At 45.7% G+C, this 141,054-nt stretch overlaps 9 protein-coding genes and 1 pseudogene across 9 annotated transcripts; 6 read left to right on the forward strand and 4 right to left on the reverse strand.

Annotated features, from left to right (window-relative positions):
- Window positions 1-4,665: 4,665 nt before the first annotated feature.
- On the reverse strand, window positions 4,666-5,633 carry LOC127228418 (tripartite motif-containing protein 55-like; annotated as a pseudogene).
- Window positions 5,634-11,290: 5,657 nt separating this feature from the next.
- Itgad (integrin subunit alpha D) lies at window positions 11,291-40,974 on the forward strand. Its single transcript, XM_051192122.1, is given in 32 exon segments — window positions 11,291-11,330; window positions 12,823-12,928; window positions 14,823-14,926; window positions 15,048-15,118; window positions 15,248-15,362; window positions 19,272-19,402; window positions 21,204-21,349; window positions 23,682-23,835; window positions 23,937-24,087; window positions 24,284-24,357; window positions 25,469-25,598; window positions 25,685-25,827; window positions 25,987-26,068; window positions 26,071-26,094; window positions 26,097-26,125; window positions 26,213-26,422; window positions 27,008-27,138; window positions 27,233-27,390; window positions 28,362-28,516; window positions 28,790-28,912; window positions 29,770-29,843; window positions 30,039-30,180; window positions 35,012-35,125; window positions 35,242-35,321; window positions 35,425-35,508; window positions 38,627-38,705; window positions 38,831-38,938; window positions 39,022-39,099; window positions 39,282-39,395; window positions 39,523-39,624; window positions 39,947-40,057; window positions 40,529-40,974. Coding segments are annotated over 32 exon segments (3,477 nt in total). The 3' UTR covers window positions 40,643-40,974.
- Window positions 40,975-41,083: 109 nt separating this feature from the next.
- On the reverse strand, window positions 41,084-41,772 carry LOC127227703 (cytochrome c oxidase subunit 6A2, mitochondrial). The gene is made up of 3 exons (XM_051192053.1): window positions 41,665-41,772; window positions 41,371-41,507; window positions 41,084-41,266 (listed from the first exon to the last, which is right to left on the reverse strand). The coding sequence occupies exons 1-3, from the start codon at window positions 41,735-41,737 to the stop codon at window positions 41,183-41,185; spliced, it is 294 nt and encodes a 97-aa protein (XP_051048010.1). The 5' UTR covers window positions 41,738-41,772; the 3' UTR covers window positions 41,084-41,182.
- Window positions 41,773-63,916: 22,144 nt separating this feature from the next.
- Window positions 63,917-64,453, forward strand: LOC127228419 (NHP2-like protein 1). The gene has a single exon (XM_051193113.1). It carries the CDS (start codon window positions 63,978-63,980, stop codon window positions 64,362-64,364), a length of 387 nt encoding a protein of 128 aa, XP_051049070.1. The 5' UTR covers window positions 63,917-63,977; the 3' UTR covers window positions 64,365-64,453.
- Window positions 64,454-65,449: 996 nt separating this feature from the next.
- On the reverse strand, window positions 65,450-67,286 carry LOC127228420 (zinc finger protein 239). The gene has a single exon (XM_051193114.1). The coding sequence runs from the start codon at window positions 67,284-67,286 to the stop codon at window positions 66,273-66,275; it is 1,014 nt and encodes a 337-aa protein (XP_051049071.1). The 3' UTR covers window positions 65,450-66,272.
- A 285-nt stretch (window positions 67,287-67,571) lies between these two features.
- Armc5 (armadillo repeat containing 5) lies at window positions 67,572-74,903 on the forward strand. The gene is made up of 6 exons (XM_051193115.1): window positions 67,572-68,398; window positions 70,223-70,330; window positions 70,425-71,211; window positions 72,488-72,984; window positions 73,594-73,726; window positions 73,827-74,903. Exons 1-6 carry the CDS (start codon window positions 67,930-67,932, stop codon window positions 74,617-74,619), a joined length of 2,787 nt encoding a protein of 928 aa, XP_051049072.1. The 5' UTR covers window positions 67,572-67,929; the 3' UTR covers window positions 74,620-74,903.
- A 1,691-nt stretch (window positions 74,904-76,594) lies between these two features.
- Window positions 76,595-82,511, forward strand: Tgfb1i1 (transforming growth factor beta 1 induced transcript 1). Its single transcript, XM_051193116.1, is given in 12 exon segments — window positions 76,595-76,720; window positions 76,722-76,797; window positions 77,915-78,030; window positions 78,156-78,208; window positions 78,315-78,457; window positions 78,624-78,711; window positions 78,830-78,935; window positions 79,045-79,239; window positions 80,842-81,015; window positions 81,269-81,350; window positions 81,541-81,689; window positions 81,877-82,511. Coding segments are annotated over 12 exon segments (1,560 nt in total). The 5' UTR covers window positions 76,595-76,609; the 3' UTR covers window positions 82,144-82,511.
- Window positions 82,512-92,058: 9,547 nt separating this feature from the next.
- Slc5a2 (solute carrier family 5 member 2) lies at window positions 92,059-98,132 on the forward strand. The gene is made up of 14 exons (XM_051193119.1): window positions 92,059-92,446; window positions 92,950-93,021; window positions 93,098-93,202; window positions 93,969-94,133; window positions 94,437-94,542; window positions 95,063-95,143; window positions 95,297-95,526; window positions 95,825-95,960; window positions 96,200-96,307; window positions 96,429-96,579; window positions 96,694-96,862; window positions 96,940-97,155; window positions 97,695-97,824; window positions 97,909-98,132. The coding sequence occupies exons 1-14, from the start codon at window positions 92,315-92,317 to the stop codon at window positions 98,130-98,132; spliced, it is 2,025 nt and encodes a 674-aa protein (XP_051049076.1). The 5' UTR covers window positions 92,059-92,314.
- On the reverse strand, window positions 97,306-118,768 carry Rusf1 (RUS family member 1). The gene is made up of 13 exons (XM_051193117.1): window positions 118,427-118,768; window positions 118,094-118,208; window positions 111,502-111,547; window positions 109,921-109,953; window positions 109,714-109,819; window positions 107,379-107,480; window positions 101,859-101,929; window positions 101,587-101,771; window positions 101,445-101,502; window positions 99,949-100,019; window positions 99,039-99,182; window positions 98,860-98,937; window positions 97,306-98,545 (listed from the first exon to the last, which is right to left on the reverse strand). The coding sequence occupies exons 1-13, from the start codon at window positions 118,718-118,720 to the stop codon at window positions 98,448-98,450; spliced, it is 1,401 nt and encodes a 466-aa protein (XP_051049074.1). The 5' UTR covers window positions 118,721-118,768; the 3' UTR covers window positions 97,306-98,447.
- Window positions 118,769-122,977: 4,209 nt separating this feature from the next.
- On the forward strand, window positions 122,978-123,616 carry Ahsp (alpha hemoglobin stabilizing protein). The gene is made up of 2 exons (XM_051192054.1): window positions 122,978-123,052; window positions 123,276-123,616. Exons 1-2 carry the CDS (start codon window positions 122,978-122,980, stop codon window positions 123,507-123,509), a joined length of 309 nt encoding a protein of 102 aa, XP_051048011.1. The 3' UTR covers window positions 123,510-123,616.
- The last annotated feature ends 17,438 nt before the right edge of the window (window positions 123,617-141,054 follow it).

The raw sequence follows: 141,054 nt of genomic DNA on the forward strand, positions 1-141,054 counted from the left end.
GAAAAGAAATGTTCAATATCCTCAGCCAGCAAGGAAATGCTAATTAAAAAATGTTTTGAGATTTCATCTTACTCCTGTGTGTATTTTTGGCTCTTTTGCCCAGGCTGACACTGTAGCATGAAATTGTAAAACTTTTGAGTAATTTCAAAATAAGAGACATGGCCTCTCAGGAAAAGGAACAGAAATGTGTTAAAACAGGGCAGAACTTTGCCACTGAGCTCAGTTAGCATTAGCAGAAGGCATGGAAGGGACAGCAAAGCTGTAGCAGCCTGAGCTGCTATGTTCCTGCAGCAAAAACAGAAAAAGTCAGCATCTCGAGATGCTTAGGAACACTGGCTGTAGCTACAAGTGACAGGAGGAAGAAGTTCAGAAGAGCATGCAACTGTTCTACACGGAGGTCTGTCAATGCATTGACTCAAGAATGACATTAAAATGCAGACTGTGCCAGGTGCCTGCCATTGCAGACCTGTGGGAGGCTAAGGAGGAAGGTTGCTTCAGTTCAGGATATGGGCACCACTGGAAACCCTATTGCCCTCTCTCTCACACATACAACGCACATTATTTCAACTTAAAATATTTATTTTTTTTAATTATCGCTTGTGTTTGAGTGTTTTGTCTGCATGTATCTCTTCGCACTGCATGTGTGCAATGCCCACAGAAGCCAAAGATGGTGTCAGATCACCTGGAACTGGAGTTATAGATGGTTGTGAGCCACCATGTAGGTGCTAGGAACCAACCTTGGTCCTCTGGAAGAGTAGTCAGTGCTCTTAACCACTGAGCCACTTCTCTAGTCCCATTCCCAACATTTTTTTTTTTTTTTTTGGTTTTTGAGGCAGGGATTCTCTGTGTAGCTTTGGAGTCTGTCCTAGAACTTGCTCTGTAGACCAGGTTTGTCTTGAACTCATATTGATCTGCCTGCCTCTGCCTCCAGAATGCTGGGATTAAAGGTGAGCACCAGCAACGCCCGGCCATTCCCAACATTTTAACCACCTTTCTTTGTGTGCTTTTGTCCTCGCCACTGTCTCTTGGTGGCCCAAGGACTGCCAGAGTTCCAGGCAGTTATTTGCAGAAAACTGCACCATAGGCAAGAAGAGCAATTTCTTCTCCTACCCCTTGTGTTCAAGAGGTAATTTATGTGCATGTATTCTCATGCCCTCCTGACCAGTATTAATTTTATTCTCTCTAAATGGAGTGGTAAGAAGGTAATCATCTACTTTTTGTAGGCTTACTACCTAGAGGAGGGACCTGGGCAGAAGCCTATGTTGGTAACATGCTTGCTGTGTAAACACAAGGATCTGAGTTTGATCCCTAGCATCGTGTACAAATCCAGGTGTAATACTGATGTGGAATATTAGTTAGATATGTATTACATTCTTCTATGGTGTTGAATATTTGTTCAATGATGCAAAGATGTGTTGGGGCCTCCCTAAAACACCTGATTGGTCGAATACAGAACCGAATGGCCAATAGCTTAGGTAAGAGAAATGTTAGGCTGGGCTGGCAGGCAGAGAGAATAAACAGGAGGAGGAATCTACGCTCAAGAAAGAAAGAAAAGAAGAAGAGAGGAAGAAGGAGCCTAAAAAGGAGGTGAAGAGGAAGATGCCTGGGGCCAACCACCCAGCAACTCAGCCAGGCACAGAGTAAGAAGGAAAGAGGCATATAGAATAGAGAAGGGTAAAAGCCCAGAGGCAAAAGGACAGGAGAATTTAAGTTAAGAAATGCTGGCTAGAAATAAGCCAAGCTAAGACAAGGCATTCATACAAAAGAGTAAGTTTCTGTACATTTATTTAGGAACTGGATGGCAAGCCCCCACAAAGAGTAAAGAGTAAAAACCACCAGTGCACAATCCTACTGCTCAAGAGACAGTGATTTGGAGAGTATCTTGGGTTTGCTGGCTAGGCAGCCTGACCTTAGTGCACTCCAGGTCCCTGTGAGAGACCCTGTCTTAGGACTCCTGACGTAAACAGCCCGAGGCTGACTTCTGTCTTCTGCATACATACACATATGTGTGTCCTCCTAACATGAACACATGCATACAACTGCATGCGCGTGCGCGTGTGCGCGCACACACACACACACACACACACACACACACACACACAGAGAGAGAGAGAGAGAGAGAATCACAATAAAATAAGAGAGGAAACTGATTCAGGCAGGAAAAAGGTGGTTGACCAGATGGTGCAGTTTTTACACCCCCGTCCTTGATCAAGAAAGGCCTGTGTTAGTCAAACAGCAACGACTGACTCTTGTATTGGGGAGGGTAAATAAATGTATCACTTTATGCTGAAGTCTGAATTGCTCAAAGCTTTCTGTCATGACAAAATGTGGAAGGAATTAAAATTGTGGCCATTGAGTAGTCACATTTTCAGGGTTTTCATGATGAAATAAACAAGCATCAGACTGCTCTCATTAATGCCAAAGAGAAAGATGGTCATCTGGGATTACAACATGGCACTTTATCAGTTTGGCTTTATGTCTTATTTTATTAATATTTTAGTTAGTATAGAAAACAATGGCTTCATGGTGATATTGTCACAAATGTATATAGTTCTTGCACTTTGCCCGCCCTCTCACCCCCTCCTTTCTGTCGGTTGCCTTTCTGGCCGCTGAGCTGATGACTCATATGTGTAACTATATCACAGTGAGATACCACATGTGAAAGACCACATGCCTTGTCCCTCTTCCCTTCTTTTACCGTCTCCTATTTCTCTTTCTTTTTTCCCAGAAGCCCCCCTCCTTCCTCAACTAGCTCCTCTTCTATTTTACACTAAATATACAGAGGCACGAGGATCAGGGGTTCAGGGCCGTCCTTGGCTATATAGCAAGTCTGAGGCCATCCTGGATTACAGGAGGTTCCGCATATGAGAGAAAACACACAATATTTATCTTTCTCAGCCTGACTTATTTTGCTTAACAAATAGTCTCCTGTTCCGTTCGTTTCCAGGAAATGGCACAGTGTACCACATAGTCTTTGTTCATCTGCTGGTGGGCATCTTAGCTGGTCTGTTCCTTGGACACTGTGCAAAGAGCCCCGGTTAACATGAATGAGAGGTGCCTTTGTGTTATGCTAACTCAAATCCATTCAGATGCCTACCCAGAAGCAGTGGGACTGGAGCATGTGTTAGCCATTCACTGTACGTTGTCAATACCGTTATGAGTAAGGGGCATATGAATATATCCACAAGTAGTTGTTGAGCAATGTGTTGAACTTATTTTGAAGATTTGACAGAAGACACCATACTGTTTTTCATAAGGGCTGCACTATTTTACATTCTCTCTCACAGAGCTTGTGTTTCTCTATCTTCTCAATAACACTTATTTGTGCCTTTGTTTTTGTTGCCTTGACAACAGTCATCTTTTAAAAAAAAAAACCAACATTTATTTAAGAGTTCACAAAGTTACACTTATGTGAGGAAGGCATATCACAGTGATAGATGGTAGATAGACAGACAGACAGACAGATAGGGAGTGAGGGAGGTTGTGTATATATTTAAATACATGCGGTTGTTCCATAGTTTATCAAATTTCTGTTATGGTGTCCACATTAGAAAGTAGACAGTTCCTCCCAGAAAGTCTTCAGTCAAAATGCCTAGTATATGAATATAAGATTATGAGATATGTGTAGGATTAGAAAATGTCAAAAGACACGCCCTAGACCCCTGGCCTTCTGGACTACAGAAGTGTGACCAAATTCAAAGAATACTTCTGGCTGCACAACCAGTGACATCTGTAGAAAGGAGGAACCTCCTCAGAACCCTATCTCGTGTCTATATTTTGATAAAATCGGTCAGTTCTGTACTGATACTGAACGTCGCCAACCATCTGCAGTGCAAAGGAGAAAAGCAAAACTCACTTGTGCTAAAGTAACAAGAAGCCGGTGCCCACAGGAGACGAGTGTAGTGCGCTTTGTTAACACTTGTCACTTACAGCTGTCATGCACACGTATACCTCACCTACACAACCTTCAGAATGTTTCCCACATAATTAAAGATTTGCAAAAGATCAGGTTTCTTTATACCAGTGTTTCCTGCGATTTTTTTCTGAGCATATTCATTTTCTCGACAAGTTAGGTAAGTCATCTGGAATTGAAGGTTTATTTTTTTTCTTTCGGAAATTCTGCCCAGAGGTCCCATTCATATGCATCATGGGAGTTCTCCAATGCGTGGTGTGCATCTCACCCAGGCTGGGGCAGCAGCCAGAATAAATATCAGTCATTCAGGGAATTCAACCAGGAGGAGACATGTCAGGATGGCTCAGAATCAGCCCCACCCCCACTCGCCGAGGCTGATGCCTGTCCCTGGGGAGAAGGGAACTCAAATCCAATCTGTCACCATGATGCCATGGATGAAGGCGGTTCTGGAGAGGAAGCAAGGACTGGCCCGGGGGCAGCCTGGAGTTCTGAGGGGAGCTGAGAGGGCTCTGAGGATTTCTCCAGGCTTTCCTCTTCCTCAATGACTATTGAACACTGTCTACCTCTTCTCTTTCTGCTGCATCTGCTCCTTCTCCTTCTTCTGTTTCTCCTGCATCCTCTTTGTCTTCCTCTTCTCTGTAAAAATCAGTTTCACATATAACTTTTCTTTTCTATTGAAGTTGGCTGTGAAGTGGCTCATGATCTCATAGCCTGGCTCTACGTTCTCTATCTGAAATGCCTTGAATGCTTCCGTCATCTTTTATAACAGGGTGTTGGCATTCTGCAGAAACACCGCCATTTCCGGCTCATCCATGAACTGGATCCCTGACTCCACCAGCTTTGAAATGTTCTCCAAGTGATCAGAATACTTTCTGATAAGAGCTCTGATGTGCTCCAGTTCCTCCTCTTGCATTCAGGTGATGGCTTGGGTCATTTCGGTTTTCCTCTTCTCCAGGATGCCATATAGATAATCAAACTTCTCACACAGGTCCTGCTTCTGCTTCCTGCAGCATTCCTCAATAGTTTTACAGGCATCTTCCAGCTGGCTGATCACTCCCTGGACTCGATTGTCGGTTCCCACAAGTACAGCGATGCCATCACTGAGTTCCGACTTCTGCCCCTGGAACACAAGGGTAAGGGGAGCCACCCAACAATCCTTATGCGCACCAAGCACTTTGCACAGGGAGCAGGTGGGCACCTCACAGTTCAGACAGTAGATGCTGATGCGTTCCTCCTCATGCTCTTCACACATGGGCTGGTCAGACATTTTTTCTGGCCTGGTGGATTCCCGTCTATAGATGCCATTGATGTTTTCCACGAGCAGGTTCCTCTGAAGTCCATAAACCCCATGTCTGTCTAACACCACCTCGTGTCTGCAAAGAGGGACAGCGGAATCGACCCCCTAATGCCACAGCGGTGCCTCCGCGTGTGGGTAAGTATGGGTTAGAGGCCTGGAGGATGTCACTGCCACATTTCCTACACAGGTTGTGCTGGCAGGGGAGAGTGACGACGGGCTTTGAGAACATCTCTAGGCAGATGGGACAGATCAATTGCTTTTCCAAGTTATCCATGGTCTGCTGCTCTTTGGAGAAAGACTTGTAATTCAAAGAAGCACTCATTTCCTGGACGTCCCTGAGTGTGCTGCCAGGGGACTGGTGCTCCCAAACGGCTTCTGCAAGTGTTTCCTGGAAATAATTCCAAGGACTGTAAGATCAAGTGTCCTTTATGTCTCTCTCTATAGAGGACATTGCTACAGGCCCTAATTCAGAACCCATGGTCTGACAGGAGTCATCTTAGTGAGTGGGATGAACACTACTGCGGTTTTGATCTGTATTTCTGTAATGATTCATGAGGATGAGTATTGTAGATAGGGTTTCTTTTCCGCCTGGTCCCAATGCTCTTAGTCCCAAATAAACACACAAAGGCTTATGTTAAATTATAAACTGGCCGATGGCTTAGGCTTCTTACTTGTTAGCTCTCTCTTAATTATTAACCTGTAACTATTAGTCTATGTATTCTACATGGTCTTATCTTACCAAAGAATGCCCAGCATCCTATCTTCCCAGTAGCCACATGGCATCTCCCTTGGCTTCTCTCTGTGTCCTCTCCCCAGAATTCTCTTTGTCTGGTAGTCCCGCCTATACTTTCTGCCTGGTCACTGGCCAATCAGTGTTTTATCCATCAACCAACAAGAGAAACATATATAGAGGGACAACCTCCATCAGAGTACCTCTCTATATGCTTGTTAGCTATTTATATATTTTATTTGGAGAAATGTCCAAGTAACTTGTCCCCCCCCTCCTTTTTTTTTTCCAACACAGGGTTCTCTGTGTAGTCCTGGAACTTGTTCTGTAGACCAGGCTGGCCTTGAACTCAGAGGTCACCTGTCTCTGCCTCCTGAGTGCTGGGATTAAACGCATGTGAAACTACTACCCAGCTCATCTGTCCATTTTTTAATCAGGCCATGTTTGTTAAATTATTGTGTTATTAGGCATCTTTAAATGCTCTATATATGAAAACCTTATCAAATATAAAATTTGCAAATATTCCCTTTATTCTGTTTATTATAGCTTTTAAAACACAGATTTTTTAGTTTTAAGGAATTCAATTTTTCTAGTTTTTTAAATTGCTTTTATGTTGTGTTAGCTGTGAAATTATTGTCATAGCCAACATTCTGAGGAATTTCTGAGCTTCTTAAAAGCTTATTTTGTTGTGTTTAAATCTTTGATTTGCCTTGAGGCAATTTTTCTGTATGGTGTAAGGCAGGGATCCAGATTTAATGTTTCATACGGATGCCCAGCTTGTCAGTCTTGACTCTAATCCCACATACCCAGGCAACCAATGTGTCTTCTACTGCCCTAGCTTAGCGCTTCTCAGCCTTCCTAAGGGTGACCTCAACCATAAAATTATTTCAACTGCTTCTTTATGACTGTAAGTTTGCTACTGTTACGAATCATAATCAATATCTGATGTGCTGGGTACCTGATATGTAACCCTCAAAGGGTCATGATCTGCAGGTTGAAAACTGCTGCTCTCTATTAATGTTCATTTTTTAGAAATTGTATTAGTGGTTTTAAGTCACATAGGCTATTCCAGTAGAGGGAGTCAGCCACACCTTATTTAGAACCTTCTCTCAGCCGCTAAACTCCTAGCATGTACCAGCTTCAAGGCAGAGTAGAGCAAGATGAATTCTCTCAGGTACTGCCTAGTACTATATTTAATTCCTCCACTGACCTGCTGAGCTCTCAGGCACCTCTCTAAACTCCACCTTCTAAAGTCCTTAAGCGCCAGGGCTCTGTGTCGTTCTGAGGCCTTGCTGCTGGATCTCCACTTTCCAGTAAGTGACTGGTATCGTTAAAGGACAGATGACCTGAAATCTGTCTCAGGGCTTCTCTCTGCCGAACCTGGGTAGAATATTATTTAAAGCAAGTAGAATCATATGTTACTCATCCTTTTTGTTTGTTTCCTTTTGTGTGGTATATTTGAATTAGGAATCTGTGGTTTCTGGTTAGCTGGGGCTGGAGTCAGCTGTGATTAACAATGAGACTTGAACTACTGATGTGAAAACTTACCTTTGCTGGGTCAATTGATTACCTTAACATGATGGTTGCATATTGTGTACATGATGGGACTACTGTATGAATATTATGTGTCAGAAACCAAGCAAAAGTGAGCAAATAAAACAGAAGAGACAAAGCTCTGAATGTGACACTTAAGCTGTGGGAAACTCCCGAGTCAGACTTCCCATTGCCGGGGCAGGCACTGGTGGCTCTTGTGAAAGTTTACAAAAACACTCCCAGAGAATATTAAATATGTATTGTACTACTAAAACAATTTTTGTGGCTGGGCAGTAGTGGCATAGGCCTTTAATCCCTGCACTCAGGAAACAGGCCTCTGTGAGTTTGAGGCCAGCTTGGTCTCCAAAGCAAGTTCCAGGAAAGCCAGAGCTACACAGAGAAACCTTGTCTGAAAAAACAAAAAGAACAAAACAAAAACCAAAAATAAAAAGAAAAGAAAAGAAAAAAGAATCCAGTAAATGAGCCAACTAAATAATCAAGCAACTAAACAAGCTAAAAACAAAACAAAACAAAAAACCCCAAAACAAACAAACAAACAAAAAACCCCAAAAAACAAAAAGAAAAATTTGTGCTTTGGAGCTTGAACTCAGGGCCTTGCAAATGCCAAGTGCTGTGCCACTGAGCTACATTAAGTACTCGGTTTCTCTGTGAAGTCTTCTGTGTAACTCCAGCTGGCCTTGATTACAGGTATGTGCCATTTACCCTATGACAGTTGGGGGCTCTCATCGTTATGGCATCCCCTGAAATCCCCTGAGGATGTTGAGTTGGAGGAATAACACTACAGCCATGGTAGGAGTCAGAATCCTGGCCGCTTCTGCACTGGCTCTGGGATATTTTCATAGTGGGATGTGGTACCTGACATTACTTGAACAGTATATTTCACTGTTAGTGTTTTGTAGACTTGACACAAAGTAGAGTCATCTGGAAGAGGGAACCTCAATTGAGAAAATGTCCTTACCAGACTGGCCTATGGGTGAGTCTACGGAGCATTTTCTTTCTTAATGAATGATGGGGGATGGCCCAGCTCACTGTTAATGGTGTCACTCCTGGGCTGGTGGTCCTGAGTTGTATAAGAAAGGAGGCTGAGCAAGCCATGAAAAGTAAGTCAGTAAGCTGCATGCCCTGTGGCCTCGGCTTCTGTCTCTGCTTCCTGTTCCTGTCCACAGTTCTTGCTTTGACTTCCTTCAGTGAGGTGGTGAGCTGTGGAACTGTAAGCTGAAATAGAGCCTTTCCTACCCAAGTTGCTTTTGGTCATGGTGTTTTATCACAGCAATAGAAACGCCAAGACGCCCTTGTTCTCTAAAAATACCAGAGAACAAAACACTTTTGCTGAGGCAAGTGATAAAATAAGCAAGGCAAAGTTGGATATTTGTACAATTGTTGAAATCAGCAAAATGGGGGCCTCAAGTGCTGTTTATAGAAGGAAGTCCAGAATAAAAGATCGTGTGTGAAAAGGGCCGCATTCCAGACGGTGTCTGAAAGATGCGGTTGATGGGAGGTGATTAACAGTTCTTTACAGTTTTACAGTCAAGGGATTATTGACCTGGTGTGGTGGGAGGCGGAGGCAGAGGCAGGTGGACTCTGTGAGATTGAGGTCAGCCTGGTCTACACAGCACATTCCAGGCCAGTCAGGGCTACATCGAGACCTAATCTCAAGAAAAGGGTCAGAAGTCAATAACAAAAAGTATTTTGTAGTTCCAAACACAGATGTTCAGTGACTAACAGAACAGATGATGAGGTGCCATGGCTGTTGTGGAGAGCCTCAATCCTTTGACTGGAGAGGGGCCTCACAAACATCAGCCACAGTTCTTGGCCTGGTTCCCTGAAGGGAATCATCCACACAGCAAAACAATCCACCTCCTGGGAGGTACACATCAGTTCAAGTCAATTGACATAATGTTTTTGTTTACAAAATCATTTCAGGAGGCCAGTGAGATGGCTCAGGGGGCTTGCTGTGCAAACCTGATGACCGGAGTTCAATCCCTGAGCCCACATAAAGGTGGAAGGAGAGAGCAGACTCCCCAGTTATCCTCTGACCTCCACAGGAGTGCAGAGGCACAGGCACCCCTTCATCACACATATTGATAATAGATAAAAAAGTTTTTTAAAAAGGAAAATTATTTCAGGGGCTGGATGTATGCTCTGTTACTGGAATACTTGGCTCCCATTCATGAGAACCTGGGCTCAGTCTCCAGCACTGCAAAACAAGAAGCAACCCAAAGGGAAACAATTTTGTTTGTTTTCTGGTTTTTCTAGACAGGGTTTCTCTGTATTGCTTTGGAGCCTGTCCTGGAACTCGCTCTTTAGACCAGGAACTCACAGAGACCTGCCTGCCTCTGCCTTCCAAGTGCTGGGATTAAGTGTGAGCCACCAACGCCCGGCTGAGGAAAACAGTTTTATGCTGTTTATACTTGGCACTTAAGTAACTGTCACATATGTACACAAAAAGTATCGTATGCTGTGGGCAGAGACTTTGCCATGTGCTTTACTCATCCGAATCTGGTCCCAGCTTCTCCATATGTGACTTGTTTTGTAGAGCAACTCAAACATGCAGAGAATTAAAGAGAATGAAGAGTAGCCATGCGTTTATCTACCTGCCAGGCTTCTCCCCCTGTTAAAGAAGTGAAAATACTAAGTGCTGATTGCTGAATTCAACAGATGTTACCATAAAAAGATAAAATGCCTCCCTTCTCATGTCACCAGAGATGACTGCTCTCTGATTTCCTGCTCCAGTGATTAGTTTTTCCTGCTCTTTATCTTTGAACAAAAGGAATTCCACAGAGCATCTGTCTCCTTTCATTTCAGATAAAATTGGGTCCTTCTACCTGACTGCCATCCAGCTGCAGATTATTATTCTTGTGTCCATCAACTCATAGTTTCATTATCTTATTCCTTGCTGTTCACTTATTTATTTGCTTTTTTTTTTTTTTTTGTTTTGTTTTTTTTTTGTTTTGTTTTTTTGTTAAACTCTTGTGTGGTCCAGGTTGGCTATGTAACCAGGTTGAACTCTAAGAAGTGATTCTCTCCCTCAGCTTCCTAAGTGCTAGGATTACAGGCTGGGCCACCACACCCAGCAAAGGATGCTGTGTGCTTCTTTAACCAACACTTGTACTCAGAGTAGACTTCCTACATCCTTTACCCCTTGACTCTCCAAGATCTCCCAGTTCCCACTCATGTGCTGAGTAGCCTCTATGGCTGTCTGTCCAGAGCCTTCCCTTTCTACTCTTATACAGCCTCAAAGAGCCCCAAGGCCCTGGGACATATAACTCACTTAGTACCAATTCTTACCATCATCTGACTAACTAGGAAAAGGGTAGTTTCTGAAAGAGGGAAGCCAGCTTCCAGTAGGTGATGGGCAGAAAAGCATTTGGACTTTCTCCATGGGGTGTCTTTTGCATATCTGTTCTATTAACCAAAGCCCTTTGCCCCTCTGAGCCTCTTTCCCTGCCCCTTGAGGTGCTGAGTCATTATTTTAACTACCCCCAAGGACATTTAGCACCCTAGGCTCTATAGCTCTCCACAACCCAGTGCACTGCTCAGTGATGGCTTGCGGAGTTGTGATCTTCCTGTGCAGCTGGGGTAAGGCCTGGTAGTGGGAAGGAGGTCTGTGGGTCATCTCTGCTTGGCAGGTTAACTAGGGACTGTTGGTTATCTTCAACAGCTCTTAGGAAGAGCCAAAGGCAGGGCAAGGGTTAGAACTAGAGGGAGGACAGGGGACTGTGTAAGCTATGCCTGTATGCAGAGCACACTGCCTTTCTAGAGAGTCACATTCTCTAAGGCTTCCCATTTACAGAGGGTCATGTACAGCGGTGTAGAGAGGAGGCTGCAGACACCACCAGGTTGGAGGAAAGGCTGTGTTCCACCTCTCTGGAGCCCAGGTGTTCTCCAAGTCTTGATTTCTGGCAGACAGGTCCCATCGCTATAGGAGAATAGTCCACAATTTGAAGATGGTACTGGGACCTCATTTATGTATCAAATTCTTACAAAAGCTTAGACTTGCAGCTTCTCTTTAGAGATGGCAGCTCTGGGAACCGAGCCTGCTCACGGCTGCCCTAATAGAAAGAGCTCTGTGGGTTCTCCATTCCCTGGCTTCAGACTTCCTCATAAAGCACAATCTGCCACCTCTATTGCCCATGAGGGTTCGAGTCTGCTAAGAATGGGAGTCACTCAAGGCAGGAAGATAACTGTGTGAGGTGCCTGAGCATGTGGGTAGGGGTCCAGCTCTCTAAGTATCTGAACCTCAGGTTCAAATGACTCTGTTGCAGACTCGGACAAATAACCATCTTGGAGAGTCTTTGCTCCTGATGTTGTGGTGTAGACTCCAGAGTCTAGAGGCAGCTGGGAATTCTAGTGGGGTGGGGAAGAAGGAAGGTTGTTTAGGAATATGAGGGAGCAGAAAAGCTTTTGAAAGGTAGAGACTCCCTGAGGGTGTGAGCTTAATCATCAGCAAGGGGAGTGTAACCTAATAAGGATCAGGAGAACATGCTGGGATCCTGCCTGTACTAGCAAGTGGCTCTACTGTGAAGGGAACTGGGGACATACCCTAGCAAAGCCCAAGGACCTACACTCAAACCCCAGTACTAAAATTGAGGATTGAGATATTCCATAGCTAACACAGTAGATGGACTAATTCCAGACTCCAGATGTCCTTTGAAATGCTTGGAGGGGACATTTCTCTGAACTGTTGCTATGTGCATTTGGGTTTGTTCTTTGTTTTGTTTCTTTCTAACATTTTTGGCTGTGAGCCTAGTGTTTAAGGGCTAAGGCATCTGCATGTCATCCTGACTGGCCTGGAACCCACTCTACTGTAGACCAGGTCTGGATGGAATTGGCAGTATCCTGGAGCTTCTGCCTCCCAAGTGCTGAGATTAGAGACAGGCACCACCACATCTGTTGGGTTTTGTCTTTCATTTATTTTTTGAATGGTTACATCTTTTGTTTGTGTTTGTGTTTGTTTGTGTTTGGGGGTGCAGGGGCGCAGGTGTGAGAGTGTGTGCAGGTGAAGGTCAGAGGATAATGTGCAGGGGTTAGTTTACTCCTTCTGTTATGGGAATCCCTGGGTTGGATTCAGGTCATCAGGCTTGGTGGCAGGCAGGCTGAGCCACCTCACTGGCCTGGGTTTGGTTATTTTTGAGAGAGGGAGAAGGATGAAGATCACCGAGATGGCTAGCCTGGAATCACAGTGGAACTACAGTGGGAGGAGGGGTCTTGGCTCTGTTAGGCAGGTGACAGCCCAAACTGGAGTGGGGTGGAGTATCAAAAGACTGGGAGGCCACTGGGGGTTTGTCCTCTGTGGTGATGTCCAACCCTTCTACCCGCTGGATTCCTTAGTCCTGGCTTCCTGTAATGGGTCCAACCTGGATGTGGAGAAGCCCACTGTGTTCAGAGAGGATGCAGCTGGCTTTGGGCAGACTGTGGTCCAGTTTGGAGGATCTCGGTAAGAAGGCCCTGCCTGTTCTCCTATGCCAATCCCTTTCAGGTCCTGCTGGCAGGTAACTGCTGGTGGTGCATGGGAGAAATGTGCCTTGGGTGAGAGAGAAGTCCTTTCATGTCTCTTCTGAGGCCCCTGGCACCATTTGTTATTAATGGGCCCAGGGAGAACAACAGAGCTGAAGGTAAGGCCTGGCTTTGCCCAGGAGCCTCTGAACCTGCTTTCTAGCTGGGGCCTCTCTCTATGTGACCCCTGCAACTGCACCAAACCCACACTCACTGAACTTGCAGTTTACTGTTCTACTCTGAGGCTCCTGGATTGTTAATGATTTTACCTTTGCATTTGTGCTTTGTAAGGAAAGAAGGAAGGATGGAAGCAGAGAAGCATGCTGGTGTTGGAGGTCTTGGCCCACAAACCCTCTTAGCTCCCAGCATCTCTCTGCAGAGACACTCCATTTCTGCCCAGTGGCCACTGTGCTGTCCTCTCCTGGCACGAGCTGGCCTGGGCAAGGTTGATAAAGTTACCCCAAAAGCTTGAGGGGTTGGAAGGGGGTGCTTAGAAACTATCAAGAGACTAGGAGACAGGGAAAATATCTTCTCAACCCTAGGAGGCCCCACATTTTTAGTTTGCATCAATAACCACAAATTATATACCTGCCCCGCCCGCTTTAATCAGCTGTCGAGCTGGGAAGATGGGAAAAACATCAGCTACAGATTCTAAGTTCCAGCACCTTAGATCTTTATATCTTCTCTCTCTCTCTCTCTCTCTCTCTCTCTCTCTCTCTCTCTCTCTCTCTCTCTCTTTCTCAGTTAAAAATGTAGCACATAGACTGGTGCATGACTCTAAAGGGTCCAACTCAATATGTCAGGATAGCGGCTGTCTAGATCAGCTTGTCACTCCATGCCAGCAGACCCATTCTACCTTTGCTGGGCACCATCACCCAATAAACCAGAAGGTAGCCATCACCCTCACATCTCCACATCTCGCACCAGAAGTTTGTTTTTAGGTTCCATTGGTAATTTCCTGATCGCTACAAAGCTACAGTTTGCCCTGAAAACATTTTTAAGTCATAATGGAAACACTAAAAAGATTGAATTTCTGTAGAATGAGTTTTGTAAAGAAAATTCAGGTTAGTTATTCATTACTGCCATTATGTTCCAAACCCTATAGCCATCCCCTAGGTTTTCCTCAGGGAGCTCTCGGACGCCCATTGAATCAGACATGACACATAGGACTGCAACTTCCTGTAAAGTAATCTCTTGAGAGAGAACCTTTAGAAGCCTGTTGAATTAAGTCTGGTCTGGCTGGTGAACAGGTACCAATACCAATATGGAGAATATTAGTGGTGATAAAATGTTTCCAATTAAAAAAATTCTTGAGGTGTTTTGCAAGAAAACTATTTACATTTCGACTATGAGGACTAGATACAGATCTGATGTAACCATGTTAAAATTCCCAGTTTAAATTGCTTGTATTATGTTGAAAATTTTCTATAATTTCATAATCTCCTTTGTTTGGGAATCTTATGACCTCAGAAAGTTGTTCTATTGATGATCATTTCTCAGGTGGCTTAGAATGGCAGACTCATGGTCGTAATGTGTTCCCTTGACTGAGAAATGTCAGTTTTGGTGCAAAATTTTTTTTTTAGTTAAAAATAAAATCCAAATTTTTCATTCACACAAGCTACACACATTTCTACATATGCATACACATGAAGAATAAGCCAGTGAGCATCCCTCAGATGCATGGGAAAAATACAGGACTGATTTTTCAATGGCCTCTCAAGTAGAAATCATCCAGAACTTGCCCACAAAGTCTTACTTCCTCATGGCAAAGTAGTTCCTTCTCCCCAGGGTGCTCCTGTTTTTTCTCTGACTGTGCATTATGGTTGTTCTTCTAGACTCGTGGTGGGAGCCCCTCTGGAGGTGGTGGCAGTCAACCAAACAGGACAATTATATGACTGTGCACCTGCCACTGGCATGTGCCAACCCATCTTACTGCCCAGTGAGTGATGGAACCAGGGATGAGCTCTCCTAATGTATTCCTTTCAGTGGATTCCAGTTAAGACTAAACCCCTCATCGAAACTGTGTGATTGACTGTGACTCTGTGTGTCTGTCTCCTCAGTTCCCCTAGAGGCTGTGAACATGTCCCTGGGCCTGTCCCTGGTGGCTGCCACCAATCATTCCCAGTTGCTGGTGAGTTCTCTGGGTCACAGGAGGGTCATGAGAGGCATAGCACTGGAGGAGGCTGGGGGTAGGGATAGGAATTGGGGCGGAAGCGTGTGCCTGGGAAGCAATGCTCACAGAGATGGCCTCTGTCTTCAGGCCTGTGGTCCAACTGTGCAGAGAGCTTGTGCAAAGAACACGTATGCAAAAGGTTCCTGTCTCCTTCTAGGCTCCAGCTTGCAGTTCATCCAGGTAGTCCCTGCTACCCTGCCAGGTAGGTTTGCTGGAGACAAGGTTTCTGGGGAGCACAACTTGCATTGTTTGGTCAGAGAATGAGGCCTTTTTCTCCTGGCCCCTTCTGGAGGGAAGTGTGTGGCTGAGCAGGAGCCTTGGCAAGCCGAAGAGGTGGGTGGGAGTACAATTTGGCCTGGCAATGAGACCAGCAAGACTCAGTTGGTTATGACTGGATTAGAGGAGAGCCTGTGCGCTGGTCAAGCAGGGTGTGGAGGTCTCACAGTTGCTACGGGTGTCTAGACACTCTTTGGTTCTCCTTTGATGGCGAAAACATGTCTTAAGGAAGAGAAACCCATGAGGGAGACAGTGGGGATGGCTCATGACCAAGCTGCCGGGTTCTCCAAACTCTCTCTCTTATTGGGACAAATGACAGAGCTGCAGAAAGTGTGATGCACAGTTGTGAGACAGACAGTGTTGTCCATGGAGGGTGGGACCTGGATGCTGTCCTACTGAGAGGCAGTCTGCACAATGGTAGTATATCTAGGTTTAAGTGTTTTTGTGTATACAGGTAATAACACCTTCTTTAGCTTCTTCACTGGTAAAATGGGGTTACAGGACTTAAGGTATACAAAGTGATTAGACTCCTGCCTGGCACATAACATGTGACAACCCTTATTAGTAATGCTCTGTCAAATGACTGTGTGTTTGCATTATGAGGGGGCAGTTAACTTCCTCATCTTTAGCCTAAGAATGGAGCTGGGAGTCACACAGGATGCTGAAAGCAATGCTTTAGACTGGAGAGGCCACAGTGCCTCCAGACTAAACTGCAAGACCAGAGTCTCTCCGGGGAGCAGAAAGAACAGAGAAGTAGTGTCTAGGGCTTTAAGAGTTGGGGAGACTGTGTCCAGCCTGAGGGGGTCAATATCTTCTCACAGATGTCCCTGGAAATCACAGATCGGATGCCTGAAGATAAAGACCATAGGTGCATAAACTACGTACAAGAAAGGCAGGTTTGGCAGAGGTAGAAAGAACTAGGGTTCACTGTTTACCGGGGTTCATTATTTACCATCAGAGGCCTCTGGGCTGAGGGCAGGGTTATTTCTATTTAACTGCTGAGAAAACCATGATCAGAGAAGCCCCACGCATAAAAAGAGGCCTGAGAGCTCAGCCAACCTTTGTGTGGTTGATTATTGCTTTTTGTGAGCTACTCAGCTCTATTCAGGAACTTGCTGTTGAAAGCCTGGTGGGCACAATAAAAAGAGAAACAGGAGACATTTGATAGAATTTGCTGTAGATCTGGCTTGATAGAAAATAAGGGTAGAAAGCATGGACAAAATGCAGGGTGGTGACTACTCAGTTATGTGCAGGGCAATGAGGGTAGCAGTCGGGCCTTCTGCATTAGGTTATTGCAACAATAAAATTAATTAGTATGTGATGAACACAGGGTCTGTCTCCCACTTTGTGATGGTTAGCGTTGGTCAGCAGACATGGCTCAGGCTGCAGAACACAGGGTCCTTGAGGCTTAGTCTGCTGTGCATGGCTAGACTTTGAGGTCACTGCAGAAGCAGGAAGGGAAGTGGTGATCCCCCACTTCTCCCAGCACCTGCCATGGTGCCGCCACAGCGCTCGCTGAGGTTCTGAAACCAGCAAGGGGTGTGGGAGTGAAGAAACGATGGGGTCTCTGACCAGCAGATGAGTTTCACACAAGTGGCCAGCCTGGAATAGCTTGGGCCATCTTTTATTTATACTTCAAAAGCAAGCATGGTTTTTCCCCACCCTGTAATGTGAACTTCCAGCAAAAACAAATGTCAAATATGTTTTTTCCCCCAATGTTTACATCAAAATATCTTTTCAATCAAAAACAATGCTTATTATTTTTGTTAGCTTGGCCAAATATCGAGTCAGGTACATCCTGTCTTTACAACACACTAAAAGGTGGTAAGCATAGGCACACGTTTTCAAGAACAACAATATCGCTCAAAACTTAACAAAGCATGTTTACAGAAATTGGGATCAATTGCCTCCAATCCTATCAGTGCTGAATCAGAACAGCTCCAACGGTCTGGAGTGACAGCTGGCATCCCCAGACTAGAAACCTGGGAAGCATCACCTTCCATAGAATTTTAGAGGAAAATATTCGAGAAAAAAAATGGGTTTCTGGGAAAGATCACATCTGTCAAAATGTCACTAAAAATCACCAGGAGTATCATGAATATTATAAGAGAAAAGAGAGGGTGCTGGCTATGCTGTCCCAGCTTCCCTGCGTCATCTGGAGACTGGTTGGACAAGCACTCATACACTGTTCTGAAACCAGGCCCCATGACCCCCAACAAGCACCTTGAAGCCCTGGTGAGATGAAGTTGGGGATGGGAGTGGAGAGAGGAAAACGTCCTTTTATTTTGATGGTGTGTGGGAGGCAATTTGTAGCTCCACTGCGTTTGTGTGATGTTATGCTGGTCAGCCAACTCCCCACCCTGTGGGTAATACAGGATGTGAGTGCTGGTGGAGATAGCCATGAGGTCCTGCACATATCCCACAACGCCATTGCAAATGGGGGAACAATCTAAAAGGCCCTATTTGTTTACGTGCGTGCAGTATGTCTTTCCTCTTATGGTGTGACCTCCGTGAAGCCAGAGATGGTCTCTTTCTGAAAGTTAGGGCTGTGCAGCCAGATATTGCCAGAAACAGATTCCAAGGCTTGATAATGTTCTTGAAAGCAATGATGGTGAGCAAGAGGAAGGAGATCTGGGCAGAAAGCAAGCACCGGTGAGCGCTTCCCTGGCGATGGAAACATTCTCTCTGGGAAGGAGTGAGAGGCTCCTGAGGATTCCCCAGGAACCCTCCCTAGGGCTATGCAAGCTAAAAAAGTGCTGGGGAGGGAAGCCGGATTTCTGGGAAGAGATGTATTGGTTCTGTTGAGCTGCCTGAAAGCTGTGCATAGAGCTCCAGGATTACAGCTTTCACATGCTGTCACCGGTGCTGGTGACACAGTGGCCTTTGAGTCATACTCACTCCTGCTCCTGTCAGTCACCCCTCACCATACTTCTGTTAGTTACCGTAAATTGGACTTGGATGCAACTGTTACTTCGGTCTGTTTTGGGTTCACTTTCTAGGGTGAGTCTGTGTGCTACATTAGGAAGTCTGTGACAGCAGGTGACTGGCGAGGCAATTCCTTATAGATGCTTCCCTGGCCTGGGAGCCTGGACACTAGTTGACCCCATATGTAGCTTGTACCCTTAAGCAACACACCTTCTGTCCAGTGGGATTCTTGGGAAGCTGAGAGCTATTGCTGGCCAGCTCCATGTAGCTAGAAGCGAGTGCCTCAGCACAGGAATGGACTGGACCAGGGTGGCACACCCATTACTCACTGCAGGTGTGCTCTGCAAGCCTAGAGAATTCCTGGCATATGTGACACTGGCGACAATAATCCTCGCAGGGCCATGCCTTGTATTAATGCAAATGTGTTTGATGTTGCAATGATCTGATGTGGTAGGCACTACTGTTATCCTCCTCATAGAGATGGGGAAGCTGAAGTGCAGAGATATTAAGCAACTTGCCTAAATTCATCAGCTAGGAAGTGGCAGAGCTGGGGCTCAAGGATAGGCACTTTGGTGCCAGAATGAGCCATCTTGCTGAATTACCTCCTGTGCTTTATAACACCGAGAGCTTGTGTTTAATGAGGATTTGACTGCGTTACTGCATAGCCTACTTGGTCCCTAGGCTTTACTTCTCCCTCCCCACTTTCCCGGCCTCTTTGGGGGTGAGTGAAGACAGTGCCATGGCTTCTGCTTCAGGAAGAAGAGGCAAGGACCCTCTCTGTGGAGGGCTTAGAAACTGCCTGGGAAATCCAAGACCTGGCTCCTGGCTCTGTTGAGTAAGAAGGAATTCTGGGTCCCAGGAGATGGTTGAGGTGCATACATACATCTGATTCCTCTCTCCTTTGCTGCAGAGTGTCCAGTACAAGATATGGACATTGCTTTCCTGATTGATGGCTCTGGCAGCATTAAGGAAAATGATTTTAGCCAGATGAAGGCCTTTGTCAAAGCTTTGATGGGCCAGTTTGCAAGCACCAACACGTTGGTGAGTAGTGGTCATGGTGGCCTGTGGAAGGGTGACACAGAAGATGAGGGAAAGAGGTCTCACACAGCGGGGGGGGGGGGAGGAAGGCCAGTGGAAGAGCTCAAGGCAGGGCTACGAACCAAGGGCAAGGTGCTTGCTCACGGCTCATTTAAGCCGTAACTCAAGAGGTCCTCCTACGGCATTTACACGTATCCACATGTCCCATGCTGTTTAAAACATGGAAAGAGCCGAGGATGGCAGTGCATGCCTGATATCCCAGCACTTGAGGGATCGAAGCAGCAGGGTCTCATGAACTTAGGTTCAGCTGGACCATAAAACATGGCGCTTTCCAGAAGAAAAGCAACCAATTCAACAGGTAAACATGCAATAATATCAAAGGATTTTTAAGAGAATTTAGCTGTGGAACCTCACTGTAGATAACTCAAGAAGTGAATGCTTTCTTTATTGTATTTTCTGTACAATCCACATATGAAATGAATTGTAAATCCAAAATTATTCCAAAAAGGAAAGGCTAATTGGAAATAACAGCAGGACCACTGGTGGGGTGGCTCAGTGGGTAAAGGTGCTTGACGCACAAGCCTGGTGACCTGAGTTCTGGAGCCTGCAGTGGAAGGAGAAAGCCAGCTCCTGCAAGTTGTTCTCTGATCTCCACGTGCACATCATGGCACACGTGGACACACAGACAGACGGACAAACATACACACACTACATACACACACATACCACACACACACACATAATACACACCACATACCACACACTCACACACACACCACACACATACCACACACATACACACACACAATATACACAACACATACATACACACACCACACACATACCACACACTCACACACACACCACACACATACCACACGCACACATGCACACACACAATATACACAACACATACACACACCACACACATACCACACACACACACACACAAACACACACACACAAACACATACACACAAATACACACACACCACACATATACCACCCACACACACCACACACACATACACACACACACCACACACATACCACACACACACAAACATACACACCACACACATACACCACACACATACCACACACACAAACACACACACACAAACACACACACCACATATACCACCCACACACACCACACACACCACACACATACCACACACACACAAACACACACACACATACACACATACACCACATACACCACATACACACACACACCACACACACATACACACACACACATAATATACACCACATACCACACACTCACACACACACCACACATACCACACACTCACACACACACCACACACATACCACACGCACACATGCACACACACAATATACATACCACATACCACACACTCACACACACACCGCACACATGCACACACACAATATACACACCACATACCACACACTCACACACACACCACACACATACCACACACACACACACATACACACAAATACACACACACCACACATATACCACCCACACACACCACACACACCACACACATACCACACACACACAAACACACACACACATACACCACATACACCACACACATACCACACACACACAAACACACACACAAACACACACATACCACACACATACACCACACACATACCACACACACAAACACACCACACACATACCACACACATACACCACACACATACACCCCACAGGGAAGGGGTGAGGGAAAAGGAGAAGGGAGGGAGGAGGAAGGAACTGTGGAGAGCTTTGAACCTGGCGCTCCCTTGGCTTTCGCAGTTCTCCCTGATGCAGTACTCAAACTACATGAAGACCCACTTCACCTTCACCAAATTCCGGAGCAGCTTGAGCCCCCAGAGCCTGGTGGATTCCATCGTCCAGCTGCAGGGCTTGACATACACAGCCACAGGCATCCAGAAAGTGGTGTGAGTCCCCCTGCCTGCTGCTGTGTCAGACATGGTGCCCATTGTGTGTGGGGGGAGAGGGCAGGCAGTAGGCAGAGTGCTTCCGGGGGTCCAGTTCCCATGTGCAAGACTAGACTCCTCTGCAGTTACTTTCACTTTGCCTGGCTCTAGGGAACTCAACAAATGCTTTCTTCTACATGTCTGGTCAGCTCTAGAGCCAGGTGGTCGTTACAAAACTCACTTACGGTTGTGGGTCTGGCAGAGGGCATGGTTCTCCTACAAAGGCGTGAGACTGGCCTTCCTCATATGGCTTCCTGCATACCTTTGGGTGCTGTGCTAGAATGTGATAGGATCATCCCTAACAAGAGATCCTCTGGCTAAATGCACTCACTCTACTTTGAGTGGCTCTAGTACCTTGAACACAAGATGGAAACCCCAAAGGGTTTGAAACCACATAAGTCTCCTCCTGGAGCCCTTCCTCAGGAACTTAATGTTTTCCCACTGGTGGGGCCTTGGGAGAGAAAGTATGTGATGCAAAGTGATAGTGGTTCACAACTCCAGGCCCATCCTCATATACCAGAATGCACTGCATCTCTCCAGCAGCCTGTATCCCAGAGCCAAGCTCATCTTAGCACTGGGCTCAGCTACTGCTTGGTTCTTTCCAATGCTGAGTTAATTTTCTTCTCATCTTCCTCCACCACCTCCTCCTTCCCCTCTTCCTTCTTCCCCTTAAGACATTTCACTTTAAAAAGACAAAATGGCAGGGCTGGTGATGTGTCTCAGTCTTAACATTTACTAGGGAGTGGCACCCCTCTGGTCCTAGCACTTGGGAGGTGGAGACAGGAGGGTCAACAGCAGATCAAGGTTACCCTAGGCTGACTTTGAGATCCGCTTCAGTTACCTGAGACCAGTTCAGCTTGTCATTCATAAGATCTTATGTCAAACAACAACTCACAAACCCCAAAACACTGGGAGCGTTATAGGATTTGAGGGTTACCCATAACCCTACTAGACATTCTACCATATATAATATTAGAGACAAAAAGTGATACATTCAAATGAATCAATAAATTCTACCTGCCAACACAGTCCAAATTCTATCACTTGCCTTTTTGCAGACTGATGGTATATGGTCACAACAGGGCAAAACAGATTTTCCTCCATTTTTAAAGGAAATCTTAAATTTATAGCATGTTCCATATTTTGCTATAGTTTTGACTTTTACTTATCAACAAAGGAGCTGAAAAAGCCGAGTAATGATTTGCTGAATTCCCTCTAATATTGGGCAATTGAGTAGTTTCTAGCATTATATTTGGCAGATGTTTGGTATGTTCTGGACTTGGGTGTTGAGGGTACACAGTTACTTCTTAAGTATTTGTTAGGGCTAATACCTGACCACCACTCACCCACAGGCCATTCACTGTTATGGAATCTGTTCAATAGCCAGGCCCGATTTTATTCAGTCATCAAATCTGGTGGCTTCAACGACATACACTCTTTTTCCCTATTCCAGGTGAGGATGGTGGGTCCAGCTGTTTCTGCAGGTGTCCTTCATGTTGTCAGAACCTGAGAGCTCCTTCATATGCCTGGTGCTCATGAAGGACTGGCTGGAGGGAATGGGCTCAGCTGGGATGGTTGGACTTTTGTCTACACGTGGTCTCTTTCCATGGGCTGCTCCTGGTACTGCTAACAGAGTAGCCAGACTTCTCTCACTGTGGCTTAAAAATGTAGCCATGACTCTAAATCTGTGATGAGAGATGGCAATGCAAAAACAAGCCAGTGCATTGCTATGGATGAAAGTGAATCACAGGGCAGGCCATCTTCTCTGTGAGAGCTATTTTTAGAGCATGGTTACAGCACAATCCCTACCACTTTGCTTGAGAGAATCAGAGGCTCAGAGAGGATAGGTGCACATACAAAGGATATCTGACTCCAAAGCTTCCCCAAACCATACTGCCTCCTAGGAATGAAATTCAGTGGTAGAGAGACTTTAGCAAATATCTCAATGCCTTTGCTATTTTCTGTGTTTCTAGTACAACACTCCAAAAGAGAGACTTTTATCTTTTCCTTCCTTTCTTCCTTTTTTTTTTTTTTTTTTTTGATGGGGTGTTAGTGGAGTGGGTAAGAGATAAGGGTCCAAGATCTCACTATGTAGCCTAGCCAGGCTGGAACTCATGCTCCTTCTTCCTCCTTCAGCCTCAGAAGACTGGGACTATGGACTTGCATCACCATTGCCAACTCTGGATAATTCTATAGCAAGCCCAGCATGGTCTTTCTAACATATCAGCCTTTGCAAATTGTCTTTCCAGATTCAATTATGTCTCAAAAGTTATTTCTCTTTATTCTCTGACAGGGAAGAGCTATTTCATAGCAAGAACGGGGCCCGCAAAAATGCCAAGAAGATCCTAATTGTCATCACAGATGGGCAGAAATACAAAGACCCCCTGAAGTACAGTGATGTCATCCCCCAGGCAGAGAAAGCTAACATCGCTCGCTATGCTATTGGGGTATAGTCTCTTCCTCCTTGTCCCTCAGACTCAGGCCCAACCTTCTCTTCCCCCAGTGAAGGTCAGTGGATTTCTACTGCTTAAATTCCACTCTGGTGCAGGTGGGAGCTGCCTTCCAGAAACCCAGTGCACTGCAAGAGCTGAACACCATTGGCTCAGCTCCCCCACAGGACCATGTTTTCAAGGTGGGCAATTTTGCAGCACTTGGTAGCATCCAGAAGCAGCTTCAGGAGAAAATCTTTACCATTGAGGGTAAGTCGGAACAAGCACCTGCCTTGGAGTTGAAGGGATTGCTACCAATTTGTCCCCTGTAATGTTGATATTCATCCTTATTCACAAGCCACCCCAAAATGTCCCATAGAGCTCCGGCCCCAGACCCCATTCCCTCTATTCTGAGTCCCCACGCCCTCATAGCCTTGGAGAATCTAAGTGACATGTTTTCCCACAGGAACCAAATCAGGGACAAGTAGTTCCTTTCAATATGAGATGTCACAAGAAGGCTTCAGTTCTGCTCTTACAATGGTGGGTGGAATGTACGCTTGGTGAGCAAACATCAACTCTGGGCCTGCTGTGGGCAGGATGGGGCCCAGAAGGGACCAGGAGCAGATTTGTTCTTAGGTCCTCTAATTGAGTGAAGAACACCACCCATGATTCTTAAGTGCTGGGGACAAAGAAGGGCAGGTGACAGCCAAAGCTTGAACTTCCTAGTGGGTGGAGATCTCTCACAAAGCACCCTCAGACTCTCCTGGAAGATGGTCAGATGGAGGTGGTGAGGAAGGGTTGCCCTGGGAAAAGCTGAAGAACAATTACTGTGGTTAGAGGGGAAAGCTACTGAAATGGTTCTGGGGAAGAAATAGAACTGCTGTGCTAGAAAAGGGGAAAAAGAAGGGCTGGGCACAGTGGGGGCAGAGTGAGTTAGGGACAGTGAGCAGCTGGAGGGGTAGGAAGGCCCACCCCGCAGGGACCAGAGAGAAAATGGTGCAACAGGACTTGTTTGAAAGCTGATGTGTGCCCAGAGCATCTACAGAGATTTTCTTCCAACAATTTGGGGCCGAGTAGAGCGTGGAAGAAATTACCAGGCTGGGTTTGAACTGGTCACTGGAGCTAGGTCAAAGGTCCTTCTTGGAGGGTCAATAAACACTTCTTTTGGTGTTTTCATAGTTCTACTGTTCTCTGTAATCAAAAGTTTAAACGTATAAATACGGCATGCGGGGGAGCATGAAGCATTGCTACTTGAGGGTACTGACAAAGACCTCACAAGGATGTGACAACGAGGTTCCCTTTGTCATACAGGAGCTAAGAGGTGGTCAGAACAGAGGTCCCCTCGATTGAGAAGCCACCCAGATGACATTTCAGGGGGACCAGTGATGGGTTCCTTGCCCAGTGCTACCTATGTATTGGGTTTGAGGAGGCCTGATGCTGGGACGGGAGAAGGTAGAAACAAAAAGCAGGAAACTCAGAGGCAGAACAGGTGGAAAGGTTGCAGGGCTGACAAGGGCAAGGGCAATGATGGACAGACTGAGGAGTTCAGGTACAGAGGCAGCTGGTAAAGATGGTGTTTAGGGGCAGGCTTCTTCGGATCAGAATGGCACCCTGCCCCAGCCTGCTCAGCCCTGGGATCCTTTCCTTCCAGGATGGACCAGTTCTGGGAGCTGTGGGAAGCTTCAGCTGGTCTGGAGGTGCCTTCTTATACCCCCCAAATACGAGACCCACCTTCATCAACATGTCTCAGGAGAATGTGGACATGAGGGACGCCTACCTGGGTAAGAAGAGGCTGTGGGAGGAGAAGGGGCAGGAAGAGCTGCCCGAAGACAGGAAGAGCCTTGGTGCTGAGGTCTGGACCCCTCAGGTTACTCTACCGCACTGGCCTTTTGGAAGGGGGTCTACAGCCTGGTCCTAGGGGCCCCACGCCACCAGCATACCGGGAAGGTTGTCATCTTTAGCCAGGAGTCCAGGCAATGGAGGCCCAAGTCTGAAGTCAGCGGGACACAGGTTGGTGTGGAAGAAGCCAGAGTGGAGTTTGAGAGTGGGCAGTGTGGTCATGCTGGAGAAGGAAGAGATGGAGGGGCTTTGGGCCCCACAGGGGAGGCTGTGGTACTGGGAGACAGGCAGAGGGGCATCTGTAAGATGACTCCAGGCTCGGCCCACCAGATCGGCTCCTACTTTGGGGCCTCCCTCTGCTCTGTGGACATGGATGGAGATGGCAGCACTGACCTGGTCCTGGTCGGGGCCCCCCTTACTACGGGCAGGCCCGAGGGGGCAGGTATCTGTGTGCCCCATGCCCAGTGGGGTAAGTGGTGAAGGGTCCTGGCTGGTGGTCTGTGGGTATGGGTGGAGGGCTGCCCAGGGCAGATCTGACACTGACTTTGCTCTGCAGAGAATCAGGTGGCAGTGTGAGGCCACTCTGCATGGGGAGCAGGGCCATCCTTGGGGCCGCTTTGGGGCGGCCCTGACAGTGCTAGGGGACGTGAATGGGGACAATGTGACAGATGTGGCCATTGGTGCACCTGGAGAGGAAGAGAACAGAGGTGCTGTGTATGTATTTCATGGAGCCTCAAAACTGGACATCAGCCCCTCGCCCAGCCAGGTGAGGCCTTGTCACCAGTCTCTTCTAGATCCTTCCCCTTTGCTTTTCACAGTTTCCGAGTAGTCTGTTGTCCCTCTGAACTGAGCACTGAACGCCCTTGCATCGGCACAGCCTCCACTCTCGTGGACAGCTTTCCAACTAAGAGACTAAGCCTGAAACTTTAAACTCTTGAGTCAAATCCCTGGCAATAGCAGCAACCATCATTTGCTTTGTGTTCTTTGTCTAAATGATTGACTTAGGTTCTGCCAGCTTTAGTTCTTTCCTGTGAAACAGAAATGATCACGACAACGCCTCCCTGTAAAGATAAAACAGTGAGTGCCCGAAGTACTCCATGTACTAACTATTTTCTGGACGACCACACAAGTGGCAAACAAACCAGCCTACTTTAATCCCACAGCTCTATTTTTATTTTGCAGCTGCTCATATTGCCAGGGCCAGCTGGACTTGGAAGAGGGCCCCTTCTCTCTTTCTGAGGCTCTCCTAAGACCCCCGCCCTGCTAGCTTTCAGCTCCCTTTGTTTCTCTTTGCACAATCCCTGGATATCACCACCTGTTGGTTTTTATTTTCTTTTCGCTTCTGGACCAGCGGGTCACTGGCTCCCAGCTCTCCCTGAGACTCCAATATTTTGGGCAGTCACTAAGTGGGGGTCAGGACCTTACCCGGGACGGCCTGGTGGACCTGGCTGTGGGAGCCCAGGGGCATGTGCTGTTGCTTAGGTGAGAACTCACCCCCATCCCACCCTTGTCCACCTTGTCCAAGTCAGTTGTGAGAGATCAGAGTTAGGTCCTCAGCCCTTGTTTATGTCCCCAGGAGCCTGCCTTTGCTGAAAGTGGGGATCGCTATAAGATTTGTCCCTGGGGAGGTGGCAAAGGCTGTGTACCAATGCTGGAAAAAGAATCCTACTGCCCTTGAAGCTGGGAAGGCCGTTGTCTGTCTCACCATCCACAAAGGCTCCCGTGATGAGTTAGGTGAGTGTTTTCCTAAAATTGGATGCAGCATCACCCCATTCGAGGCACAGCAATCCCAGGAACACAAATCTCTTGACCTTTCCTAAGTTTCCCTAGTCAGGGCCCTGAGTTCTTTCCTTTCTCTTCTTCATGTAGCCAGGCCTGTGGGCTCCTGCCCATAGTCCGGCTCCTCTCCTCCCTACCTCAGCCTCTGTCCCTGCTTAAGCCGTCTCATCTCTGATACCTACACCAAAGCAAAAACTCTCTCTCACTGAACCTCACACCTATCCTTATACCCTCTCCTGCGTTGTCCAGTCAGAAACTAGTCTTGACTGACCTCCAAATTTGAAACTAAGCTCCTCATCCCAACCCTTAACACTATTAAACGGCTTTGTTGTACAATTATGGAGATTCTAATCCTTTCCTGTAACTCCATCCTGCTTTCGTCTTTCTTTGAATCTTCCATCACACCTCATCCACCCCTCGTCCCCCATGTACTTCTATGAATGTGCCAACCTCTAGCTCCCCCAGAATCTTAGGAATACCAAAAACTTGGAGACATTTTTTTTCTTTTCTTCCAGGCTTCATTCACAGTCCATGTGTTGAGCTCTTTTACTAGACTGAGATTCTTAAGTGAAGGCTTATCATCTACCTACCTACCTATCTATCTATCTATCTATCTATCTATCTATCTATCATCTATCTATCATATCTATCTATCATCTATCCTATCTATCTATCTATCATCTATCTATCATATCTATCTATCTATCTATCTATGTATCTATCTATCTATCATCTATCTATCATATCTATCTATCTATCATCTATCCTATCTATCTATCTATCTATCTATCTATCTATCTATCTATCTATAATCTATCCATCCAAACTTGGTGCTGTCATGGAAAATACTCAACAAGTTTAAACAATTAAATGGAAGCAGGAAATTCTAGGTTTCTGTGCTTTTGCAGTTGTCCTTTTCATTCCAGGTGATATCCAAAGCCCTGTGAGGTATGATTTGGCCTTGGATCCAGGCCGTCTGATTTCTCGTGCTATTTTTGATGAGACTAAGAGCTGGACTTTGTCTAGAAGAAAGACTCTGGGGCTTGGCTATCACTGCGAAACGATGAAGCTACTTTTGCCAGTGAGGATTTTCAGTTTGGGAAAAGGGGGCGGGGCTTGGGGAAAAGATGTGGGGAGAAGGGTTTGAGGGGAGGGGAACAGAGCCAAGACTAGCTTGTTGGGTCCTTGATCTCTACTGTGTGAAGTGGGCAGAAAGAGGGTATTGAGACCAGAGAGGAGAAGGGCTGTGAGTGCAGCCTGGCCCTTACCCGGGATGTGGCACTGTCTGGATGCACAGAGGAGCCCAGGGATGGGAAGGAAGAAGGATGGTTTTTCAAAGTTCCTTCTTTCCCAGGACTGTGTGGAGGATGTGGTGAGCCCCATCATCCTACGCCTTAACTTTTCCCTTGTGGGAGACTCTTCCAGAAATCTTCATCCTGTGCTGGCTGTGGGCTCACAAGACCAAGTGACAGCTTCTGTGAGTAGCTGTCCAATAGAGTCCCAGAGAAAGGGTGGCTTCATTGTTTCTCTCTGTGCTTATGAGCCCACAACAGATTCTAACTGTCCACCACTGCCTTCAAATCCAAAATGCCCCCCTTGGCTACTTAGGCCTGGCCTAGCTGGTACCCTTGTACATGATGGCCAAGCTGGTACCCTTGCACATGATGGTCTAGCTGGTACCCTTGCACATGATGGTCTAGCTGGTACCCTTGCACATGATTGGCTAGCTGGTACCCTTGTACATGATGGCCTAGCTGGAACACATTCTGCATACTGAACCTCTTCTCTCATTTTTGTCTGCTATAATTTTTTCATTTGGAAAACATTTCCTTCTTTCTGTCTGAAGAAAGCGATCACCTCCTCTCCTCTGAGCATACTTGACACCTCCCAGCTCCCACTTGTCCTCTGGCTCCTAAGTGCGCTATGACCATCCCATTTCAAAGTGATGTTCCTGGAAACTGAAACACTCTGCATCTGCACTGGTGACTGCCTTAGATCATACATTCTTGAGCACTGTAGCCACATCTAATTCATCTGTAGTTTTCCCTTCCCCAAACTTACTTGCCAGTCGAAAAATCCCATCCTATTACTAGCGTTTAGTAATGTCTGCTGAATAGCTGCTTTAGTACCTATTGGGCTCGATTCAACTAGACTTCATTGTGCTGAAGCAGAGATCTTATGTTATCATTATTTCACATTCCAACCTTCAGCCTGAAGTCCATTCCTTGCTAGTATAGATCAGGATCCTGGGGGCAGAGTTTGCTAATAGTCCAGTGAGTGGGTTGGAGACTGATTCGGACACAGATGAGAAAGGAGCAAACCGTTTGGTTGCAGCTCCCATTTGAGAAGAACTGTAAGCAAGAACTCCTGTGCGAAGGGGACCTGGGCATCAGCTTTAACTTCTCAGGGTGAGTGCTGTCTCCTTCCATATGATGAATTACTTGTGATCCTCCCATCCCCGACTATTTTTCTAAACAAACGAATTCTATTAGAATACTATCAGCTCAAAGATCATGAGTCCCACCACCCTGCCTCTGTCCTCGATCCACTTTCTACTTACCTCCAATGGAGTCCCTCCCTCAGACTTGGCCTTCCCTCCTCAGCCTGCAGATGTTGGTGGTGGGAAGCTCTCTGGAGCTCACCGTGACAGCAACTGTGTGGAATGAGGGTGAGGACAGCTATGGAACTTTAGTCAAATTCTACTACCCAGCAGGGCTATCTTATCGACGGGTAACAGAAATACAGGTAAGCAGGCCCCTTGGACTCTACTAGGCAGCTAGGGCCTTTTCTGTCCCTGATATCAAAATACTATAGGCTGAATGAATTATAAAGAAATGATAATTTTGGCTCGTGATTCTGGAAGTGCAGTCTTAAGGGATGCATCTGGTGGCAGCCTTGCTGGGAGAGTCTCAAAGTTGTTCAAAGCACGTGTGTGTGTGTGTGTGTGTGTGTGTGTGTGTGTGTGTGTGTGTTGATACTTTATGATATAACAAATATAGTTTGCCTGAAGATCAGAGTGGAAAGCTAGCCACAGCCATAGAGGCCAAGCAGTGGCAGCAACAACACCCTTAAGCCTAGCACTCAGGAGACAGAGGCAGATGGATCTCTGTGAGTTCAAGGCCACCCTGGGCTACATGAGAGTGAATAAGTTTAAAACAGAAACAGAGCTCACACCTTTAATCCCAGCACTAGGTAGGTAAAGACAGGAGTGATATGGCTGGGCAGAGAGAGGAATATAAGGCGGGAGGAGATGGAACTCATAGCAGTCTAGTGATCTGAGGTTTGGTGGGGACCAGAGCAGTCGAGGGATCAGTGGAGTCTGGGGATACAGTCTGAGGACAGGATTGCCCCTATGGTCTGAGGTAGAGGTAAGAGCTGCTGCTGCTTTGCTTCTCTGATCTTTCAGTCCCCCCCCCCCACACCTAATATCTGACTCCAGGTTTTTTATTATTAATACCTTCTATCATTCGTGCTATGTGTGTATATGTGTGTGTTCTCTCCTCTTCTATCATGGGGTCCCACTTCAATGACCTTGTCTAATTTTAATCACTCTCCAAAGGCCCCGCTTCTAAATGTCATGGTCTGGTTAAGTTTCTACTTCCTTAATATCTCACAATGGGGATTAAACATCACACACAAAATCTTGGGATCCTCAAACATTTTTCAGATCAAAAGCCATTTTCAAAACCTTGCCCTATAACCTCCTGTTTTGTAATCCTTCTACCATGTATGCATCTAGATATTATATATCATCATAGATAATAGAAAACTATACAAACAAAAGTATATTAAGCCTGAGTCAATTAATAAATAATACTGAGTAAATGTCCATAAAATCAATACCTAGTCAAAAGTGGGTAACTTCTAGCATCCTCCGAGTCCTCCCACTCCATCTCTCCATCTCTCTTACAACAGTCAGATTTTTAACCATGAGAATCATTTCCAGGTATTTGTAGGGTTGCCATCCATGAGCGCGTCCCTAAATCACACTGCTCTGTGTCGCTGCTGCTTCAACTTTATGTGAATGGAAACATGTTGTATGTGCTCTTCTATGTGTGGACCCCTTCCTTCAGCGATGTTTGTGAGATTCCTCCATGTTTCTGCACGTGGCTTGTGGTAGCTGCACTCATTGTGACCAAATATCTGCCAGAAACCACCTAAAAGAGGAGAAGCTTACCTGAGGAGATGTGTTAGTCAGGTCTGCTAGGGGACGGTGTGACAGTGTGAATATGTATTAAAGCTGGAGGTGCACAGTTTAGAAGGTGCGTTTGTGAGGGTTCTCTAAAGGAATGGAACTGACATAATGAGTATATATTAAAATGGGATGGCTTAGGCTATCTTATAAGATGTTGTCAGAGCAGTCTAGCAATGGCTGACTCAGGGCAGGAAGGCTATATATAGCAGAATTCAGGGCTGGTAGCTGTCAGTCATGAAGCTGACAGCTAAGTGCTCTCAATCTGATGCTGGAGTGCCGGGGGACCTTTGGAGAGCCGCTGGTCTTCAGTCTGTGTTAGAATTCTGAAAAAGATGGACTTAATACTGGCCACAGCAATAGGAGAGATGAACTTGCCAGCTAGTGTTGTGAGGTAATTCTACTGTAGAACACATGACACCCTTAAAACTGAGCTGTATTTCTGGCTGGTGGCTGCACGAAGGACTTGACCAAATCACGCAGCCACACGCTATACTAGGTTTTTGTCTTTTATGAACAAAAACCACATCCTGGTTGACACACCTTGGTTAACAAGAACAGTTAGCAAAGAAGTAAAACTATAGGAGCCATAAAGCAAGGTTAGTCCATTAGGAACTTTTCTGGATAAGGTCTTGGTTCTCATTTTGGCAAGTGTCGGGGCCTACATGCAGGGTTCTAAGGTCAGAATGTTGCCTCTAACATGGTGTCAGTTGTGCTAAGGTCTCGGGGCCTGTTACACTTCAGTGAGAGCAAAGAAAAAGTTTCCTTCTTTACTGTCCTTTTTTTGTGGACTGCCACTGGAGATGTGGCCCAGATTTAGAGTGGGCCTTCCCACCTCTAATAATCAAATTAATAAGATGAGCCCATCAGCTGGGGGTTAGTTGATTCCAGATGTAGTCAAGCTGACAACCAAGATTAGCAGCTGTCACAGAAGGTGAGGTCCAGCATGGTAGGGGAGACACAGTGGCTACAACATAGCCTCTGACATGTAGGGAGGCTGACTACACCTCACCAGCAAGCAACAGAGCTCAAGCAGGATGCTCTATGCCTCAAGACCTTATCAGAGCAGTCTGTATCACCCAGCTAGGCTGGACATCCCCAAAGTTCTACAAACAAAAAGCACCACCACTGAGGACAAAGTATACTAGCAGATGAGCCTGTGGGTAGCAGTTCACATTCAGACCCTAACATAACAGAACAACGGTGCCACTGCTATGTGAATCTCTATATGAATACCACAATTAATCTGTTCTAGCACCGATGGTTGCTTTCTTGATTTGATACATGACTGTTCTTGAGCTGGTATCTTGGTACACAATGCATACTATTTGAGAACACTTATACCACACATGAATTCTATAAATTGAACATTTTAAGAAGTGTTTTTTGTCTACTTACACTTCTGAGAGTAGCACATGAGAGTTCTTGTGCCTGTCCATCAGCTTTTTGATTCTATCAGACTTTTCAACAGTCAGTGATCACACATTTCCTTACAGGTTCTGTTTGGAATATTCTAGAGAAGTTGTGCAACTTCACATACTTTTGTGGTCCTTTGGGTATTTTGGGGGGCATGTATGTATCTATCTACCTTTTTTTTATGTTCTTGCTTGTATTGTAAAAATTGGCCAGCATAGTGGCACATGCCTGTAATCTCAGCACTCAGGAGGCAGAGGCAGGTGGATCTCTGTGAGTTTGACACTAGCCTGGTCTATGTAGTAAGTTTTAGATCAGTAAGGACTACCAAGGGAGACCAGACTCAAATATTGACTTACAAGCGTTCTTTACACGCTCCAATGATCCTATTGTAGTGATAAGTTGTCTTTTCAATCTTCGCATGGTATTTTAGCACTATAATGGATGTCTTAATTCAATTGTGATTGAGTTTATCAATCTTTCCCTCTATTCTTAGTATTTTTTGTATATGAATCTTCTTTAAGAAATTCTTCTTATGGGAAGTGGTGGCTCACACCTTTAATCCCAGGACTCAGGAGGCAGAGGCAAGTAGATCTCTGTGAGTTCAAGGCCAGCCTGATCTATAGAGAGAGTTCCAGGACAGGCTCCAAAGCTACACAGAGAAACCCTGTCTTGAAAAAACATTGGAAGGAAGGAAGGAAGGCTTTCCTCCCATCCTAATTCCCCATTATTTATGTCTTCCCACTACCCATAGACCTCACGCCTTTGCTCTTTGTCCCTTTCTCCATCCATACTGTCTCTCAGAATTGTACTCCAAAGGTCACTGCCCTCCTACAGCCACTTGATGTCCTCCCATTTCCTTCCAACACCCAAGGCGATGTCACAGCCAACTCCAGCAAGATCAGGATGTATGGAAACAAAACTCAGTAATGACAAGATGTCATGACCACAGGCTGGCCTTGGACTTCTGAATTCAAGGGTTACAGGCACATGCCACCATGTCCAATTTATGAGGTTCTAGGAATCAAGCATAAAACAACTATGCAACATCCTCACCTGGAAAATGTGGTTAAGGGCATTTACCACCAAGACGATGACCTGAGCTCAATCCTCAAGACTCATGATGGAAGGAGAAAACAGGTCCTGACTACATACACACACACACACACACACACACACACACACATACACACACACACACACACACACAGAGAGAGAGAGAGAGAGAGAGAGAGAGAGAATATAAAGGCATTAATTTAATTTAATAAAAGGATTTCCTAGGGAAGGGATGTAGCTCAGTGGTAGAAAATTCACCTAACATGTAAGAGTGAGGTTCTGTACCCCAAGGTTATAAAAAACTATATTCCCTTTAAAAATCTTTACAGTTTTCCTTTTGTAAATGAAAGTCTTTAAAACAACTATAATTTATTTTAATGTATAAAATGAGATAGGGACCTAATTTCATTTTTCTCTGTGTACTTTTACTTTTCACTATGTGGTGATTTTTCTTGGTACCGTTTACTGAGAGGCCTGTATTCCCCCGACTGCTCAGCCATGCCACCCCCGTCATATGTCAGTCCCATGTATACAGACATGAATATCTGTGGTAGTTTGGAAGAAAAATGTCCCCCATAGTCTTAAGAACTTTAATGCTTTGTCCTTAGCTGGTGGCACTGTCTAGGAGGTTTAGGGACCTCGGCCTTGCTGGAGGAAATATGTCACTGCTGGATGGGGTCAAGAGTAAAAGCTTCCAGCCACTTGCAGCTTAGACTTTCTGTGGTTGAGGGTGTGAGCCCTCAGGTTCCTGCTCTGGCTGCCATACTTCCCTGCCATGATGGACTCTTATCCTGTAGGGGTGTAAGCCAAATGAACTCTTCTCTGTTTAAGCTTCCATGGCCACGGTGTTTTATCACAGCCACAGAAAAGTAACCAATGTGGTAACTTGAATTCATCTGCTCTCCTTCCCGTAAGCAACCTCACCAACACCCACTGCGCTTGGCGTGTGAAGTGGAGCCCACGGACAAGGAGAGCCTGAAGAGCAGCAGCTGTAGCATTAATCACCCCATCTTCAGAGAAGGTGCAAAGGTCAGTGCTATCTGCCCCCCCAAATCCTCAGCACTGGCCTCCTTGTCCCAACACATTCCCTTCCCTTCCCGTCCCACAGCCCTCTCCATTCCCATTCTTTTTTTTTCTCCCCTCAGAGCACCTTCATAATAACATTTGATGTCTCCTACAAGGCCTTCCTGGGACATAGCTTGCTTATGAGGGCCAATGCAGTGAGGTGAGTCCAGGCGAGCTATGGCGTTGCTCCTCCTTCAGTCTTCCCCCAGCTCAGTATTATCTTCCAGATTACTTCACAATGGTCTTCCGCTCTTTTCTTCCAGTGAGAACAATAAGCCTGAAACCAACAAGACTGCCTACCAGCTGCAGCTCCCCGTGAAATACACTGTGTATACACTGATCCACAGGTACCAGATCCTTAGCCTTTCCCCTGGCCCTTCCCCTTTCCTCTAAGCCCAGTGCTTCTCACTCAGCTGGTTCTCGTAATGAGACTCTGTTTTATGATAGTTGACTGAGACAGGATCCTACAAAGAAAAGCTGTATAATTGTCCGATAACAGGGCCTGTGACAGGACGTGCACACCTCTTCCCCCAGTATTCGTCTTCCTATCACACAAACCTTTCCTTGGTGCTAGACATGAACACACCAAGAGAAGCTACTAGAATGGGGTCAAGACTTTTCTGGGCGAGACAAGGGCAGAGGAGGTGGAGCTGGCAGGACAGACAAGGGTGAAGCTGCTGCTGTGGGTTTTGAAGGTGAGAAGGTGAGCAAAGGCAGACCAGGCTGGAAGCAAGCAAGTGCTGTGCTGCAGATGGTGGAGAACTGTGTGGGAGCCGGGAGAATACCGTGGACAGGGCTTGGGGCCGTGGCTGCTGAGCATGTAGAACTGGAGGGGGTCAGCAGCAAGTGTGTCATTGTCAATGCCATGACACATGCACTGCATGCGGGAGTTTGATCTTTTATCCCTAGGAAAACACAACACAGCTTATAATTAGATATACTGGGGATATTTCAAGGTTTTGTTGTTATTGTGGGGTTTGGGAAGGTTTCTTTTTCTTTTTTAGTTATTATATCCATTTAATCCTCTGAACAACCATATTGCTATTCCTATTTTTACCAGTTAAAAAAACATCAAGAGGTCAAATAACTTGCCTCTCTATTCACCAGGTAAACCACATTGAATGTCTCTTACAAGTCCAGCTTGCATAACCAGCTGTGGTCCAAAGCAGGCAGGAGAGCCCCGAGGCCTCTTAGAGTGCCTTTGTGCCCACGCTCACTGTTACATACCTCTCAAGACCAAGTGAGGCTGAGTGTTTTACTTAGACTTGAAAAGAGGGTTAAGGCCGGGGAGATGTCTCAGTGGGTAAAGTCACCAGCTGCCAAGCCTGATGCCTAGACCCACATGGTAGAGGCAGAGACTAGAGTTCTACTTGTCCTTTGACCTCTAAATGAGCATGGTGGTACACACACTGTCCCAGATAAACAAGTAAATGTAGAATGATATTGTTTTTAAAGAAAACATGTTTGAACTAGTGATTTTAAAGTGTGAAAATGTAAGCACAGAGAGAAGGGATTTGGGAATCTCAGCTTAATTAAGTACTAAGAGAAAGCCCCCAACATTTATGGAGAGTTCATGTGTGCTGGGTGCTGCTATGGCCCTCGTTAGGGAGAAAACTGCGAGACTCTAGTCAAACTAAACGACTTACATTTCAAGTTACTTTGTTGGGTAGGAAGTGGTGTGTCTGAGATGTGAGCTCATGTAATTTATCACAAGTGCGTCAGTTCTGAGCCTTGCACCTGGGGCCTAGTGCATGCTAAGCAAGTGTCCAGCCACAGAGTCACACCCCATGTCTATCCCATGTGCTCTTGAATGTCACACTGATTGCATGAAAACTGTTGGGGTATGCGGAGGTTCTGGGTAGATGATCTTCTGGCTTCTGGATGGTGGGGAAGCATGTTGACCTTTCTTATTGCTCAATTCTCCTCCTCCTCTTTCTTCCCCTTTCTTTCTTCTCCTTTTCTTGTTTTGTTTGTTTGTTTGTTTTGTTTTGTTTTTTCAATCAGGCTCTCACTATGTGGTCCTGGCTGTTCTGTAACTCTCTATGTAGATCAGGCTGGCCTCAGACTCACAGAGATCCATCTGCCTCTGACTCCCAAGTGTGGGATTATAGATGGGCACCACTATGCCCAGCCTGCCTGATTCTATTGAGATCTGATAAATCTAGCATTGAGAAGGCAGGAATTACAACTTAACTAATGAAATCATCAGGACAATCCAAATACCCTGGAAAAAAATTTTGTGTGTGATACTTTTATTTGGTATATGTTATATAGTATTGGTATATGTTAACACTTTTGGGGGGGAGGGTTTCATGAGAACCTGGGTTCAGTCTCTAGCACTGCAAAAACAAGAAGCAACCCAAAGGAAAACAGTTTTGTTTGGTTTTTGGTTTTTTGAGACAGGGTTTCTCCGTATTGTTTTAGAGTCTGTCTTGGAACTAGCTCTTTAGACCAGGAACTCATAGAGATCCACCTGCCTCTGCCTCCTGAGTGCTGGGATTGAAGGCGTGAGCCACCAACGCCCAGCTATGTTAACACTTTTTCAAAAGTAAATATGTGTTCTTTGTTTTTTCATTTGAATTTTTTATTTTTTATAATTTCATGCATGAGTGCTGTATTTATATAGCCTCCATTCCTTTCTCTCCCCCTTCCTATTCCTCCTGTGGCCCTCCCTACTCTCTTTTATAACAGTAAATGTCTACTGAAAGCCATGGATAAAGCAGAGGAGTTGGCTCACAGCTATAATCCTTGCATTTGGAAGGCGGGGGGGGGGGGCAGGAAGATTGCTGTAAATCTAAGGCTGGTCTGGGATCCTGTTTGAGGCCTCTCTCACAAATACAAAAACAAGGAACCAGTAGACAGAAACCCCTGTCGGCATATAGGGCCCCTCTTGACTTTCTTTCACCTTTCATGTGTGCTCACTTGTCCCAACGTGTCCGTATCTATTTTCATTACTGCCACCAGAGACAGGTTCTTACTCCAGTTGTCCCAAGTAATCTAGCCTTCACTTCCTAGATCCCACATAGGCTTATTTATTCTGGCAGAAAACTTTGTAAGAGTTCCTGAGGCTACTCTCTATCTGCTAGACTCTATCTGCTATAGGAAGTATATACATGCTTTCTCTCCACTGGGAAATAGTGAACATTACAAGAGACATGCAGAAGGTAGGTTTCTAAGTGAAAATTCCTGGAACTTGACTAACAGCATTTCATGCCAAAGAAAGAGCTGGGACAAATCTGTGGGGGTATAAAGAAGCCAGGGAACCCAGGGGAGAGCGGGCAATCCTGGCACCTGGCAAAGAACACTGCACGGGGAGGAGTTGCATGGGCTCTGAGGCTGCAGATGCACACAGAGACCTTTGGTATTTTCCTGGGTCATCTGCTGGGCACAGCACTCTGTAGCAAGCTAGGGATCAAATGGAGATGGCGTCAGAGCTGTTCTTCACCAACATGCCATTTTCTCCAGGCAGGAGGATTCCACGAAGCATTTCAACTTTTCATCTTCTGATGGGGAGAGGAGGAAAGAGGCCGAGCATCGCTATCGTGTGAGAAGCTAGAGGATACTGTCGTCGGTCTCAGCTCAGGGCGGGAAAGGCTGGAGATCTCTGGGTAAGAAATAAATGGGGGCGTCCTGGTGACCATGCTAACATCAGGTCTCCATTTCCTGCAGGTGAATAACTTGAGTCAGCGGAAGCTGGCCGTCAGCGTTAACTTCTGGGCCCCCATCTTACTGAATGGTGTGACTGTGTGGGAGGTGGCAGTTCAGACCTCAGCACAGGTACCAGCCTGAAGTTTCTCCCTCTCCAGAATCCCTTTCTGTAACAACACCACGCCTTTATCAGGAACCCCGCCCCCCCCCAGGGTGTCTCCTGTACGTCCCAGAGGAATCCTCCTCAGCATTCTGACTTTCTGACCCAGATTCAAAGGCATTCTGTGCTGGTGAGAAAAGCCCATGCATGGGGGGGGGGGGAGCATGACCCAGGAATATGCTGATATATCCTGGTGAATCAGAGTTGTGTAGTCACCTGTGGTGTTATACCCTCTGTCCATATTGGACAGCCTTTAGTTCCTCTGTCTTCCCTACGTAAAGACCTGCAGATTTTTTTCCCTCCTGGCCCCAGGACTGCTCCATTGCTGACTGTCTGCACTTCCGCTGTGACATCCCCTCCTTGGGCATCCAGGACGAGCTTGACTTCATCCTGAAGGGCAACCTCAGCTTCAGCTGGGTCAGTCAGGTGCGTGGCCAGTAGCAGAGGTCCTCCCATGGCCCCTGGTCCCGTGGGTCTGGAGCATCCTTGGGTCAGGGCAGTTCTTGAACCCTGAGCTCCTCCCAGGTCCAACTCTCAGCCCTCTCTTTTGCAGACTTTGCAGAAAAAGGTGGTGGTCATGAGTGTGGCAGAGATCACATTCAACACTTCTGTGTATTCCCAGCTGCCGGGGCAGGAGGCATTTCTGAGAGCTCAGGTAGTGACTGTGTGGCAGGCTGTGGCCAGGCTGGTGAGAGGGCTGCTGATGCTCAGTGTGCAGTGCTGGCTGGGGGGGGGGTGCCAGCCTGGGGGGAGGATGAATGGAGGTCATTAGACACTTAGTGCACAAGTGTTTCTGTAGCTCAGTGCTTGGAATAGGGCATTGGCCAGGAAGGAGGAGTGTTAGAGGCTGGGAGCCTGGTGTGCATCTGTGTGTGTGTGTGTGTGTGTGTGTGTGTGTGTGTGTGAGAGAGAGAGAGAGAGAGAGAGAGAGAGAGAGAGAGAGAGCAAAAGAGCACACACTCTGCTGTTCACATCAGGTAGAGACAGTGCTGGAAGAGTATGAAGTCTTTGAGCCCATCTCCCTCATAGTGGGCAGCTCAGTGGGAGGTCTGCTGGTGCTGGCTCTCATCTCAGTTGCTCTGTACAAGGTGAGTTGTCATTTTTTAATCATTTTCCTAACACTCTCGGTGTTTACCAACAGCTCTGTCTTGCACAAGATAGGGTAGTGAAAACTCGGATCATGGTTGTGGGCAGGCTTGGGAACATGTCCCGTCTCTGTCACTTACACTTTAATTTGGGGAAGCTGCTTCTTGTTTTGGAGCCTCTTTTTGCTTCTTGTTTTGGAAATAACAGTAAGACTTATATCGCAGATTGGCTGAAGTGACACAGAAATACCATGTTATACATGCAAATCTACATGATGGTAAAGCTGTGCCTTTCTCCTGCAGTTATGTATCTAACAGCTGCTTGGCACACAATCTATCTCAGTACGTGATGGCTGTTCACATGCGTATTCTGGCACACAGCTAGAAGTTAATTTAGCTCTCCGTCTTCAACTTCTTCTCAACTTTCTTCCCTACCCTCTTACCCAGTTTTTCTGACTTTACCACATTTCATAGTTTGGCTTCTTCAAACGTCGGTACAAACAAATGTTGGATGACAAGCCTGCGGCTCCTGCCACAGCCTATGAGGCCGATTTCAGCGGTGAGACTCCATACCTGCTTCTGTCCTAGAAATCTGTTCTTCTGTGAATCTCCACCAGGAGGAGTTGGCCCTGTTTCTGCCTATGAATCCACTGGCATGGGAACAAACTCTCTCCAGCTCAGGACCAGCCCGGGCAACTTCCTGGGTTCAATGCCATGCTTCCTGAGCTGGGAGATTTTATGCTTTTGCCCATGTATTAGACTTCTGTGCTGAGCTGGGAGTAAGAGCATGCATGAGGTCAGCAAACATTTCCAATTGGATAAGAATTACCTCGCAACACAGATTGAGGAGAATATGCTCAACATACAATGTATTGCTTGGATGAAATGTTTTTTAAATAAAATGAAAATGCCAGGGGAAATGTCCATTTTCCTTGTATGGAAGCTCTTGAACCGAGATACCAACTGCCCTTTTGGAGTCTGCCCAGCCCCCCCCCACTGCTGTGCTGCTCCCAGAGAGCCAGAGACACAAAAGTTCCACACCTTTATTGCACTTGGAACTGCCCACTGGAATTTTGGGGGCTCTCATAGCTGGTACACAGAAGATCAGTTTGGAGGCCATGGAAGATTTTAAGGGGTCTCATAGCCGGTGGGCAAAGGATTGACGTGAGGATTGTGGAAAAGTGTGTGGTTGCCATCCCCCCAGGAGAAGGGCTGCGGAGAGAAAGGCAGACAGATCACCATGATCACTAAACCGTCCCCTGGGATTGCCCCCATCAGCCCTCCCGCCCCCCGCCCCTGCTCAGCCTCTGGCATACCTTGGTGCGGATGCGCAGGTGGTGGTAAGGGATGAACTCTGGGCGCTCCCGGTGGCCAGCATGCATCCAGCAGTTGAGGGAGCAGAGGGCCACACTGGGAAGAGCTAGCACAAACGTCAGGATGCGCCAGGTGTTGGCTGGGGGAAGCAAAGAAAGAAGCTATCACTGGGCCCAGAGGCCTGAAAGATCAGTGCGGGTGGATCAGCGGAGGGGCGCCAGGAGAGGGAGGGGAAGGGAGACAAGAGAGCAGATGGACTAGGCTACCGAGTCAGACTCAGGCCTAGCCCCACTTACCCCCGGCCCCTCCATGGTCTCCTTTGGCTGCACTGGCCAAGCCCCGACTCAAGACCCTAAGAGGCAGAGCCATTGCAGAGGAGAAGCTGAGGACGGCACTACCCTTTTCTCTCCTTCATTCAACCTAGAGGATCTCCTCCCCTCTCTGAGCCAATCACCTGTTGAGCTGGAACACAGAGGCCTATTTTTAGAGGCTTTCTCTATCTAAAGCAGGGCTTGACAAGCAGGAGATCCTCTCCAGCCTGCTGACTCAATGCGCCTTTCATTTTGGCAAGAGACCTTTTAAAGTGATACAAACCCAGTATCCCAGCCCTTGAGCTGTGCAGGCAGGAGGATCAGAGTTCAAGGCTACCTTTGTCTACTTCGTGAGTCTGAGCACAGCTTAGGCTACCTAAGACCCTGTCTTTGCAAACAAAATAAAAGGTGGGTAGTGGTAGTGCTCACTTTTAATCTCAGCACTAAGGGTCAAGGAGGCAGAGCAGGCAGATCTTTGAGTTTGAGGCCAGCCTGGTCTACAGAGCAAGTTTCAGGACAGCCAGAGCTACACAGAGAAACCTTGTCTTGAAAAACAAAAGGAAGGAAGGAAGGAAGGAAGGAAGGAAGGAAGGAAGGAAGGAAGGAAGGAAGGAAGGAAACAAACAGCAAAGGGGTGGCGGGAGCTCGAGGAGAATATAGTTGAGCTGGTAGAACACCTGGATTGTCAGCCTGTCTAGTACCCATAATCTGTCATCAGTGCTACATGAGCCCAGTGTAGTGGCACATATCTTTAATGCTAGCACTTGGGATATGGAGGCAGGAGGATCAGGAGTTCAAGGCCATCCTGGACTGCGTACCAAGGTTAAAGCTAGCCTGGGCTACACTAGATGCTCTAAATGAAACAATAAAAATATACCATTTATTTTCATAATGGTGGGGAATTATTTTACTTAATTACTTAATTACTCTGTGTCTAGCACAGAGTAGGCGCGGAATATGTATAACATTAATGAAGTGTTCATCCGTGTGGGGAATTCAGTCCTAGGACTGTGTGCATGCTAATCAAATGCTCTTCCTGAAAGGGCGCCAGCCAGCTCAAAAATGGCAAGCATGGCTGTGGCAGGCCTTGTCCTTCCTCCATCCCCTCTGCCGTGGTAAAAACCCTTAGGTTACATTTCGAAAGTGAGTCACCGAGGTATATTCTCTGGCCTGGGGCTAGACTATTGAAATCCAGCAGTCAAAAGCCCCCTTTGGTTCACCTAATTACATTCCCAATTAAAAACACCTCATCCAAACATGGGCTTTCCCCTTGTGCCTTTATGAACTGCCATTTTCCCATGCACTACGTGTCTCCTTTCTATTCAGAGGCAGTCCTTTGTCTCCCCTCTCCCTCGTCCCCTCCCTCATCCTCTTCTCCTTTCTTTCTCTTAGTCCCTGCCCTCTGCCCCTCTGGGGCAGATAAATATGTGCTGACCCATACTTCACTTCACTGAGCCCAGTCCGTGATTTTAAAGCTTCATTTTACTTTGTATTATTAGTGTGTGTGCACACGGCATCCATCGCACTGTGTAGAGTTCAGAGGACAGACGACTTGTGAGGTTTGCCCTCTCTTTATGACTTTAGTTGGATTCTGGGAACCAGCACAGGATACCAGGCTTGTATGGTGAGCACCTTAGCCCACTGATCCATCTGAGACAGAGGGGGAGAAAAGATGGAAAGAGCTAGAAGTGGAGAATGACAGCAAGGAAACATCATCTTCAAGCACCGCAGCAAAGCTGTATCCTCAAGCACTCAATCTGTAGGCTAGGCTGGAATCGTGACCTCTGCATTAGTTTCCTACAAGTGTGAATTCTGACAGGATGCCTCCGGCTTGGAGCAAACTTTGATGTGTCTAATCTGAACTCAACTTATAAAAGTGAGTAAGGCCCCTTTTTCAGAAAGGGCTCTACACCCACATCTCTTTCTTACTTTAAACTAGGGCTGGTGAGAGACTGCAGGTAAGGTAGGAGAGCCTCCCTGCACATCAAGCTCCCCTCTCCCACAAATAAACACAGAATTAAGTATAGTAGAAATGGAATAGTTTCCACCTACAGAGGTTCCTCCTTCAGTTTGTCTTCCTTGGTGATTCCTCACTGAACTATAATGAATTCTTCCGAGAGTCACTTTTATCCTGTTAGAGTTTAGGGCTGCTGTGGAGATGGAAGTTTAAATTTACCTGTCATCTCCCCGTATGAAGTTCCCTCTAACGCTCTCCCTATTTTGTACCACTATGGCTGCTGTAGAAAACAGAAAGAGGGACATTTTACTTACAAGAGTCTATGCCCCCTTCCCTCCTAAGTAGCCACTCAGATATGCTGAGAATTCCCATCCCTGCTATCTAGGCCTGGGGACTTCAAGAGCTTTATGCTTGCTGTCTCTTGGTGAACGCTGCAAAGGTCACTACTATCCTCTGCCGCCATCATGTGGTGCACCTGTCCAAGTACCTTAAAAATTTTAACTTGTGTGCTGTGTGGATTTTTGTGCTGCTTGGTTGGTTATACTAGGCAAATCCACACCCCCAGCCCACCTTTTATTTCTTTTTCTTGTTTGGTGTTTTGTTTTTGGCTTTTCGAGACAGGGTTTCTCTGTGTTGCTTTGGAGACCAGGCTGGATTTGAACTCACAAAGATCTGCCTGCCTCTGCCTCCTGAGTGTTGGGATTAAAGGCATGCGCCACCAATGCCTGTCTTTCTCGGTTGGTTTTTTGAAACAAGCTCTTACTGAATACCCGTCTGGCATGGAACTGAAGTCCTTGGTGCTGTATTTCTAGAGGTGAGATACTTGCTTCCATATCCAACTGGGTTTTATCTTAACTGCTTCTCTGTGGAAACTGTAGCATCTGCACCCACCACTGTCTATGAGCTCTCCCTTGTGCCATTAAGAGTCCCATTCCCAGAAGTCTAGTTTGTTCTTCACTTCAGGCAGAGAACAAAATAAACTCACCAAAGGCTATGCACCACCATGCAGCATCCCTACCACTTGCTAGATACTTGCCAAGTGGTGGTAGTGAGGTTCGTGGAGTGACAGCTCAGGTCAGTCTTTCCTATGTAACACTACATGTTAGCACAAGCTTTGTCAGTTCCTACCAAAGTCATCATGTCACCAGGGAAATCAGACTCAGAAGAAAGGGTGGACGTGGTGCAGATGGGACCGGTTCCATTTAATTTTTAGAGAACATCTATCAATAAGGACAGGTGGGATGTATAGCCAGGCATAAATCATTAATACAGGTAGATAATTTCCCCAGAATATCTGTCATTCACAGGTACAGCAGGGTTAACATAATCTTTCATGCTAGACTCACCCCTTGGAGGCATGGTGGCTAGACCTGTAGGAAACATTAATGTCTACAGTACTTTGAGTCCAAGGGGAACAGAAAGCACTGTGATCACTGCCTCCGAATGTCCCTGTTGAATTCTTCAAGATTCTGCCACGCACAGACCCATTGTCTTCTGGGTTTGTCACAGGAGCAGGGCTGTGGAGGTCTTCCAAGTCCTGCCATGCATTGACCAACCAGCTTCTGGTTGAGGGGGAGGGGAGCTGGTAAGTCTGTCTTTGTCATTGGATGGTGACCTGGAGGGGCTGGTCTGGGTGGGCATTTGCAGTGCAGGTCTACTCTTCCTCATCTGGGATTCTGTTTTTACCCAGGCATGGTGGATCCACAGGAAGACACTTGCAAATTAGTGCTTTGATGGGTGTTCCCTGTCAACCTGTTGTGCTGGCTGGTGCTGTAGCAAAGCATCTGCATTGCATTTATTTGAAACTGCCCTGGGGACTCCTTATAAAGTCAGCTATTGACCTCTCATCACCAGGATGATTTTTGCTAAGAAGAAAACTGAATGCCAAGTTAAAGGATGTGCCAATTAGCATGCAGGCCCCATACCAGCTGGGCAGTCGCTTAGGTACAGGGTTGCTAGATCATTTTCTTCAATTATATACGTCTGTTATTAATTTACATAGTAACCATTCCAGAAACCCTTAAAGTGATTTCCATTTTCATTATATTCAAAAGCTGAAAGGTGGCTTTATTCCTTTATAGCATTTGTTTTCCCCCAAAGTTGGCAGTTTCTTTTATTTTGGAATCCTCATTTCTAAAGTGAGATTTCCTGAAATGCCAACATCTGACCTTATCTTTTATATCAAGCAAGCTCATCTTCATCATAAAGGATATAATTCAGGAGAGAGGGTCAGATTGGCTTTCATAAGTAGACATTCATAACAATGAAGCTGTGTCATTACCATAACTATTGTTGTGCCTGGGTTTTCCCAAATGGTAAAGTGTAACCAAGTTTAGCGAAGACATAAGGGATTATACACACACTGTATGTTTTTACTATCATGAATAGATTGTTATAACCCTAGAACATGAATAAACTCTAGTCAGTAAACACAAGTCCCATTCCTCATAAATTTGTATATTACTTACATAATTACTTATCTATCCAGACCTTTTGTGACTTGGCTTTATGTTTTCATGGTTTTTGTCCTTTGTTATATTTTCACTTTTAGGACAAAGCTTATATATTGTATCCATATATGATTCATTTTTATCTAAAATATTTTAATTATTTTTATTGAAGATTTAACCTTATAGTTACAGCCTTTGAAAACATTTTAATTTTTTTATTTGTTGTAACTCTTAAGTAAACTTTTTTCTTCTTGCAATTTTATATCCTTTTAATTTTTTCCCTGTCTTCTAGAGATGTATTTTGAATGTGGAACATTTTTTTATAAGTAAGAACTGTCAGTGGGCGGTGGTGACACACACCTTTAATCCCAGCACTAGGGAAGCAGAGGCAGGTGGATCTCTGTGAGTTTGAGGCCAGGCTGGCCTACAAAGTAAGTTCCAGGATAGCCAGGGTGGTTACACAAAGAAACTCTGTCTTGGAAAAAAATAAAATAAAATAAAAAATAATAAGAACTATCAGGAAAAAGTACTTAGAGTTAAAGATCTTTACAGATTGTGTTAGGTTCTCTAGAGAAACAGCAGGTAGAATGAATACATATATTAGAGTGGCTTACAGGTTATGGTCCAACTATTCCAATAATGGCTGTCTTCAGATGGAGAGACCAAGAATACAATAGTGGTTCAGTCCACAAGCTTGGATGTCTCAGCTGGTCTTCAGTATATGGAATCCTGAAGAAGCAGGCCCTAATACCAGTAAGAGAATGGACTTGCCAGTGAGTGAGGGCAAGCAGGCATAAGAACAAAAACTTCCTTCTTCCATGGTCACTAGAAGGTGTGGCTCAGATTCAGGGTGGATCTCCCAGATGATCTGGGTTTAGGGTGGGTCTTTCAATTTTCAATTTAAAATTTAATTAAGAAAAGCCTTCTCTGGTGTACCTAGCTGCTTGGGTTTTTAGCTAATTCCAGATGTAGTCAAGTTGACAACCAAAAATAGCCATCACATATGTCAACCATGTAATTGTATCTGTAGATGACAAGCCATGTATGTTATTTTTTCCTCATTAAAAGTTATGTGAAGCTGGGAGGTGGTGGCACATGCCTTTAATCCCAGCACTCTGGAGGCAGAGACAGGCAGACCTCTGTGAGTTCAAGGCCAGCCTGATCTACAGAGCACATGCCAGGATAGGCTCCAAAGCTACACAGAAAATCCCTGTCTCAAAAACCAACAAAAAAAAAAAAACAAGAAAGAAAGAAAAAGAAAAAAAAAGTCATGTGAAATTGTGAACTATTACCTCTTATTTTATGAGTTCTGGAAACACCCAGCCATCTTAATTTTTATGTATTCTTTTAAAAAACCCCAGTTTTTAATAACACTGGAGATATAACTAGATATAACATAGGTTGTGAGAAATTTTCCTAAGAGGGTGGAATTAAGCAATATCTATTTCCACTGAAGTCTTTCTTCATCCAGTATGTATGGCAGCTCCCCGATAGCTGCATAGATAGAAACCCCCTTTTTTAGTCTTCTATAGCGTCATAAAAAAAAAAAAAAAAAACAATCTGGGAAATGATCGGTGATGGATGTTTATTCAGGGAGAAATCACTTACACCAGAAACAGATGACTGCCACAGGTTCCCTCCCAAAGTTGCCTCCAGATGCTCTCTGTCTTTGACCAGGAAGTAAGAGAGCAAGCTGGGGTCCGGGACCCTACACCTAGCCCCCCCCAGGTCATGCCCTCATGGTCAGTGTAATAGGTGCAGGTGGGGTGGATATCTCACTACAGTCTTCCCTAGACTAGTTTGTCCTCAAATACCTTGAAACTGTCCTAATTCAGATACTCGGCTGGGAAGAGCAAATGGACACTTACTCAAGTGTAAGGTCAATAGCCCTGTCCACTTTTCCTTCTTTGGGGGAATATAAGAGACACCATAACCACAGCAACTCTTGTAAAAGAAAACATTTACCAGGGGCTCACAATTCAGAGTTTAGTCCATTGTCTTCATGGAGCAAAGGAAGGCGGCATGTAGGCAGACACAGTACTAAAGAAGAGAGCTTAGAGTTCTTACATCTTGACTCACAGGCAACAGGAAGTGCTCTGAAATATTGGGTGTGACTTGAGCACATATGAGACTTCAAAGATCACTTCCACAATGACACGCTTCCTCCAACAACACCACACCCACTCCAGCAAAGCTACACCTCCTAATAGTGCCACTCCCTTTGGGGGCCATTTTCAAACTACCACACAAGCCCAGGCATGACCCTTTTAGGCAGGCACAGCTGAAACTAGGCAATGTCAGTTGTTTGTCTTAGAGTTACTACATAGTGTAAGACCCTAATTCCGGGGTCCTGATGGGCCGATGGGAGAGTCCCGAGACACAAACACCAAAAACAGGAGATGCAACAAGCAACAGGTGTTTATTGAACGAGTGCACTCGGGTGACAGCAATCTCAGGGAAAGCTGCACACCCGCCAAAGAGTTCAAGCTCCTTTTTATAGAGACAAGCTGCAAATCAGCATACATGCATGGGGCACAAGGTGATTGATTACAAAGTATGATCTCATGTTTGAGAGATCACCCAAGTGTGACCTGTTCTTCTTTAAAGGAAAAAACACAGAAAGACTTGGAAAGACTCCGCGGACTGTCCGTTGGCCAGGTGTGACCCAGACAGGGCTGTTCATCTGGAATCATTTGTTCCAGGGTTGGGGACCTATTTCCTTGTTGTGGGCCAAGACCTGTGAAAAACTTCTTTCATATTCTGGCTTTCTCTTGGCTGTACATTTAGAGCCTTCAGTTATTCCACAAAGGTTTGATGATTCAGTAACTAGCCCTATTTAGCAAGATCAGCCTAGCATATAACCATTAGCCCCATCACCATAGTAACCTTTCTTGTTCTCATAATTCCTGATCTTTCCACCCATGTCCACATCCATTCTTTGTGATTTTCTATATTCTTCTTGCAAGAACTATTCTCCTGCCCCTTTCCTATATCCTTGCTCTGCAAACTAAAATCTTTCACATAGCATCCTCTTAATAAAAGAAAACAGAATCCAAATTACATACATAGTGCCATATAATACATTAATATCACCTGTGAGGAAACTTTGAGACAAAACTGGGTATGAAGTGGGTGAGTCAGATGCCATTTCCAGAGCATCTTTACAGCAACTTAAACAGCACACATCAACTTAACATTATCTATGTCCCAAAGGCATTTTTAAATAAAATGGAACCTAATGGTTTATATTGGATAACAAAGGAATTATTGAGTCCAGTGACATTTATATGGCTCCAAAGCATCCATTATCCTATTATTCTGTGTTGAGTTGTCCAAACGTGTCTCAAACTCTAAGAAACACAACATTTTATTTTATAGGGCACCCTCTGATAGCTGTAAATTAATAAGATCATAGGTGCATGGCAGTTTGCATTCATGATCAAACAGGATAAAACTGACAGAGGTATCTTTTTTTTTTTTTTTTTTTTTTTTTTTAATCAATGTCTAAACATTCCCTGGCTGGATTTGAATGACCAACTACTTGAAAACTTATAACCATAATCAATTGTGTGTGCCTGTAGATTAACCTGAAATACTCAAATATTTTCCCTTTAAGCATCCCCTTTGCCCTCCTTTTAAATGCATAAGTACCTGTAATAGGATAGTATTAAACAGAAAAGCATAAAGCCAGGCCTCTAAAGAAACTCAGAAAAAGCCTGTGTTGGTGGCACATGCCTTTAATCCCAGCACTCAGGAGGCAGAGGTAGGCAGATCTCTGTGAGTTTGAGGTCAGCCTGGTCTATTGAGTGAGTTCCTGGACAGGCTCGAACACAACACAGAGAAACCCTGCTTCAAAAAACCAAACCAAACCAAACCAAACAAAAACGAAACAAGCAAACAAAAAACAAGAAAAAACCAAAAACCAAAAACAAAAAACATAACCAAAACAAAAAAAACTCAGAAAATGATGGTATCAGAGTGTTGCAGAAATAGCAAGGGTACCCAGGTTTGTGGGGCAGAAACAAAGGCAGCATGCATGGAGCAAAGGGATTTCAAGGAGAGGGAAAATATCCAGTAGAAAGAACCCAGTCTAAGTTTACATTAAGGGCCTAGTATAGTTCCCATGTCTAGTCTTTGGCAAACCATGGAACCTCTGTATGGGATCAGCAACCTTATGGACCAGAGCCATCTTGTTCTGGGCAGGATTTATGGGATTCCTCAGAAAGGAAGAGGGACTGGATTCTCCAGGTTCCTGACTGTTGTGTAACATTTCTTCTGAGTATAAAACCTCCCATTTTGGAGGGAAACAAGAATTCTTAAGATGCTTCCTGGGATGTGAAACAACAGGATGTTCTAGGGCAATGGTTCTCAACCTTCCTGGCACTGAAACCCTTTCATCCAGTTCCTCTTGTTGTGGTAACCCCCAACCATAAAATTATTTTCGTTACTACTTGTAACTGTAATTTTGTTACTGTTATGAACACAATGTAAACATAAAATTATTTTCGTTACTACTCATAACTGTAATTTTGTTACCATTATGAACACAGTGTAAACATCTGTGCTTTCCAAAGGTCACAGGTGACCGCTGTGAAAGAGTAAAGGGGTCCATACCTACAGGTGCTTGAGCTCTCAGCTAATGCTCAGGTGCCGTGCCTGCCTGCCGGCCATAACCTCAAGCATAATGGTCATGGAGTCTAACCTGTGGAACTGTGACCCCCAAATTAAGTGCTTTCTTTTATAAGTTGCTTTGGTCATAGCGTTTTGTCACAGTAATAGAAAAGTAACCAAGACAGGTGATCTTGTTCTGTCACCGGTTCTCTATCTGGGATAAATAGATATTTATCAGTATCTGAAGGGACTCTAGCCAGCCTGAGTATGGCAAACATGGCTCTGCCAGGCCTTACCCTTCTCTCCCATTCCCTCTGCCTTGCTAAAAAAAAAAAAAAAAAAAAAAAAAAAAAACCCTTAGATTACATTATTAAAGGTAGCCACAGCCGGGCATTGGTGGCGCCTGCCTTTAATCCCAGCACTCAGGAGGCAGAGGCAGGTAGATCTCTGAGTTCGAGGCCAGCCTGGTCTATAGAGCTAGTTCCAGGACAGGCTCCAAAGCTATACAGAGAAACCCTGTATTTAAAACAAAACAAAAACAAAAAACATGGCCACCAAGGTCTATTCCCTTATTTGGCTACTTCCTCCTCCTGAGGCTGACTACCAAGGTCTAGCTTTCCAGGTATTGAAGTCCAGCAATCAAACCCCCCTTTGGCTGCCCAGTTAACATGCCCAATTAAATCCTAACATAGGGTTCCCCCTTTTACCTTTATAAACAACCACTTTATATGGGCTGATGGGAGATGTTATTCTGTATATGTTTCTCTTATTGGTTGATGAATAAAACACTGTGTGTCTAGTGGCCAGGCAGGAAACATAGGTGCGGCTGAAAGACTTTAGTTTGCAGAGCAAGGATGTAGGAAGGAAAATAGTTCTTGCAAGCAGACTATAGAAAATTACAAAGAATGGATGTGGACATGGGTGGAAAAATCAGGAATTATGAGAACAAGAAAGGTTACTATGGTGATGGGGTTAATGGTTATATGCTAGGCTGATCTTGCTAAATAGGGCTAGTTACTGAATCATCAAACCTTTGTGGAATAACTGAAGGCTCTAAATGTACAGCCAAGAGAAAGCCAGAATATGAAAGAAGTTTCTCACAGGTCTTGGCCCACAACAAGGAAATAGGCCCCCAACCCTGGAACAAATGATTCCAGATGAACAGCCCTGTCTGGGTCATTCCTGACTAACGGACAGTCTGGGGACTTTCCAAGTCATTCTATGGTTTATCCTTTGAATAAGAACAAGTCATACCTGGTGATCTCTCAAACATGAGATCATACTTTGTAATTAATCACCTTATGCCCCATGCATGTATGCTGATTTGCAGCTTGTCTCTACAAAAAGGAGCCTGAACCCTTTGGCAGGTGTGCAGCTTTCCCTGAGATTGCTGACACTGGAGTGCACTCGTTCAATAAACACCTGTTGCTTGTTGCATCTCCTGGTTTTAGTGTTTGTGTCTCGGGGCTCTCCCATTGACCGATCAAGACCCTGAAGTTAAGGTCTTACAAGGCTACCAGAGGACAAGAATTCTGGGAAGTGTAGGCAGAGAGGAGTCCCGATGTGAACCCGGGAAGAGAGGACTCATGAGGCGTTCTCTGGTAAGCCAAGAGCATGTAGAAATACATAGATTAGTAGTTATAGGTTAATAATTACAACAGATCTAGCCAATAAGAAGCTGAAGCCACCGACCAACAGTGTTAGAACTAATATAGCACCTGTGAGTTCATTTGGGGTTCAAGGGCCATGGGACCAGCAGGGCCAGAAAACTCATGCTTACAATGGGCCATGTCTGTTTCCTCTCTATCCAGAGGCAGCTCCTTATCCCTCTGGAACAATATCCCAGTCACTTTTCGCTTGTTTTCTTCTTCTTCTCCCTCATCTTCTGTCTCCCATCTTTGTCTCTTATTCCTTGCCCTCTGTCCCTCTGGGGCAAATAAATCTTTGTGCTGAGAACTTGGTCATGGGGTGTCCTGAGGCAATACCAGTCCCTTTCAGTATCCCCCTAGAAAAAGTCTGTCACACAACAATGACCAGAAGACCTTCCAAAGAAAGTCTCCTAATGGGTCTACGTCCTCCTTGATAGGCTGTCCTGAGAAAGCCCTTCCCCAAACTAGTTGGCTTTTTGAAGACCACTTCCTATAGGATGTGGCCAGGACCCTCTTCCACCTCTGTGGGGGTGGGCTGTATTGGGGCTTAGGGTCCAGTCCTGGCACCTTACCTAATCTTACAGGTTCCCTGGTGAGTTTCCTTTTCTCCAAAAGAGTGTAAGACGGAGGTCAGCCATTCTGGGAGTCAGACAGCCATTTGGAGGAAGTTCCCAAAACACCGTCAGGGAGCTCTCTGGTCTCATTTTTGGAGACTGGGTTGAGCAGCAGCACAAAGGGCTGCCATTGTTAAGGGGGAGACAATTCTCAGTGCTCAGAGATAGCCCAGCTCTTTAATTAGCACACAGCTGTAGCCTCTCCCTATTGTTAAAGAGGCCCAGTCCAGCCAGAAATATTTCTTAGCTTATATAGGATTAAACATTGCCATAGACCATTCTAGGGTTATTTTTTTATCCCACCCAAGCCTCTGGGGAAAACCTTTCCCAGAGCTAAGCAAGTTTACAGAAGCTGAAAGTGCAGGTTTCTAGTTAAGGCAGTTTTACATTTAGCATATAGAACTGGCTATCTATGCTCTTTTCCAGAAAAAGACGGAACACATAGCATGTTTAGAAAAGTAAACATTAGTCGTTTTCAGCCCTGTTGTCTCAGATGAGAGGCATTATTACTCTTTCCTTACTCTGACACAACCCAGCATTTATTTCCTCAGGAAGCTTTTTAATCAAGTTCGGCTAATGTTAAAGCTTGCCCCTTCCTAAAAGCCCTGGCACCAGTCTAGCCTAGGATTTCTTTATCTTACGTCTAGATTACAGTTTTCTACATGGCCTTTATTGGGGGAGGGGCTTGTTTTCTTTGTCTTACAATTACTTACACAGGTTGTGAAGCATATTTGTTATAGTAGGATAGTGCTTCCTGTTTCGTGGCAAGGGGTAGTAAGAAAATGTAACAATTGGGGCAGCACACATCCTCTAGCCAGGGCTTTACCTCTCCCACTAAGGCCGCATCTACCTGTTTAGGGATTAAAATAGTGGTCTTCGACTCTACCTGCATAACAGAATTACCCAGGACCTTTACAAAATTGTACTAGCCGATGCTGAGAAACTCGAAGTAAAGGACTCAGGTTTTGTCACCAACTTCCCAGGTCCATCCTTTTTACCGTAGCTCCTTTCTGAGAAAGGGGACCCAGGTATTGATAAACTAATGAACAGAGGTCAAGGCCCTAAACTAAGGTGTTCCTGGCTCTCAGCAAGTGAGCAGATGACAAATGCTAATATCAATAAAACTGGGTGTCTGTATTAGGATCACTCTTTCAGTCAAAATGATGTGGTAGAAAGGTCTGGCAAAAAGTTGGCCCTGAAGGTGGGTGTGTGGTTAAGCTAGTATGTCTGTGGTGATGGCAGTAGTGTGGGGAAGGCCTTGGTCTGATGGAAAACGTTGGACCATTGTAGGAAGGAGGTTGAGATTCTGAGGGGAGAATCCAGCCAATGGGATAATCATGATCCAGGAAACAAATAGAAGGAAAGTTAAAAGGGGCAGTGAAGTTGCTTGTTCCATCCCTCCCAATGTTCATGAGGAGGAGACAGTGTGGTATCTCACTGAAGAGTCTTGGGTAAGGCAACGGGATATGTTCAAAACTTACCTTTCTCCATATAGTACCATGTGAGATATGAGATCTCACATTTACACAACTCCTTCAAGGTTCCCAAAGGTACATCCTAGCAGAGGAGTCACCTCCAGACTTCAGACAGAGCCCAGGCCTCGCTGGGCAAGGCTGTTGGCACTGGAGAGGGCCCCAGCCTACCAGGAGCCGCCCTGAAGAACATAAAAGGGTGTGTACTCTTGGCTTCAACGAAAACAAGAATTTCAGGATGAGCCAGTATGTAGAGTTGGGGTTCATCAAAGTCGACTATGATACAGCACTAAGCACCAGAGAGTTTGAGGGGGCTTCTCTGAGAGAGCTTAGTTGCTACACTAGTCAAGATTTTGATAAAAAATTCAAACAAAGCAATATGAGAAAAAAAATCTACAGAAATACCACTGAGTTTATTTTGTGCTAACTAGGGCTGGGCATGGGGCCTACCCCTAAGTGTGGTTTAGACATCCAGTGAGACTTTGTTGGAGAAAACTTTGTTTTTCTTTGCAAGTGGTTAATTGAAGATAGCTTTTTGGTTAGGGCTAAGGACAGGGCTAGGGATAGGCCACTTCCCACTCTCAGCTCTAGGACCTCATCTGGCTGGCACCTGTGCAGACCCTGTGCATGCTGCCACAAGCTCCGTGACTTCATATGTGTGTTAGTCCTGTTGTGTCGGGAAGACGGGAAGACAGTTCCCTCGGTGTCTTCCATCCCTTCTGGCTTTTGTTAATCTTTCAGCCTGCCGTGGGAGGTTATGTTGATATGGGAAGACCCATCTTAATCATGGGCAGGACCATTTCTTGGAAAGAAATTCTGGAGCATATTAAATGGACCGAGAAAGCTGAGTATATATGCATGCTGCCTTTGTGTCCTGACCATAGTCATGTGACCATTTTTCAAAGGTTGCTGCCATGATGTCTCTGCTATGATAGACTGTACCCTGGAACTGTGAGCCAAAATAAGCCCTTTCTCCCATAAATTGTTTTTGTCAGGGTGCTTTATCATGACAGAAAAGTAACTAAGATAACTGGTAAATTAACTAGTAAGGAACGGTTTATACAAAACCCAGATCTGATCCAAAGGGGCATAAGACAATTTATTCTTGAGCCAAATATGAGTTACCATTGCTAAATATAACAAGAAGAAACAGCAGCTGTCAGTTCACAGAGGAAGCAGACACATACTTCCCTTCAGAAATGAGGTTTACTAGAGTAAAAGAGCCCCAAGGCCACGATGGTGCCCCGAGATGGAAGAGGAAACATTAGACAAAAACAATACAATGTGTGGAGCTTGGAATGTGATGGGGCCTTAGAGGGAAGGAGAGACTTCCCTTTGATGTCTGGGGAGGAGCTTCAATAAGAGTGAGAATAAGAGAGTAACTAATGTATGTGCATGCGCGTGCACACACACACACACACACACACACACACTCACATATGAGAGAGGGAGAGAGAGAGAAAAGGAGAGAGAGAACAGGCCATTATGAAAGGGATGGTGTGGGGAAGGCCAGAATAGCCTCTTCAGAGAGCTTCCTTGAGAATTCTCAGACAGTCTGACTTTTTATAATTTTAAGCATTTTTTAGAGGTGGCAGGAAGTTTCACGTCATATGATTTAGTTCAGCATAGACGTGTAACGGGAACATAAAGGAGACAGGTACTATAAATTGAGAGCTATCAAGTCACGACACAGATTGCTTCTTAACTGTTTCAGAGAGAGCTGCAGGGAGGCATGGCTGAGTCAGGTTATGGGATCAGGCCTAAAGATGCAGGCCCATTGTGCTGACCAGTTTAATGTCAACTTGACAGAAGCTAGAGTCATTTAGAAAAGGGAACTTTAAATGAGAAAATGCTCCTGCCAGACAGGCTTATGGGCAAGCCTGTGGTGCATTCTCTTGATTGCTGATTGCTGTGGAAGGGCCCAGCTCACTGTGGACAGTGTTATCCCTGGTGGTCTTAGGTCGTACCTATAAAAAGGCGGGATGAGCAAGCCAGTAAAATAATCATTTTGGTTTGGGCACCAGATACTCCAAGATCACATTCTCAGCACAGAGGAGATTTATTTGCCCCAGAGGGTCAAAGGCAGGGAATAAGAAACAAAGACAGGAGATATTGGATGAGGGAGAAAGGAAAGGGAATAAGGGAGGGGAAGGGGGAATGTTTGCCTGGGAGGGACAAAGGACGGCCTCTGGATAGAGAGGAGGCAGACATGGCCCATAGGAAAATGGCAGTTTATAAAGGTAAAGGGGGCAAACCCTTTTGTTAGGATAAAGTGTTTCATCTTGACTGGACAGGTTAATTAGGTGAGCTGAAAGGGGCTTTTGACTGTTGGACTGCAATACTTTGATAGCTGGACCTTGGCAGTCAGCTTTATAGGGTAAAAGGGCCAGCCAAAGAAACCCACCCTAGCCTTGAAACCAGAGCCAGTGAAAGAAACACTTTAGCCCTGAACCTGGAACCTAACAAATACACCCTGATTCTGAAACCAGAGCCAAAGAAACACAGTTTGGCTCTGAAACTAGAGCCAACTCTGACCCTGACCAACTGAACATGAAATTGTTGTGCCTACTGGGAATTCTCTCAACCTCCAAGGAAGTGACTCCCGACTGCTAAGAACCAAACCAGCTGGGACCTCACTCTATGGAAAGAGTAAGGTACCCGCTTACGATTGTGAAACATTTTTAAAAGGGAAAAGGGAGGCTTGAGACCGCTGATCTCAGCTCACAAGGTTTCCAAGGTTACAGAGATTTTACAGAGTACAAAGTTTCTTCACAAGGTCGGCAGTCTCAGTGGCCTTGTTCTCAGATAATGGGGCAGGGAGGATGCTGGTGGTGGGCTCAGGCTTTCTCCTTTTATGTCCTGGGCTCTGGTCTGGTACTTTGCAGTTAGGGAGTTATCTTCTCTCTAGTTTTCCCTTCTTGCCATAAGCCCTAATTTATACCTCTTAGTTATTAATTTTCCTTCATAGAAATCAACCAATCCCTGAGCAGGAAAACCAACCAACCACTAGAGCACCCTGACCCTGAACCCAGAGCCAGCGAAAGAAACACACACTGGATCTGAAACCCAAGCCAGTGAAAGAAACACTTTAACCCTGAACCCAGAACCTAAGAAGCACACACCCAACTCTGAAACCACAGCCAAGGAAACATACTTTGGCTCTAGAACCAAAACCAGTAAAAGAAACATGCCTTAGCCTTGAAAATAGAGCTAAAAAGACTAAAAAAGGGCCAGTTAAAGAAACACAGTTTGGCCCTGAAACCAGAGCCAACTCTGCCCCTGACCAACCAATTCCTGAGCAGGAAAACTAACCAGTCTCTGAGCAGAAAATCTCCCTGGGGAAACTCGGCCCCTGAGAAGCCCTATATAAGGCCCTCTACCAGCTCAGCTGCTGGCTGTCCTTTCCCACCCTGGCAGAGGCAGCTACTCTCCTGGATTCCTCCTTCCCAAATAAATCTCTTTCTTAAAAGAGTTTTGGGTGAAGATCTTTCCCTGGCATGGAGCAGAAGAACCTTTGCTGAGACATTGGGGGGGGGGGCGCTGAGCAGAAAAATAAGAACTTTTGCTGAGATGTTCCCTTAGCAGGAGTGGGGGTGGGGACTGGGGGGAGGGGGGTGTTGAGCAGAAAAACCAGAAGAAACAGTTATATCTGCTGGGAAGCTCTCCTGGGAGTTGAGCAGAAAAGGTAACTTTACATTTCTGCAGGGGCTTCCCCTTTAGCAGACTGAAGCAGAAATAGTATCTTGGGCTTGAGCTGAGTAGAGCAGAAAAAGAAGCAGATAGCTCTGCTAGGACATTCCCTTCTGGTAACCAAGCAGAGGTCAGCAGTATCAGCTCCCTCTAGGAGCAGGATTGCTACATCCCTCAGCAAGACTGTCCTCCACTGCACCCCAACTTCAGATATAGCCTGAACTTCCTGACAAGTCAGGATACTTTTCTATCCAGAGCTGTCTCTTTCTTGGGAGTCATGGGATTGTAACGATCGTGGGAAAGAACATATTATTCTGCAAAGTGCACAATTCTAAGCTGCTGATGCCAGCAGGAAGCATGTTGTGAATGATAATAAGACTGTTCCTTGACTCAAGGATGGAGCAAGGACATGGTCTTCTTAAGACAGCGTCTGCCTATGCCGGTGAATGTCAGCATTGTTCTGAGTGCAACTTTTGTATTACTTCCTCTGCCTCAAAGTTGTATATAAGCATGCTGAGAAATAAACTTGGGGCTGCAGTATTCACTGACAGTCCTTCCAGATCTCTCTGTCTCTGTCTTCTTAATATCCACTTGCTGCTCAGGAACTGTTTCAGCTGTGCCAGCAGGCGCTGGCATCTCTTCACAGCTCCAGGTATCACCTGACTTCCCAACAAGTCATGATACCTTTCCCTCCAGAGCTGTAACACTGGCTTACAAGCCTAAGGAGGAGGAATTGACCAAATAGGGGAACAGACCTTGGTAGCCAGCTTTAAGAATGTAATCTAATAGTTTTTAGTAAGGCAGAGGGAATGCGGGAAGGGCAAGGCCTGACAGAGGCCATGTTTACCATGCTCAGGCATGCTAGAGACCCTTCAAGCAGCACTTCTCCATAGAACCTACATCAGCTCCTGCTTCAAGTTCCTGCCCTGACTTCCTTTGATGATGGACTGAGACCTGAGAATTGTAGGCTGGAATAAACACTTAAATTCCCAAATTGTTTTTGGCCATGGTGTCTTCCCACAGGAATAGAAACCATAAGGCAGAAATGGGGACTGGGCCATGGGATATTGCTGTGACAGATGTGACAGAGGGTACTATTGCTGTGATGGGACACCATGACCAAAGCAACTTGGGGAGTAAAAGTTTTATTTGGCTTATGTGTCCACATCATTGGAGCAAGCACAGAGCTCAAGCAGAGCAGGAGCCTGGAGACAGCAGCTGATGCAGAGGCCATAGAGGGGTGCTGCTTGCTTACTGCCTTGCTCCTCATGTTTTGCTCAGATGCTTTCTTATAGAAGCAAGAACCACCAGCCCAGGGGTGGTACCACCCACAATGGACCGGGCCCTCTTATATCAATCATTAAGAAAATGCCCTACAGGCTTGCCTACAGCCTGATCTTATGGGGACATCATTAAGAAAATGCCCTACAGGCTTGCCTACAGCCTGATCTTATGGGGACATTTTCTAAGTTGGGGTTCCCTCCTCTTAAGAGGGAAAAGAGAACTCTGAATTTCATGAATTATCACCAATGCTGAGGTGAGCGTTTGGTGATCCTGTACATAACCCTTTACTCATACTACTGTAACTCCAATAAATTCATTGTTTCAAGTCAGAAGTTGATATGGTTACTTTGGTCTGTTGTTGGTTTCCTTTCTAGAGCAAGTAGACACTACATGACTCCCTAGAAAGAATATCACCCAACACTATTATATTGGCCCTTCCTTCACTTCCACTCTTGTTCATTGCCACCCCAAGGTGGTGTGGGTGGAGAGGAGGTGCTGAACAAGACTATCTTTACATAATGCTACCTAGACCCATACTTCTGGAAAACAAAAAGCTTTGGGGGCTGAGATGTTTATTTCACCTACTATTTTACTATTTTATTCTCAGAACTCAGCACAGTATGTTTATAAACGAGTGAGTAATCCATTAATAATCATTAAGGTCATCTTTTATACAGTGGCAATTTTTGGTATATACATTAATGTCTTTAAACTAAACACTCCCAAACCACCATATTATTTGAGTTTGTAGATTTATTTTTTTTTTTACATTAGAAATTGAAACTAGGATCTGAAAGGCAAGCACTGCAATGAGAGTCTCACTCCTCTTTCCCCTTCAGTTGCTCCTCTTTTTAGACAGGGTTATTAGGGGACAGAGTATTTGTTTAACTATGTAAAGATGTGCTGCATTTGTTTAATGGTGTAAAGATGTGTTGCTATTTTACCTTGCTTGCCTAAGGTAACTGATTAATTTAATAAAAAGCTGAATGGCCAATAGCTAGGCAGAGGAGGGATAGGCAGGGCTGGTGGGCAGAGAAAAAAGGGGAGCTAGCCAGCCCACTAGGGGCCAGAAAGACAGACAGGGAGGAAGCAGAAAAGCAGGATGTACCATGTGTAGATGAGGTAAATGAGCCTCACTCAGGGCAGCACAGAGATGAAAAGAAATGAGATAATTTCAGTTAAAGGGGAAAAAGCTAGCTGGAAACAAGCCTAAACTAAGGTTCAGCATTCATAATTAATAAGTTTCAGTCTCTGTTTCATGATTTGGGAGCTGGCTAATGAGCCAAGAAAGCCTGATACACAGGTTCTTACAATGTGATCAAGGCTGGCCTTGAACTTGTGATCCTCCTCCTACTGCCTCCTGTTCAGACTGATTTTTTTTTCTAAAATTATTTTAAGCATAAAATTACAAGTGATTAAGATCCAGTGTAAAACAATTCCTGCATGATTTGAGAATAATGTCCTTAATACACAATCTCTGAACACTTTAGAATTTATTTTCTCCACACAAGCCCATTCTTTTACCTAGTTACAACCATCAAAATCAGGAAGTTACCTGCCTTTGATTCTACTCCAGCTTTCCCAATAATATATGTATGTGCTTATTTGATCAGTGGCCAGTTTCAATCTCTTCCTGCTCCCCTCATCTCCTTACTTGGTTAATGCCCCCTAACCTGTGCCAGCCCATCTGCCATGTGGATGGACACATTTATTACTGCCCACAGAAGGTGCATATTTCACTGCCTGCCCCTAGTTAGATACCTTTGTATCAAATTGTTCAGGAAGGGGAGAAAGGGAACTGGAGGAAATCAACAAGAAGAGCTTTTTCTCCTAACTTTCTATTCAAAGCAAGTTCACTAGTTTAGAAACTAGATTTCATTTCATTCACTCTTTAAAAAAAAAAAAAAAAGTGAACGAAGCCTTTCCAGAGTTGAGTGCATGAGCTTGGGTGCAGTGCATGTACTTGGAGTCTGCTTTTTGGTCATGCAGCGTCAAGGCCTCTTTTACTCCATCCCTGGAGAGCAGTGGATGTTAGTAAAACTAGGGAGGCCTCACATTGCAAGGACTTCAGTCTCTCTTTTTTTATCCTGTCACTCTGGGATCTTCTAGAATGCTTTAGAAGTTCAGAATTGACGCTGGTGAAGAGGTAGATTGTATGGGCGGGACTGTTGTGGAATAGAATATTTGTTTAATTAAAGATGTGCTGCAGAATAATTGTCTAAGTATGTAAAGATGTGTTGCTGTTGTATCTTGCCTGCCTAAGGCACCTGATTAGTTTAATAAAAAGCTGAATGGCCAATAGCTAGGCAGAGGAGGGAGAGGTGGGGCTGGTGGGCAGAGAAAAAAAGGTCAGCTAGCCAGCCCACTAGGGGCCAGCCAGCCAGGGAGGAAGCGGCAAAGCAGGTGTGACCGTATGTAGATGAGGTAAATGAGCCTCACTCAGGGTAGCATGTAGATGAGCAGAAATGGGTTAATTTAAGTTAAAGAAAAAGATCTAGCTAGAAATAAGCCTATACAAGGTTGAGCATTCATACTTGATAATAAGTCTCAGTGTCATGGTTAAGGGTCTAGTGGTCCAAGAAAGCCTGCTACACGGGACATGTCCAGAAAAGGAGCCTAAGCCAGAATCACTTCATTCATCCTTCCCTCAAACTGGCTTTCCCCCCTGGACTACCCTAGGAAATGGACCCAAATCCTACAGAAGAGAAACTGTAAATCACATGGCCTTTCTTCAGGGCTGTCTGTCCCATGATGGGATTGACAAGACTCATCAGAAACAGCAGCAATCCAGGCCTTGCCTCCCATATAGTACATCGAGGGGAATGACCTGGTAAGGGAGTAAGCAAAAGTCCCAAAAGTCCTGCCTCACCAGGTGAGCTTACAGGGTAGATTGGACTCCAGGTGCCAGGCACAGCCACACTCATCACACATCACACCACAGGTCTCTATATAGCCCATCAGGGTTACACGAGACAACCTGATGCCAGCACTTTAATCTACCCCATGTTTAGAGTCTAGAACTAGACAGGAACTGGGTCATTCCAAGTGTGAAAATGTTACTCACTTCAACACTCCCTGGTTTAGTTAAGCCCTAATAGATGCTTCTGTATTTTCTGGATTCTCACAACCACTAAGTGAATCAGCTAGGGTTCAACCTTAGACCTCTTCCTAACGAAGGCCTTAACAAATGTGTGCTCTGCCCATGTCCTCTTTCAGAGAAAGAAGCTTTAAGGAGTGATAACCTGGGTGGTGAAGTAAGCAGGGTGACAGGCAGATTCAGGAGGAGGAGGACAGGTCAATCTCTGAGTAGTGTTAGAGGAGGGGAAGAAAGAAAAGTAGTAGGATGAAGATACAGTTGGATAAAGGGGACATTTTGGCTTGAATCAATGAAGGGTCCTTCTCATTCATGGTAGTGTTTGAATATTATTCCCAGTGGCTTCTGTAGGGATGATGAGTAAGAAAAAGTCCTAATGTTGAGCCAGTAACATAGTAAGAAAGATGGGACAGCCACTACCAAAGAAATCATTGCTCTATTAGGATCTTATGTTGGGCTGGCAGTTAAGAATGCCTACAATTCTTGCAGAGGACTTAAGTTTGATTCCCAGAATCAGCATATTAATGCTTATAACTCCAGTTCCAGGGAATTAAGTCCCCTCTGGCCATGAGACACATGCATGCATGTGGTGCACACAAACTCACCTCAGCAGACACATAAAAATCAATCCTAAAAAGAAAAAAAGATCAAACATTGATGGATCAATCTTCTCTTTAACTACACAAGCAGAAAAACTAGAAATGTAAATTTGAATGTGGAGTTTGATTTGAGTTTTGTATCAATTGCAACATAAACAGACACAGCCAGACAACTGTCTGGAATTTGTGGTGTACAAACTGGTCAGTCACATACTTGGATAATGGTATGTGTTGGATTAAGCCCATCTCTCCTGCTTCTGAGATCTGCTTCTATGCTTGGTCAGGATGTTTTGGTTTTTTTTTTTTTTTTGTTTTTTTTTTTTTGTTTTTTTCCTGTGGTTAAGAGAGTAGGTCCAGAAGCCGGGTGTTGGTGGGGCATGCCTTTAATCCCAGCACTTGGGAGGCAGAGGCAGGCAGATCTCTGTGAGTTAGAGAGAGAGAGAGAGAGAGAGAGAGAGAGAGAGAGAGAGAGAGAGAGAGAGAGAGAGAGAGAGAGAGAGAGGGAGGGAGGGAGAGAGAAGGTCCAGGGATTATCTGCTGTAAGAAGACAGCTTTTAGTTCCCCTAAGAAATTTTGCTTCCATGCTCACCTGTGCCATATGCTTAACACACACACACAGGCATGGATAGAACATGTACACTCTCTCATTGTAACAGAGCCAAAGGTCAATAGTAAGCAGTGTAACAGAACCCAAGCATAACTATTTATTGAGTGCCAACGATGTATGTGCTATGATCAGGTATTCACTCAAACCTTGGGTTGTGTTTTTTGAAGTATTGTTGATGGGAACACATCAAAAACCATTTCTTTGGTGCAGCGTTTCGGTCTGACTGAGGTGAGGTATTCTCGGATCGCGGTGAGGCCGGTGCACCACAGCCATGATGGAGGCTGATGTGAATCCAAAGGCCTATCCCCTCGCAGATGCCCACCTCACCAAGAAGCTGCTGGACCTTGTTCAGCAGTCCTGTAACTACAAGCAGCTTCGGAAAGGAGCCAATGAAGCTACCAAAACCCTCAACAGGGGCATCTCTGAGTTCATTGTGATGGCAGCAGACGCTGAGCCCTTGGAGATCATCCTGCACCTCCCATTACTATGTGAAGACAAGAATGTCCTCTGTGTATTTGTGTGCTCCAAGCAAGCCCTAGGACGGGCCTGTGGGGTATCCAGACCTGTCATCGCCTGTTCTGTTACCATCAAAGAAGGCTCTCAGCTAAAGCAGCAGATCCAGTCCATTCAGCAGTCCATTGAAAGGCTCTTGGTGTAGGCCTGTGGCCTCTGTTCTTTCCTGTCTGTCCCCATCCTACTTGTGTATCATATTGTCTGTTAGCATGTAGTGTTTTCAGCCAGTTTCTATTATATTGTACTACAAACACACACACACACACACACACACACACACACACACACACACAAACACACACAAAAACCATTTCTTTAATTATTTACTCCTGCTTGGAGTAAGTTTCTCCTACCCAGCTTGAGGAGGCAAAGAGCCGTTCATCAGACATCACCTGGGTTATGCCTTTCAGATTTGCTCCAGATGACACCCCTTCTCCAATGCCAACATCTGTCATTACTGGTCCCTTGAATAGTCTACTCCAGAAGTGTCTAGTTCATTTCTATAATCTTAGAAGCTGATCCGTGAGCTGCCATGATGCTTTGTGAATGATACAATCAACAGGACTCCAAACTTCAGAACTGAGGCTTACTGAGCCATTCCCCTAACCAGGTACTTCATAAATGTGGGCATATCGTGGGATCTTCACAGCCTGGTGAGGTACACCACATATTTCACAGATGAAGCAACTGAGACCTAGAAGAGGTAATGGGTCACACAGCTAGGAAGAGTCAAGCCTGGACTCTTAGAAACTGAGGCTGGGCAACCTGATATTCTTCCTCTGTAGCCTCTTAATCTATACAGACAGTTCTAGATGCATCAAGCTAAAAAAATGGCAGCAAAACTGGAGGGCAGGGGACAAGGAGTTTGCAGTTAAGGATGAAAGGACTGTCACAAAGGAGTTATTACATCTTTGGAACAGAAAACTCCATCTCCAACCTTAAAAAGCTTAGTCCATGCTTCTCAAGACAACAGCCAGTCTCTGCTTGGACTGTGCTCTGATTAGAGGCTGTGTGGTGCTTTGGGAAACCTCCAGCTCTCATATACACTAATTTCAGCAATAGAAATACATTTGGGTGGGCAGCCTGCCTCTATGTCAGACAAAAAGGCTGCTTGATCTCCAAAGTCCATAAGTCTTCACTGTTCTTCCACTGAGGGGAGTAAGGGTGTGTGTGTGTGTGTGTGTGTGTGTGTGTGTGTGTGTGTGTATGTGTGTGTAGAGAGGGGTGGATAGCAGAATTTTTGAGGGAAGGGATTGAGGACTAGGAAAGGGCCAGATGACAAATCTTGGGCCTTTGCCTAGAAATACCATAAAGCATCCTGAACTCAAATTCTTTGGTCCTTTTGCTAGAGCAAAGCCTTCTTTATGATCCTCTCTGGTTCACCTTCTTGCTACTGTACTCCTCAACAGGGACTTTGCCTGGCTTTTAAGTCTTCTTCCACTGAGAAAAAGTAGTTGTTGCTTTTATTATGATTAATCTATCTCAAAGCAGCTGGTCAGGGTTACACAGCTCTGGACATCTAACACTTCCCTCTAGCTAAAGCTAATGGATATTCTAAATGGAATCGCATAGAAGAGGGCCCCCATTTTAAATCTTGTCTCTTTGAAGGTGGTAGCCATAGCTCTAGTGCAATGTTCTTCTAGCCTGGGGTTTCCGTCTCAATCCAGATGGTTCCTTCAGGGCTTCTCAGGGCTGGACCAAACCCAGAGACAAAGTTTGGATTAAAACTGAAGCCAGGGATATCAACAGAAGCTCCCATCTTGGTCATCCATTAGTGTTAGAAAAGGTTGGGAGTTAGGGCAAAGGCCTTGCCACACTACAGGCAAATGGAAGTCTTCTTGTTACTGTGGGTCATTTGGTAGAAGAATATGTGGGAAATCTGTCTGAAGCTCCCGGCACACTTACTGCAAATGTGAGGTCTTTGGCCTGTGTGGATATGCTGGTGGTGTCCACAAAATACTACTGGCAACCAGGTACTTCTAGGGCTTTTTGCCCATGTGTGAACATTCATGGAGCTGTGGTGTAAGATTTTGCCACATTCTGGAAAGGTTGGTCATTTGCTCAAGTGGATGCGCTGGTGTTCAATGAACATGGTGCTCTCACTAAAGCCACGTCCACATTCAAGACACCTGAAAGGCGGCTCTCCATTGTGAGTGCGCTGGTGCCGTAGGCAGTTTGAGCTGTTGGTGAAGTTCTTGCCACACTCACAGCAATTGTAGGGCTTCTCACCTGTGTGTGAACGCTGGTGTTCCAGCAGATAGGAACTGCGCCCAAAGCTGTCTCCACACCAGACACAGAAGTAGGGTTTCTCTCCAGTGTGACAGCGCTGGTGCTGTAAAAGGTTAGAACTCAGGCTGAAACTCTTGCCACAGAGTCCACAGCGGTAGGGTTTCTCCCCAGTGTGAGTACGCTGGTGCTGGATCAGATTGGAGCTAACCCTGAAAGTCTTACCACACTCAGCACAAGCATAGGGCTTCTCCCCAGTGTGCACCCGAAGATGTTTTGCTAGGTCTGCACTGCGGCCAAAGGCCTCTCCACACTCTATACACTTATGAGGTCGGAGACCTGAGTGAGAACGCCGGTGTTTAGTGAGATTAGAACTGAGGCTGAAGCAGCGGCCACATTCTGGGCAGGGGTAAGGTTTTTCACCAGTGTGCACCCTGTAGTGCTTAACCAGATCTGAGCCCCGCCGGAAGCTTTTGTCACACTCTGGACAGCTGTAAGGCCGGTCACACCCATGGCTGCTTTGATGATGAATGAGGTCAGAGAGGCTGGCTACAGTCAGCCCACAATTCTTGCACCTGAAAGCTTTGTGGACTGCAGGATCATTGGTCTTGGCAAAGGATTCTTCCCCAGGGCCAGAGTCTGACCTACATAGGTACTGCTGGCCCAGCAACTTTTCCCCGGCGGCCGGTTGCTCCGACAGCGCCAGGAGAGGGCGCTCATGCAACTCAGTCTCGCGATCCAGGGGCGACTTGAGGTCTCCCGGGAATTTTGATGTCCCGTTCCCCAGCAGCTTTGCCCCGTCTGGATTCTCCCAAGCAGCTCCTGGTGCCACAAGTTCCATTGCGGGCTTAGAGCGCTCGCCGCCGGTTTAGCTCATCAGCATTGGAAGCTTGGAAGCTACCACCGGAAACGGAAAGGTCTACAAGCCCGAGCTGCTCTAGGAAGCAGCAGTGAACTTTCTCGGTAGGTTTAACTCTCTCATTCACTTAACGAGAGCTTGGAGTTCTATGAGTTGATCAGTCCGGCTTCTGGATCCTAGACCACCACGCTTGGGGGTTGTGAATAAAATGTAAATGAGGAAAGGCAGTCGCTGGCAAGGACGTACCGGGAACGGAGTAGTTAAGTCACGTTGAGCAGCACAGACTCCATAGCGGGCCGTCTGGTTCTAGAAGCAACAGCTCACCCTTAAAAACCCTGAGAGGAGTTTCTCACCCACCTCAAACTGCTTTAAGCTTGGGCCGCCTACATATCCCAGCATGCACCGCACGCGCCTCCTACTTTTACACAGATAAATACCATTCTCGCCATGTCTTCTGCGACTGTGCAAGTACCCAAGTTCCATAATCTAGAACTTCTACTTCCGACTCGCATGATAACTGCGGCGGCGCTATTCAGAGGAGCAGCTTGGCCACGCCCCTCTCCTCCAGTTCCGCTCTCTCAGAGAACCGGCGAGACACGGGGCGGAGCCTTAGCCCCGGGCCAAGATGGCGGCTGCGAGACCGGCCCTTACGGACTCTCTCTCGTTTTGCCTCGCGCAGCTCACGGCGGCGGCCGGGGAGGGGCCGGGTTGGGGAAAGGACCCAGCTATCAACGAGACACCCCTGGGCCGAGCGCTCTTAGCTCTTCGCACGCGCCACATCAAGGCTGCAGAGGGAATTGAGCGCTTCCGGGCACGCGGCGGGCTCCGCCCCCTTCTCGCCCTGCTACGCCGAACGGCTGCTGCGGGCCCCGCCCCGTCCCAAGCAGCCTCTGGCTCCGCCCCTTCATCGGTTGCGTCAGCTGGTTCTTCCCCTTCCCCTGGCCCCGCCCCCGCTGCTGAGCCGCCTTTGACGCCTTCGTGGCCAGTGCGCCTGCGCAAGACGCTGGATTTGGCGCTCAGCATTCTAGCCAACTGCTGTACGGAGGAGGCGTGCCGAGCCGAAGTTCGTAGACTTGGAGGCATTCTCCCTTTGGGTAAGTGCTCCGCCCCCTTTTCTTAGAAAGGTCCCACCCACAAGACCTGTGCAATCCTTAGTTCTTTATGTCACGACTCTGAGTGCATGCTTTGTGATGGTGCAGCGCCACTCATCTCAGGTGTCATGCTGTGTGACGTCACTGCTCTCTATAAATTATACCTGCACCTGCCCAGACCAGGACTAGGTATTGGCTCCTGCCTCACTCTTGAGCGAATGGTTTGTATTTTCTAATGTTGGTGTTTGTAGCGGACAGTGCTTATTGCTGTGTCCGTCCCTGTGCAAGGTTTCATTCACGTGGATGAGCTGGAGGTCAGAAAGTTTTAAAAGTTCAGAGAATGGACCTAAAAAGTGGTGCAGTCAGACATAACAGACAAATCATCCAGCCCCTCTAAAACTAGAACTCAAAATTGAAGTGAACATAAAATGAAATTCAAATATAGAATGCCAGACTCCAAGCTCAGGCTGGGTACCTCAAAACACGCAGTAAACAGTAAATTCCAGGAAAGGGTATCGGCTCCTTTGGCGCCTCCTAATGGTAATGATGGTTTTTTTTTGTTTTTTTTTTTTTTTTTTTTTTGGTATTTTTGAGACAGGGTTTCTCTCTGTGGCTTTGGAAGCTGTCCTGGAACTAGCTCTTGTAGACCAGGCTGGCCTCGAACTCACAGAGATCCACCCGCCTCTGCCTCCTGAGTGCTGAGATTAAAGGCCTGTGCCACCAACACCGGGCTAAAAATATTAATTTTTAAAGTGGAGCATTTATATATTTAAAATTTGCATAGAATGCACTTGTACAGTACTGTGTTTGACCAGAGGCTTGGCAATAGCCCTTGTAAATACCAAGTTCTCTAACCTTGCTTCCACAGTTCTGTGCTTGCAGGATAACCTTTTGATTGGCAGGAATGAAAGCAGACTTGGTTCAAGCCAAGTTACCTGCACTACTTTGACAACTTCAACCATTCTCCCTGCCCAATTCCTTGTCTTGTAGTACCCCATCCCTACAGTTGCCAGAGTGTGTAGGTCACTGCCCTTCTTAGTATCCTTTTGTGGCAGCTGTTGCCTTCACATTTAAATTCTGACTGCTCGGACAGTAATTTGAGGGGCTTTGTGAAATCATAGAACTGTTATGGCACTATTACCTTGGGGCATTTGGAAAAGCTGCTTCCAAACCTGAGACACTCTAGCCTTTCCGTATACCATCCTTCTGGCAAATATCCATTCACCTTTTAGCATCATCTGAAGATGCTTCCCTAACCTTCAATCATGTTTGTTTTTTCCTCCTCTCTCATTCTTCTCTTTCCCTCAGAGTTTTCTTGTCCTGATCACCTGCTCCCAAATAAACACACAAAAGCTTAATTAATTATATTAATTCCAAATGCTTGGCCGATAGCTCAGGTTTATTACTAACTAGCTCTTACATTTAAATTAACCCATTTTTATAAATCTGTATATTGCCACATGGCTTGTGGCTTTACCTGTCCTTTGGCATCTTGTTTCCCCTGTGGCTTGCTTGGGTGGCTCCCTGACTCCGCCCTTCTTCTCCCCCTCTTTAGTTTGGTTTTCCACCTAACCTTGTCCTGCCTGGCTGTTGATCGGTCAGCCTCTTCATTAAGCCAATCAGAGCATAATTTACACAGCACACAGGAATATTCCATTGCACTCCTCCTTCTCTCTTTGGGTTGTTGGGGATTGGCTCAGGGCTTGATTAAGGTAGACAAACACTCTACCAGTGACCTTCATCCCTAGACATTTACCAGACTCTTGACATGATTAATTAGAAACAAATAAGGGGTAGAGCCTTCAAGAAGACAAACTGTCTTTGCAGTGACCATTCTTCAATGTGTGAAGACAGACAGCATCCAGAACCGAACAGCTCGTGCACTGGGGAACTTAGCCATGGAGCCTGAGAGCTGCAGGGACATTCACTCTGCTGGTGAGAAGGCTGTGAGAATGGGGTTGGCTGAGACCTGTAGGAGGTGGACTTCCATGTCTACCCTTGCTCATTGTCTGTCTTCTTCCTTTTCCAGGTGCTGTTCCCTTTCTTGTTGAGAGCCTAACGGCCTGCCAGGACTCACAATGCTTACAGAGTATAGTTCGTGCCCTCCGCAACTTGGCAGACTCGCCCCAGCACCGCCTAGCCCTGGCACAGCAGGGAGCAGTTCGGCCACTGGCTGAGCTTTTGGCTACTGCCCCAGACCCTGCACTGACCTCAGCCCTAGTTCGCGCTCTCTTGGAACTCAGCCGAAGCTGTTCCCGGGCCTGTGCTGAGCAGCTGAGTCTGGGTGGGGGACTAGGCCCACTTGTCAGCCTGGCTTCTCACCCTAAACGGGCAATACGTGAGGCAGCCATCCTGATCCTTGCCAATCTGTGTGCCCAGGGCCTGGTGCGGCCTGCACTGGGCAATGCTGGTGGTGTGGAGGTGTTACTAGGTGAGCTTAGGCGAAGACGGGGTCCCAGCGGGACCAGCTCAGCTTCCCAGCAGCCCCTAGTGCGGGCTGTGTGTCTCTTGTGCCGGGAAGCCATCAACCGGGCCCGGCTTCGGGACGCTGGTGGTTTGGAGCTGCTGATGGGCCTCTTGCAGGACCCTGGTGCCAGTGCCTGGCACCCACGTGTTGTGGCTGCTCTTGTAGGCTTCCTTTATGACACTGGAGCCTTGGGCAAGTTACAGGCTCTGGGCCTCGTGCCTCTTCTGGCCAGGCAGCTATGTGGTGAAGCTGGCGAAGAGGAAGACGAAGGAATCGAAGCTGCTTCCTGGGACTTCCCTGAGGAACGGACCCCTGGGCAGACAGAGGTGGGAAGCTTCCGAAGCCTTAGGTGAGTCCCCTTATCGGGGCCTGAGGGGTAGATGGTGCTTGGGGAGGGAGTTCGTGCCTGCTATGGTCATCTTCCTTACCTCTGCCTCTTTTCTGTTGTAAGAGATTTACCAAGGGTTACTCTTAATTCATTGCTCTTCCCTAATATGACTTGACTCTGCCATCTGTCCCTGGCTCCACCCCTTCACCCAGAACTATGGGCCTTGCAAATGTTGATTGGGGGTGGCATTTGACCTGGTTACGGCGATATGCTATGGAGCCTGCTTTTTATTTATGTATTTATATGTTTTTGAGATGGCGTGTTTCTTTGCAGGCCAGGTTGCCTGACTCTCATTGGATAGCCCGGGCTGTCCTTGAATTTGCAGCTATCCTTCTGCTGTTCCTATTCTGTTATCATCACTGAAACTTTCAGGAAACTGACTTTTCTGAGCCACTGATTTCTTGCCCACCGAGTTGCTGCAAAGACTACCCTTACCTGGCTCCGAGTGATGGCCAGTAATGGCAATCTTGTGGACTGCCATCTCACTCCCTGAAGGCCTCCTCAGATGAGAAAGTACCTTCTGAGAGCCCCTCTGTCTAGAACTCTCTTCTTCCTGTGTGCCTTCATCTCGCACCTCCTTCAAGTCTCTGTTCAGTTCTACCATCTTTGTAAGACGTGGTGATCACCATCTTATATAGTATTTCACCTCTCCTCTGATCTTCAGAGTCCCTTCCCCCTTCTGTTACTGTATCTTGCTACACCGACTTCACAGCAACACACCATGAAAGGGTTGTTTTGTTTTGTTTTGCTTGGACAAGGGGTCTCGCTCTGTAGCCTAGACTGATCTTAAACTTACCATCCTCCTGCATCAGTGCCTGAGTGCCAGGATCACTGCGTACCTGGTCACACCGTGTTGTTTACGTGCTTGCACTGCTTCTCCTCAGTAGGTCATAAACCCCAAGAATAACCTGTTTTGTTCATTGCTTTTCTTGAGCACCTGAAGCTGGACGTGGCACATGGTAAACGTTAGTAATTCAGGATGAGGTGTGGCGCCCCCTCAGCTCTGTGTCCTCCCCACTTACACCCTCACAGAACTGTCCCCTTTCCCTCCCTCCCTTTCTCTCCCCCTCTTTCCTGCCCTCTCTCCTTCCCATCTATCTACTTTTATTTTTTCTTTTTGAGACAGTATTGCAGCAGACTGTCCTGGAGCTCACTGTCACAGGCTTGCCTGGAATTTGTGGTACAGAACCATCCGTTTTGATTATGCCTCCTCGCCTTTTCTCCCTGTCCTCTGTAGGTTGTGGCTGATTTCTGAGGGTTATGCAGCAGGCCCTGGAGATGTCTCCCCAGATTGGTCCCCTGAGCGTTGTCCGATGCCAGAGCTATCCGAGTCAGGGAGTCCTACCTCTGGCCAGACCTCAACGTCGACACCCCGCACCCTTCGCAAACTGAGCAGAATTCCTACTGCCACTACTGAGGAGCCTTGGGGCCAAGAGGGGCCAGCGCTGTTGCTGTTGTCACGCTTCTCCCAGGCTCCTGATCCAAGTGGAGCTCTAGTGACTGGCCCAGCACTGTGTGGCCTGTTGGCCTATGTGACAGGCGCACCAGGACCACCAAACCCACGTGCGCTACGGATCTTGGCACGTCTCACCTGTAACCCTGCCTGCCTTGAGGCCTTTGTGCGCAGCTATGGAGCAGCACTCCTGCGTGCCTGGCTGGTACTTGGTGTCTCACCAGATGACTGGCCTGTGCCACGTGCCCGGCCTGTGCACCAAAGCCAGCACCGGGAGCTGGGTATGTTTCCCCTAGCCCTACCCACATGAAAGGCCTGTGTGGTCCTAGAACCTCTACTTCCTACTCACTTGCCCTCACTGTTCTCTCCAGCCCACCAGCCAAGCTTCTCAGCCCCCCGGCATGGGGTGGGGTTGAAAGACAGGGGACTGTCCCTTATTATGTTCCATAGCTCTGGAATACAGAGAGTTTGTTCTGTCCTTTGCCCAAACCTTGGGGCCCAAATAACCTGGTACCAGCTTTGGCTCCTAGTACTGTAGAATCTGACTTTTCTGTATTTCTTTACCCACTCAACTCTTGGTTCTGCACTGTCCTATTTCCACCCCGGGCACACTCATTTATGTACTGAGACCGACCCATCGTGTCCTCTCAGGCTCTACTACCGTTTTCATCTTAGGACTACCCTGTCTTCTGGACCTGACTGTAGGCTGTTTCATTCCTTAAGGGCCCCGATCTGCACCCTGACCCTCCATTCGCCTGTCCTTGGCCAGTGCTCTTCGCACTCCTCTGATGATTTCTTGCCCCGAGACTTTACTCTCCCCTCTCTTGTAGACCCAGAGGCCTGTCTTGCCCATAACACCCCAGCCTGACCTGCTGTGTCTGTCTCTGCAGGTGAGATGCTGCTGCAGAACCTGACTGTTCAGGCTGAGTCCCCCTTTGGAGTAGGCGCTCTCACCCACCTGCTGCTCTCTGGGAGTCCCGAGGACCGTGTAGCCTGTGCACTGACCCTACCCTTCATCTGCCGGTGAGGGGGGAGCGGGTGTCTTGCAGGGATTGTGAATAAGATTTTGATTGTGAATAAGATTTGTCCTGCCTTGCTGAAATACCTCTTTTTCCCCCTGCAGGAAGCCTACTCTGTGGCGCCGTTTACTTCTGGACCAGGGTGGCCTCCGCCACCTCCTCACAGCACTAACTCAGCCCGTTCCACACCCACTCTTCCTCTTCTTTGCAGCAGATTCCCTTTCCTGCCTCCAAGGCCTGGTGTCACCCACCTCAAGCCCAGTCCTTTTCCCTGTCATGCCCTCGGAACTTGACTCAGCCTCCCCTTGCCTCTATGAACCTCTCCTGGGCCCAGCCCCTGTCCCAGCCCCTGACTTGCACTTCGTTCTGGATTCAGGCCTACAGCTCCCTGCTCAGCGGGCTGCCTCAGCCACTGCCTCCCCCTTCTTCCGGGCCCTGCTCTCCGGCAGCTTTGCTGAAGCCCAGATGGATTTGGTACCACTTCGAGGCCTGTCCCCTAGTGCAGCATGGCCAATCCTGCATCATTTGCATGGCTGTCGTGGCTGTGGGGCTGCTTTGGGGCCCATACCCCCACCTGGACAGCCCCTGCTGGGCTCCAAGGCTGAGGAAGCTCTGGAGGCTGCTGGCCGTTTCTTGCTGCCTGCACTAGAGGAGGAGCTAGAAGAGGCCGTTGGCTGCATCCACTTGGGTCCCCGAGGTGGCCCTGAGTCAGTGGGTGAGGTATTCCGCTTAGGTCGGCCCCGGCTGGCTCTCCACTGTGTACGATGGACACTGGGGCCAGGGCAGTGCCCTAGGAAACGGGCCCTGGCCCTCACAGGGCTTGTGGAAGCAGCAGGTGAGGAGGCAGGACCTCTAACTGAAGCTTTGCTGGCTGTGGTAACAGGGATCGAGTCGTAGTACAGGTGCTCCAGGCTAAACTGTTGGCATCCCTGGAAGAGCACCCAGGGATGAATTTGCTGGACAGGAGGCTCCTCTCAGCATGGCATGAGGGGAGACTGCAGAAGGAGCTATCCTCAGGGACTGGAGAGAAAGTGGAACCAAATCCAGGCTGAAGCTGAAGATCTGCAACTAAAAAGCCAATACCAGAGTCTGCATGGAGTCCAAGAGGACAGCTCAGGGCCCCGGGGTCTGCTCTGACCTGACCCTAGGGTATTGAAATTAAAAATGAGATTTCGATACTGCTGTTGTGTGGTTCTTCTGTTTGCTTTCCTCTGGAGATGCTCCACCCACTCACCTGCCAAGAGACCCATGCTTTGACGTGGGCATCCAGATTTAAGAGTTCAATAAATAATTGCCTAGTGGTCACTATAGGCCTGGGACATGGTGGGTTTTCTATTCGGATAAAGTTTTGTGTGTGTGTGTGGGGGGGGGGTGCTTTCTGTTTATGGGTCCTCATTGCTTTGACACAGCTACCCATCTAAATGCAGAACCTGGCCAGCCTGCAAGGTTTGGGCAGAGGACAGCAAGTGTGGTGGCATGTCATAACACTTCTGACTGTCCTTTACCTGTCAGTCTCTGCATCCATTCCCATCTCTAGTCAAATTTCTTTTTTTAAAGATACTCATTCATGAGTGGGCATGTGCATATTATGGCTCGCTCCTATGTAGAAGTCAGAGGACAGACAGCACGAGAGAATCAGTTCTCTGGTTGCATCACATGGATCCCAAACTCAGGTCATTTGGCTTGGCAGAAAGTGCCTTTATCTGCTGAGTGGTCTTACTGGTCTAAGCCTAAAGGGAGACCTGCTGTGTTCTTAGGGCTTCTCAGCCCAGTCTTAGTCACATTCAGAGAAAACTGTTTTACTAGTGTTCAGATGAAGGAAGGGTCTCCCTTCACTGTGCTCTCAGGAGCCCTGGACTAAGCCTGCCAGGGTCTGGGCATTTCAGAAAGGTGAGTTAAGGTGGCTCTTGCTGCCCCTGAGCCTCTCTGGTTCAGGTTGTGGCTTTAAGGTATGTATCACACACCTTTAATTCCAACCCTCAGGAGGCAGAGGCAGGTGGATCTCCATGAGATCTAGACCAGCAAAGGTTTTATAGTGAGATCCTATCTTTTTTAGGTTCTTACACCTGGCTCCTTTCTGACTGATTTAGGCTGGCATGGAGGGTTATGCTGGGCTTCAGTGTTTTTACCAAACTCCAGGTTCTGACTTCCTCCTGGGTTGAAGACACATAGTCCATTGTTTAGATCTGTCCTCCAGATTGGCAGTAAGACAGCTGCCATCTGCACACCCATCTCCAGGTGTTTTCAACTTGGCTTTTAGGGAGTTGGCCCGGGGACAGCTTCTTGTCACCCTGGCTGGGCTCTGTATGCTGCTTGCTTCCTCCTCTTTGATCAGCACCTCAGGAAAGGGCTATTTTGGAAGAGGCTCTGGCCACCTCAGTGTTCAGAAGAGTTTTGTTTTACACGTCTGGTGTTTTTCATCCTGGGAGTTTACATGGGGTTTAGGTCTGAGCTCTGCTCTCCCTGTTGTGCGTATCTATCTCCAGGTATGTTTTTGCAGGGAAAGCCCCGACTTGGGATTGGTGCTCTCCGAGCGAGACATTTCTTAAGTGTGTATGCCTCTTGCTGTTCAATCTCTATTTGGCTGGCTGTCAGACCTGGAATCACTCCTGTCTAACAAAATTCTGCAAGGGACACGTCTTAAAAATACCCTGAGGAGTGGGCTCTGCCTAGAACTCAGTTGCTGGCTTTGGGAGTAGTGGGCTTGGGGGGCTTCAGTTTATGGGAGGGAGCTCCCTTAGGAGGGAGCTACGGAAGAATCTCTTCCAACTTGGCTTCTTCAGCTTCTGGGACTTGCTGCCTCCGAGGCAAAGGCTGGGGTGTGGCCTCCTCTGAGCTGAGCCAGAAGGCTGGAGTGGTTGGGTGGGCCCTGGTGCTGTCTTTCTTCATGTCCCCATGCTCCCCCTTCATCGCTCCCCCCTCGACTGTATCCCAGCGGGTCCTGGCTTCCATACATGGTCACGGCCCTGCTTCTAACTCCCTGACGTCCCCCCCCCGTCCCCCGCCCCCACCGGACACGGCCCCCGCCCTGCTCGCCCCAAGCTGTCTGCCAGCGCACCGCCATGGAGGACCTGGGTGAGTGGGGACCGGATCCCCTTAGCCTCTCGCCCCTGCCTGCATCTATCCTCTTTCCCACTCACACTCCCACATTTCTCCCATTCCAGTTTTCTCCCTCCATTTTCTCGCCTCTGCCTGCCTGTGCCTTCCTCCCAAATCCACGTACCCTTTCCTGCCTCTCCCTTCCTGCGTGCCTTGCCGCACCCTCCGTTCTTCCCTGGCTCTGCTCCCTCAACCCGGTTTGTGCAATGGATTAGGCTTTGAGACACCCACGGGGCCTGCATTCAGAGGCTCTGGGAAGGAAGGGGTTAAGGGATCCTTGGGTCCTGAGACTGGGAACATTGACTGGAGAGGAGAGTTTGACATCAAGTTTCGGAGATGAAAAGGGGCCCAGATAGCCCGCCCTAGGGCTTCAAAAAGAGAGGAGTAAGAGCTCTGAAGTATAGCAGAAGTCAGGTGAGTCATCGGGACAAGAAAGAGAATAGACAGAGAGTGCCAAGGTGGCAGAGAGAAGTTAAAGGTTTCTACCTAGATGCTCAGAGAAGAGTAAAGGGATCGCTAAGCTCATAGACTCAAAGCGTCCTAGGCGTCCTATCCTCCCTATTTGCGGAGTCTGTGCTCCGCATGGCGGGATCTGGACTCACAGCAGAGGGCGCTCCTCAATAATAGTCTCCGTATAAGAAGTACCGCAAAAAGCAGCTCCCTGCCAGTACCTCTTGTCCCTGAGAACTGGGTGAGACTTCATTGTGACCAAGAAGTGGGCCAGGCTGGCCAGGCTATTTAAATGTAGGGAGGGATTAAGCACAGAGAACATTTAACCAGGAAGTTGGGTGTCAAGCATACAGCCAATTGAACAGTAAGAGCCAGTCTCGGCTGCATCAGGAAAGATGGAGAGAATAAGAGTCAAGAGACTAGGTTTGTACTAGGCTCCCAGGACAAGTCAAGGGAGATGTCTAGTCATAAATACCCCCTGCTACCGTTCTATTTCTTTGCCTTGATCTGGCCCTGTGTTTTCTTAGCCTCTGCCTTTAACACTGGCTTCTATCTTTTCAAATACTGCCACATGGAACCCTTTATCTTCTAACCACTTAAGACCTTGACCCCCGACCTCTCACCCGAGGGCCTCTCACTGCAGATGCCCTGCTCTCTGACCTGGAGACCACCACTTCACACATGTCACGGTTAGGGGCTCCAAAAGAGCGCCCACCAGGGACACTCACACCTCCCCCACCCTATGGCCACCAGCCACAGGTGAGATGAGATTCTGGGGTCTGGGGCAGCCATTAGGAGGGCCTGGGTTGGTCTGGGCTATGGGAAATCAGTGTTTGAGGTAAGGAACATGACTGTTCTTCCACACACACCTCGACTCTCTGCAGACAGGGTCTGGAGAGCCTTCAGGAGCCTCTGGGGACAAGGATCATCTGTACAGGTGAGAAGCCTGGGAACTGGGGCGTGGAGATGGTGAAGCTGGCTGAAGTTCAGGTGAGGGGACTTGGATTCCCCACCCTAAACCCAGATCCCCTCTTGTCCCTCAGCACAGTATGCAAGCCTCGGTCCCCAAAGCCTGTGGCTCCCGCAGCTCCTCCATTCTCCTCCTCCAGTGGTGTCTTGGGCAATGGGCTCTGTGAGCTAGATCGTTTGCTTCAGGAACTTAATGCTACCCAGTTCAACATCACAGGTACCAGGGTTACGGAGCAATCTTTGATGGGTTGGGGACAGAGCAAAGCAGGACAGAGTCTAAGGGACACAGACTTCTCCAAGGAGCAGTTAAAGGACATGACGCCTTCACAGGGAGGGTGAACTGAGTGCCCCCCTTACCTAGTGTTATTTTCTCATCTCTCCAGATGAGATAATGTCTCAGTTCCCATCTAGTAAGACGGCTGAAGGGGAAGAGAAGGAGGACCACACTGAAGACAAGAGCACCTCCACTGTGTGAGTTTGGTGTAGTTGACAAAGCTAGGAAGGAGGTGATGGGCCTGGATGTCTGAGTTACTGGGGGGGGAGTGTCATGCTAGCAGGCTCTAAGGTTATACAACTGTGTTCTCCACAGCCCTCCCAGTCCATTCCCTGTCACCTCCAAGCCTTCAGCCACCTCAGCCACTCTGGAGTTGGATAGACTGATGGCATCACTCTCTGACTTTCGTGTCCAGAACCACGTGAGTCTGGAAGGATTCTGGCTGGTGTCACTTTGTGGTTCACCAATCCAGTTTTGATGCTTCCAATTTGTGGCCTTGTTGACTCAGTGTCATGTACTCTTCCCTGCAGCTTCCAGCCTCAGGGCCATCTCAGCCACCAGCGGTGAGCTCCACCCAAGAAGGGTGCCCTTCTCCACCAGGACAGACCAGCAAGGGCAGTCTGGACACCATGCTGGGCCTGCTGCAATCCGACCTCAGCCGCCGTGGTGTTCCCACTCAGGCCAAAGGTCTCTGTGGCTCCTGCAATAAACCTATTGCCGGGCAAGTAAGTGCAGCCCTGAGAACGGAGGCACATGTTCACATAGCCACCTTTGAGAGCCAGACTGTGCGCTTTCCCCTTCATGAATATTGTTTATTTTTTGAGAATGCAATGCGTGTATACAGTATATTTTGGTTCTATCTAACCCCTGTCTTAATTCCTTCCAATGTCCCCACCTTCCTCCCAACTTCATCTTTTTAAAATCACTGAGTACAGTTAGTGCTTCCAATATGTGCATGGGCGTAGGGCCATCCTCTGGAGCATTGGTACCTCCTAGGGGCTGCATCCCTGGAGAAAACAGGAGCACCCTCTTGCAGCAGCCAGGACTGCCAATCCATCCTCTGCTAGAGGTTGGGCTAAGTGAGCCCCTCGCTCATCCTTGAGGGAATTCTAACAAAGCTTGGTACTGAGCAGGTCTTATGAAAGATCCACAGCTGCTGTGAGTTCATGAGAGCCGCAACCCTGTTATGTGGAGAAGGCACTGATTCACAGACGTCTCCCTGGCTTCCGGCTCTTACTGGCTTCTCCACCCCTCTTCTGTGATGGTCTCTGAGCCAGCTGTGTGGGGAGATGTGTGCTACAGATGTTCCATTTAGGACAGTGTGCCCTCCCTTTCAATGACTACCGGAGGGATGGAAATTGTTTTCCTTGTGAAATTCAGGCCCTTGATATGCTAGGTAGACCCTCCATCACTGAGCTGTACCCTAACTCTCAGGTTTTTGTTTGTTTGTTTGTTTGTTTAATTGAGACAATGTTTCATGTATCTCAAGCTGACCTCAAATTCAGTATACAGTCAAGGGTAAACTCCAATTTCTGATCACTAGTTTCTACCTTCTGAGTGCTGGGATTGTAGGCATGCATTGCCTCTTCTCAATTTATGTGTGATTCTTGGGGACTGAACCCAAGACTTTGTGTATGGTAGGCAAGTACTCAACCACTTGAGACACAGCCCCAGCCCAGCCGTTGGAATTTTAAAATAAGATATTACTATGTAGCTCAGGCTGCCTTAAAACTTAGGATCATCGCACCTTTACCTCCCAAGTTCTAGGATTTCCAGCATGTGCCACCATGCCCACCTGAAATGGACGTTAATAATTTTATTTTATGTGTTTTTTTTTAAAAAAACACAAACACTATTTTATTTTTTGAGGCAGTGTCTTACTGTAGCCTAGGTTGGCCAGAAATACACTCTGAATCCCAGACTGGCCTTGAACTCATGGTGGTGTTCCTACCTCAGCCTCCTAAGTGCTGGAAGTACAAGGATAAACCATCATGCCCAGATATGCTTTATGTTTTCTTAATTTAAAAAGTTGTGTGTGTGCCAGGGACTGAACACAGGGCCTTTACAAATGCTAAATATACCTTTTGACATTGAACTAACCTTTGGCACCCAAATACACCATGCTTTCTGTGCTTTGTGAATATAGACCCTGGAGTATAGCTGGAAGGCCAGCTTTGGACCTGTAACACACCTTGGACTTTGGGTTTTTCATCCTGATCCATCAGGGTTAAGATTGGGAAAATTCCTGGTCTGTAAACCTTAGCTCACCCAGCACTCGCCAAACAGGGAGAGTCGCTCTGACAGAGACCTCCCATTCAACTTCGCAGGTGGTGACGGCTCTGGGCAAAGCCTGGCACCCTGAGCACTTCCTTTGCAGCGGTTGTTCCTCAACCCTGGGAGGCAGCAGTTTCTTCGAGAAGGATGGGTCCCCCTTTTGCCCTGAGTGCTACTTCGAGCGCTTCTCCCCACGTTGTGGCTTCTGCAACCAACCCATCCGACACGTAAGCTCTGCAGAGCCCCGCCCATTTGCCCGTTTCATTCAGAGAGAACCGGCCAAAGGCAGAGCTGTGTCTCCCCGCTACCTCCACCCCATTCTGCCTCTCCTGTTTCCCCTCTTTTACCCCAAATTCATTGTTAGTTCTTGCCACTACAGACACATACTTCATACTGTTGTCCCCATTCGCCCAGATAACCAAACGGAGGCGGAGGGAAGAAGGGACAGGAGACAGTAGTGCCCTTTTTCATTTTCTGCAGAAAATGGTTACTGCCTTGGGCACCCACTGGCACCCAGAACATTTCTGCTGCGTCAGCTGTGGGGAGCCCTTCGGAGAAGAGGGTGAGAGCTCACACTAAACCCTACAGGTTCATCGTTCTCCTGGCCTTGAGTTTTCTCCCTCTTCCCATGGGTTCCCATCCCCTCTCGCCCTTTCCTTGTCCTAGACCCCATCCTCCCCTCCCTACTACCCAGACCCACGGCCACTCTTGGATCTCCTAGTCCCGCCCACATCCTCTGTCCCTGCCCCCAGGTTTCCACGAGCGGGAGGGCCGCCCCTACTGCCGGCGGGACTTCCTGCAGCTGTTCGCCCCGCGCTGCCAGGGCTGCCAAGGCCCCATTTTGGATAACTACATCTCGGCACTCAGCGCGCTCTGGCACCCAGACTGCTTCGTCTGCAGGGTACATGGCTGCGGGGAGCGGGCTAGGAGCCCAGAGTTAGTCTGGTTGACTCTTTCTGGAAGCACCTCTTCACGTCTGCTGCGAGGCTGCAGGGTCCGGGTGGATGTTAGTTATGCATGTGGATTATCGGATTATCTTGTTAGGGTTTTGCTCATTTGGCATATTTTGTCTATTCCTCGTCTGGCAGGAATGCCTCGCGCCCTTCTCCGGAGGCAGCTTTTTTGAGCACGAGGGTCGCCCCCTGTGTGAGAATCATTTCCATGCCCAGCGTGGTTCGCTATGTGCCACGTGTGGCCTCCCAGTGACTGGCCGCTGTGTGTCTGCTCTGGGTCGCCGTTTCCACCCGGATCACTTCACCTGCACCTTCTGCCTGCGCCCGCTCACAAAAGGCTCCTTCCAGGAGCGTGCCGGCAAGCCTTACTGCCAGCCTTGCTTCCTGAAGCTCTTCGGCTGACCTCCTGGTGGGATCACACATCTCCAAAACTAAGTCTCCAAAGACCCATTTGTGGAAAAGGCTGATCCTCCAGCTCCCTAGCTCTGGAGCTACCCACACATCCCTTGTCACGACCGGCACTCCCATCCCTGTTGTAGCCCAGCCACTGGAGAGACCTACCCCTAAAGTACTCTAGGTTTGTCAAGTTCAGAAAGGTACCCACACGCCTAAAACATCCACTAGCCTGGAATGCAGACCTCACTCTGACCTGATCCAGATTCTTGTCATTCTGGCCAATCAGAGGCCAGGATATCCCTATTCCTCCCCACCGAACACTATTCTGTACACTTTTTTTTTTCTACAAACATAAAAACACGCTCCATACCTCATGGTGCCAGAGAACCTTGCTTTACTACCCAGACCCCTTGACCAGTCCCTGTGCTCTAGGGGTTTTAGGCCACAGCTCTGTGGAGACAGAACTGTCTCTCCCGCCTTGTGGATAAAAACAAATATCCGACAAAGACAAGCTTAGAGAGGCATGCCTGTAGTCCCAACATGTAGTCCAGGACAAGCAGCCTCTGTTGCATAGCAAAATTGAGGCCGGGTTGAATTTTTGAGACTATCTCACCACCACCACTCCCCCACCCCACTACAACTGGAAACCAAAATCCAAATTCCAAAGCAATGGCAGCAGAGTGAAAGGTATGGTAGTTCATGACTGTGATCCTAGCACAGCAGGTCTAGTAGTCTACAGTGAGTTCCAGGCCAGCCTGGGCCCTAGGTTACTGTATAAAACCCAGAATCAAATGCAGGGTGGAGTGGGGTGGAGTGGGGTGGGGTGGGTGGGGAGAAGAGCCAGGTTCAATTCCCAGCACCCACAACTGCATGTAACTCCACTTCATGGATTCCAGCACCCTCTTCTGGCCTCCACAGGCATCAGGTACACACATGGTTAGCAGACATGCATGTTGGTAAAACATCCATACATACAAAACACAACTTTTCAAGAAGGGTTGGAGAAACAGCTCAGTGATTAAGAGTTGCTATTACACATTCAGAAGACATGTGTTCGGTTCCCAGTACCCATATGGTGGCTCAAAACCATTTGTAGCTCCAGCTCCAAGGAGGCTCCTTCGTGCATGTGCTGTGCACACATACATCCAGGCATATACATAAAATTAAATATTAAAAACAATTTAAAAGTTCTAGGCTGGAAAGAAGACCCAGATGTGAAGTCCTAGGCAGGCACCTGGAACCAGGACAAGGGCGGAGTCTGGGATGCCTTTCAACTCTACTCTTCCCCTCTCTTCCTCCCCTTCCCTCAGCTCCCTATATTCTTGAAATTAGTGCTAGTTTGGTTCCCAGACTTTATTCCTCCAACTTCTTTGTTGTTGTTGGTTTGGTTTGGTTTTTAGAGACAGGTTTCTCTGTGTAGCCCTGGTTGTCATGGAACTCACTCTGTGGACCAGGCTAACCTTGAATTTAAGAGATCCTCCCATTTTTGCCTGGGATTAAAGGTATGTGCCACCTTGTCTGGCTCCCCCCCCCCAACACTCCTTTTAAAGGACTCTCCAAGGTCACATCAAAGGCAAGAAGTTCCTTTAACTATTTTAGAGGATTTACAAATCATGGAAAACTAGGTCCATGACCACACCACAGAAAAGGATTTCAGAATGAACTAGTTTATGAAGCAGAGTTATTGTGTATTAAAAAAGAAATTTTTAACCACAGGGTCAAGAGAGGCTCTGGGGGGAAAAAAGACCATAGGTGTGGTCTCCTCAAAGACAGACAAGTTGGGCCTAAGTGTTTTAACTGCTAATGAGTTTCTAAGTTATCCTCTACTTCTCTGTTTCTACTCCTCTTTTTGATAATTAAGACTATTAATTTGGGCAAAGTGGCAGGCTACAGAATTAAAAGCTCTTTACCAATTATACATCTAATAGAAGGTCCATATCTAAAATATAAAAAGAAGAAGAAGAAGAACAAAGAAAAACCCTTGATGTTAAGAAAACAAATGATCTTGTTTAAAATGGGGTACAGAACTAAACAGAGTTCTCAAAAGACGAAATACAAATGTCTGAGAAACATTTAAAGAAATGTCCAATATCCTTAATCATCAGGAAAATGCAAGTCAAAACTACCTTGAACAGTACTTGGGAGGCAGAGATAGGCAGATCTGTCACATGAATAATAAAAACCCAGAGATAAATATTGAGGTTCAAGCTGAAGCTTAGAGAAGAAAAACAGCCAGCCACTTGCTCTCACCTCTACCTCAGGCTGAAAGGACTGTTCTGTCCTAAGCATGGCTGGAGAATAAATCTCTAAGACTGACTACTGAATGCCCCACCCCTATCTTATATACGTGTCTAGTGCTGGGATTAAAGGCATGGGACCCAAGTGCTGAGATCTTCCTCGTGTGAGATGTTTCTCTTTTAAACTGATATCCACTCATGTAGTCCTAGGTGGCTTTGAACTCACAGAGATCCATCTGCCTTTGTCTTCTGAGTCCTGGGATTAAAAGTGTGTGCCGCCACCACCTAACTTCTATAGCTAACTAATGTGGCTGGCTTTGCATTCTGATACTTCAGGCAATCTCTATTAAATCATAAATAATATATCACCACACAGATCTCTGAGTTTGAGGCCAGCCTGGCCTACAGAGCGAGTTCCAGGACAGCCAGGGCTGTCTTGAAAAACAGAAATGAACAAACAAAAAAACAAAACTACTTGGAGATTTCACCTTCAGACAGAATACTTCAGTCAGAATGGCCAAGATCAGTAAAACAAATGACAGCTCATGCTGGTGAGGATGTGGGATATGGGGACCATTTATTCATTGCTGATGGGAGCGTGAACTCATGCACTCTATGGAAATCAGTGTGGAATCTGCCTCAAGATCCAGCTATACCACTCTTGGGCATAAACACAAGGCACTCCACATCCTACTACAGAGACACTGGCTCAGCCATCCTCATTGCTGCTCTATTCATAATAGTCAGAAATTGGAAACAGCTAGATGTCTATCATGGGATGAATGGATAAAGAGATGTGATACATTTACACAGTGGAATATTACTCAGTTGTTAAAAACATAATCATGAAAATCATATGCAAATGGATGGAGCAAGGAAAAATCATCCTGAGCAAGGTAACTCAGATCCTAAAAGACAAATATGGTATGTATTCTTTTATTTGTGGTTGTTAGCTCTTAAGCTGTTGAGAGACATGCTCCAGTTCACGTAACCACAGAGGTTAGGAATAGAGTGAGGGACTATGAGTGGAGGGGAAGGTCTCCCAGGGAAAAGGAATAGAATATATGGTTATGAAGAGATAGGATTTGATTAACAGCAAGATTAAATTAAAGGGAGGGAAGGGGGCTAAGAGAGGGAACGTGAGAAAGGGACAACTAACCCTCGGGGCCATTGCAGGGGCCATGTGGAAACCTGCTATTATAGAGGCTTCCTAAAGTGTGTACATATATAAAAGGAATCTAAATGCAGTCATCAAATGATGGGGGAGACAATGCTTTGGCTAGACATCTTATATCACCACGGGAAACATCCAGTGCCAGGAATGTGTTATATCTAGTTGTGTCATTGGCCAAAGGATGCTCCTGGAAGCCTCCAAACACCCCAGACTATTACCAAGGATATTGGTTGCTCTCCACAAACTGACAGTAAGGCTCTCCCTATTGCATGCTACCAGAGAAGAAAGTAAAACACTAACCCAGCTACAAGCCCTTCAGTATATAATATGGTAACCTGCCTGCATGGTATGTTGGCATAGTAGTGGCACAAACACAAACATTGAGGGAGTAACCAACCACTCTCGGATTGGATGTAAGGCCCACTCCATGAGATGGAGCCCATGACTTATGCTGCTCAGGTGGCCAAGAAACTGAGACCACATAGGTCATAGACCTAGGAGAAAACAAAACAAAACAAAACACTATGTTCTGCTAGGAGTGGCAATAAAATGACTTCTAATGACATTCTCCCGTACCCATAGATCAGTGTCTCTCTCACCCAGCTATCATCAGAGAAACGTCTTCCTGCAGTATATGAGAACTAACACAGAGACCCAAGACTAGACAATGTTCAGAGAGTGAGAGACCTTAATAGCATCATCTTCCCCTAGGGCTCAGAGAACCGTGCAGATGAGAAGGCAAAAATATTGTAAGAGCCAGAGGGGATGAAAGACATCAAGGAAACAGTATCTCCAGGCACAACAGGACTGACTCAAATATGAACTCAGAGATTGTGGCAGCATGCACAGGGTCTGCACAGGCCCAAGCCAAATGGAGTCCCAGAGCTGAGAGGGGGGAAATGAACAGACGCTCCCACACCTAACCAAGAGGCTATCTTCAACTGACAGCCACTTGCAAAGGAAAAACTTGTTTTCTCCAATGGGCTCTTCCTGAGTATACATACATTGTATTTAAGGGTAGGTCTCAGGCCCAACAGTAGATGGCCAAGATAGCATGAACTCAGTGGTATTTTTGGAGACTTTTTGTCTCATATTACTTTGTTTGGGCTTTTTTTTTTTTTTAAACCTTCTGGTCTTTTGTTTGTATATTGTGACTTTCTGTTTTGTGTTTTTATGTTTGTGTGTGTGTCTGTCTCTGTGCATGTTTTTCATACTTTCTCTATTTTGTTTTATTCTTGTGTGTTTTATTTGCCTATTTGAGAGAGAGAGAGAGAGAGAGAGAGAGAGAGAGAGGGCTCAGAGGTGGAAGAATGGGAAGGATCAGCAAGGAGATGAAGGAGAGGAAACTGATCAAATATATTGTATGAAAAATTATTTTAGATTAAAAAGATTATTGGGTGGCTCTGGGGGTGCCATGCGGGTTCTTGGAATTGATCCTGGTCTTCTGCAAGAGAAGCCAGTGCTCTTAACTATCTCTCTAGCTCCCTTGTTAGAATTCTTGATTCTCAGATGGTGAGAGGCATTAACCAGTTTCTTGGGTGAGGGCACGTGCATGCATGCACACCTGTGTGTATATGTGACATTTTCCTCCCACTGAAAGACAGAGATTGGTGAATAAATACCCAAGTTTCCTAGCCCATTAATGGTTCATTCTGAGGTGCATTCTGTACCAGCTTCCCATTGGTTCTACCCATTAAACAATGCATCACTTTCTGGCCCTTCTCCTTTGTCTTACTTCCTCTACTCCTTCACATATTATTAGAATCATGTGTCCAATGACATTTGGCCTTCCATGACTGGATTCTGTGTCACACTCCCTCCTTTAAGGATTATTCTCAGACAAGAAACTGAAGAAGTAGTTGAGAACCTAGGTGACTTGGAAGGGAATTTTTGTGACTTTAATGATGGACCATGTGCATATGGGCAGGGCACCCAGCATGTCTACTCCAGGGGATGGTGTGAATTCAACCAGCCTTGAGCAAATTCATTCGAGGAAAGAAAACTGCCTTTGTATTGGGCATATACAGAGCTTCCCTGGTCATAACTTCTTAAACAATGTAGTATATCACCTGTTTTCATAGCATTTACACCATTTAAGGTATCACGGGAAAGCTTGAGATAACGTATAGTATCTGGGTATGTGTGGGACTTCCACATCCTTAGATCTTCACTTCTATAGTGGATTCTGGAAACAAGACCTTACAGGTACCGAGGAATGAATATACTTTAATTATCACATGGATTCTAGACTTAAGATGGTGGTGACCTGTGCCATTCTGTCTGGTGGAACCAGGACAGAAACTTCAGTTGGATCCTAACCATTCTATGTCTTCAGGGACTATATGTCTCTTCTCTTCTTAAGGTCTGTTTTGCAGCATTAGACACTTCTTAAACACAGGCCACCATGTTCACTCAAAACATCTTTCTCTGTGTCCCATTTCAAGAATGCTTGCAACAAGTCCTCCTGACTCAGGATGCCACTTTCTGACTTCCAATCTGGTCAGTTCTAGAAGGCAAAAGTGTGGATGTTTATTCAGCCGATGTCAGCAATGGGCCACCAAGAACCAATCACATCAGATTGCTCTTGAGGAGCCTTTAATCTGCTAGTGAGAGAGATAGGAACCTAGACAAGGACCACAAGAATATCCAGAACTATATCAGAAAAGTCCAAGAAACCCGCTTCCCCTCCCCCATCCCCTCTCTCTCCAGGGCTCACAATCAATTCCAGGGCACTTGGGCATGCTGGGCAAGTGCTCTACCACAGCATCATTAACCAAAATACTCGACAAAAGCTTAAAAGGAGAAAGAGTCTATCTTGTCTCACGGTTTCACAGGGTTTGTCCACCATGCTTGAGAAGTCATGGCAGACCACCCAGTGCCCTGTGGTAGAGGCTCTTTGCATCATGGTAGACCAGGGAGCAGAACAAGCAGGAACTAGTAACTGAGTACTGTCTTTAAAAGTCTCTAGCCTTCCAAAAACAATGTCGCTATCTTGGTTCAGACATTTGAAACATGAGGTTGTGAGAGACATTTCATGTTTGTACCATAACAACCACTGAGTTACATCCCCAGCCCATGGGTTTGTTTTTGTTTTTGTTTTTTTTTTTTTTTTGAGACAAGATCTCATTATCCACTTACTGAGTGTGGTGATTATAGCTGTACACCAGCTGAGAAATCTTTTTTAGAGAGGTGTCACAGATTAGGTACTGAAGGCAGAGTAGAACTGTTCATTTGGGAGGCGGAGAGCTCTGTAACAAGTTTTGTTGTTGTTGATTTTTGGGGTTTTTTCCTGTCCTTCCAGCTCCCAAATAATGACATGTAGACTTCTTATTAATCATGAAAGTTCAGCCTATAGCTTAGATTTGTTCCTAACTAGCTCATATAATTTAAATTAACCTGCTTATATTAATGTATGTTCTAGTCGGGCAGTAGTGGCACACGCCTTTAGTCCCAGCACTCAGAGGCAGAAGCAAGTGGATCTCTGTGAGTTGGAGACCAGCCTGGTCTACAAGAGCTAGTTTCAGGGCAGCCTCCAAAGCCACAGAGAGACCCTGTCTCCAAACAACAAAAACAAACAAACAAACAAACAAACAAAAAACCAAACCAAACCAAAACAAAAAAAAAGTAAAAAAATAAAAAAATAACGTACGTTCTATCATGTAGTGTTACCTCTCTTTCATCTCGTACCTCCTCTCCATGCCTTCTGGTATCTCCCACACACCTAGCTTCCTCCTCCTCTTCCTTTCTTTCCCCAGAAATCCCACATATCTCCTGCCTAACTATTGGCTGTTCAGCTCTTTAAGTCAGTCACAGCAACGAGTCTTCATACAGTATATAAATAGTCTACAACAGAGCTCCTCTAGTAGAAGACACAGCATATGCAACGACTTGAGGACTATGAAAATTTCTAGTTACAGGAAAGGACCTTCTGAACAGGACCCTGATAGCACAGGAATTGAGCTCAACAATAACTAAATGAGATCTCATGAAGCTAAAAAGTTTCAGTATAGCAAAGGACACCATCCTTCAAGCAAAGAGCAATCTACAGAATGAGAAAAATCTTTACAAAGTACACATCTGATAGGGGATTAGTATTTGGAATATACAAAGAACTAAAAAAAATATGAACATCAAGAAAAATATAATCCGATTTAAAAATGGGGTATCCAAATAAGTAGAGAGTTATCAAAAGATGAAACAAATGACCGAGATGCAGACTGAGTTAGAAACAATAATTTTGAGTGAGATAATCCATCCCCAGAAAGAAATATTGCAGGTTTTCTCTTAGATGTGGATGTTAGCTTTTAAATTTTAGATATTTTGTTTCATTCATAATATGTTAGGTAGCTACTATGTGACCAAGGAGGAGAGGTGATTTTCCAAGGCAGAGGAAATAGGATACAGTGTTATAAAGGAGCAAGGAGAAAATTAGAATAGAAGGATTAAATGGGAGCACAGGGTAGAGGAGAAGATGTGAGGAGGGACCACTAACAGTAAAGGGCTTTTGAAAAGCTGTGTGGATCATCGGAGTAGCTTCCTCTGCTACAGATGGGAACCAATACAGGGACCCTCATCTGGGCATTGCCTACACACACACACACACACACACAGGGAGAGAGAGAGAGAGAGAGAGAGAGAGAGAGAGAGAGGGAGGGAGGGAGGGAGGGAGGGAGGGAGGGAGGGAGGTCTGGAATGTCTGTATCAAAGCCCTGACCTCAGGGTTCAGAGAACTTTACACAAGAGGAGGTGGAAAGAGTGTAAGATGGGGATGAAAGACACCAATGAAACACGACCTTCTGGATCCAATAGGACTGACACACATATGAACTCACAGACACTGGCATCATGCACAGGACCTGCCCAGGTCTAAGCCATATGGGTCCAAGTCCAAGAGGGGAAGTAGACATGAACCTCCATCCCCAACTCAGAAGCTATCTCCATATGATATCTGCTTGCAAAGGAAAAATTAGCTTTTTCCAATGGAGTCTCAGTCGATATACAAACCACACTTAAGGGTAGGCCCTATGCCCTGGAGTAGATGGCCAACACAAACACAAACTCAATGGTTTTTGGGGAGCTATTTTTGTCTGTCTTGTAATGCTTAGTCTGGGATTTTTTTTCCTTATGGGTCTTTTGCTTACATATTATAGTTTTTGGTTTTGTGGTTTTGTGGGATTTTGTGTGTGTGCAAATATGTGTGCCTCTGCATCTGTATGTGTTTTTTTGTGCATTTCTTTGGCTCTTTTTTTTTCCTCTCCATTTTTTTTCTATTCTGTTTTAGTTTTTTAGGTGGCTGTTTTCTAATGAGAGAGAGAGAGAGAGAGAGAGAGAGAGAGAGAGAGAGAGAGAGAGGATTTGAGTGGGTGGAGAGGTAGGTAGGATCTGGGAGGAGTTGGAGGGAAGGGAAACTGTAATAAGAATATATAATATGGAAAAGTCTATTTTCAATTAAAAAAGAAATAAAAGAAGAGGCATATGAAAACCTACTACTTTAGAAGCTCCCTAAAACATACAATACATGAGTAGAATTTAAATGGAGCTGCCGTCTAATGAGGGAGACAATGTCCTAACTGAACATCGTATGTTACTAAACAAAATCCCAGTACCAAGAACAGGTTATCATCTGATGAAGTTGTTGGCCTAAGAGGTCTATGGAATCCCAAGCATTACAGGCTATTGCCAAGGCTACTGGCTACTCTCCATAACCTGATGGCAAGGCTCTGTTCCTGAAGATGGTACTCACTTATGTCATTGAGGTGGAGGTTGACCCCAAGGAAGCAGAATTTTCCAGACACAGCAGGGCTGACGTGTATGTGAATTCACAGACTGTGCCAGCATGTACAAGACCTGCACAAGTTCAAATGAGACAAAATCCCAGCATGGAGAAGGGGGAATGGGCACAAAATCCCAATCAAGAAACTATTTGCTATTGATAGCTACTGGAAGAGGGAAATCAGCTTTCTCAATGGAGAGACACTGGGAATATTAACTGCACTCCAGGGCAGGCCATGTGCTCAGGACTAGCTGGTCAACACGAAACAGCCTCCATGTTTTCTTTTCTTTTTCTGCTCTTCCTTCCTTCCTTCTTCCTTCACCCCCTCTCTCTTTCCCTTCCTTTCTTTCTTTGAGAGAGAAAAAAATATGAAGTTGATTGGGGAGGGAAGGAAATTTATGAAGAGTTGAGGAAGGGAATGAATATATAATGTATGACAATTTTTTTAAAATAAAATTTTAAAAAAATTCCTGGGATAGAACAAAAAGAAACTCGGAAGTATTAGGGTTGAGAAGGGCAGGGGAGTGGTGAAGGCAATGTAATTTCATTCCAGGTTTTATATGGAAGAGGTCAGGGTCTGGCAGTCCTGGGTAGTCAGCCTGGGGAGCATGTACTTCCTGCCAAATGTGATGGGGAGCTATGGAGGACTTCCAGGCATAGGACCAATGATGGCAGCTTTGCATTAGAACCTAGAGGCTCCATAAGCCAGGCTCCCTATATTGAAGCTAAGGGGTGTATTTTCAGAGAATGCAGGAAGTGACTTTGCTTGGAACACTGGGTATGTGATGGAGCCTAAACCCAGGAAGGCATGCTCCTGAACTCAGAAGGGCCCAGCACCCCAGGACCAGCCTTCGGCCTTAGTAGAAACCTGATTCAGCTAAATAAAACGGGAGAGGGAGGTTGAGACCTGGGGGACTTGTCGGCTCAGTGCTCCTGAGGTAACCATTAATCCTTCCACTGGGAGAATCCAGGAACTAGCCCTTTGAGGGGCAGATGCTGGAGAGAATGGAGGAACGCATAAAGGAAGGCTCTGAACTTGGGGAGCAGAGGGTCCTGATTGACAACCCTGCTGACATTCTGGTCATTGCTGCGTATTTCCTGCTGGTCATTGGCGTTGGCTTATGGGTGAGAAGTTGTGGGGGTTTTGATAGGGAATCAGTTCTGGGGCTTGAGGGTGAAGATTTAGGGAGACCTCAGAGAGAGGAGGGAGAAGGGTACTTGGATATCTGAGGGAGAAACGTAGGTCCACTAGGCAAGCAAATCTTTAACTCTTTGTCTTCATGCATTCTGGACTGTGCAAAAGAGGGTGGGGGTATCTGGGTTTTCATTAAGCTAAGCATTCTAAATGAGGTCTCTGTTCCCTTGTCTGCATTGTGGCTACAGCCCATATCTTAAGCCACCAGGTAAGTCAGGCTGAATCCAGCCATATTTAGGCTCCAGTAGTTACACTAGGATTAGGACCGGGGTGTTCTGAGAGTCTGGGAGGAGGTTAGGGATAAGGGAACAATCGGGGGAGTCTAGTGTTGGTTAATCTTCAGCCTGAAACAAGGCTGAGGAATGTGTTGAGGAAGCTAATGAAGTTCAAAGATGTGCCCCAATCCCAGTTTCCCCCCACTTCTGTTTCCCAGTCTATGTTCAGAACCAACAGAGGCACAGTTGGTGGCTATTTCCTGGCAGGACGAAACATGGTGTGGTGGCCGGTGAGAGGGGCTGGGCCATGGGATGGGAGGGACCCTAGAGGAGCAGCCTAGCTCAACCTCATTTCTGGCCACCCAGGTTGGAGCCTCTCTGTTCGCCAGCAACATTGGCAGTGGTCATTTTGTGGGCCTGGCAGGGACTGGTGCGGCAAGCGGCTTGGCTGTGGCTGGATTTGAATGGAATGTGAGGTCTTTTCTTCTATAATAACCCACCCCAGTGGAAACTCCCGGAAAGATCACACTATGGGGAGGCTCCTGATGTGGGGATATGAATAAGTTGGAACAGCCCAGTTGTGGGGTGAGGTTGGGCTGGGAGCAAGGATCCCATGCTAGCTTACAGGCAGTAGGGTACAGGTAGGTCCTGCTGCTGACTTCTTGTATGTGCTAGCATCAGTCCTGGGTGGGCCTTGACCTATGTGCTCTACTCTGAAGTAGAGCAGGCAGCTCATAGATGCAGAAGTATCAGTCCCCATGGTCTTTGACGCTGTGGTCTCTGGACATCTCTAGCTGAATTGAAATCTTTCAAAAATAAGGAGACCAAGCCCTGGGACTCAGTTCACCTCGGAGGATTGGAGAGATGAGAGGTTGAGGCTCCCTGGAGGAGACCTCTGAACTGAGCCTTTGAGGATAAAATTCTTGGGTGGGTGGAGGAAGGGAGGAGCCCGGTAGATGCTGAGGTCAGTCGAAAGAGTCAGTGCCCACAGCTTCATTTGCTAGAGAGGTAGGGACGGGCTGGAAAGACCTCCTTGGAGTAGACCTGGTAGGAGATGGCCTGTAAGTGCAAAATGGGCTCTAGCTAAGGTGCCAGGAATATGTCAAGATTCTGTCCCTTCCCGTTCAGGGCCCAGGCTTTTCTGCTGTTGTCTTCTGGGTCCTGGGTGTGAGGATTAGTACAAGCCTGCTTAAGATGCTGAGACAGAGTCACCCTGGGCTGTCATGTGCTCCCACAGGCGCTCTTTGTGGTGCTGCTCCTCGGCTGGCTCTTCGTGCCTGTGTATCTGACCGCTGGTGTGATTACAATGCCTCAGTACCTACGCAAGCGCTTTGGTGGGCACCGTATACGCCTCTACCTGTCGGTGCTCTCACTTTTTTTGTACATCTTCACCAAGATCTCGGTGCGCATGTGCGGTGGGCACTACAGCTAGAAAGGTAGAAACGCCCAATGAGGTCTTCAGAGAGCTCTGGAAGAGGCGGGACCAAGGAGAAATGCAGGAATCACGGGGGCACAGGGCTGGGGGTGAGAAGAGCAGGTCTGGAAAGCTGTGGGCACAGTGGTTAGGACCCAGGAAGACTAGGTCATTGGAAGGTGCAGTGGATTTTTGAGATATGGTCACATAGGATGGGTGGTTTGGGGGGCAGGAGGTGGGCCTGGGTCACTGCCTTTGCCTCTTATCCATGCGTTTGTTCTCTCCTGAAAGGTGGACATGTTTTCCGGGGCGGTTTTCATACAGCAGGCCCTGGGCTGGAACATTTATGCTTCTGTCATTGCACTCTTGGGCATCACCATGATTTATACTGTGACAGGTGGCTGGCTGCGCTGGAGTGGCGGTGGTGGGCGGGGAACTGGAGGTGGTGATAGAGAGCTGGCTTGGAAATGATTTAGAATCTTCTACCCTTCATGGATGTCTGAAAAGTTGACTTGGTCAGTCTCCAAGATCTTTGGCTAAATCCAGTGCAGTTCCCAGGACCCCGGATCACACACAGAATTGGGTAGAATGGTGCTAAAATGGGCTTGGAAGCCTACTGCAGGATAGGATGTAACAAAGGGCTGGGCCTTAGAGGAATCACCTCCCCCCACACATCCCATTACTCAGTTGAGAAAACAGACTAAGGAGCGTATTATGGGCATCTTGTACCACATGGGTTCCTGGCCAAGAAAGCATCAGTGGACTCTAAAACTCAACTCTGCTTCCTGGTGCCCCAGTGCACAAGGCTAGCATCATTTTTAAGTAAAATTTGTTCTCTAGAATGGGCACTTCTCAGAAAATATGGGTACCAGGGTCCAGCAGCTGTGCTGTCCTCCACTGACTCCAGGTCGTTGCAGGAGGCCTGGCAGCACTGATGTATACAGACACTGTGCAGACCTTTGTCATTCTTGCCGGGGCCTTCGTCCTCAGTGGTTACGGTACGGGGTTTACCCAATGTGGGGAGGACATGGATCTTTGCTGTCAAAGAGCTTTCAGCCCCAGGGTCTGGAACCTTGCTTGTCTCTGCCACATGGGTCCTAAGTAGGGCCTTAACACTTGGGTGAGATCACCTGACAACCTTGCCTGCACAGCTTTCCATGAAGTGGGCGGGTACTCGGGTCTCTTCGACAAATACCTGGGAGCAGTGACTTCGCTGACAGTGTCCAAGGATCCAGCTATTGGCAACATCTCCAGCACCTGCTACCAACCGAGGCCCGACTCCTATCACCTACTGCGTGACCCAGTGACAGGAGACCTGCCATGGCCTGCACTGCTCCTGGGGCTTACCATTGTCTCAGGCTGGTATTGGTGCAGCGACCAGGTGAGGTCAAGGTTTGGGGTGGTGTGTGTACTGGTTGATAAGTGTGCCTGACACCACCCTTTGGAGTTAGGCTGAAGGCAGGGCCTGAGCTGATGGAAACGTGCAAGGGTCAACCTAGAAGTCAGAATCCACTGGCAGGATCTGAGGATGGAGATGTAGTAGGGGCTCTGTAGAGCTAGAGGCTGAGTATGAATTAGAGTAGGGGTGAAGGCTAGTGTTGAGGGGCCATGTAGAGTGGAGGCAAGGCCTGTGGGGTAAGTACAGGGATGATCCATATACTTGAACACCCCCATCACAGGTAATAGTGCAGCGCTGCCTGGCTGGGAAGAATCTGACTCACATCAAAGCTGGCTGCATCCTGTGTGGCTACCTGAAGCTGATGCCCATGTTCCTTATGGTCATGCCAGGCATGATCAGCCGCATTCTTTACCCAGGTAATGTCTGCATCATACTAGGTTCAGTAGTGCTGTGTCCCATCCAGCCCCCTTACCTTCTTGTGCGAGGATCCAAGTGCCTGCCTCTTATAGCATCCTTAGACTTGAGAATCTGGTATGCCAGTCCTGCTTCCCACCAGGAGCACCATCTCTAGGATCCCCAGCCCACTCTAAGCTTCAGTGATCTTTATTTCCAGATTTATAATCCTTCCTAGCTACCTATGGCTTCTTTCTTACAGATGAAGTTGCATGTGTGGTACCTGAGGTGTGTAAGCGGGTGTGTGGCACTGAGGTGGGCTGCTCTAATATCGCCTACCCACAGCTTGTTGTGAGGCTCATGCCCAACGGTGAGAGCTGGAAGTGGGCTGCCTCTGGCCAAGCCTGCAGGGACTGCCTATGGGAGGGTCACCTCTTGCCAATCCTTGAACACACTAATGGCCCTGGCCTGACAGCTCTTGTTGGCCACAGGTTTGCGTGGACTCATGCTAGCAGTCATGCTGGCCGCCCTCATGTCTTCTTTAGCATCCATCTTTAATAGCAGTAGCACACTTTTCACTATGGACATCTATACACGCCTGCGGCCCAGTGCGGGCGACAGGGAGCTGCTGATTGTTGGAAGGTATGGCTTGGATCCCATCTCCTGCTCCATAAACGAACCTGGGGTGTGGACATGGAACACCAGAAGGGTAATGACGGTGGGTCCTTGGTGAAATCTGATCGTCTTCTATTGCAGGCTTTGGGTGGTGTTCATTGTGGCGGTGTCAGTGGCTTGGCTGCCTGTAGTGCAGGCGGCACAGGGCGGGCAGCTCTTTGACTACATCCAGTCTATCTCCAGCTACCTGGCACCTCCAGTCTCGGCAGTCTTTGTGCTCGCACTCTTCGTACCCCGTGTTAATGAGAAGGTGAGCAGGGCGTGGCCATGTGAACTCTGGGTGAGGCTTGGGCATCTTGAGTGGGCTAATGCTTGTTTCTCCTGCAGGGTGCATTCTGGGGACTAGTTGGGGGCCTGCTGATGGGGCTAGCGAGGCTCATACCTGAGTTCTTCTTTGGCTCGGGTAGTTGTGTGCGACCCTCAGCATGCCCAGCGCTGCTTTGCCGGGTACACTACCTCTATTTTGCCATCGTACTCTTCATCTGCTCTGGCCTCCTCACACTTGTAGTCTCCCTGTGCAGTGCACCCATCCCACAGAAGCATGTAAGTGCTGGCCTCGAGGGGATCTTGGGGAACAAACATGAACTGTACAGGATGGAAGAACCATTTTCAGCTCTTTAGCCGGTTTGCTTCAAGGGATGCCCACAGAGAAAGACTCAAAAAACTTCATACCGAGTGCTGGTAGGAGAAGGCTGGGAGTTCAGTATGAAGTTTTATTCCCAGGGCAAGCACATTTATCTGTGACATTTTGGGGAAGCAGAGCAAATGACAATAGGAACACACTGTGATCAGAACTTTGAGACGAGTCTGAAGAACTACAATTCTGGGTGTAGACATAAAATTTGAGGTGAAACATAGGATGTGACTGGGCAGGGCCAATGACTTTAATACTCAGGTGAGCGTTTGGGGTTCAGTGTGAAGGCAAAGGCTATCCTGGAAAGAGTAGTCTTGAGTGAGCTGAGCCTAGGCAAGTGTGCAGGCCAGGCCAGGAGCTAGGGAGGCAGTGACAGAGTTGGTATGCCAGTGTGGCTCTGGGGTGGAGAGCAAAGCTCCCACCTGGTCCATTCTCCCTAACTTCCCAGCTCCACCGCCTGGTTTTCAGTCTCCGGCACAGCAAGGAGGAACGGGAGGACCTAGACACTGATGAGTTAGAAAGCCCAACCCCGTCCCCTGTGCAGAACAGGTTCCAGGAACATGCGGTGGTGATGGAAGGTAAGGCACGCCCCAGCCGATGTGCTAGGAAGCTAGAGGAGCTCACTCCCTTCAAACTAATTGTATACTTGCCATTTCCTCCAGATGTCCAGTCCCCAGCACCGAGCCTGCTCCGCCGGTGCCTGCTCTGGTTCTGTGGAATGAGCAGGAGTGGGTCAGGGAGTCCTCCACCCACCAGTGAGGAGGTGGCTGCAACAACTCGGCAACTGGAGGACATCAGTGAGGACCCTGGCTGGGCCCGCGCAGTCAACCTCAATGCCCTGCTCATGATGACTGTGGCAGTGTTCCTCTGGGGCTTTTATGCATAGAGTCAAATGTGTTCAGTACCATGAGCTGCAACCAGGGCATGCCTGAGCCTCAAAGAAAATGAGAGTAGGAACCTTGTAGTGGGTCCCAGAAAAGGAAAAGGGGCAAGAATGTAATGGTAGGAAGGAACTGGTTCCCTTCCTCTCTGCCTGGGGTCCAGTCCATTTGATTGGTTATCACTTTCCACAAGGTGGTGGACAATTGGTCACAGCAGTTTGCCTATGCAAAAATAAAATTGCCCTTCTAACATCCTGTTGTCGCTGAAGCGTCCTTGCTCCAGGCTCTTGTCCTGGGCTCTGGGCCTCTAGCTGGGCTTCTCATGAGACCTTCTTTTCTGGAGAAAGGGGCCATGTGGCCCTCCACTCATCCACTTCTAGATGGTGCTTCTCAGTCTTCCAGCCAGCAGCCTGCAGTCCTACAAAGAGGTCATAGGGTGAGGCCAGGGAGGAAGCTCTGGGCTGAACCTGGGGACAGGTTACATGAGCAGTAACACAGGCTGGTGCAGCCTTTTGAACTGCTTGGGCTCTTTTGTTGGGATTATCTATGGCAGAAAACGAGGCTGAGATTTCACTTGTGTAGTCAGAGATCAGGCATAGCACATAAAATGGCAGGATGGAGTAAGTGCTCTAGGACCAACTTGGCTTACAGACTAAGAGTATCAATAGAGCTTCCGAGAGCACACTGTGCAGCAACCCTGTAGGGAGGGGATCAGACTGTGACAGGTGTTACCTTTCAAGAACTTTGGGAACAGTGTGTCCAACACTTGATGTGTCTCCCTGACGAGAATCCAGCTTTCTTTCTTAGGGCCTGGTTGGTGTAAAATCAGAAATTCTCATATCCTCTTCAAAACAGATAGCCCATCCCTTCTCACAGTTGCTGTCGCCAGCCCTAGACCATGAAGCTCTTACCAGCCCGAGCCTGCTCCCTCAGCTCTGCTAGCTCTTTTGGAAGTGGCCCATCTTCCTGCAGGGCTCCAAGAACCAAGCCATGAGTGGCAGCCCTTAAGACAGCCTCAGGGCCTGCCACTTGGCTCAAAGCCACTTGGACCTGGTCTGGAGAGACAGGACAGACACAGATCAGAAAAGAACTATTTCTCAAATGCTTTCTACCCATCTTTCTGAGTCACTCATCTGCCTGAGGCCACTTCCAGGCATGGAAGTCCCCATTCTTCCCTTTCCAACTTTAACTTCAGTTGTTTTTTTAGCCAAACTGACACGCTTAGTTTCCAAAGACAATTTCACAGTAGCTTGGAGAGGTTATCAGCAAGCCCAAGAACTTGTTTCCCTAACAAAGGACTCAGGGTAAGAGACAAGAGAAAAGCCAATGGGCTTAGTCTTATTTGAATATGTTACAATATACAAAGTACTTTTTACATAATTACCCCATTCAATCCTTAGAAAAATGTCACAGATAATAAGGCAGCTTCTGTAGCTTCATGTTTATAGATCACTGGTTCTCAAGCTCTCAATGCTGCAAACTTTTAATACAGTTCCTCATGTTGTAGTGACCCTCCAACCATGAAATTATTTTCTTACTGCAATTTTGCTACCTATGAATTATAATATAAGTATCTGATGTGCAGGCTATCTGATATAAGACCCATTGCGAAAGGATTGTTCAATCCCCAAAGGGGTTGTAACCTACAGGTTGAGGACTGCTGTTAGAGAAACAGTGAATTCATTAGGCATGAAGCTGTTAATTTGAATACATCAAAATTTTAGTCTAGAGCATTCTCTAGGGCACTAGGCAGACTCCAAACTGTCCAGAGACCGAAGGCCTGGAATCAGGAAGTGAGCTGGGAGAGCACAGCACACTCACTTTGTGATTGGTTCCAGTGAAGGAGGTATGGTTCTTGATGCCCTTCCACCAGCTGCTTCAGCTCAGAGACCCTGATGGAGAGAAGAGCGCACTGGGGCAGGGGAAAGCAGGGCAGGAGGACCCATTTGGTCAAACTGTTGGCTGTAACCACCCATTTGCCAGCGACCTTCTGCTCACTGCCTATTTTTTCCTAGCTACTACTTATACCCCACTCCCACACTTCCTTCCTTCCTGTGCACGGTCCCCCATGCTCCCTATGCACCACCCTCCCTCCCTTCATCTATAAGCATCTCTTTTGCTGAAATTATTATTTAGTTTTGCATATGCACATCATACATACTGATCACTTTTAAATCCTCCCCACCTACCTCCCACCCCTCTCCATCTTCCTTCTCCCCCAAAATCTCTCGCTTATATTTGCTGTCTATTTATTTTGTTTTGTGGCTCACTGAGATTAAACCAGGGCCTTCTTTATGACTAGGGGCTTGGAGCTATAGTTGAAGCCCGGTGTGGGCTCAACAGTGGATACACGGCTAAAGACAATGATTTTCCCTTCTCACAGGAGCCATTAATCACTAATAGTCCTCTTCCTTGGCTGACTGCTAGGGCCAGCCTTATGTGGACTTAGTGCAGGTCACTTTACCCGAGTTAGTGACTACATTGGTTGTATCATGTGGGGCTTAGTTTTTTGGCAACCTGACACAACCTGGAGTCACTAGAGAAGAAGGAACCTTAACTGAAGAGCTGCCTTGACCAGGCTGGTCTTTGGATATATCCATGAGATTCTGTCTTGATTGATGATTGATTTGGGAAGGACCAGCCCACTGTGGGTGACACCATTCTTATGCAGGCAGGCCAGGGTTGCATAAAAAAGCTAGCTGAGCATGAGCCAGCATGTGAGCTAGTAAACAGCATGGCTTCTGTTTTAGTTCTGCCCTGACCTCCCTTGATGACTGACTGTCTCCTGGAAGTCTAAGCCGAAGAAACCCTTTCCTCCCCAAGTTGCTTTTGGTCATGGTGTTTATGATAGCAAAAAAGTAAACCAGCTCATACTGTAGAACATGGAATTTCAGAGCTCTTTCTTCTGTCTTCCAGCTCTTACACTTCCTGCCTCCTATCCCATAATGTTCCATGAGCCTTAGAGGGGATGGTATAAGTGACCTGTGAGGATGGGTCTATAGCCTCCTTTTATTCTTGTGTACCTTGGGTGGCCATGGGTCTCTGCATTCACCACCATTCATTAGGAGAGGCTGAGGGTTGCTGTTGTCTATGGGTGTGCACAGACGTATTTAGAGGGCAGTTTGCTGCTAAAATATATCTACTTGGTTCTATTCACTGCTTCCCTCAAGCTCTCTATAGGCCTGTACAATGACAGTAAGAAACCTGGAACAGGATATACTGTAAAACTTGACCAAAACTGAGTGTGTAACTGAAACAGGGGCCCACATGGGAAGTGTATGAAGCAGCAGTGAGGCAGGAGACACCGGGCCACTCACCTGGAGACCAAGTGGTGTAAGGGAACACCCAGGGACAGAGACAGGGATGGCCAGAAACCTGTAGGAAGCTGTAGTCAGAATGCTCAGGCAGAGGGGGAAGGCTGGGAAAACAGGGGGACATGAAACCAAAGGGTTGGGCCACCTGTCCACAATGGCTCCATCTGATTGGCTGAAGCAGGCTCAAGTACTTCTCCCCTCTGAAGGAAGTGCTTTAGGACCAGTTGCAGCCGGCTTTCATTCAAGGTCTCCAGGACAAGCGCTCGGACTGCCCGGTAGTTGGCATAGATGTGGAGTGCGGTCAGGAGAATGAAACATCCAAGGCTGAGGCTGGGGCAGGAGAATGACACAGCCAGTAAGCATAGGGAGAGGCTGCCAGCACTGCGCATCTTGGCCCTAGCCTCACCCCTGCCTTACCTTGTGCAACCTGATACCAGAGGAAGCATCAAAAGGCTGACCAGGAGCCCTGCTAGGTTCACCACTGTCTCCTGGAAAATGGCAGAGGAGTTGAACATCAGAAGGCTTCCTTCCAGGCAGGAGGGATAGCCTCGGGTGCCTTTCATTATAGTCCTTACTGCCCGAAACCAGCCAGGGCTCCCTACCTTGATGAGAGTGCCAACTACATTTTTGATGCTTTGGTGAATGGGCTGCTATTTAAAAGATGCTGGGAATTTCTCTGCTCAATCAACACAATTCCCTCGGAACACCCTTGGAACATATCTTTGTTGAGCCAGCTGAATTCCTACACTGGGCACTCTTGGCTGTGCTCGGCTAGTTTTCTAGAGTGTGTTGGGAAATACTGGCAACAAGGAAGCCAAGGTAGGCAGGAACAGACCTTGGCCCTGGCTCGTGGACCAAGGTAACCAGAGCCCTAATAGCTGGATGAAGGCCCTGCTGCCGGCCCCAGTGTATTAAGAGTGTGAACTGGGGTTCTTAATTACTAGGGTTCTGGGGAAAGCTGGTCTTGGCACACAGGGGCCCCCAAGGCTCAAGAGCTCATTTTGCTCCTAGCTTTCTTTGCAAGGAGGAAGGTGGAGGGAATGAAGGCTGCATATGAAGTGGTAAACCAGAGATTGAGGCGCTTAGGAGCTCAGGAAGAGAAAGGCCTCTGCTTTTGGAGGTAGAGAAAGTTCCAGCAGCCATGTAAGGTGCAACAACACAATGTGAGCACGTGGGTGCAGGAGCTGAGAGACGCTGCCTCCAGACAAACGAGAAAGGAGCCAGGCTCCCAGGAAGACTTGCACCTTTCTTTATCTTGGCATTATCTGACAACAGCGTTCTCCAAATAGTCAGAGAAGCATGAAAGGGGCGGGGCACTGTGCTCATGAAAGAACACACAGCTTGCCTGGGTGCTCCATGGGTTCTTTCCTCAGCTCACTGACCATTCCCATTCTTGGTGGACTTTTACCTCCTTTAAACAATCTGTTTCTATCCCATGTCTAACTTAAAAGTTGTGACTTTTCCTCCCAAACTATGCCTCTTAGTAACCAGCTCCTCCTTTCCTTAGTCCCCATAAAAAAAGACACCAGACTGCAGCCAGTGTCCTTTAGTATTTTCACTGATTGGCCAGCTGTCAATCTTGACAGTGTATCCCATTTTAATCTCTACAACAGCTCAGCTCCAAGTAAGGTATATTTCTTGTGTACATCTCTATGAGCTCTTATTTCCAATTCTTGGGCTAAGAAGCCAAGAACCTGGAAACCCTAGTCCAGGCCCCAACCACTGGTAATGCCAGTGCTGCCGCTCCCTATACTCGCTGCTATGACACGACAGGCCTACAATTCAGAGAAAAAGAGACTAGTATTTTACTGTGATCTCTGGCCTCAATACAATGTAGGTGAATGAAAAATCTGGCCAAAAGGTAAATCTTAAAGTTTAATGCCTTCCTATAGCTAGATTTATTTTGTAAAAATGCTCTGAAACCCTATAGGGCACACTAGAAGTAAGGAAGGTTTCCATAAACTCCAGTGTATATTAGCACCTCTGGTGGGGAAATGCCTGGCCCTCAGGAATAATTATGGCCCATGCTCCCTTTCACTCATGTACCCTCAATAAAAGCTAGGAAGAGCCTCTGGAGGCTCCCCAGACAGCAGCTGGCGTCGCAGTCTATGTCTTCCTGTGATTATCTGCTGTGTGTCTTACAGTGACTCCCAAACCCGATCCCCTGCCCCTCTTCCTAACGGGCCCCGCAGCTTTCTCCTTGTTACCTTCCCAGGGGACATGCTCCGCACACCCCTGATTTCCTGGCTCTTTTTTTCAAACTGCCCAAAGACTATTTCAAAACTTACTAACTGAAGTAATAACGTTATTCTAAGATCTTTCAATAATAACAAAGGACTCAGACCCCCACACACCCAACTGCTGGACACTAACTACCCTTTTGATGTTAAACAGTAGTGACCTAAAAAATCCACCCTTGACTCACCTTTTTATGGACACAAGGATCTAGACACACGGACAAAGGGCAGCCTAACTGATTCCCCAAACACTAACCTTGCTCCCTCCAAAGCTACAGAAGGGAACTTTTGAACACCTGATTGTAATTGGGCAATGTGTTTCCAAGTGATTGGCAGTATGACAGTCTCTGTTGGGACAATGTGGAATGGAACTCACTCTGTCTTTAGAATTCAAGTAACAGGGACCAATTAGATTTTTTTTCTTTCATCCATTTTCTTGTGTGTTCTTAAAATAATTATAATACACACACACATACACATACACATATAAACATGTTTTAGCATATATTAAAGGACTTGTATATATGTATTTATAAATTAAGACTCTCACTTGCTTTCTTAAAACCTACTAATATGGTATCTTTGGGTCTATAAATTACTTCCTAAAATCTTAAAAGGCTATATGTTTATATAAAACAGTAACATTCACAGTCCAGGTTACCTTGCTCTGCATATAACTGAGATAACTACATTTTTAAGTCCTAAGTATTACTAATGAATACCTCACATTTCTAAAGCTAAACTTTATCTTAGAACTATATCATTATAAAGCAAGAGCTGCTGCCAGTCCCCCTCTGCTCTTCTCTACAGACAGGCCTTTCTAGATTCTTCACTTGCCACTTTGAAGAAAGTCACATAACGATCAAGCTTCAGGTACCTGCACTGCCTGTTCAAAGCCTTAGAGTCAGGCTACACTCTGCTTTTAAGATCCAAGATCTCTGATTGTATATTAAAAGCATGTCTGTAAAAACTTAGTTTGGATTAGGAATTGGTAGTGCTATTATAATGTGATCTAATCAACAGTCTAACTTAAGACAGAGGAGTGGTACAGAATCTCGCATTATCTTTACAGATGACTGTGTTCATGTATGCTTGCATATTTATAGTTTACATAGAACCACACTGTTTTATAAGTAAATGGTCATACTACTTAAAACTGCCAAGCTTGGTAAAATTCTTTTTAGTTCACACTGTAACTAAAGCTTGAAATGAAACAAACAGTTTTAGCCAAAATGCTAGCTTGTGGATTGTTTCAGTGCTGGTCTGTAAGCAGTCTAAAGCATTGTATGCTTGGAAAGTAAAATGGCTTTTAGGGTGTGATGAGTGGTCCACTCCAAGCCTCACTTCATCAGACTCTTTAGGCTCTGCTATTCCTAAAAATCCACAACTTGGGACAATACTTTAGCTCTGGGCCTTTAGTTTTTCCCAAGCAATTAGTACACTTAAGAAGAAAGACTATGTTTTATCAAAGTAATTGCTTATAATTTCTACTAAATGTGTCAGGCCTCTAACCAAAAAACTTACTCTTAAGTCAGGTTCATTAAAACAAAATTTGTCTTTGCTAAGCCTCTCTGGTGCACCCATCAATGTATTCTAAACTTGATTTATGTCTTTCTTTGTCCTGTGGAACAATAAAAAACTTCATGAAATTGCTTCCATGTTAGAACATGGAATTTGGGGCAACCTAATTCTGTGTTCCTGCTCAACTGTCACTCAAAATGGCTCTAGAATAAACATCTCTTATTTAAGATGACAGCTGTGGTTTTTGTGTTTACAATTGTTGCCCTTCCTTATCCTGATATCATCTAACAGAGCCTATGTGAAACACAGCCTGCAAAGTAAACAGAGGGCACTATAAAAGACCATATATGCCTGGTTAGATGCTCTTTGGAGTCCTTCCTTAGCTTGCTAGCCATATCAATTCTTGGGAGTGCTTCTTCCTTTACTAAGCTATTTCTGTTCCATGCCTAACTTAAAGGGTGTTAACCTTTTCTCCATCCCTCCTCCAGGAGGATGCTGGAATTTACACCTAACCTCTGCTATGTATTTCTCTTTAATTATTCCTGAGCTTCCTTCTGAGTGTTAGGTCTCAAGCAGTCCATATGCCAGAAATGAGCACAAGTTGGACTGTGGAAAGATTTCTGGTATTGACAAAAAAACACCACCATGCCTCAGGAACTTGTGAAACAGGTTTCCTGTCCCCAAAAGGAGTCATTTCCCTTGCCTCTGGCAGAAGGGATATATGGCTCTCCATTGACATTACCTGTGGGTTTCATATGAAGCCCATGCTGGCCTCCAGGCTCCTCCGTTCCTCTTCACAAGTACTTGTTATGCATTTCAAAGCCCACACCAGCATCCTGGCCCCTTCCTTTATACCTTGCCTTTCCCCCTCTTGCTCTTCTCACTGTTCCCTCTCTTGCTGTCTCCACTATTCTTTCCTGATCTCTTGCCTCTTTTGCAGATAGCCCTGGCCATGTCCAGTCTACCTCTTTTCTCTCTGTTATGGATTCTTTCAAGTGTCTCTGGATATTTTCTCCCAACTACAATAAAAACCCAACAGTAAAAATAATAAAAACCCTAATAATAAAGCGAGCATTCTAATAGTTTCCTCACTGTACCCCCTAATATACAGTGAATCTGTCTCTAAATTCTATTAATGAGACTAAGAACCTCACTTTCCCTGGAGACAAGTAGAAAGCAGGGGCCAGTTATGGGACTGAGCACATGTTCTACAGTGCCCTGACGACACATTTCTGCCTCGGTGATAAAGCTCTACAGAAACATAGCTTGGGGACTGAGGCAGGACTGGGAGTCAGGGAAAACTAACACAAGATGCAGGGAGAAGCTGTGCAGAAGGACCTGGATTTTACTTGATTTAGTCCAACCACTGCCTGAGAGGAGGGACTTGGATGGACTTGGGACTTTCTGTGCTTCAGTTCCTTACTTGTGAAATGGTCACAATAGGTACAAATAACACGGTAAAGACTAGACTGAGTTCATGGAGTGGATACACTTGACATGTGATTAATGCTTTTTAAATATTAGTTAAGGATTACTGAGCAAAACAATGTAAGATGAGGCTAGAACTAGGACTGGATAGAGTAGGTTTCTAAACTAATTTATCAACTATAGGAATAAACAAGTAACAACAACCTCCCTCCACATTTCAGGGACCTGCCCAAGCCGTACATTCCTCAGCTGTGATCAGGAACCTAACAGTGTTGACTTTAGAAGGTAGGTATGAGTTAAATGAGAAAACCCAGGGAGCACTTAGCAAAACCTAATACCTACCAGTCTTAGGCTGTCCCTCCCAGTCCCACTCTGCTCCAGGCTCCCACAGTTAGGGGGAAGGTGCTAGGCCAGAGGGATTTTCCAAACTACCAAGTGGGGGCCTCTGGCTGATGACCCTAACAACCTCACATGCTGAGTACACCTTAACTTGTCAACTGTGCTCAGTACTTCCAGCTCCCAGGGTGGACATGTGGCCTACAGAGGGCCAATAGGCAGTGAGCTGGGGCTGAAATGAGCTTGAACTTGTGTCTGAAACTGATGTCAGATCTGACTCCACACCACACTTATGGTCCCTACTCGCCTGCTTCCCTGGGTGCTCATGGACCTCTTTCCATACTTGCCAACTGAGGTCTGGCCTGGCCTGGCCCCTTCCCTAACTCACACTGTTTCCCCAGTGCCTGATGCTCACCTGGCTGCTGTCCTTGGCTGACACATCAGCCATGTTGTTTCTTCGGGCCTGGTGCATGGTCAGTGCAGCTCGAGTGGCCCCGCCAGCCACACCCACAATACACTGGGGGGGGGGGGGGAGAAGAGTGCAGGTCAGAGCAGCCATGGGCTGTAGAAACAAATGCAGACCCTTCTGTGGATGAGCACATAAATAACACAAACTATCCAGAGTATGGCTGGTCTCTGTGACCCCTCCCCTCTAGCAAAAACCAAAGCCAGTCTCTGGCTTTTACCTCTGACTTGTGTCTTTTGGCACATGCTCCCTATCTTGTTCCATGAGAAGGACGAAAGCCTTGCCTGCCACTGTCACCCTGTGGCTCTGACTGCAGGGATGCCAACTTCCTTCCCTACCCAAAGATTTTTTTTGCCCTCTGAGTTGGGGTCTTGCTATATAACCTAAGCCTCCCTAGAACTTGCAATAATTCCACACCAGACTCCAGCATGCTAAAGACACAAGCGTGTGCCTCTGCAGAGATCTTTTTTCAAGCCGTATTGCCCATCTCCTTTCCTTAGTTTGGCTGCAACCTTTCTCTGACTAAATGATGTCCTATCCGGTCTCCATTCTACCTACATATAAGTCCTTCCTTCTCCCTGCCTCAGTTTAGCCCCATGCAGCCTTTCAGGCCAATCCAAGCTCATTCCAGTGGCCCTGGAGTAAGGCACTCACACCTCTCAGTCTGAGATCTCTAGTAGCAAAAGTCATTAACTAAAGTCACTAGTTTGATGACTCTGCTCATCAAGCCTCTTGTAGATGACAGACAGAATGATAGGTTGTGCTAAAAATCAGACACAGCTTCTTGATGAAACATGTATAGCTATGAAAGTAGAGGGACTAATTTGTTTAAAAACAAGAGAAAAGTGGTATGAAATGAGGCTGGAGTGCCTGGCAGGGAACGGTCTGGTCAAAGTAGAGTCTCGGAAGCCTTTAAAGTCCCCAAGGAGTAATAGGTCAGATAAGTAACTTAATTTGATTTCTACCTTTATTATTTTTTAGTTAGAAGTATTTGTTTATTGTATATGTGTGCATGTGTGTGATGATGCATGCGGGAGTTAGAGGAGAATTTGTAGCAGCCCCTGACTTTCCTCTCACCATGTTGGTCCCAGGGACTGAACTCAGGTTGTCAGGCTTGGTGCCACCATCCTGCTGGCCCAAGGACTTCTACTTTCAAGAGTATTAAACTTTGTTAAGGACTAAAGAGGGATTATACTACCTAGGAAAGACCTGCTAATTCAGCAGCGGGGCTGCCAGGGAGACGGGGTTGAGTGGAAGTAGGAGGAAAGCTCCCAAGAACAGAGTGGATGGCAGCTACTTTCTGGCTGCGGTAGCTATAGTTGGAGTGCTGGTCCCAGAGTGATCTTAAGGGAAAGACCATGCCTTGTTCTGGTACAGTATTTGATAGTCACTGCAGGACTTGAAAGTCACAACCTTTGGTCCACAGCTACAGCAGGGTTTCTTTCTGCTGTTTCCTACACTAGTAACAAAAGCAGGAGTGAAGGGTAAGGTGTGTGCAGCACTTATTGCTTGCCCTTGTGCAAAAAGACTGCTTAACCCCAAACACCAAAAGTGCCTGCTTGGCTGTGGTGGTGAACAGACAGGCCTTTGAGATGGGCCCAGCACTGAGTCGTGGGGCGTTTCTGTGTTCTATATACCGGACCATAGTGGGCTTTTCTCCTGACCTTGCTAGGGGTCTGTAACCTCACCACAAGGAGCTGTGAGGGCAAGTGAACACCTGCACAGAGGGAAAGCTTGTTTGCTTCAGTGGTCCGCCAGCCTCTCCATTTGAACCTGCTGTGATTTGTGGATTGCCGTGTGTATGTGATTTCTTGGCCCTACAACACCCTCCCTTCACCATACACCCCTCCCCTTCTTCAGGACTCAGCTTCAGGCAGGGCCTTCCTACAGACCCAGACCATTTCCCATCTGGAATGCCCAGAACTGCGATTCTATAAATATTTGTGTAATTGTGCATCATTTCCTTTGAAGATGGGAGAGTCACTCATGCAGTAGGCATGGAAAAGATGTTTCACTGAAGAATGAAAAATGGTCAGGCAGCTAGCACCAGACACTGGTGTCAGACTGCCCTCAGCTCTCAGCTCAACATGGCCTTGCACTGGCTGGTTGAGGTACAAGGGCTGTCCTTTCAAAGGAAGGTCGGACTACTTGTGTGTGTCCGAGTAGAAACACATGAACTTTTGTCCCCCCTTTCAGAAATGTCTTCAGTAAAGGGCACGGGTGAGCCACACATAGCATCATTAAGGACGTACTTCGGTTACAGAAGTGCCCCAGAGGTGGATACCTTGGCTAGGTTGCTGATACTGACAGTCATGGTGAAAAAGATCGGGTACATGGGAGCCATAATCTCCAGGAACATGGCTATATCGTTGAGGACATCAGCAAAGAGCCTAGGGGAAGGAAGGACCAGAGGCTAGAGGTCATAAACAAGGGCCTTTTATAAGAATGGCAGACTCCTGCCTGCCCCGCCCCCCCTCCCATCCCTTCTCACCTCCATTGCTTTGCATTACAGTCCAATTTGCTCCTGTTGGGGGTAAGAAGATGTAATTTAGAACAAAGAAAAATGCAGTGGGCCCTAAGGGAGTTGACCTTCATCATGGTGAGGTCTAAACGACTCAGGGAGGAAATATGCTTCCAACCAGACAGCTGTGACCCTGTCACTGTTAGATCACAAATGCTCTAGCTGCTTTTCACCATGCCCTGTGACAGCTCTATGATAGCAGCTGGTAGAGCCTTGCAGCCCTTCTCAACTGAGCTGCAGAGTAAGTTCAGGCCCAATTTAGTGCTGGCTCCATTCCCCTTAGCAACAGATTGGTCAAACTATCGGGTGGTGTGGAACTTGCTGCTACCTCTCTGGAAATCAATGAAAGTCAGATGTATGGCTGCCATCTTTCCTCATCTAGCTTCTCTCTGGGGAAGGCCTGCTCTCTTCTGTTGGGGCCTCACCATGCTGTCCTTGGTTGGATGCTCTAGCCTTCCTGATTGGTCTCCTACTGCAAGGCAGGATGCTCCCTCTCCTGATGAAGCCCTTCTGAAAGGTAATTTCGTATCTGCTTCTCTGCCAGTGTTTTGTTCTGACTGTCACTGCTGCCTGAAATATGACCCTTAGCTGGGAGGAACATCCGTAACTGCTGGTATATCTCCCTCTCACTGGCTCCAAGGAAAAATAATCCTGTTTACTGGTTGTTTTCCCACTCCATGGGCAACCTTTGAAGAGGCTATTTCTGGATCATTCTCCTTTTTTTTCTTTTCTTCTTGCTTCTTTAAAGGTAACAGGCCAAAGTCCGCATACCAGGGACTGCTTTACACACACTCAGTATAACTGCAGGGTACAGATAGCCAGCCCAGGTTCTCTTGGCTCACAAAACAATGGACGGGTGGGAAGGAAGACCAAGGGAAATGGCTGGGCTCCAATATCTAGGCCAAGGATGTTTCTGTTATATATCACTATAGGTGGCTATCTCTTCTGTCTCCATTCTATAGTCATTCTCTGGCTCATGCATAAACACCTGCATGCAATTTCTCTAAGATCTTAGTGTTAGGAGATGCTACAGTGTAGTCCAGCCCAGATTTGCACCCCCAGCTCCCGATCTTCATCTGGAATCCCTCAGAGGGAGAGGGAGCTCTAGGTAGAGTATACTCTATGTGCCCAGGGAAGCTGCTGAACACATGGGTACCCAGCCTGATGTTGTGGCAAGAGGAAAGATCTCGGTCCCACCACAGCAATTACAGAGTGAGTGGCTGAGAAAAATAATTCCCAACTTGTAGGTATATTTCACACCTTGAAAAGTGTCTTTGTTGTCTTCTTTTCAATTTGGGGGAATTGAACCCAGGGCCTTGCCCATGGCAGGGAAAATGCTGTACATATGAGCTATATTCCCAGACTGGCATCTCCAAAATGTCCAATCCTACCCAAAAAGCATACGGGGATTGGAGATGATACAAAATACAAGTAGGGAACAAAATGTTTAGCACTTTGCATAGATTTTTTTTTTTTTTTCTATCGAACTTTCTCCAACAAGCAAACTGAGAAGTACTCAGAGCCAACTGAGCGGAAGAGAGACAAACTCACCCTTTCCACCAGGCAAAGATGATGCGGCCCAACATGCCAGTGGAATCTGGGGATGAGAAGAAGGCATCGTAAGGACGAGGAAGGAACTCAGGGGCTGCAGGGCAACACAGGCACTGGCACTGAACTGGCTGATTCTCTTCCAGTCGAGCTGCCCTTGGGAAAACATCTGGTGTGACAGATTCTAGACAGAGTTAATACTGAGAGGTATGCTGAGCTCAGCAGTTTTCCAGTACAGGAGAACTAGGTGCCTGTGTACAGAGTAGACAGGAAATGTTGTTTGCAACCTCATACTCCGTGAAGTGAGCTGCATCCCCAGCCTGCAATGCAGTTAAATAACAGCAAAACACTAAAATGGTGCAAATGTTTAAGGGTAAGGGGCTTCATAACACCCCAGCAGACCACTGAGTGGCATCAGACAGTGACAATGACATGAGCACAACACAGACAAATACTTAGTATTATAATCTTGTATGAGGGACTAATCCATGGACTACATATAGCACAATATGCTTTTCAGGGAGCTCTACAACTACAATGTTGAGGAATATTTATCTACTTGACACAACTATTCAAAAATCTGGTCTATAGCTATTTGTGTAACAGAGTGGCAGAACTGAGTAGCTCGGCAAAAGGTAATCCTGCCTGACCCACAGAAGACATCTGCTAATTCAGCCCATCCCCATGTGGAAACAACATCCACTAGGTCTAGCAGGAGGATTACAGGGAAGGAATGTTTTAGAAACAGACAACTGGGAGGCACTCCCAGGATGGTGCTGGAAAGGACAGACTGAAGAGGTGGAGGGCTCCATCTTGTTTGAGTTTGAGGGCATAGACCCTTAAATAGAGAATGCAAAGAAAAGGTTGTAAGAAAGTACGCCTGGGAGTTTCCCACCATATAAAACTGTAGGCAGAGCCTCCCCTTTCTTTACTAACAAGCAAATTCAGCTCTGGCAGAGCCTCCACGCTTATGGGCCTTCTAGTACACCCACTGAACCCTTAACACAAAGAATATGGGGTCGATCTTCCCTCACTGCACAATCACTCAAAAGATATTACATGCATGCCCCTTCCTATCCAGTCATCTCTGTTTCTCCATTTCTGCCCCTTGCCTGGTCCCGGAATACCCAACAGAGCAGCTCTGTAAGTGCCCTACTTTCTAAAACTCACTTGAACTCCTTGCCTTCAAGCATATCGTGTTATAAACAAAATGTTTATGTTTGAGTTTTTTATCGTATCCATTTTTACTTTTGAATACGGAAAGATTACTATTACTAATTCAGAGGGAACAGACTCCATTTCTTCCTTTTAGTGGCATACTTACATCAACAGGGCATAAATCTAGCTTGGGCCACTTGACAGAAACAAGGGGAGGTCTGTGGATCAATAGAAGCAGTCTCTAGGGCCCTCATCACAGTCTGGAGAGTGGCATTATGGCAAAATAATGGTATAATGTCCTACCTATTATCTGAAAGTCAATATCATCTACCATAATGGGAAACTTAATTTTCATCTCTTCTTCTCTGCCTTATAATTAGTAGAATTGAAGGTCTAGAACTTTCTCAGTCTAACTGATGAATTAGTCATCACCTGTCCACAAATTGTATATGGATCTACTGTAAAATCCCTGCAAGAATGGCAATTAAGAATGGGACACGCAGCTCACAAACTGTCTTTGCCTGATGGGTATCTGATACCAGACCATTCCGGTACCGCTGCCACACTTGCAGGCCTATGTCTGGATATGCAGCGTGTGGTACTACCTTTCAGTTGCTCTGACCCCACCAACCTCCACATCTCTATTCTTGAAGGTCCAGCTCTACTCCAGAAGCTCATTTATCGGGTGCTCGTAGCCTAGCTTCGGTCATGCAGCTTCTGGACCAGTTCACCCTAAGGCAGGCCATAATCTCAAATCAGACACACAACCAAAGAAAGACATCTACATGTTCAGGCCCCATCATGAAAATACAGCAATATAAAAGGTCAACAGAGTACGTCCTCACTCAAATCCAGTAGTCCTCCAGAAACGTTCTCCAGTGAAAACTACACGAACCCAGAACACCAAACATAAAAGAACCACAAACTTTAGTAAAGAATACAAGGAGCTCAAGAAAGACTCAAAGGGCAGCTCAATCACCCAGAGAGGATGGCAATACATGCTTGAATGATGTCCAAGAAAGCACTACCGGAAACAATTCAGGGTCTGAAATACTAATCCATGAAGAGATATAAATATTGAAGAGAATTCAAGCTGAAATTAAGATGGAATTGAAAAAGGGGTGTTGCTGCTGCTGAACTTTGGGGGCAGATTGCTGGGCCCTACTGGGAACAGGACTTCTAAAAGGCAAATATGTCTGGAAGGCTGTGGTGCAAGGCCATGTTTGCTGGCTGTAAGCGAGGTCTCCGGAACCAGCGAAAGCACACAGCTCTTCTTAAAATTGAAGATGTGTATGCCCGAGATGAAACTGAATTTTACTTGGGCAAGAGATGTGCTTATGTGTATAAAGCAAAAAACAACATGGTGACACCCGGAAGCAAACCAAACAAAATCAGAGTGATCTGGGGAAAAGTAACTCGGGCCCATGGAAACAGTGGCATGGTCCGTGCCAAATTCCGAAGCAACCTTCCTGCAAAGGCCATTGGACACAGAATTCGTGTGATGCTGTACCAGGATTTAAACTAATGAAAAGTAAACAAATAAAAGTGAAAAAAAAAAAAAGATGGAATTGAAAAACTCAATAACCTAATTAGAAAACTCAGGAGGGAAGCCTTGTAAGCAAAATGGATTAAGCAGAAAGTAGAATATCAAGATCTGAGGATAGAGTGGAGAAATTAGACCACTCAAGTAAAGAATAAAAAAAAAAAAAAAAAAAAAAAAAAAAAAGAAAAAGAAAGAAAGAAAAGAAAAAATTAAAAACACACAAAAGAAGCCAGGTGGTGGTGGCGCACTCCTTTAATCCCAGCACTTAGGAGGCGGAGGCAGAGGCAGAGGCAGAGGCAGGCGGATCTCTGTGAGTTCAAAACCAGCCTGGTCTATAGAGCAAGTTCCAGGATGGGCTCCAAAGATATACAGAGAAACCATGTCTTGAAAAGCCATAAATAAATAAATAAATAAATAACCAAAGGAACATGGAAGAACTGTGAGACACCATGAAAAGACCAGATCGTTGTATTACAGGAACAAATATACAAGAACCCCAGGTTAATGGCATAAACTAGATCTTCAACAAGATCACAGAAAAAAAAAAAAATCCCTAAAAAGAAAAGACATACCCATACAGATACAAGGAGCACACGTAACACCAAATAGATAAGCCCGGAGAAGAAACTCCCAGAACATACTATATCAAATATTTACTACATAGAACAAAGGGTGGGTACTGAAAACATTAAGAGAAAAATCACAAGTCACTTCTGAAGGAAAACCCACCAGTTTAACAACTAACTTCTCAATGGAAACTTTAAAAACCAGAAAAGCCTGGGACACTTGACCTACTGCTAACCTAGACTCTCATACCCAGCAAAACAATCTGCCATTGTTGAAGGATGAAGAAAGAGGCTAAAAGAACTCGTGTACACTAGACCAGAAATACAGAGAATACTGGAAGTAATACTTTGGACTGAAAAGAGAAATCAGCACAGCTGAGACTTTAAAAAGAAAAAAAAAAAAAAAAAAGAAGCAATAATTACTGAAACACAGTATAGACAAAGAACACAAACAGAAAAACAAAAACATGGCAACTATCAACACATAAATAACTTAAAAGTGTTAATAGTTCCAACTCTCCAATCAAAAGATATGTTAGCTGAACAGATTAAGAAACAAAATCCACCTGCCTGTTGTCTATAAGACGCATCTCCTATCTTCAAGAATGGGCAAAACTTTAGGGTGAAAGACTGGGGAAAGTATTCCAAAATAGAAAAAGAAGGAGCATTTCCAAACTCCTTCTAAGAAGTCAGTGTCACTTCAATATCAAAACCAGTAAAGACACAAGAAAGGACAACTACATGTCAACATCCCTAATCAACATAGATGCAAAATCCTCCATAAAATGCCAGTAACCACAATATAGGCATATAACAAAAAGACCATGATCAAGTTGGCTTTATCCCAGACAGTCAGGGATGATTCAGCATATATAAGCCAATAAATACCAGGACTAACTCTCCCAGTGTCTGAAAGAAGTATGTAAGATATCAAGGGAGGAAAGTAATCAATAGTCCTACCTAGCTGCAACACCCACAACCACAATGACCAGAGACAAATTATATGTAAGAGGGCAAAATGCCTGGCCTATAGTAGGCTGTTAAAATACTAGCTGCTAGTGGTATTACTATTGTTGGTTATAACAATTAATATGGTCCCAGTAGAGTGTGTGTATTAGTTGGGGTTCTATTGCAATTTGGGAAGGAAAGGGTTTATTGATTTATGTACCCTGGGTCACACACACTCCACTGAGGGAAGTCGAGGCAGGAACTGAGGCAGAAGCCATGGAGGAGTGCTGCCTACAGGCTTGCCCAGCCGCTTTTATATACTCAAGGGCAATCTGCCCAGGGATGGTGCAGACCAACCTTACAGAGGCATGTTCTCAGCGGAGGTTCTCTTTTATCAGATAATCTTAGTTTGTTTCAAGTTGACAGCAAACAAATAAAAACCACTAAGTAAAACTATCAGGACAGTATGTGTCTGAAAATGATTACATCATACATTCCAAGTGAAGAAACAGGGGTTATCTCCAGTGATGCATGGAGTTCTAGGCTAGCCTGGGCTACAGAAGACCCTGTGTCAAAAAAAAAGCCAACAACAAAAATTCCAAGGGTACTTTTTATGTGGTGCATATAAAATCTTACCCTTGCGAGAAACAAGCTTGTAAAATCCTTTCTACTTACGATGGCTTCTTTTAACACCAGCAACAGGTTCTAAAGTGCATATACTTTCATATCTTAAAAGGGTCTCAGCTTTTCTTAAAAACTTGGTAGACATATGCAACATGCTGGTGATAAGAAAGGGATACTTAAGAAATGACACTACAGCACTGACTCGGGCTAAAACACTGACCCAGACTTCAACTGTGGTTTTGAAACTTGGCTAACAGGAGAACAATGGAAAATATGAACTTAAGCACAGTGTGATATTGTGAAAAGGACTATACCAGCTATGTTCAAGTCCAGGCCCTGCAATTTATCAGATGTGTAACCTCATCACTTCTATTTCCTCAGCTATAAAGTGAGGAAAACAGCAACACCTGTCCTAAAGCTACTATGATGTCTAATCAGCTGTCATAAAAACACTGCCAGCAGCTTTTATTATTATTATTGCTATTATTAAAAGACAATGAGGACAAGATGCCATGGATCACTTCTGTTCTAACATGCTCTTTCAAGTAATGGTCCCTAGTTACACAGTGTGCTCAGTTCTAATAGTAGGGGCATAACCAGAAGCCTCGTGATGTCCAAAGGGTCCTGGAAGGTTCCCCAAAGACATGGCCAGGCTGATGAAGAGATGGTGAGCTTGCCCCTAGGTTTCATTTAAATACCTGTTGTGTCAAGGTGTTCAGTTCATGCGGATCCGAGGAAGAAACAGAGTCGCTCTAGGATGATTTTTTTGGCCTTTGCAGCCGAACTGAATGAATGTAGCTTTGCAAAACTTTTTATTGTTATACAGTTTGCACCTTAACAAGTCAGTTTCTGCATACCAAAACCTCTTATCTGACTCTCCCCAAAGGGACACATGCCAAAGCGCTTCCCAGCCACAGGACAGCTCAGTTTTCTGAGTCCTCCCTCAACCAAGGGTTTCAGAGGCTTTGAACCTTTAGGAAACTCTCAGATAAGATTGATATACTTCAAACAGAAGGTAGCACATACAAAAGGTAGCAGTCACAAAAGGCAGATCAAGGTCCAGGTGCTAACACTCCTGGAATCAAACCAACTGCAAAGCTCTTCGGGAAATCCCACTACAAACACCACTGGGAACAGCAGGGCAGAGGCCAGAAGACTGAGCCACAAGACCTCCTGAACATGAAACTAGTGACGATATCCTTTTTTTTTTTTTTTTTTCCTGCTTTATGCTCTAGCTGAAATGGTGCTAAATTATCTTTTTTTCTTGGTGATTTTCTTTCAAAAAGCTGTGCGTTCTCAGCTTACTATAATCATTACCTCAGCACTGTCTTCTACCCCAGAGGAGTCAGAGTACATCTTAACCTTACCTTCTATGCAATTCTGCATAAAGCAGGACTAAAGTTAACTTAAGGATGAGGGACCCAGATGACTTGGGGATTCTGAACTTTGCAAGGGTAACAAGTTGTGTCTTTTTGGATGATTCACCGATGACCTTATGCCAACAATGAGCAACGAGAATACTGTTCTAGGCATGGGCTTCAGTGTACTGTACCATCAGACAACAGACATCAATAAATGCACACCAGAACCACTGTTGGAGGTCAGAGCACTGCTGAAAGGCAGGACTAGGATTTGCAATGGAAAATAAAAACAAGGGGGTGGGGAGGGAAAGAGAGAGACAGAGAGAAAGACGCACACAGAGACAGAGAGTGAGAGAGAAAGAGAGCAACAGATAAGACTCCCGGGTCCAGCTCACCTTTCAGAAGCCAGGTAGACGTGGCAGCTGAAACCGAGGCTTTTGCGTCGCCTACCCCTAAGCCCTGCAATACTGCCTGGGTGGCTAGGGAGCCGGAGAGGCTGGAAGCAAAGGCCTGGCGGGGAAAGAAGTGGAGTGAGGAGCGGTCGCAGGAGCACGGGGGCCTACTGTACTACACCAACACTCCTTGGTGGTGTGACCTGGAAAACTGTCAGGACTCTGCGGTGCACCCCAGCTTTCCACGTGCAAACGCAGACCGCAGGGGCCGGTTCCCTTGGTCCTCAGCTATTAGCCGCTCCTCACCCCCACCCCACGGCAGTCTGCCGGCCGGACCTGCACGGAATCCCACAGTTGGTAGGGCAGGTAGTCGGGGCTGACGCTGTCTGGGAAGCCCTGAGGCAGCAGCACGGCTCTGAGGCCCGAAAGAGCGGGCAGCGCTGCCCAGGGCCCCCCGCCTCCACCCGCGTCCTGCCCGGGTTTCGCTGTCGGGGCCCCGGAGAGCCAGCCCCAGCGCCGAGCCCCGTCCCACTGCAGACTCCCGTCGGCGGCAGCGCGGCAGCCGCGCGGGGCTCGGGAGCCGAACTGTTCTGTGCACAGCTGCACTCGCAAACTCGTAGAGTCAGCCATGCCCAGGCTCAGCGGCCCCGTCCAAATCCAACGCGGCAAAAACCAAGACGAACTACATTTCCTGTTCGGCTACGGCGGCCGCAGAGGAGCAAGAGTCTTCCTTTACTATCTTGGAAATCAGACTGTTGTGAATTCCAACAACCGGGAGAGGGAACAACGCCTTCCTGGAGAAATAGTTATGATCAAGACCCCATTCAGACCTCAAACTTTTGGCTGTTTGAAAAGTATCCCTCTCTGGGTCCCAGATGCCTTTTTACCCCTGTGAGGACAGGGACAATATAGCTTTTGAAATGGTTAAAATTGGCTTGTGACTTAATGAGCTTCGTTATGGCATCTTATACATACTTTCTATTGTTTCGCTGTCACCACTCCCCTTCCCTGTTCCTTTGTGTGACTCTTACTGGATAGACACCCACTCATCGCACCCCCCCACACACACACATTACTTTTATGTCACTTGGTTTTTATCTTCTTTGTACCTATACTTATACCTCCCCCCACACACATACACAAATATAAAAGTTCAGATCTAGGAATTGCATATGAGAAAAAAACATTGAGTATGTGTCTTTCTGAAACAGTCTTAAACTCATTTTCCTGCACATGTCATGATTTCACTTTTCTTTATGGCTGAGTAAGATTCCAATGTTATTACACACTTGGTTATCCATTTGTCTACTGACAGAGATCCAGACAGATTCCATTTCTTAGCTGTTGTGAATCCTGCTGCATTAAACACAGATGTACAAGTATTTCTGCTGAAGGACACAGCTTCCTTTGGTGTATACCTACAAGTAGCAGAGCTGTAATCGTGGCGTGGTTCTATTGTTTGTTTCTTTTGCTTTTCATGGCAACTGAAACAGTTTACATTCTCACTAGCAGCGAATGAGGGTTCTTTGCCAGAGTTTGTTTTTATTTTGTTACTGGGGAAACTGAGCTTCCCTTGGGAACTTCTTAGTCTCTTTAATTAAGAGAATTTAGTTGGTGAGAGATGGCTTACTGGTTAAATACATGCAGTTCCCCCAGAAGGTCAGTCAGTGTTTGGTTCCTCACACTCATGTCAGTTCACAAACTATCTGTGACTCCAACTTCAGGAGCTCGGATACCCTCGTTCTGGCCTCCACAGGCAAACACAAGGATGTGCACCTACACAGAGGGGGGTGGTGGTAATAAAATCTTTTTAATGAAATCATTTAGAAATGGAACGAACAGGAATCTTGAGGATGGTTTTATTAGTTTAAGAGGGAAAGAGAACAGGTTGAGCAGAACTCCTGGCAACCACCAGGAGGAGCAATGGAGAAAACTCGTGCCTTTTAAATTAGGCATGGGATAGAAGTGGATAGCCTCTTAAGAAAGAGTAAAGGCTCTATCAAGAATGGAAGTGGGCTAGAACTGAGGAAAGAGCCCAAATGCATCCATCCAAGCACTGTTTGGTCATTTAGAGCTGTCATGCAATAGCCTTCCTAAACATGAAGGGTGATACAAATAGTCCCTCTGACCACCGTCCATCTCTACCCCTTGAGAGCATGCTCTCCACAATGGTCTCTTTGAACGTTGTCCATTCTCACTCTGTGAGAGTTTTTCTCTATAATGGCTCTTTGACCACTGCCCACTCTCATCCCTTATTATTATGCACTAAACTCTATCTTCTACATTACACTCTGTGTTTCACCTGAATTCAGTTAATAGAGATCACAAGGACTGGGACGCTGAGGGGAAAACAGCAAGATCCTGTAACAATGTCACCCTGCCAGGTCTCCGTGTCCTTTGCTACCTTAATCTCGATTCAGACCACTTCTGCCCAACTCTGCATGCAGATATATTAATCATTAAGAACCAATTTGTCTAGAACAAGATAGTATTGACTTAAACTTGCGTACTTCCCTTCCAGGCTGAAGACATCAAGATAGAGAGGAACTCAGCCAACTACAGCCACTGGAGTGGCTCCAGGAAATCAGCAGTCATCAGGTTTTTGCTTTAAAAATCTCCTTGGCTGTTAGCACTTGCTGCTGCTCGGCTTTCCTCTCTATAAGACAGTTTTTATTGGTGTTAGCCTTTTTGTTTCCTTGGCTTTCCAAACACTTTGTTGTTGTTGTTCTTTGCCCAGGTATTTGCCCCTTAGTCATTGGCTTTTTCAAGTAGAAAGTAGAGAGCTTGGCTCCCTAATACATGAGAAGAGATTCTCTGTCTTTCAGCTTTTCCCAAATTAGAGTGTTATTTCTAAAAGTCCTCTAAGGACCCTGAGGAGTAAGAAGCCATTGCAGGAATAGTGCTAGAAAACAGCACAAGCACAGGGAAGTTCTTGCGTGTTTCATGGCAATGGAGCTCCATGGAGTTAGGAGGAGAGTCTAGGCCATGGGGTTCCTCTCCCTCCAAAATCACCCCTTTCCTTTCTCCTCTTTCTCCTTCCCACCAAGTTTAGGGAACTGGCCCTAAAGTAGGAATTTGCCAGAAGCATCTTATTTTTCTCTTTAAATCAGAAAATAAAACATCATTGTTCCTTAGCTTGGCATTCTTGGATGACCACCCTGTCCCCAACCACACCCTGTTTAACCCTGATAACAACCCTATTCTGGAAACTTCTGATTCTCAAGGACTGCTGGCTTCATCATGAACTGTGTCTAGGAGCACCCTGCCAACCTGTGCCACTGTATCTGACCCCACACAGAGTCTGTCTGAGGTTGAGATAAACACTAGCACTTTTGTGAAAAAATGACTTTCCAGGAAGAGTGAAAAAGTCAAAGGTTACTCAACACTGTGTTGCATTCTTTATGCTAGCTCCTGTGAATGAGGCAAACCTTGAAGCCACTTTCCATGAATGGATTCACCCAAGGGCCTTACTTGGAAGGCATGTTTGTAACTGAGATCTTGCAAAAGTTACTTGTTTCTCTGATATTCAGTTTCTCCATCTAAAAAATGGAAACCATACTAGTAGTACATACAGATTGGGTCACGGTGAGGGCTAAGCAGATTATATGTATAGAGGACTAAGTCAGAATTGGCAAACGATATACACTATTTTACTTTTACTTATTTATTTATTTGTGTATGTGTGTGTGAGAGAGATGCATATGCACCATGGTGTGCATGTGGACATCAAAAGATAACTTGTGGGAATCATTTCTCTCCTTCCACCATGTGGGTCCCAGGGATTGAACTCAGGTCATCAGGCTTGGCAGCAAGTACCAGTGAATCATCTTGCCAGCCAAGTACATAACTATTTAGATGTTACAGATGATTTGGAGATAATGACAAGTATTCAAAGATTCCTTTGCTCCACTGAGGCAAAGACATAATTTCTTTTTCTTTCTTTCTTCTTCTTCTTTTTTTTGGGGGGGTTTTTTTTGTTTGTTTGTTTGTTTTGTTTTTTCTTTATCGCTGAAAAGTTCCATTATGTACATATCCTACATTTTCTAAAGGGATTTTTATAATGATAAATCTTAACACATGCTTGAAAAAATATCTGGCATAAAGGAATACATAAAATGACAGAGAGAGAGAGAGAGAGAGAGAGAGAGGAGAGAGAGGGAGAGAGGTAGCATGCACTTCTTTTTTTGAGAACAAGGTTTTGTTAGGATATAGCCTGGGACTGGTCTTTAACTTGATTTTTTTTCCCCTGCCTCCTGAATGTGGGATGGTAGTCTGGCTTCTAAACTGCTATGAATACCAGAGCCGTAGATGGAGAAACTAATGCTGTTAAATTGTGTATAATGCAAAAGAGCCCATTACCTAAAGGGGTCCAGTAAATGTTAGTTTCCTTAAAATAGAGAGACTGGTTTGGGGTTGTAGGAAAAGGGGCAAGAAGGGCAAGCTATGTCCCTGGTTTGTTTCTTGCATTTTCTGTGTTCATTTATCTGTTTTTTTTTTCCCCCTGCTCTCTCTATCTTTCTAACTCCAGGGAAGCTTCACCACCCACCTTCCCCGCCCCAGGATGACCTATCACACGCCTTCAGGATCTCCATGCAGGGCGTTTCCATCTTAAGCTAACCCCAGACTCTGCCTCCATCTAGCTCAGTGCAGAGGACACCCCAACCCTGAAGAGTGTGGACGAGGCGAGCTCGGCAGCATTGACTTGAAGGTGAGCCCATGTTGGTAGAAATGTGACTTCCAGCAAAGCAGGCCTTGAAAGGGTTAGGAAAGAAGGCATCCCCTCTCAGCCATGAGGGATGTTTGGAGATGGGTGAGGGATGAGAGGACTGGGAGAATAGGCAGGTGTGAAAGAAAAGGAAACACTTTACCTCTTTCTTTAACTGACAGATGGCCCCTTTTCAGACCAATAAGGAACTCATTTCTGCAGGAATAAAGCAATTTAATGTTCTGCTGAATCAGCAGGTAAGCCTGTGCACTCGGTTTCAAAGGGCAGAGATGGATAGAGCATGTGTTGGGAGGGTACAGAAGATTCATTTGAAACTACAAGGGCATTGATCCAAATGTCTAGAAACAGGGAATACAAATTCAAGAAAAGAGGATGTGAGCGTTTATAAGACCACCCCCGCACTCCACATTGCTGACCACATTCTCCCTTGCCAATCTCTCCCTCTACCCCCACTCCCAGGTCTTTAGTGACCCTCTTATCCCTGAAGAAAGCATGGTGACTGTGGTGGATGACTGGGTGAACTTGTACATCAACTATTACAAGAATCACGTGCTTGGGGAGCAGCAGGAACAAGACAAGGCTCTGCAAGAACTCCAGCAGGAGCTGAATACTTTGGGCAGCCAATTTTTGACCAAATATGGGACCTATCTGAAGTCCCGAGAGCCCTCAAACAGTGAACTGCCTTCCTCATAGCCTAAAGGCTCACGATGTCACGTCTAAGAACCCTCAAGCCTTCAGGCTGTTCCATGGTCTTACATTGTACCTTGACATCTCAATAAAGACCAATACTAATTTGTTGACTCCTGGCTCTTTTTCCCATATTTTCTGGATGGGGTGCATTTGATCACATTTTCCTAACTAAACAAGTAAAAAAGAAATGATTGTAGAGGTTTCATTTAGGACAATAGAGCCTGATAGCTTTAAGAAAACACTGGATAACGCCGGAGTAGGATGTTAGTCGTGTGCTCAGTCAGCCAGGGACCAAAGAGAAAGTTCTGGGTGAGGAAGGTAACAAAAGAAAGAAAAGCAGATAGAAGTCTTCTATGAATTGCTATTTCCCGACTTGTTTGTCCAGCAGACCCTCTGCTTCATCTTTAGTCTCCTGCTTTGATATTTTCATCTCTCAGCTCCATCTTGACAGTATTTTAGGATCTTCTATTACAAAACACCCCCATGGACCTCATAGGAGTAGCATGGTCCTTTACAGTTGGATAGGATGTCGGGAACCATTTGACACATCCTTTATATACCAGGTGGAAAATCCTTACTACAGCACTACCATCACCCAGTGTAGATCTCAGGCCCCAGAAATAGAAGCAGAAGCAGTCAGTTTTCCAATTGCATTGGCTGTCTCCTGTCACTCATGGACTAATGGGTTTTTGTTTTGTTTTGTTTTTGAGCTCCAGGCTTTTTACTTTAGGAAGTTTGGGTAGATACATAGCCAGGTTAGGGGAAAAAATGAAACAAAATTTTAAGATCATGGTTCAGGCTTCCATGAAAGCCTGACCACACGAAGGTTGGGGGCAGTGGCAGGGCCAGAGGAAGAGTGCTTTCATATTGTTTTTCATGGGAAAATTTCGGAGGAGTAAGGACATCTGTGAAGCTCAGTTTGAGAGAGGGAGAGAGACAGTGAAGGGAGGGGAGAGGGAGGGAGAGAGGGAGTCATGGAGGACACACTAGGGATGGGTTTATATCTGGTTCAGAGTAACAGTAAACCATCACAGTGTGCCAGCATCCTTCCAACTTGGAGGGTACCCCCAGCTTACTGGGAGTGGCAGCTTCCCAGAGAAGCAGGATGCATGCTTCTCTGAGGATAGCTGGTTCTGATGGTGGTTGGAGACTTTTCCTTGGACCCCCTTGGCAAATCCCAGGCTGTTAATGGGAATCTGGTACCTTTTCCCAGAGAACAGAAAACCACTTGACACCTGGGTCAAGACTTGGAGTAGAGTGTAGATGGGTGCAGGAGTCACTGGGGAGCCAGATAAGGGAGTCATTTACTTACACTGTCACTGTGCATAGTGTACCTGCAAAGACTACTCAGAAGCCAGTTGGTCTTAGTGCATGAAGATAATCTTTCTGTATGCCTTGGGATGGTATTTAACCTCTCTCCTCAAGCATTCAGACAGAGGAAGCCAAAAAGTGAGTATAAGTATGTCTAGTAAGGTGAATAACTAAACACCAATTGCTTTTTTAAACTATGAAATTGAGAGGGTACCTCTTAGTGGTGGCCATGTTCTTATATTCTTATCCCATATGTTTACCTAGAAGTCTATCTAGAGAAACATCTAGAATGTTTTGAGCTTTGTATTTAGAGGTGGTGGAACCTCTAATAGTCCAAAACAATAAAATAAATAAAAATAAAGTTACTGAATCATTGTGTACCTCGAATCCATTACTGAAGCTTTAGCTGGAAGGATGAAGACTCTGTGATAGAAACTCTGAATTAGTTCTATAGAGAAGCTGTGGGCAGGAGGTGAGATGAAGCCACAGTCCCACCTTATCTACACCCTGGAGTGAGCCCTCACCAAGGGCTGGCTCCAAACTTGAACCACACCTTCAGCTCTGATGCCATGCCCCACCCGACTTTCACTGTATTCATGGCAGACACTGTGCCCTCATTCACAGTGTCCCCACATTACACACAGACTTTACATTCACACCAATCTTGATGATGAAGTTGCTCTGACTAATGGCATGATTTCTAACCCTGAACCTGACTCTCTTTTTTAGAGTTTCATAAAAATTCTTTAGAAGTTCTATGAAAAGTTTACATAAAATTTTACTTGAAAAAGAAGTTGTATAAAATATTACTCTTATAGTCAAATTTCCCCATAGGGTTCAAGCAGCTTCCTGCCTTAAAGGTTAAGGTATGACATTCGAATGAAGGTTTTTTTTCAAAGAGCCACCTAACTTTCAAGTGCCTCTAAGTTATGAAAACAAGTAATACAATTGTTGTATCTATTTGAAAATGGCACATATGGTGAGTATATCAGATGGCACTTATGGTGGTACAAGACTGCCCACGTTCGGTTGTAGACACAAAAACAATGCAGGAGATAGCATTCTCCAAAAAGCAATTCCAGATGCTGAGACTTAGTCCTAACACCAGTTCAGGCAGTGCACAACCGGTGATCAGTCAACCAGCAGAACACTAAAGAATTCAGATTTACTTTGACTTTTAAGATATCACCAGTAAAAGGTAAGAGCTGCCAGGCCAAGGAGAGTACCTCATTTCTAATTCCATGTGACCGTTGGCTGGATGTGCCCCCCTCAAACAAACAAGCAAACACAAACCCATGACCAGGCTTCAGAATGTGAAGCTCGTTCTTTCTCTGGTTCCTCTGCTGTAACCTGGCAGCCTTGACCTTCCAGTCCTCTGCAGTTTCTTCTGATGCTTCTGACAGAACTTCCCTCCCTGGGATGGCAATGGCTGACTGGGGTACTAGGAAGGTTGATAAAACATGCTTTTAAATGACAGTTCCAGAACAGGCTTCAGACACCCTTGACAAGGGCAAAGGTTTCTTCTGATTTTCTTGGATTTCTTCTTCCAAAATGCCCTCGCTGGCATCACTGCACATGACCTCCTCAAAACAGCCCACCCCCACCCCAGGACAGTGTCCTGCAGACACTGTGCGCTCTCCTTTGAGACTTCAGGGTGGACTTCCCAGGGACAAGTGTCCCATTCACATCAACTAAGACTATAAATGTCAGAGGAGCTCCTGATCACTGCTAGCAGCGTGCCTGCCTGCTGGTTGGCTTCAGGCTTCTTTTCAATGCATTTGAAAGTAGTATTTTCCCATATTTATTCAAACACTTTTAGAACCAACAGTATGAAAAACAAGTATACATTACTGGTGCCGAATTATCTCCCGAAGCACCACAGTTATTTTCATTAACACCATCATCGTTGTCATCTTCATTATCATGGAGGCAGCTTGGTAGCCCTGTGCCCCAGGGGCCCTCAGGCCTGTCCTGTTCCAGTTTGCTACACTCCCTTCCCGGACTCCCTCCACCAATCTTAGCTGAAAGGGGGTGGAGTCTGGGAATGCAGTTCCAAAAGAGAGGGGACACTTTAAATTGTTAACTAATTTTTATTTATTTTGTTGCCAATAGACATTTAATTCCAGAAAAAATGCTTTGAGTAAATGTCAGAACAGTAACAATGAGAAGAAGGGAGGAATCATATCTATATTGGTTGGTCTCCTTTCCTCTACTCTGATCTTACGTCTTCCATGTATTTTTAATTGATTTATTTAATATTTTAAAAAGATTAAAGTGTAGTTTCCCTGTCACCTCTTGGTGCAGACCCAGGGCCCCCCTAGACATTTCCCACAATCTCCCTTTGCTTCCAGTCCATCTCCATTACTTCGTGTCACCTGCTGACCTGCAGAAGCACTTTCTACCAGGGAATCCCACTGTCCACACCGGGCTGGGACACAAGTAGCAATTTTCACTGTCATTCTTGTCTTCCATTCTAGTCTCTCCAGGCTTGTTCTTAGTCCTGCAGGAGTCCCTCCTCCCACCTTGCCTCCCTTCCCTGGGATTCCTCATCTTGGTTCCAACTTCAGAGACCCTCTAGTTCCCTCCCAATGCCCCTCTAAGTCACACGGGCTGATCACAGAAACACTATTGGGACCCCATAGTCATTGCATTTGCTTAGGATTCAAAACAGGCAACTGGAACCAAAGAACAGAATACCTACGCAACAAAGATAAGGCCAGATATCTACACCAAGAAATACTTCAAACGGCATAACTGCAGATGCCTAGATTCCAGATGTCCAAACATGAACATCAAAGACAACACACCTCCTCCAGAAGCCAGGCATCCTATTAAAATAGGCCCTGGAAGAAGAACGCTGGCTGAAGCTCAAGATGAATGGCGGGCGATCGTGGATATGTTCAAGGACCTTAAAGAGGTTATGAGTAAATGCCCTAAAGACTGTAAAAACACAAATAGTGAATGAAACAATGAAAATAGTTTGCACATGAAAGTAGAGTTTAACAGAATTACTAAAGAAAACACAAGCTGAAATAAAACTATAAATGAAAGACTTAGGATGTCAAACAAAAACCTCAGAGGTTGGTGAGTCTCACCAACAGATTAAAACCATGGGAAAGAGAATCTCAGGTCTCAAAGGTAAGGTAGAAGAGCCGGACAGTGGCACATGCCTTTAGTCACAGCATTTGCAAGGCAGAGGCAGGCAGATCTCTGTGAGTTCAAGGCCAGCCTGTTCTACAGAGCTAGTTCCTGTACAGCTAGGACTGTTACAGTTATACAGAAAAAAAAAAAAAAAAAAACCTGCCTTGAGGAAAAAAAAAAAAAAAGAGGTAACAGAGAAGAAATGAATAGCTCAGCCAAAGAAAATGAATTAAGTGAGTAAATAAACAAAGAAATCCAGGCACATCTGGGACACCATAAAAAGATCAAATCTATGAATACAAGCTATAAAGGAAGAATAAGAAACCCAAACACACAGACAATATTTTTAACAAAATCATAAAAGAAAACTTCCCTAATCTAAAGAAAGAAGTGTTTATTTATTAAGGTACACAGTGCATATAGTATACTGGGCCAGAAAAGCAATTCCCCATGATACAAAATAGCCAACACACTAAATATGCAGAACAAAGAAAGAATATTAAAATTTTCAAGAAAAAAAAAGCCAAGTCACATATAAAGGCAAGCCCATTAAAATAACACCTGACTTCTCAATGGAGACTCTGAAAGCTGGCAGGGCCTGGATGGATGTCCCACGTGCGCTAAGAGATCACAGATACCAGCCCAGATTATCACAGCCAGCAAACTATCACTCACAATTGACTAAGAAACAAAAACATTCTATGATGACATCAAATTTAAGCAATTTCTAACAATTCAGAAGTCACTAGAAGGAAAACTTCATTCTAAAGAGGTTAACCACACCCAAGAAGACACAAGGAATAAATAACCCCAGAGCAGTAAATCAATAGAGGGGAAATACACTTATACCACAACAATAAAATAATAGGAATCAGGAAACACTTCTCAATATCAATGATCTCAATTCCCCAATAAAAAGAGATAAAATAACAGGCTAGATTAGAAAATAGGTTCCATCTTTCTGTCACATCCAAGAAGCACACCTCATCATCAAGGACAGATGTTGTCTAAAGATAAGTGCATGGAAACAGGTATTCCAAACAAATGTCGAGTACCTACTTTAATATCTGAAAAATAGACTTCACACCAAAATCCAGGAAGAGGATATTTCAGTCCTAAACTTTTATGCATCAAACACCAGGGCACCCAAGTTAACAACAACAAAACCCACTATAGCAGCTAGAATCAAAAATGACTCTCACACAGTGATACTGTATAGTGGCTTGAATAGGAACGGCCACCATAGGCTCATATAGTTGAATTTTTAGTCACCAGGGCGTGTGCAGAATTCTTTGAAGTAGGAGTAGAAGGATTAGGAGGTGTGGCCTTGGTGGAGGAAGTGTGTCACTATGGTCAGGCATTGAGGTTTCAGGCACTGCTGCCTCCAGATCTGGATGTAGAACTCTCAGTTACTTCTCCAGCACTGCGTCTACCTGCGTGCTGCCATGCTCCCCACCATGATGACAATTGACTAAACCGCTGAACCATCGTAAGCCAGCCCCAACTAAATGTTCTCTTTTGTAAGAGTTGCTGTGGTCATAGTGTCTCTTCTCAGCAAGAGAACATTGACTGAGGAGTAGTGAGAGACTTCAAAATCACACTCTTGCCAATAAACAGGTCATCCAGACAAAACTAAACAGAGAATGCCTGAAGTTAAATAATATCGTAAATCAAACGGATCTAGCAGACATCTACAGAACATTCCATCCAAATAAGAAACAATCATTTCTTTCAAGCAATGCACAAAACATTCTCCAAAACTGACCACATATTATTAGAACGCCAAAAAAGTCCCAACAGACATAAGGAAATTGAGATAACAACCTACATCCTATCTGACCACCATGGATATCAACAATAACAGAAACAGCAGAAAATATGCAAACTCATTGAAACTGAACAGCTCACTCCTGAATGAAAAATTGAGTCAAGACATAAATCAATAAGAAAATTAAAAACTGTTTAGAATGAATGAAAATGAAAACACAAAATACCTAAACCTATGGGACACACAATGAAAACCTAAGAGGCAAGTTCATAGTGCTGAGTGCATATATTAAAAAGCTTCATGATGCACTTGAAAGCTCTATAAAAACAGCAAGAAATAACACCCCCAAAAGGAAGATGGGAAGAAATAATGGAAATCAATGAAGTAGAAACAAACAAAATAACAAAACAAAGAATAGTGAAACGAAGACTTGATTCTTTGAGAAAATCAGCAAGATTGACTTAGAAAATTACCTAAAGACACAAAAAGAAGCTACAAGTTGTTGTTGTTATTATTACTTGTTTTTTTGAGACAGGGTTTCTCTGTGTAGCCCTGGCTATCCTGGAACTTACTCTGTAGACCAGGCTGGCCTCAAACTCAGAGATTCACCTATATCTGTCTCCAGAATGCTGGGTTTAAAGGCATGTGCCACCACCGCCTAGCAAAATCCAAATTATTAAAGATGAAAAAAGAGGGGAGGACATTACAACAGACATTGAGAAAATTCAGAGAATTATAAGAACATACTTTAAAAATCTATATTCCACCTAATTGGAAAGCAAAATAATAATAATAATCTCATGGTTTATACAACCCATCAAAGTTATAAGTGAATTAATCTGTTTTAGTAAAAATAGATGAGAGTTAATATTAGGACTACAATTGGGGTTAGGGCTCCAGGAAGGTTTAACATTCATACTAGTTTACTAGATTAGGGTCATTTCTAGGATAGTGTTGGGATTAGTAATAAAGTTACCATGTGACCAGTATTAGGGTTAGTGCTAGGGCTAGGTTTACAGCTAGGATTACAGTTTGGGCTGGGACAAGTCTTAGGTTTAAGGCAACAGTTAACTGAAGGACTGGTTTTAGGGGTTAGGGTTACTATTAGAGATAAAATGAGGGTTATCGGTAGGTTTAGAATTTAGTTCTATGGCTAGGTTTAAGGCTATTTTAGGCCTGCATTGTGTTTGGGCTCTGGATAGTGTTAGAACAGGAAAAATATTAGGATTAGGTATAGTATTAGGATTATTATTAAGTATAGAGTTAGGATTAGGTGGGACTAGGATTAGATCAGAACTGGGATTAGGGTTAGGGTTGGGTGAGGGTCAGGTTTTGGATAGATCTAGATTTTAGGTTATGGTAGGTTTTTGGATTATTGCTTAGGCTCCATTTAATTGTAGGGTTAGGTTTAGGGTATGGCTGGAATTAAGGTTAGGGGTTGACTTGATTAGGTTTAGGGTTAAAGTTTGGATTATAGTTAGGTTGAAGACTAGGTTTGGGTTCCAATAAGGTTTATATCTTTGCCCAGAGTTTGGGTTAGTGTGAGGGCTGGTGCCAGGCCCAGTGTTAGAGGAGGGTTCTATTAGGTTTATGACTAGCATCAGGGCTAGGGTTAGGATGAGTGTTATTGTCAGTTTTAAGGCTTATGTTCATGTTAGACTTAGGGCTAGGTTTTTGTGTTGAATTGAGTCAGGATTCAGGATTTTTCTGTGACAAGTTATTATGGTAGTGGATAAGGTTATGGCTATGTTTGAGTTAGTATTGGGATGGGCTAGTGGTTAGCAGTGTTCAGATTAGCATTAATGTTAGGGCCAGAGTCAAATGTGTTAGTGTGGTTAGTGTTAATGTTAGGTGCAGGGTTAGAGTAGTGTTAGAGTGGCCAGGACTATTTTTAGGACTTGGAATAAGTCTACAGTTAGTTATTTCAGGGCTAGGGTTAGTGTTTGGATTTAACACTAGCTTTAGGCATGGGCTGGATCTATTGTTATGGTTTTATCTATGGCTAAAGTTTGGGATGGGATTATGGTTAATTCTGTTTTGATTAGGGTTGATATTGGTGTCAGCATTAGCACTATTATTCAAATTAGAGTCAGAGTTATAGGTAGGCCTTGGGTTTGTGTTAGGTCTAGATAGGGTCATGGCTAGGATCAGTACTACAGTTAGGGTTGGTGTTAGGCCTAGACAGGGTTATGGCTAACATTAGTACTATAGTTATGGTTGGGGTTAGTATCACAGTTAGGTTCAAGTTGACTGTTAGGATTGAATAGGGCTAGGGTCAGTGTTAGGGTTAAGACCGTTTAGTAATATGGCTGGGTTTAGGTAAAGACTTATGGCTATGACTAGTGTAGTGGAAAAATGCAGGGCTGGGGTTTGGTTTGAGTTAAGTTTGGGCTATGTTTGGGTTAATGCTTGGGCTGGGGTTAGGATTAGGGTTAGCACTATGGGTTAAACCTATGGTGTACTGTAGGTTTATTATATATTATTATTAATATAAATTGTGGTTAGAGGCAATACTAGGGTTAGGGTTATGGATTTGATTAGGTTTAGAGTTGGTTATAAGATTAAGGTTAGGGTTAGTGATAAGATGAGTGTTGCAGCTTTGTGAAAGGCTTAATGTTAGGATTGGTGTCAGCGTTATGGTTGTGGCTAATGTTAGTTATGGTTAGGGCTAGCTTAGGTTAGGTTTAAAGTGAGGGTTGTGGCTAGTGTTAGGGCTTTGGCTGGGTTTATAATTAGGGTAAGTACTGGATCTTGTTAGAGTTTTTCATCAGGACCCCTGGCTCCCAAATAACCACACAAAAACAATATTAATTATAAATGCTTAGCCTATAGTTTAGGCTTGTTTTTGGATAGCTCTTATAACTTAAATTAACCTATTTCTATTAATCTTTGTGCTGCCCCAAGGCTCATTCACCTCATGTACACACTTTTCATCCTGCTTGCTCTGTACCTCATGGCATCTCCTCAAGACTCCTCAGACTGCACCTTTCTTATTCCCAGCACACTCCTAGTCTGGCTCTCCTACCCTATCTCATCCTGCCCAGCTGTAGCCACTCAGCTCTTTTATTAACCAATGAGAGTAATACATATTTACAGTGTACAAAGATTGTTCCACAGCAGGATCTAGGTTTTGTGCCGGGTTATGATAGGTGTTGGTTTGGGGCCATATTTAGGGGTAGGTTAGAATTAAGGCTGTGTTAATAGAGCTAGGGGTGAATTTAGAATTAGAATCAGTGCTTTGGTTAAGATAATGGCTAGACTCAGGGTTCGTGCAGGATCCATGCTTAGGGTTTGGGGTATGATTAAGGTTAGAGTTATTGTAAGAGCTGGATGTAGTGTTTGGGTTAGATTTAGGGACTAGTCTTGAGTTCTGGTCAGGCTGATGGGAAGCATGAGGCTTAGGCCCAAGATTATTGTAATAAGAAATTCCACAGATTTATTGTATATGTCATGAATTTGGAATGATGGCAGCTGGGCTTTGACAGAATCTCTTGTAAACAGTCAGTAATTGTTATTTGAGGTTTATGTAGTTGCTTTTCCCTGAAGGATTCACAGGGCCTTTGCATAACTTAGTCTCCAGACATACTTGGAAAACCAGAAGTCTCACAGGACTGAGAACTGCTTAGGTAATGGTTCCTTCAGACACCTCCTACATCAGATAAGAGGTTTTGGTTTGAAGAAACTGACTTGCTAAAAATGCTTTTTGTGTAACAATAAAGAGGCTTCTGCAAAGAGGTTTTGAGTTCAGTTCACTAGAGACTGTTGTGCCCTGTTGCTGTTACTAAGTTATAAAACACCCTGATGTGTCTTTTTCTTCAAACTGACTTGTATACCTAAAAACACTGACATGTTATTGTTAGATTATAATTACAATTGCAGCTCTGTTTAGAGTTGGGGCTAGTGTTAGGTTATGGCTATGGTTAAGGATGGGACTGGAGGTGAGAATTAGGTTTAGGGCTGATGTCAGGATTATTGCTAGGGTTAGGGTTAGTGTTTGCATTAGGGATAAGGTTTGGTAAGGCCTGGAGATACAGTTAAGTTAGGATAATAGTTTAGGGTTAAGGCTAGTGATGTGGTTAGTTAGGGTTAAGGCTAGAACTAGTGTGAAGGCTGGGGCTCAGGTTAGGGGCTCGTGGTTATATTAAGGGCTGACAAAAGCTTAGATTTAAAGTCAAGCTTAATGTTAGGGCTGTGCTTGGGTTAGTGTAGGGCTTGGGTTAGGGTTAGAACTGGCATTTGGGTTAGGGCTAGATTTAACAGTAAAGCTAGGGTTAAGTTTAGGACTAGATTTAGGTTTGGGATTGGAACTGGCATTGGGATTAGCTCTAGGTTATAGTTAGGTTTAGGTCTAGGGTTAGGATGAAGGTTGGAACTTGGGTAAAGTCTAGGCCTATTTTTAGTTTGTATTTGGACCATAGTTTATATAAAGCTAGTGTTATGGTTACATTTAGGGATAACTTTATAGTTATGATTAGGATTTGGGTTAAGTGTAGTATTAAGGTCAATATTAAGGCTATGATTATATTTAGAGGCTGTGTTAGGTTTAAGTTTGAGGTTGGGTATGTTGTTAGAATTAGGGCCCAGTTAGAGTTTGGGTTAGGATAGAGAAAGGTTTCTGTACCTGAGTAATAAGTCTCTCCACCAATGTAATAAGTCAGATCAGGCCGAATTAATACGTTCAGGTTTAATCTGAACAAAGCATCTCTGCTGATCCCAGGGGAAGAAGAGAAACCACGAGAGAAAAACACATGACAGATGGGGGGGGGACTTCATCTTAAATAACCTGTAGGTGTGGTCTTGAGCATCTTGTGGGGAAGAGCTTTAATGGTGGGCTTTCTCAGGGGCAGGATCTGGAATGGGAGGAGCAAGACTGGGTAGAGCTTCTGAACATCTCAGCCTTTTGGGTATATCTGGATGCAGGTTCAAGTCTGACTGCTTCCTGCTGACAAGGGACAACGTGGGGAGTTGGGAGTTGGTGGGCCCATGCTCAGCAGAGGGTATGGATGGAGAAGCATTCACTTAGCTGCCATCCTGGAGACCTCAGGCATCTTTTCCTTGAGGGAGCCAAGAAGGCAGGTTGCTAGGAGAAAAATTAGATTATTAACACTGCCCTTATAAACAGGGCTAGGCATGGGAGGAGTAATGACTGCCAGAAAGAATGGACATATGTTTGGGTTGTTCAAAAAAAGATAAGGGTGAGTGAGCGTGACATGGGAGCAGATGTGCCCTTCATTGGGGCATCTTGGAAAGCCAGGTTCCAGTTGCTGGGTAATTGCCTACTTGAACCTGGAGAGGTGGTACCAGCAGTGAAGTTCCAGGAGCTTGGGGAGATTGCACACCAAATAGAGGGATGATTTGTCCTTCAGGAGTGCATGGGCCATCACATCTGCTATTTCTCTGGAGGTGGGAAATGCCTCTATCCATTCTGTAGAAGTGTCGACAAGGTAGAAGATAACCGAGTTTATATGAGTGGGTGTGTGGGTAAAATCAACCTGCCCTTACTCTCAGGGTTGGTGTCCTCAAAGCTGGTGCAGGGGCTCACATATCTACATGGCCCCCTGCAGGTTGGCCTTGGCCCAGGCAGGAGGAGTAAACCTGCAAAATACTCTAGGGAATGGGTGGGATCAAAGTGAGGCCCTAGAGACTGTTGGTTTTCACCTGGCCAGATTGCTTGACACAGTAGCAGAGTTCTTTCCCCAGGAACCTGCAGGTATCCATAAAACAGCTGGAACAGATATACATCTTGGTGTCATAGCAAAAGGCTACTGCTTTGTGTTAAAAAGCATGAACATTTTTAGAAGACAACCGGAAGAAATTTAAAACTCTGAACCTCCGAAGTTACATCTGAAACCTGTTTTATCCTGTACCACCAAGCCTGTCGATTGGGAGCTGTTACAGGGCAGGCGGGTATGTCTAGAATTGAGAAGAACTGCCCTGCAAGAATGCAGGGAAGTGACAGGGTCTTCAACGGGAAGAAGGGAGTCCCGTCCATTCCCATGACAGGAATTGCTAAGGGACCTGTGGGACAATAAGTAGCTCACATGTCCAATAGGAAGGCAATGGATTACCCATACCTGGACTTACCCTAGGATGGGAGAGAACCATGGGAATCACCAAGTCTAGGCCATGTCAGTCCTCTGCCAGCTGAGGAGTTCAAAGGCCAGAAGAGTCTCAGATGCTGGTGTTGGTGAGGCTGAACCTCTGTGGTGACAGAGAGGATGTGCCCGCTTGGGGGCATTCTGATTCCCAGTGCCCAGATTATCAGCAGATGGGGCATGGCCTCATCGGTGGCCAGGGGTCAGGGAAATACCATGACCAATGGCCTTTTTGGTGGAATTTGTAGCAGCCTCCTGGCAGAGTTGACTTGGGATGGAGCCTCATGGATTTCCCCTGCCCCTGCTGTGGGGTTGCTGGGGCAGCTGCCAAGGCATGGGCTTGGAGCACAGCTTTCTGGTGCAGCCTAGTCTGTCAGGAAGACTCTGCTGCCATCCTCACCAATTCCTGTATAGATGTGTGGGGACCCTTCCCAGCCTTTTAAAATTTCTTTCTAATATCTGGTGCTGACTAAGAAACGAAGTGGGTGGCTAGAACTGTGGATCCCACTGGGGAAGCTACTTCAAGGCGAATATATTGAACAGTGGTCTCTTGCATCAATATCAAGCGGTTTACTCTTAGGTTATAAAAATTGGCTGCCAATTTTTATTCCTGTACATGAATGCAAGGTGCAGCTTTAATACCTCAGTAAACCAACATTGTTTTAAATCCTATCTTTTATAAACCTTGTTTTTAGGACAGGACAAGAATTATCACACAGAACCAAAATAACTTGGAGACCTGATGCCTCCATGTGGTCACTTTTATCCAAGATGACAGTAAAGACATGTGACCTCCTTTGTTTTTATTTTTTAACTCTTAATCAAAATGGCAGCTGGCTACATGTTTGTACTTTTCCAGAGCAGTTCCAATTGGAGTTACCAGTTTTAAGTTTAACCATACCCAATTTCTTATCTGTTTTTCTTTTTAACAAGTTAGAACAGTATAAAAAACTTTTCCTGCCATTACATCAGATTCAGGGCAAAAATCTGAGCCCTAGCAGCTAGTTGTGAGCATAGCCGAGCTGTTACCAAGACACACCAGATACATAAACTCAGACATCCAAAACCAGTGGTGAACAACATAGCTGCCTTCCAAGCAGTTGACCTGGGTTCTATTCCCAGATGAAAGGTTTATGTACCCTGTAATAAGTTAGGGTTAATACTTCTGTTAATCTTTGGTTTATGATTAAGGTTAGGGTTGGTATTGGTATATTCTTTGTGTTAGGCTTCATATCACGGTTAGTAGTACTGGGGCCATCCAGAGCAAGTGGGCTAGTGAACTTTGGGCTTGTTGAGAGAGTCTGCATCAGTGAGAAAGTTATTGGAGCACCAAAGGATCATTCCTGGCATCAATCTCAGGCCTCCACATGCACATCTACATCCGTGTGCCCATATGCATGCAGATATCCAAACATATACACTAACATAAAGGATGAACAGTTAAGAGGTTAATGATGGGTATTATATACAATTATGATGGGTTCAGGCTGACCACAAGCTTGCATGGTGACTAGAAGTGTAAATAAAAAGTACCTTATAAAGAATATCCGAGACAGGCACAGTGGCACACAGGAGACAGAGAAAGGGAGAAACTTACAGGTTTCATGCCAGCTAGGTTACACAGAGCATGTCAGAGTAGCCAAGGCTTCATAAAGAGACCATGTGTCAGACGAGGGAAAAGATAAAATTAGGACACAGGCAATAAAACAACCGTCCATCCTCGGACTGTGACCCCCGTTTTCAGTCCCAGAAGTCAAGGATCACTACTTATAAATCTGATGCTGGGATTGAGAAGATTGCTCAGTTGGTAAAAGCTTTGTCCTATGGGCATGAAGACCTGAGTCAGATTATAGGCGTAAAAAAGCCAGGGATGCTGGTAAGTGTTTTTGTTGTTTTGTTTTGTTTTTATTGTTGTTGTTTTGCCATTCAATCTGTCTCTAAAACTTGATTTGGATAGAAATATTAATAAAAATACATTAACTTTGTTAAAGTAGTTAGACGGGCTTTAAGACTCTGTCATTGATGTCCACCAGTGACAGACAGGTGGCTACAAGAAAGGCTGAGAAAAGCTGAAGTGTAACTTCATTTCAGTAACAGAGACTGCCACTTACACAGTGCCAGTATTCCCCTGACAGTGCACACCCATTGACTTTCATTCAGCGGCATCTTGGAGTGCCTTTATAAGAGTATCAAGGAAGTAAAAGCAGGAATTGATCAAAATCAATAATTTTGACCACTTAAATTACATTCACTTAAATTTGTTTTTCAGGCAACTGTGAGAATCAACCAATTCAGACAAAAGCAAAATATCAGTAGTGAAACTGACCGTGGAATAAAAGTTGGATGATATACACTTGGTGCTGGGCTGCCATTCTGCTGTACAATAAGGAACTGAGTGACCACTTATAGAGACAGATTACCTGTCTTTTACACTGAGCACATGTAGTCTACTGTGACAGACAGAATTTGTCAAGTGTAAGGTGAAATTATGTTGCTTGGTTCAAAAACTGCCTTACTTCATTTCAGCCAAATGGTAATATAGGTAAAAACCAATGTCTAAAACCTCTGGGTGGTGCTAGAGATATGCTAATTAGTAGTTTATTAATTCATAACTGTCCAACAATTTCTAACACTTATCCAACTCTACTGACTTTTATAACTCATTGAACATTTATTCTTCAACAGAATCACCTAAATGTTCCTGTTACCATCCTGTGGAAGTTGTTAGCATTTCTCTGGCAACAGTTTAATGAATACATTCTCTTATCCAAACTCATGGTTTTAATGAATGCAAAGTTCTTCTATGACTTGCATTGTTGGCTTATACATAATATGTTTTGTGTTGGCTTCAGATTGTTGTTTGATGTGGCTACCAGTTGTTCCTTATGGAGCTCCAGCTGGTAGAGTGCTGGGAAGCCCTTCTGCTGGGTTGTCCCTGCCCTTAACTGATGGGTCCTCATCTTGACTATTTTGTGTCTGTTAAGTTGGAAGTGATATAATGTATGTATGGAAATCCCTTGGTCATCTTAGAAAACCTAATCAATATAGTAGGTGCCAAAACTGCTATCCACACAGCTGTATCCTTATCTTAAAGTCAAAGCAATCAAGATAACCATTGTCCTGATGACTGTATATATATATATATATATATCCAAACCATTAGTTTTCTGCTTAAAAATAAAAGAAAATTGCCATTTGAATGGGAATGTATCATCTTCATTTTGCCTTGTAAGAGGCTTCCAAAAGTCTATAAATCACAGTTTATCATATTTAACATGTATGAGCTCCATCTGGGAAACACAAACCTGTATCATTTATTATTGAAACATATGAATGCTCATTTTTATTCTTGTGTGTGCCTCTCACATGTGGGTTGGGTCTTCCTACTTCAGATAATCTAACTTAAAAAAAGCCTTTACAGGAATGCCCAGCAGCTTGTGTCTTGATCCCAGACACACGGCCCAGTTCACAACCAAGTGTTTCAGGAGGTCAAGGCAGTTTGATCTATGTAGAAAGACTCTGCCTCACAAAACAAAAACCATACGGAAGCCAAGACTTATTGGCAGTTGATGACTTCTGGGGGTGGGAAAGCCTGTTCTCCTTAAGGGCATTACCACTGATGACCTCCAGGGGAAGGCCACACATTCTTGAATAAACCAGAAGCACTAATTGAATTTGATGGTGGGAGAAGTTGGGGGAGAGGGTGAATATGTTCAAAAATCATTGGTCAAAAATTCTCAAAGAACTAATAAGAAAGAAAAGCATTTTAAAAAAAGTTACAGTATCCAAGGTAATTTGGTACCAGAATAAACAGACATGTAAATCAATAGAGGTAGTTCAGAAAGAAAACATCACATATATGGTCACATAATGCCCAGTTGTCCACCCCATGACCAGCCTATTCTAAAACAGAATCCTGTTTCAGAAAAGGTCTGATTTTTTTTTTCATATTGTTGTATTTCTGCCTTCACAGAGCCTATGCATCCCATGCATAAAAACCACATTATTCCTGAGCTCACAGATGAGCACACTATTTATTTATTTATATAAATAGTCACACAGTAAATATTTTTTAGTTGTTGGAAAGATCTGGTATTCCTCAAAAGTACTCAACTCTGCCTGTGTAGCAGATCAAAGCAAATGCATGTGTATCTGTGTCAATAAAACTTTATTGCCTAAGTAGCTTGTTAACAAATTTGGCCCTGGTTTGACTCGACCATCTAGTTTGATTTGCCATCAGTTTGCCTTTAAGATAAAGTGTAAGATCTTTCACAGGGACAAGATCTGTTTCCTGCAAACCTCTTTCCTTACTACTGAGTCTCTCTTCATATTCTGGTCACAGATTTCTTATTTCCTTTCCAATTGAATAAAAATGTATTATTGCTATGGCAAGTGCCCATTAAAAGAGTGAGCTATTCTTTAGGTTTCTGCAGTTTCTTCACCATAATCATTCTTTTCAAATATTATCTCTAAAAAGACGCAGTTTTCCCCTGACTACCTATCCCAGTACTCTTCAGTCTTAGCATTTTCTGACTAACTCTACTCTGCTTTAATTTCTTTATGACATTTGCACTGAACTAAAATGATCCTTTGCTTATTCCTTTGAGTTTATTTTTGCTCTTCCCACCTCTCAATTAGGCTGCAAGCCTTGAGAATATGGGGCCTTTACCTTTCCTATGTCTGGCTATGTAGTTCCTATCTAGTCAGTGCCTTGGATACTGTAAGTGCTTCCTTGTCAGGAAAATATATGGAAATCCATTCTGTCCTAACATGAGTTCAGAGAGCTCAAATGACTCCTATTGTCTCTAAGACATTAGCTCAATGGCTACAGGATGCCTGAGCCTTGGTGGTGAGTGGCTCCTAGCTAAGTAACAATAGACTTGGTCCCAGGTGAGTTTACTCTCACCCTGAAGGCTAGGTGATATATGAGCTACAGAATACCTGAAGGATTAAAGGAAGTGATGATTCTTTGCCCCATATACATGTTAATAAAAGTCTTCTGCCTTTTGTCCCCACCTTTGGTTAATTACTTAAAATGGTGCGTGAATAAACTGGGGTGCATTCCATCTGGACTGAATATGCCCCTCCTGACAGTTATCCTGTGTCTCTGACTCTTAACTCTTTTAGCTAGCCTTCCCCTCATCCACACCCCCCCCCAAACACACACACTCAGGAGCAGACCCAGGGCTGATCAGCTGGTCCTGGCATGGACCTCCACAAACTCCAGTCCATG

The sequence above is a fragment of the Phodopus roborovskii genome, unplaced genomic scaffold (genome assembly GCF_943737965.1).
Source record: "Phodopus roborovskii unplaced genomic scaffold, PHOROB, whole genome shotgun sequence".
In the NCBI taxonomy this organism is placed as follows: Eukaryota; Metazoa; Chordata; class Mammalia; order Rodentia; family Cricetidae; genus Phodopus; species Phodopus roborovskii.

Bases quoted from the DNA above. Each gene is read 5' to 3' on its own strand.
- LOC127227703 (XM_051192053.1), bottom strand. From the start codon at position 41,737: ATGGCTCTGCCTCTTAGGGTCTTGAGTCGGGGCTTGGCCAGTGCAGCC. The intron at 41,508-41,664 runs GTAAGTGGGGCT...TGCTTCCCCCAG, and splicing joins AGACCATGGAGGGGCCGGGG to CCAACACCTGGCGCATCCTG. The intron at 41,267-41,370 runs GTATGCCAGAGG...TTCTCTCCGCAG, and splicing joins ACCTGCGCATCCGCACCAAG to CCCTTCTCCTGGGGGGATGG.
- LOC127228419 (XM_051193113.1), top strand. From the start codon at position 63,978: ATGATGGAGGCTGATGTGAATCCAAAGGCCTATCCCCTCGCAGATGCC.
- LOC127228420 (XM_051193114.1), bottom strand. From the start codon at position 67,286: ATGGAACTTGTGGCACCAGGAGCTGCTTGGGAGAATCCAGACGGGGCA.
- Armc5 (XM_051193115.1), top strand. From the start codon at position 67,930: ATGGCGGCTGCGAGACCGGCCCTTACGGACTCTCTCTCGTTTTGCCTC. The intron at 72,985-73,593 runs GTATGTTTCCCC...CTGTCTCTGCAG, and splicing joins AAGCCAGCACCGGGAGCTGG to GTGAGATGCTGCTGCAGAAC. The intron at 73,727-73,826 runs GTGAGGGGGGAG...TTCCCCCTGCAG, and splicing joins ACCCTACCCTTCATCTGCCG to GAAGCCTACTCTGTGGCGCC.
- Slc5a2 (XM_051193119.1), top strand. From the start codon at position 92,315: ATGCTGGAGAGAATGGAGGAACGCATAAAGGAAGGCTCTGAACTTGGG. The intron at 92,447-92,949 runs GTGAGAAGTTGT...TCTGTTTCCCAG, and splicing joins TCATTGGCGTTGGCTTATGG to TCTATGTTCAGAACCAACAG. The intron at 93,203-93,968 runs GTGAGGTCTTTT...GTGCTCCCACAG, and splicing joins TGGCTGGATTTGAATGGAAT to GCGCTCTTTGTGGTGCTGCT.
- Rusf1 (XM_051193117.1), bottom strand. From the start codon at position 118,720: ATGGCTGACTCTACGAGTTTGCGAGTGCAGCTGTGCACAGAACAGTTC. The intron at 109,954-111,501 runs GTGAGTTTGTCT...TACCCCCAACAG, and splicing joins ATCTTTGCCTGGTGGAAAGG to GAGCAAATTGGACTGTAATG. The intron at 99,183-99,948 runs GTGAGTGTGCTG...CTGTCTCTCCAG, and splicing joins TCACTGGAACCAATCACAAA to ACCAGGTCCAAGTGGCTTTG.
- Ahsp (XM_051192054.1), top strand. From the start codon at position 122,978: ATGGCCCCTTTTCAGACCAATAAGGAACTCATTTCTGCAGGAATAAAG. The intron at 123,053-123,275 runs GTAAGCCTGTGC...CCCCACTCCCAG, and splicing joins ATGTTCTGCTGAATCAGCAG to GTCTTTAGTGACCCTCTTAT.